General features: G+C 37.8%; 3 protein-coding genes across 12 annotated transcripts; 1 reads left to right on the top strand and 2 right to left on the bottom strand.

Annotated features, from left to right (window-relative positions):
* Positions 1–59,249: 59,249 nt before the first annotated feature.
* On the bottom strand, positions 59,250–99,421 carry UCHL5 (ubiquitin C-terminal hydrolase L5). Of its 4 annotated transcripts, none has more exons than XM_042926410.1 (11): positions 98,982–99,421; positions 89,753–89,816; positions 88,701–88,806; positions 75,450–75,575; positions 75,292–75,353; positions 75,086–75,216; positions 74,214–74,277; positions 69,020–69,122; positions 67,793–67,906; positions 64,940–65,038; positions 59,250–59,502 (listed from the first exon to the last, which is right to left on the bottom strand). In XM_042926410.1, the coding sequence occupies exons 1-11, from the start codon at positions 99,310–99,312 to the stop codon at positions 59,458–59,460; spliced, it is 1,245 nt and encodes a 414-aa protein (XP_042782344.1). In that variant the 5' UTR covers positions 99,313–99,421; the 3' UTR covers positions 59,250–59,457. The 4 variants fall into 4 exon arrangements, with proteins under 4 accessions (XP_042782344.1, XP_042782345.1, XP_042782346.1 ...); XM_042926411.1 differs by having other exon boundaries at positions 67,793–67,903; XM_042926412.1 differs by lacking the exon at positions 98,982–99,421 and adding an exon at positions 98,533–98,720.
* RO60 (Ro60, Y RNA binding protein) lies at positions 98,879–124,384 on the top strand. 4 transcript variants are annotated; one of them, XM_042926408.1, is made up of 11 exons: positions 99,012–99,115; positions 103,614–103,687; positions 108,766–109,365; positions 113,548–113,768; positions 114,267–114,413; positions 114,668–114,805; positions 115,587–115,703; positions 116,019–116,132; positions 116,412–116,558; positions 118,112–118,190; positions 118,907–124,384. In XM_042926408.1, the coding sequence occupies exons 2-11, from the start codon at positions 103,681–103,683 to the stop codon at positions 118,957–118,959; spliced, it is 1,623 nt and encodes a 540-aa protein (XP_042782342.1). In that variant the 5' UTR covers positions 99,012–99,115; positions 103,614–103,680; the 3' UTR covers positions 118,960–124,384. The 4 variants fall into 4 exon arrangements, with proteins under 4 accessions (XP_042782341.1, XP_042782342.1, XP_042782340.1 ...); XM_042926407.1 differs by lacking the exons at positions 99,012–99,115; positions 118,907–124,384 and adding an exon at positions 98,879–98,901 and having other exon boundaries at positions 118,112–118,549; XM_042926406.1 differs by lacking the exon at positions 118,907–124,384 and having other exon boundaries at positions 99,015–99,115; positions 118,112–118,549.
* Positions 116,454–136,816, bottom strand: GLRX2 (glutaredoxin 2). Of its 4 annotated transcripts, none has more exons than XM_042926418.1 (5): positions 136,451–136,816; positions 132,684–132,747; positions 129,902–130,078; positions 128,883–128,994; positions 116,454–116,540 (listed from the first exon to the last, which is right to left on the bottom strand). In XM_042926418.1, the coding sequence occupies exons 1-5, from the start codon at positions 136,570–136,572 to the stop codon at positions 116,494–116,496; spliced, it is 522 nt and encodes a 173-aa protein (XP_042782352.1). In that variant the 5' UTR covers positions 136,573–136,816; the 3' UTR covers positions 116,454–116,493. The 4 variants fall into 4 exon arrangements, with proteins under 4 accessions (XP_042782352.1, XP_042782349.1, XP_042782351.1 ...); XM_042926415.1 differs by lacking the exon at positions 136,451–136,816 and adding an exon at positions 136,007–136,318; XM_042926417.1 differs by lacking the exons at positions 116,454–116,540; positions 136,451–136,816 and adding exons at positions 121,437–121,471; positions 136,007–136,317.
* Between the last annotated feature and the right edge of the window lie 7,363 nt (positions 136,817–144,179).

Genomic DNA, 144,179 nt, shown 5'->3' with positions numbered 1-144,179 from the left:
TGCCTATGTGATGAAGTGAGGTGAACGACATAGGTATTGTGATGTGGCATTGGGCTGCTATTGACCTTCTGACCATACGTCAGAAGGAGGGTCACCTGCTTCAGGACTGCAGTTGACCCTGGGTAACAGAAACCATGGATCAGTGTAACAGTGGATAAGGGGAAACTACCACACAATGGAAAACAGAGAGCAAACAGAAACCTCACCATCACTGACATGGGACTGTCCCACCACACCCACCAGATACACCTTGCCCTTCTCCATCCCAACACTAGAAGAGCAAGCATGGGAGAGATTGGGGGGGGGGGGGTAGTGGAAGCACTCTGAGTTGAACATGACGTTGGAGTTAGTACAAGATTAAGATGATTAAAGCACAATAACCAGTACTGGTTACATAATTTTCAGGACCCAGTGCAAAATGCAAATGAGAAGCTCCATGTCCTAAAGCGAGAAAATTCACCCTTGGAGATACTCACATTTAAAACTTTTTTCCTTTCACTCATGCTGTCTCAACTGGTCATTCAGGTTTTTTATTCTTGTCTAATGTCACTCTCCCTCAGGCACAGGCATACGTGTGGCCAAGTGTGGACCCCTGCAGCCTTTGGCGGACCCCACAGGAGTGCATGCTGCACCTGGGCCTGATAGGTCCCAGATTCCCCTTCCCACGAGCTGCTAGATCTATAAGGATATTGTAACCTCAGCTCTGGAATGCACTTGGCACCTGAATTGGGGGTAGTGAGAGGCCCACTCCAGCCATGGTGCCACCCAAAAACAGCACGGTGCTTCTAATGCAGGCAGCTATGCTCTGCAGAGACTGTGGGGGTGCGACTCCTCAAGGCCCCCACTGGGGACAGGGTCAGCAGTGGTCACAGGGCAGAGACAGGGAAGGGAGTATCTGTGTGGAGCTAGGACTCTAAGGAGTGGGGTCCCTGTCCCAGGGAACTAACAGGGGATCCAGCACGAGATCCTCAGTGGGACTGAGCCTCCAAACCCCTACTGCCTGCTCCATTGTCTCTTCAGACTTCACTTACAAAGCAGGAACCCAAAGAGAACATTGTTAAGAATTTCAAGATGGCAACTGCAGAGTATTCAACTCTAAGCCCTGGGCCCTTCTGAGAATGAGGCCCTGGATAGCCATGCTGGGCCCTGCACACAGCCTGCAAAGCCAGCCCAGACAATAAGTGAAATGAGATTTTGCTGACTCTAAAACTGACAGAAAACTTACTGACTAGGCCAGATGTTGAAGGAACCTGTTAGCCAGCAGGAAATGCTGGTTTAATGTTGGTAGCTTTGGGAAAAAAATAAAAGTTTCTATTTATACAGCAAAGAGGTAAGACTCCTCAGGCAAATCAGTAACATTTACATTTCTTCACAGCAAATTTTAATGTGTAGTAATTTGATTCTTCCCTTCCTTCATCCCCTTTCCCACTTTGTTGCCAAGCTCTGGTATTTTTGCTTTTATTTTTTTTTTTGTAAGTTTATTTATTTATTTTTGAGAGGGGTGTGGCAAGGAGCAGAGAGAGGGAGAGAAAGAATCCCAAGCAGGCTCTGCGCTGTCAGCACAGAGCCCCATGAGGAGCTCAGACCCTCCAACCGTGAGATCATGACCTGAGCCGAAATCAAGAGTCAGACACTTAAGCAACTGAGCCACACAGGCGCCCCTAATATTTTCTCTTTTAAACTGTCTCTGTAGTTCTTTCTGCCTTCCACCTCCATCACATTGCCCCATGGCACCATGCTAGAGTAGACTAGCCCTGGAACAGGGCACCAGATAGCAGACCTTCCCCAACCTGCCCACATTCCACTGCTGGGCAGATCTGTGCTCTAGCAGCTAACTTCAGCTCCTGCCTCTGCCCCTTACTGGATTTTTCATTTCAGGGAAGTTACATAGCCCTTTTGTGCCTTATGTTACTCACCATATAAGCTTATTTGAGGATTAAATGCGGTAATATGTATAAACTGGACTTTACCCTCCTCTTTGCAAATCTAGGCAGGCCAGGCTCCTCTCTGCCAGGATATAAGGAATAGGGCATTTTATAATTGAGTATAATTTAGTAATTTTCCTAAAGTGCAGATTGCCTGGACCTAATAGATGGTTTCTCCAGCAGTGCTGCCTGCTAAGATTTAGTCTCATCCCTCTTATATGGGAATATAATGTTTATCCACCACGAAGGCTTTGGGCTGGGGCCCAGAAGTGCTGTAACGGGCCAGAGAAGGACCTTAAAAGGACAAGAATGGAGAAGCCCAGGAGATAGATAAAATCAGAATTGTACCCAGTGAGAGAATTTCATAATGTCCAAGGACACATAAGGCAAGCCACTATTATTTTAGATACATATATATATTAGATAATATATGATGTATTTTATAATATAAAAAAATATGAGTACAGTACAGAGTTGCTCTTATAAGACAGGTTTCTCTTTTTACTTAATAAAGTACCCAACAGAAAATCTTATTTAAAGGACATTCTTAATATATTCGAGCATTTACACCAAGGACACTCAATACATGTTAGAATGCAGAATATTTGAACACATATTTGGAGTCACAGATAGTTATAACAACAACAAAACAGAAGTCCTTAAATCAGTCCTTTTTTAAGAATTTGAAGGAAATTTGTAAAGTAGTTCAAGCCTATTATTCTATTAAAGTGGTTATTAAGGGTTAGTGAGATAAGTAACTTGCCTAAACTAGGTTATGATAGAAGCAACTATCACTGAGTCTGCTGCCTCTGGAGAGAGTCCACATTCACTACCCCCAAAGTGTGTCAATTGATGTAGACAACTATTTGACATGATTGCTAAATTTATACATAAATTCTATATATAGCTGACAACTATTGAACAACATGCATTGACCCCACATGCAGTCTAAAATCCATGTGTAACTTTTGACTCCCCAAAAAACTTACCTACTAATAGCCTACTATTGACCAGAGCCTTAATGATAACATAAACAGTCAATTCACACGTACATATTTGTATGTTATATATGTTATATACTGACTTACAATAAAGTAAGCTAGAGAAAAGAAAATGTTAAGAAAATTATAAGGAAGAAAAATATATTTACAGCACTGTGTGGGAATTATTGAAAAAGTCTGCATAAAAAAAAAAAGAAAGGAAAAGTCTGCATATAAGTGGACCCATGCAGTTCAAAATGATGTTGTTTAGTGATCAACTGTATATATCTCTCAGGGATGTGAATGTTTAATATATTGTATGTACATAGTCTTCACATGTATCCTTTTATATTTGTTTTATGTTGTATATAACAATTGCAAAGAAATAAAAATTTTCTGCCTCTGTATTGTAAGAATATATATACTACATATACAATATATAGAATAATATAGACATACCTGTTCATGAAAGACGTATGATGTAATTTACTTACAGCACTTAGCAGGACACCTTACACAAATGACATACTTGATAAATTTAAGAAGTCAGTAAATTAAAGTTAACCCTCTTTCACAGATTTACTGCTTAGAGGAACACCAAAGAAGTAGCAGAGGGCTCTCCAGTCTCCACAGAGGCCCTACTCCACTTCTGTATGCTCTGATAAAAAAATGGAAATCCAGGGACCCCGAATGGCATGGCCATTGTTACATGGCATGTTAGTGCTAGGACTACAGCTAGGGCACAGATTCCCTCACTTTAAACACAATTTATCATTTGGAACTTTTTACTTCAAAGACATTCTTGATTATCTTTTCTTAGGAAAGCATTACCTTTTCTAACTAGATTGTAATCTCCCTGAGGGCAGAGATAGTCTTTTCTCTTTTTGTACACCTGCTTCCCCCACCAACACGCATACAAAACTTTGCTCATGTTATTAATTAATAAAGAGGTTATGAGGCTTGGAGAGCATGACGGTTTTAAAACCTTCCATAAAAAGTTGGAGGCTAATTCCTTCCTTGAATACAGGCGACCATAGTGACTTGCCTCTAATGAACATAACACAGCAGAAACTATGCTGTATGCCTTCTGAGTCTGGGCTGGGAGAGGGGATATGGCTTCTGCCTGGCTCTCACTCTCAAGACACATGCCTTAGGCACCTCACTGAAATGCAAGAAGACCATAAATCTCACTTAAATCTTGACAACACCTCTAGAAGTTTAATGGTACTATTATCCCCACTTTGGAAAGAAAGAAACTGAGTTAAAGAAACAGTCAGTTCTCTAGGGTCACACATCAGACCAGGAACGGAATCCAGTTATATCTGACCCTTCATCACATACATATTTCCTCTAATGTTAACCTCAATTATCCAATTAAGTACTCTAAATCTCAGTTTGGTCATTTGTAAAGTAAAGTGATTATAAATAATCTGCTTGCATCACAGGATTCTCACAAGCACCAAAGAGGAAGATAGGCAAAGTTATACATTATAAACTAATCTACAGTTAGCACTTAAATTCAGCTAAATTTATAATCATGGTTGTCAAAAAGGCTTTCAAATTAATAAGTATGTAGTCTGTTATTATTTCTGACCTATTTCTTATAAAACTCATAAAAGCAAATTAATTTCAAAGATCTATGTGCTATGTTTAAATGAACTTGTCAGAAAATACTATTTCTTGAAGCGTGATGAAAAAGCATCTTTAGTTTCTGATGAAGACTTTAATTATTCAAACCCTCTGCAAGCAAGAAATAACTCAGAGCAGTAGTTTCCAAAATTCGATCTATGGAGACCTAGAAGTTCTGCCCCTGGAGCTGTTCTCTTTATATCTATATTGTACATTGATTGCAGAAGTGAATGGTATCAATGTATGTTTGTTTCCAGAATAGAGCTGATAACTTTTATTAGAGTCTCAAAAGAATTCAAGACCCACAGAAGGTCAAAAGCCACTATCCTATAACATAGAGAAATAGAAGATATGTGAAATGTCATCTTCTCCAATTATCCAACTGGGAATTAAACCTGTCCAGCCTATGCTGGCACACCTTCAGAAACTGTGTGTGCCCTTTCCTCAGAACTCCAATTCTGTCCCTGGGGGATTCAGACATTTGGAAAGAAATCATTCTTCTGCAACTTCATGCAACCTTAGGTCTGAATTTCTGCACTTTCCAGCAATGACACTTGGTCCAAATTTTACCACTTGACATTTATCACAAAGCCAAACTCTTGTCCTTCATCCTCACCCTTAAAATATTTGAAAGCAGGTATCATGTTCTCTCCTCTTCCTGATTTCTCTGACTTTCCCAAGAGAGGTCTCACAGGAGGAAAACTATACTCACAGGAGGAAAAAATATACTCTGCATATTACCAAGTCTACATGGAGAGGATGATTATAGTCCTCCCCATAGGCCCCATTCATGTATTAATACAACTTAAAATTTAATTTGGATGGAAGTTCTCTGCTTCTCTCATCCCTGAAATGCAGCTAGATCAGCATCAAACCATTTTGCACACCTAGAAAACTTATCTGAGGATTAACACAACAATCTGCATAACTTGAGCCACAGAACTCAGCAGGTATGCAACGAAGAGAGATGAACTGGGGGAGAGAGAAGTCACAGAGGGTAGGGAGCAGTATTTGAGGCGAAAGGACAGAGAAAGGGGAGAGAATACAGGAAAAGCACTCCCCCCAAAATTAGTTAGAGAGAAAGAGTGGGAACACCCACAAGTGACTGAACAAGAAAGAGAAAGGGAGAAAGGAGAGGGTTTCAAAACCATTAGGACTCTATAAAAAGGGGAGAGCAGCATCAGAAATTCCACAGCTCTATACCTGGCAGTGCTCTGGTGGTAAGGGTGAATCCCCAGCAGCAGGGAGCAAGGTTTGAGGGGTCCCTGGGACACAGAAGCAGTTCCCTTGATAGGAGGGCATTCAGTAGAGGCCTGACGACCTCCCCACAGGCAAAGGTCCCAGCAGATGCCAGAGAACATGATTGCTGGTATTAGAACAAAGACACCAGGGTGCAGTGGAACCTGGAGCTGGTTGTGTTGTGATTTACCATAGTCCATGAACCACTGCCGCTATTCAATCACATGAACTTATTCTGGGGCAAGCCAGCATCTGGCCATTGCTCAGAGAGACCCTCCCCTAGAAGGCCCCCTGAGGGACAGAGTGGGTCCAAGCCTCAGGACCCTCAGAAGTGAGGGGTTTGGAAACACAGCTCCATCTGAAATAAAATTCAGGAGGGAGGTGCTGCCTGGGAGGCTGATAGCTTGGACATGGACAGTGTAGAAGTGGGGAGTAGACAGAAGCCAGAGACAAAGAAGGGGAGCTTGATTGTGGTTGGTGAGAGCACAGAGTTCTCATGCTAGAGACTGGGAAGCTGGGTGATGCCACTTTCACCTCTCTTGCACCTGTGCATACACGCACCATAGGGATCCACCCCAGTAAGCTAAGCAGCGCCACCTAGTGGAGAACAGAGCTGTTATACCAAGCCCATCCAACTGTGCCAACAAAGCCCTAGAGGATGACCACAAGTCTCTCCACCTGCTTAGGGTACCAACTATAAAGTGCTTCAGTTTGACTTTTAGGGGAAACTGTATGTAATTTCATTAGGATTTCATTCTGTTTGCTGGTCCACCTGGTCCACCTATTCATTTTATATTTTTTCTTTTTCTTTTCTTTTCTTATTCTTGATACAAAAAGAGAAAGAGTTTATTTTTATTTTCCATTTTTATACAATTTTTTTGAATTTTTTAGTATATTTTTAATATTTTTGTATATTTATTTTTATTATATTTTACCTATTTCATTTCATTTTACTCTATTTTATTGTATACCTTTTTTAAATTTCTAAATGTTTTCTTACTTTTTTTTCTTTCCTTTATTTCCCTTTTTTTCTCTTTTCTAACAAGCTTCTTTCAACAACCAGACCAAAACATACCTAGGATCTAGCTTCCTTTATTTTGTGTGTGTGTGTGTGTGTGTGTGTGTGTGTGTGTTTCTTTAAATCTTTTTAATTTTCTTCTTTTATGTTATTAATTTTTTCTTCCTCCAAAATGACAAAATGAAGGAATTTACCCCAAAGAAAAAAACAGGAAGAAATGACAGCCAGGGACTTAACACAGATATAAGCAATATGTCTGAACTAGAATTTAGAATCACGATAATGAGAATACTATCTGGGGTTGAAAAAAGCATAGAATCCCTTTCTGTGGAGATAAAAGTAGTAAAATCTAGTCAGGACAAAATTTAAAACACTATAAATAAGATGCAATCTCAAATTGATGCCACAGTGGCAAGTATGGATGAAGCAGAACAATGAATCACAGATACAGAAAACAAAACTATGGAGAATAATGAAGCAGAAAAAAAGAGGGAAACTAAGGCAAAAAAGCATGATATAAGAATTAGAGAACTCAGTGACTCACTAAAAAGGAATAACATCCAAATCATAAGAGTCTCAGAAGATGAAGAGAGATAAAAAAGGGGTAAGAGGTTTATGTGAGCAAATCATAGCAGAAAACTTTCCTAACCTGGAGAAAGAAACAGACATTAAAATCCAAGAAGCACAGAGAACTCCCATTAGATTCAACAAAAACTGACCATCAACAAGGCATATCATAGTCAAATTCACAAAATACACAGACAAGGAAAGAATCATGAAAGCAGCAAGGGAAAAAAAGTCCTTAACCTATAAGGGAAGACAGATCAGGTTCACAGCAGGCCTATCCACAGAAACTTGGCAGGCCAGAAATGAATGGTAGAATATATATTCAATGTGCTGAATTGGAAAAATATGCAGCCAAGAATTCTTTATCCAACAAGGCTGTCATTAAAAATAGGAGAGATAAAGAATTTCCCAAACAAAAACTAAAGGAGTTCATGACCACTGAACCAGCCCTGCAAGAAATTTTAAGTGGGACTCTCTAAGGGGAGAAAAGATGAAACAAAACAAAAAAAAAGACCAAAAGCAACAAAGGACCAGAGAACACCACCAGAAACTCCAACTCTACAGGCAACACAATGGCAATAAATTCATATCTTTTAGGATTCACTTTAATGTCAATGGACTAAATGCTCCAATCAAAAGACATAGGGTAAGAGAATGGATAAGAAAACAACATCCATCTATATGCTGTTTACAAGAGACCCATTTTAGACCTAAAGATACCTTCAGATTGGAAGTAAGGGAATGGGAAACCATCCATCATGGTAATGGTCACCAAAAGAAAGCTAGAGTAGCCATACTTCTATCAGACAGTTTAGATTTTAAAATAAAGACTGTAACAAGAGACCAAAAAAAAAAAAAGCACATTATATCATAATTAAAGGGTCTATCCACGAAGAATATCTAATAATTATGCCTCCAACACGAGAGCACCCAAATATATAAATCAATTAATCACAAACATACAGAAACTCATTGATAATAACACCATAATAGTAGGGAACTTCCACACCCCACTTACAGCAATGGACAGATTATCTAAACCGAAAATCAACAAGGAAACAATGGCTTCAAATGACACACTGGCCTGGATGGGTTTAACAGATATATTTAGACCATTTCATGGTAAAGCAGCAGAATACACATTCTTTTCGAGTGCACATGGAATATTCTCCAGAGTAGACCACATACTGGGACACAAATCAGCCCTCAATGAGTACAAAAAGATCAAGATTGTACCATGCTTGTTTTCAGACCACAATGCTATGAAACTTGAAATCAACCACAAGAAAAAATTTGGAAAGACAAAAAATACTTGGATTTAAAGAACATTCTACCAAAAAATGAATGGGTTAACAAAGAAATTAAAAAAGAAATTAAAAAGTGCATAGAAGCCAATGAAAATGATAACACCACCGCTCAAAACCTCTTGGACGTAGCAAAGGCAGTCATAAAAGGGAAGTATATAGCAATCCAGGCCTTCCTAAAGTAGGAAGAAAGGTCTCAGATTCACAACCTAACCTTATACCTTAAAGAGCTAGAAAAAAAACAGCAAATAAAACCCAAAACGAGCAGATGGGAAATAATAAATATTAGAGCAGAAATTAATGCTATGGAAAAAAAAAAAGAACAGATCAAATGAAACAAGAAGCTGGTTCTTTGAAAGAATTAACAAAACTGATAAACCCCTAGCCAGTCTGATCAAAAAGAAAAAGGAAAGGACACATATAAATAAAATTTAATTTGCTTTCACAAATCTATAGATATGAACCAGGTACTCTCACATTCTTGGTATTAAAATATGACATTTCCTCAAACTCCTCACCACCTAGATACTAAATAAATAAATGAAAGAGTGAACAAAAATTAAAAGATCCTGAGGATTTACAGTTAGCAAAAAGGGCTCTAGATAAATGAGGAAATGGCCATTTTATTCTCTTATCCCTGAAGTCAAAAATGGAATCAATAGAAGGATAATTTGGAGGGCTGGAAGAGGGGAAGTAAATATTTGTGTAGAACCAAATAAGAAAAGAACTTCCCATGACTCATATAGACATTTAGTAATTTTTTTAAAAAGAATTTCCACCTGTACCACACACACACACACACACACACACACACACACACACACACACTGCATACCACACACACACACACACACACACACACACTGCATACCACACACACACACACACACTCCACACATATACATTCACCTTAATACCACCACCGTCATCATTTCCATAATAGAAAACACTACTGAAGCATTTAAATGTATCTGTTTTTGTGAGTTAAAATAGAACATTTTAGGGGCACCTGGATGGCTCAGTCAGTTGAGTGTCAGACTTCGGCTCAGATCGTGATCTCACAGTCTGTGAGTTCGAGTCCAGCATCGGGCTCTGTGCTGACAACTCAGAGCCTGGAGCCTGCTTTGGATTCTGTGTCTCCCTCTCTCTCTTCCCCTCCCCCCCTTCTCTCCCCCAACCCCTCAAAACTACACAAACATTAAAAAAAAATTTTAGGGGTGCCTGGGTAGCTCAGTTAAATGTCCAGCTTCAGCTGGGGTCATGATCTCACAGTTTGTGAGCTTGAGCCCAGCATTAGGTTCTGTGCTGACAGCTCAGAGCCTGGTGCCTGCTTCAGATTCTGTGTCTCCCTCTCTCTCTGCCCCTCCCCCCACCTCTCTCTCTCTCTCAAAAATAAATAAACATTAAAAACATTTTTTTAATTTTTAATAATTTTTTTAAAAACTATGTTTTAGCTGGGAAATAAGGGACAAAAATTGACAGTTTATGGGCAACAAATAATAGAAATATTGTGTCTTTATAAAACTCTTAAATACAACTCTTGGCAATAATAACACTGACTCCTAGGGGAAATTTTTTTAATTAAAAATTAGTATGCCCCCCAAGGTTTCTTGCAATTGCATCTTAATCAAACTGTTCTATCTTCTTTTTCCTTCTTAGGTGGATTTTTCTCCTTCTTCTTTTCATTTCTCTGGTATTACAACACTTTGAGGACTATGTCAAGTTCGTGACCTCCTCTTGCTGCATTAATTCTGTCTTATGTGTTTTTTCCCATAAGCAGTAAGGGATTTGTGAGCATTGTTTCCCTTTGACATTGTTTTACTAATAAGTTAAATTGTTTCATTGGCCCTGTTCCCAAAAATATATTCCAGAAATCTCCGTGCCATTGTCCAGGGACAGGAGAGCACTGAGGATGTCAGAGGGCTCTGTGGCTCCAGCCACCTAGTGACTCCAGCCAAGAGGTTAGTGGCACCAGATACTTGGAGCAGCTACAAATTTGTCACTAGTTCTGGCAACCAATTCATATGATATGTTTTGTGCTTTTAATTTATTTTGAACATAGTCACGTGGCAAAAAATTCAAAATATTTGTTTACAGAAACAGTAGCACTATGGACACAGTCACTTGTACATCCCTTTTATGCATTTAATTTTTGGATATCTGTATCATGAAGTAGGAAAGTGGTAGAGAATGGTATCCTGAAAACCATTTAGAAGCAGTATTTGAAAGAGGAGGGTGTTCTCAGCTGTGTGAAATGCTTAACTAAGATGAGGATTGAGAATTGACCACTGGGTTTGGCAAAAAAGGAGGCCATTTACGACTTTGGCAAGAACTGTTACTAGGGAATGGTGGGGACAATACCTAATGAAGTGGATTCAAGGGAGAATGGAGGAAAGGAAGTGTAGACAACTCTGTGAGACAAATTCACCATTGAAAATTCCTAAGGAATTTTGGTAAAATGGAATAGAAAATCGTGGAGGTGTAGCTGGGGACACAAAAGGAATGTTTTTAAGATGGGAGAAATTATAGCTTGTTTGCACGAAATGAGGAATGATCCTCTAGAGCAGGAAGATTGAATGATGGAGGATACAAAAGAGACGGTAATAGGAGCACTGTCCTTCAGCATGTGAAGGAAAGGGATTCAGGGTGACCTAAGGGAGCACTGGCCTGTGATGGGCGTGCAGAAGACTCATCCACAGGGACAGGCAGGCAAGCAGAATGTGTGGGCAGGGAAAATGGCAGATGTGGTCATGGGAGCATGTGAAGGCCATCCAGCACTTACTTCTGCAGTCTCACTTAAAAAGTGGAGAGAAAGGGATACAGGAGTGCTGATGCATAGGGGCACTTGTACCCCAATGTTTATAGCAGCACTTTCAATAGCCAAGCTATGGAAAGAGCCTAAATGTCCATCAACTGATGAATGGGTAAAGAAATTGTGGTTTATATACACAATGGAATACTACATGGCAATGAGAAAGAATGAAATATGGCCTTTTGTAGCAACGTGGATGGAACTGGAGAGTGTGATGCTAAGTGAAATAAGTCATACAGAGAAAGACAGATACCATATGGTTTCACTCTTCTGTGGATCCTGAGAAACTTAACAGAAGACCATGGGGGAGAGGAAGGGGGAAAAAAAAGTTAGAGAGGGAGGGAGCCAAACCATAAGAGACTCTTAAAAACTGAGAATAAACTGAGGTTTGATGGGGGGTCGGAGGGAGGGGAAAGTGAGTGATGGGCATTGAGGAGGGCACCTGTTGGGATGAGCACTGGGTGTTGTATGGAAACCAACTTGACAATAAATTTCCTATTAAAAAAATAATGATAATAAAAAAGCAGGGAGAAGGTAATAGAAAGTTAGTGGGGTGGGGGGAGGGTTCATCTAGAGGAGGAAGAGAACAACTAGACCAGATAACTGGAAACCCTGAAGGCCCAATTGAAGTTAGTGGTTGTTTGTGGTTAAGAATTTAAAGTGAGATCGGTCAGTGTGTTTGTGTTTTCCTCAACCATGTAAATATATATATTCAGGTGAAATGTTAAATATAACTAGGGGCTGGTGTTCCAGTGGAAGTGGACAACAGTGTGATGGACAGAATAACATGGCTCCCAAGATTCCCTGCCTCCAGGTGTACATGCCTTTTCCTGGAGGGTGGCAGTGCTTGTGGGTATGATGGGTTACCACTCTCATGATTACATATGTTATGTTCAGAAGGAAGAGATTTTTCAGGTCCCTCATCAGTAGATTTAGAGTTCTTCAAAAGGGATTATCCAGGGTGGGCCTGACTAATTAAGCCTTTGGAGAAGGGTTAGGTCTTCCCTGAGCTCAGAGGCTTTTAAGAAGCAAATCCTCTTAGGAGTGCCCAGGTGGCTTAGTCAGTTAAACATCTAAGTTTGGCTCAAGTCATGATCTCATGGGTCATGATTTCAAGTCCTGTGTTGAGCTCTGTGCTGACACCTTGGAGTCTACTTTGGATTCTGTGTCTCCCTCTCTCTCTGCCCCTCCCCTGCTCGCACTCTGTCTCTCTCTCAAAAATAAATAAATTTTTAAAAAAGAATCAAATCATTTTAGGGGTGCTCAGTCAGTTAAGCATCCGACTCTTCACGGTTTGTGAGATCAAGCCCTATGTCGGGCTCAATGCTGACAGTGCAGAGATTGCTTGGGATTCTCTCTCTCTCTCTCTCTCCCTCTCTCTCTGCCCCTCCCCTTTTTGCATTCTAAATAAATAAATATATAAATAAATAAGGAAATGTTAACACTTTTTTTAATAAAAGCAAATCATTTTAAGAAGTAAACCATTGTGAGTGCTACAGATGCAAGAAATGAATTCTGTGACTTTGGAAGAGGACTCCATGCCTCAGATGAGAAAGCAGCCCGTTGATATCTTGGCTGATTGCAGTGTTGTAGGACCTGAGGAAAGGATTTGGCTAAAATGTGATTGGACTCCTGACCTTCAGAGATAGTGTGATACCAGAGATAGTGTGATAGTGCCTTGAGCCACTAAGTCTGTGACCATTTGTTACTGCCACTTACAAATCTGAAACAGATGACAACTGATTAGAATGAAGGATCACAGAAACTAAGCTGAGTGGGGAGGGAAATGGGAACATCAGGAGGGTACAGTCAAAGAGTGTGAGCATCAGTACATTTACTGTTTGAATATCAGTTGAGGGTCTAAAACATGCTATGTGGCACGCTAAGGGAAAGCCTGCTATACACGATGTTGCGGCAATTCTTACTGGCCTGAACAGCAGGCTCCATGTGGCTGTAGAGACATCCTGCAGTCTTGTGTGGTTTCGAGCCACCAAACATGGAGGTGAGGGGGTGGTTCCCCAGAGACGCAGGTCCCGTGCCATGACACTGGCCAGAATGTTAGCAGGTTTGCTGGGCCTCCCTGCAGGGACCTCAACTCAGGTCCTAGAGCCACAGGAAAGCCTAACTATTTGACTTGATGCTCCTTACTCTGACCAATTTATCTCAGCTGCCAGTGAGGAAGCATCCTTTGCAAAGGCCCTGAGGAAGGAGATTGGACGGCACTTCAAAAAGACTGCTGGAATGCAGAGACCCAGGAAAAGAGAGGTGTCAGACAGAGCTAGAATGAGAATCTATGTATTTGGGGCAAGACAGACTTCCCTATATCATAGTCTAGGATGGGGCAAGAATACTGTTCTGAAACCCTTAATTAAGAGATGAGGCTTCAAAGTGATTCAAATGGCACCAAATCCTAAGAAGTGCTCTCAAGTTGGAATGGATCACAGGCCCCACTGTGCACTTCTTTTTCCTCTGAGCCCAGCTATTCCCTTTTGCAGTTTCACAACACCGCGACTATCTTCAATAATCTTAGGTGGCGTCAGAATGTTCAAAACAAAATTATGTTTAATTCAAACAGTAAAACTATCCCATTACAGCTTTTATGAGAAAGAGTAGAGAGTGACAGATGAGAAAAAAAAAATCAAAGGCTGTCACAACACCAAAAGGTTAGAAATCATTTGCTCAAACCTTTAGTTAATAAATGCATAATGAAGTTTCCGATCTCACCACTGTGCAATTGTTTGTGCCCTATAATGTGGGATTTTATTGTCATTTCATGATGTCATTTTATAATGGAAATGATGCAGACCAGGCAGGGTACTTTAGTAAACAGTATTTTCCTTAGCTGTACTGAGGTATCATCTTTTGTTAAACCCTTGCTGTTGTCTTTCAAGAGCTATCCCTTACACAAGGATAAAAAAGAGTCCATTTAGTGTTGACTGGTCTTCACTGTCTATACAACCTGTGATTACAAGGGAACCAGCAAGAACAAAGAGGAAAGACATTCCAAGTAAGAAAAAAAGAAACTGCGCAGCTGCAATATTGCAGCTAAGGTATTGTTTCTAAGTAATCAAGGGAACTAAATTAATACAACTATCATTTTGGAGAGTTTTCTATAAGAGCTAACCCTTGTGGCTGAATGTTACCTCTAAACTTTGTTCACACAAGACTTAGAGGAAGGCTTTCTGACAAGTGCCATCCTGGCCTCCTCGAAGCATGCTCTTCTCTTGGCATGCGGGACATGCACCTCTAATGTTCTCTCCTGCCTCTGGCTGCTCTTTCTCAGTATCCTTTGTCAGTTTGTCCTTCTCTCCCAGAACGGATGGGCCCAGACTTTCTGCCTGCACACTGTGCCAGGATGAGCTTATCCGATCCTGCAGCTACAGTACTAACTGTATCCTGACTAACGACTCGAGCTTTGACCTCTCCTCTGAGCTCCAAACTAAAACTAAACAGCCACAATGAGTTTTTCTATTTAAGTTAATTTAAGTTATGCCTCTGTTTACATCTTTCCAAGACTTCCTCCTGCATTTAGGATGAAATGCAAACATCTTGAGTGACCTCGAAAACACTTGAATCATTCCGGTGCATTGTCATCTCCACCCCCCCCCCCCGCCCCCCCACCTCGTCTCCACCCAGCTGCACTGGCCTTCCTGGAAGTTCCTGTCCCAGCCAAAGGAAGCGCCACAGGATGTGTCATTTCCTCCCTGGGAAGTGCTTCCAGCCGATCTTCACTGGGCTGGCACCTCCTCCAGGTCTCTGCTCAAGTGTCCTTCTGCAAAGAGTCCCTGAACACCCCTCTAGCATAGACCTGCCTGCCCACACCCACTCACACTCTCTCATCTCTTGATCTGTTTTATTTCTCCACAGAACTTTGCACTACTTCAAAATCTTTTCTTACTTGTTTTCTGTCTATCCGCTATAATGTAAGCTCCCTCGTGGCACAGACTTTGTATTATTCAGTGCTATATCTTCCAAGCCTAAAGTAATACCAGACATAATAAGTATTTGTTATATAGCATTACTGTAGAGATAAGAAACTAGAGCTTGAGGTATGTATTAGTTTCCTACTACTGCTGTAACTAATTATCACAAACTTAGTAGCTTCAGACAACATTTGTTGGCAGGGCTGTGCTCCTGGAGGGAGGCTTCAAGGGAGAACCCATTGCCTCTGCCTTTTCCAGCTTCTAGAGCTGCTTGTATTCTTTGGCACGTGGCTCATTTCTCCATCTTCAAAGCTCATCATTCCAAAGTCCAGTTCTCTTGACACATGTCCTTTTTCTGACCCTGACTCCTCCTATGTCCTGTGTATTCAGATGCACATGATAACATTGAGCCCTCCTGGATAATCCAGAATATTCTCTCCACCTCAACGTCTTTAATCACATCTGTAACCAAAAATCCCTTTTGCTGTGTAAGGTAACATATCCATACATTCCAGGGATTAGAATATGGATATCCTTGGGGGAGAGGGGCATTTTTCTGTCTACCACATGACATTTAAGTAACTTTCTCAAGGTCGATTAGCTAGCAAGTGGCAAAGATGAGCTTTTAACTGGAGGTTTCTTGACTCCACCGTGAAAATTCTATGGCGTGTGCTGTGAAGCCAAGACATAGCATCACCTGTCCAGCAAAACCTGGTAGGAGAACTCAGCCTGGAGTGGTTCCAAGACTCTGAGGGAGAAATCCTGACATTACAGTAAAAGGGACAACACTGGTGTTCTCTCGGATGCTCTTCCCCACCGAAGTATCTTTACAAAATGTGACAAACGATTCCTGTCACTCTGGAAGAGTTTAACATAACAAGTCAGCTCTAAATGTACAAGTTATACACACTGATAAATACGTCCCAAGATTTGCTGAAGAGAATTACTTTTATGATTCTGAACTGTATGGAAAAATAATAATACTGATCATAACTACTATTTTCTGAGCACTGTTATTTCCCAGATACCTTCACATGTTCATTATCTCATTTAATTCTTACTACAACCACTAATGATAGGTATTATCATTTTTGTTGATAAAGAAATTGATGTTTATAGGTATGGAGGAAATTACCATATGGTTTCAAGTGTTAAGAAGAAATTCAAAGACTGATCTTCCTGCCTCCAAAGTTCATACTCTTCCAAAAACCCAAATATCTTCCAAGAAGAATGAGAGGTTTCCTGCTGAATTCTTCATTCACTATCAATAACCAGAGGGGGGAAACTTGAAATGCAGGGCACTAGTGGATTTCTTTCTGGAAATTTTTTCTTGGGAACTTCAAAGGCAAGATAGTGGCTGTGTGAATTTTGCAAGTTACAGCATCCTTTACCCCTCATGTGGGTTAGCATAGTGCCCAGAACATTATAAATACCTCGTAAATATGGGTGAACGTTACTGAATAAACTTAGACGCAAATTTGCAACTGTTTTCAAAGGATGAGCTATTGCTCGTTTCTTCCATGAGATCACACAGGATTTGGGTGGGAGAAGAGAAGATAACCCCAGGTAGTGTACTAATAGCAGGATCCCTAGACACAGAAGGGAAGGGATGCTGTCAGTGCAGCGCTCCACACCCTGATGGGAATGATAGTTTTCAAAGAGTTGGTTGCAGGGTGGTAACTACCAATGCACGCGCTACCAGGTTAAGCTTTAAAATCCTTTAACTCTTGCCAATTTATTCTCGGAACCTCTCCCCCGCACTCCTCTTGATTCATTTATTTACTCATTGAACCAGCATACATTGAATCCCTACAATGAGACAGCCTCTCTGCTGAATTACAGGGATATAAAGATAATTAGGAATCAGCCCCTGGCCTAAAGAGGGCAAAAACAGTAACAGGATAAAGATATATAAAATAAGTGCACGAAAGGGGCCCCTGGGTGGCTCAGTCTATTAAGCGCCCAATTTCAGCTCAGGTCATGATCTTGCCTTTCATGAGGTCGAGCGCACCCATCAGGCTTTCTGCTGCCATCGGGGAATCCAGTTCAGATCCTCTTGTCTCCCTCTCTCTGCTCTCCCCCCTCTCAAAAATAAATAAACATTTTTTTTAAAGTGCACTAAAGTGTTACAGGGGCTATACATATTTACCATGCACAGTGAGAAGCTCAAAAAGCATATTGGTAAATTCTCCCTAGTGACAGGTTGATGTGGGATCACGAAAGACTTCAGACAAAGGAAGCCTTTAAGGACTGCTTAGGCGCTCCTAAATTTAGAGGAAAAAGTAGCATTCTCATGGGGAAAAAGAACGTTTCCAAGTAAAAGGAATAACATGAGCAAAGGTGCAGCGATATTGAGCCACTGTGTTTTAAAGAAACTCAAAACTAAAGGCTGGTTTAGTGGCTACTTTTCATTGTGAAACAATGGCCATCAGTCAAAACCAGAAGTCGGTGTAAGCCAACAAGCATTCATGGGTGCTTTCCACTTCTGCAGCGTGTACTTGTTTGTCCCGAGCTGCAGGCGGCCTGCCGAATTCCCCTGCCACGCCTGCTTCTACCCAAGCACACGGGCATTCTGCTTCAGCAGTGTCAGCGCTGAGGCCTCCGCTTCCTGTGCCTGGTCAAGGACTACACAAGATTCTCGCTCCTACTTTTTTACCTCTTGCAGCAACTTTCATGTTCTTCCTCCTGTTGCTTCCTCCACATCTCGCCTCCATTTCTTCCCTTCAGTGGAACCTTCCAAGTGGCTAATGTGCACCTAGCTACCACGTCTCATGTGAGCCAGTAGACCTAATTGAAGCAGTGGTGGAAAAACAAGCAGAGGTTTTACCCATCATTAAGCTAAAACAAAACACGGAATCTGGAACAAACTCTGGAAGTTTTGCGTGTGTGTCTTTCCTATGTTCATAAACCTTACAGATGAGATGAAGTAGGTAATTAAGGGATAAGTTTTAGTCCTTGAACCTTCCATACTTTTCCCCATCTTGTATTAATTTGTACCCATTACTTAATCTACTCAGAGAGAAGTCCACAGTAGGCAAATCTCCTATGAAAGATAATGTTAGCGGATGATTAATACTTTGACTTGATGTACTTTTACATCTGCACTGCAAGCTTATCCAAGGATAAGTATCTTGGAAAAACAAAATTTCCAAATCTAAATGTCAAAGTAAGTTCAAAAATAGCCCATTGGAGTGCTTCCCTTCAGCAAAGCAAATCCCCCTCCAAGCCCAACATGTCAGGGGTGTGCAAAGTTTAAAACAAGGGTGCATAACTCTACCACAAAGCCCAAAATATTGGCAGGCTGTAACAGATCTATGATTGGCCACGTATTATGAGAGACTATTTTTATCACTTTCTTCCCAAACAACGGGACTTTCTGCATTTGCAATTCCGGATAGTCATCCAAAAGTAAATATCATAAGTAAAGATCTCCAAAAATAAAAGGACAGTTTCAAAAACACTAATCTAAAAAGAAAGTGTTTCATCACCACCCACCCTACAGTTTTCTTTCTTTTTCAACTCTCAAATTTCTACATATCTCTAAGAATCATGGTTTCTCTTCCCTTTAGACATCATCAGCACTGTCCCTTAGAGTCAGAAAGGATCCTAAGTATCATTTAATCCAATCCTTTCATTTCACACATGACCAGCTTGACATGGCTACCTAAGCACCTGCTACCTACGAAGCCATGTAGCAGGAGAGATACTAACATGAAAAATGCGTGACTCCTTGAATCATGTAACAAAAATAATTTCATTTATGACTTAAAGAAGTCTTATATTTATTTGAAGAAACTGATACTGTATATACGCAGAAAAGGCTAATTGCAAAAAGACGGATTCAAACAAAGTGCAATATATCAACAGAAGGAAGTTATTTTGGCTGGTAGAATGTGGGAAGTAAATAGGATTTGGACTAAATTTGAAGAATGGGTATAGTTTCACTAGATATAAGTGCAGTAAAAAGCTGTTTCCCATAGATGGAATTGTGTTGGTAAAGATTAATAGTAAAAACAAACAAACAAACAAAAACCATGTGTGGCCCAGGAGCTCTCCAATCTGAGTTGATAGAAGCAATGGAAAAAGTATCCTGGGGCACCTGGGTAGCTCTGTCAGTTAGGTATCTGACCTCAGCTCAGGTGATAGTCTCACAATTCATGGATTCAAGCCCTGCATCATGCTCTGTGCTGACAGCTCAGAGCCTGGAGCCTGCTTCACATTGTGTGTCTCCCTCTCTCTCGCCCCTCCCCTACTCGTGCTCTCTCTCTCTCTCTCTCTCAAAATAAATAAATAGATAAACAAACTTAAAACAAGAAAAAGAGGGGCGCCTGGGTGGCTCAGTCGGTTGAGCGGCCGACTTCAGCTCAGGTCATGATCTCGCAGTCCGTGAGTTCGAGCCCCGCGTCGGGCTCTGTGCTGACAGCTCAGAGCCTGGAGCCTGTTTCAGATTCTGTATCTCCCTCTCTCTGACCCTCCCCCATTCATACTCTGTCTCTCTCTGTCTCAAAAATAAATAAACATTAAAAAAAAAAAAAAAAGAAAGAAAGAAAAAGAAAAAAACATCCAAAGTTGGGAAGGTACACAATTAGGCCAGGTGGGGAAGTCTAACTACTTTTTCACTATTTTTTGTAGTATTTTGTATTAAGTGGAATTTTTGATTGGAAAAAGGAGAGGGAATAGGGATTATATATGTAATAGCATTGGAGTCAAAAATTGACTGAGTTGCCAAGGGTCCTAAATCAGGATTAGGGCCTCCTAGTGTTGAAAGCTTAGCAGTAAGGACGTTTCTGTCTGCAAGAAGCAGACAACCTCAATTTCAACAAATCAGTCAACTTATTATCTCATGTGCAAAAGAAGTCCAGAGGTAGGTACTTCCAGGATATGTTTATTCAGTGGTTTGTCAAGTTTGTCAAGAAATCTTGTTTTTTTCCATTTTTCTGTGTTCTGCCATCTTGCCATGTTTGGTTGGACCTGTCTTCATGTCACAAGGTGGCCTCTGCAGTTCTTGCCATCACTGCATACACCACAGCATCAATATAAGAAGAGAGACTGCTTCATCCTAGGCCTCCTTTTAAGAACAAGGAGATCTTTCCCATGAGCTGTCCAGCTGTCTTCTCATTTGGCTTGAACTACATCATATAATCATTCCTAAACCAATCTCTGAAGGGGATTAGGATTACCAAAAGCAAACAGGATTTGATCATTGAGTCAAGTGGGGAGAAGTAAACAGCTAAACAAGGCCAGGGCTTTGCCAGCAAGGAAACAAAGAGACTGGCTTTCAGCAGACAACTCATACTTTTAAGCGACCACAGCTATTTTCTAAAACCTCTTTCGGGGAAACGTTAAAGTAAAGGCCCTCCCTCCCTCTTCCCAAAAACGGCTCATCCACAAAGCCTGGAGAAGATGAAGGCTGGGGGTTCCTTGAGGCAGCAGCAGGCTTGGTATGATAAATAATGGTTTGGAACTGGGGCCACAGCGGCTTCACATCCTATTCAAATCACTAGGCAGTCAGGTGCTGAGGAGAGGACCAGAGGGAGGAGGTAGTTCAACGTGTCAAGCAAAGGTTCAAAGAATTTAAGGAAGACATTTGGAGATAAAGTAGGATCTTCTCTGCCCGCCTGATGTTGGGCAAGATTGCCCCATCGCCTCATTAACCAGTCTTAACACTTGGAGGCAGGTCCTTCCCAACTGCACGCCTCTAGCCAGTAATATAATGTTCAGTACATATATTTAAAGATGTCTCAAATTAATTTATTATTCTCTCCATTACTTTATTTCATAACATGATGTCAGAATTCTTAACACCTCAGTAAAGGTAATGTTTTGGTTAAGGTAACTGTTGCATCCTGCGTCAAAGGCATACAATCTGAGGACCCAAATCAATTTTCATAATCATACGTTGCTACATTGTCATTTCAGTAAGGAAATGATGATGATGTTTTGTGAAACCACGTCTTTTTTTTTTTTCCACTGTTTTTTACTTATGATAAGAGAGAACACAAAAACAGAATGAGTCACTCCATGGCTGCCACTTCCCTTTCATTTTCCTTCCGGTTTTCCCATTGGAGGCTGTTTGTAAGGTCACTGATGGGCTCATTAGATTCTCAAATCAGTGTTAAATAAAAGTATTGAACAGACATTTCGTCCTTCATTCAACAAATATTTTTTCCAGACACTGTGCCAGAGAATAAAAAAATCCAAATAAGATACAGACATCTACTTTATGCAGCTACTAAAAACAATAAAATAAAAGCCCATTTATTGGCATGGAAAGATGTTTACAATAAATGAAAATACATATCTATAAGTATAGTTTACTTTGGTGTGTAAGTGTATAATATCAAGATATTTTTAGTTCATTATTTATATATATGTGCATATATATATACATATATATGCATATATATATATATGCATATATATGTATAGATACATGTGGAGGTGGAGAATGTTATTTTAAGAAAACAAAAACACTTGACTGTAGTCATTCTGACTTCTAAGGGTTGGTGGGGGTGGTAAGGAGTGGCAGAATTTGGGGGGGGGGAGGGGGGAATAAATCTCTGTTCTAATTCCTTTTGCTTACACAAACCAGTGCAAACCAGTTTTGCCTGAGAAAGATAACAATCAAAAGAAAGATTATAATTTCAAAACACACAGGTAGATTAATTTTGCCTGATACATTTTAACTTTCCAGCAATGTGCACTATTTGTATTACAAGAATCTAAAATAATATAATTTCTATCTTCAAGGAACTCTTCTAGAAAAGAACTTATAAATAAAACATTGCCATACAATATGATAGGGGGCACTGGAGGGGAGATACATATACAGTGTATATTCATGAAAGCCCAGAGGGAGAAGCCACCAGCTCTGCCTGGAGGCTCATAGAAAAGCTTCCCCTAGGATTTGGCTTCTGAATTGGGTTTTAAACCAAAATCTCTCAGAGAAAATACCACATGTTAAAGCACAAAGAAGCCTGACAGCCCAGTAGGACTGGATCACAGATGGGTGTGTATGGAGACTCACATAGGGAGGGAGGAGAAGTGAGAAAAAGGAGAGGCTATAATTGTAGATGGTGACCAGATAATGAAAATACAACCTTTACTTCATGAAGAAGCCATTGAAAATTATATTTTTAACCTTTTTTAAGTTATTTCTTTTTGAGAAGAAGAGTGAGTGAGCACACAGGAGAGGGAGAGAGAGAATCCCAAACAAGTTCCACACTGTCAACACAGAGCCCGTCACAGGGCTCGAACTCACGAATCATGAGATCATAACCTGAGCTGAAACCAAGAGTCAGAAGCTTAACTGACTGAGCCATCCAGGTGCCCCGAAAATTATATACAAAAAAGTAAGCACAGGTTTTAAAGTTTTTTAATGTATATTTTTTTGTAATCATAGAATAAAAAGAGAATTAACTCTTTTCATAACATAAAGCTTTTGATCCTTTAGACTAATTCTTTCAGATTAGAGTAGTATATCCAAAGTGGGTCCCCCGATTAGGATCAGCCAGTGATAAATTTTCATCTGTCTAAGAAGCAATAAGAGAAATAAGTACAATGTAGTGAATTTTGTATACAACTTAATCTCTTCAATTTTTATATCATTCATTAACAACAAAAAAATTTGACAATCCTATGTTAGTGCCCCGAGTTTGTTTTTAGTTTCTCATCCATGAAAGAAAGCTTAAGTTCAGTAAACCACTAGAGTATAGTTGTCTAGTTTCACTAGACACTGAAAATAACCAGAAAAAGGAACATAAGCTGAGCAAAAACACAGGAAAAACAAGAGAGGAATCAAAGAGTTAGAGGAAATTCCAATGGTCTAGGAGAAAGTGTGGAGGGGGAAAAAGAACTAAATTTAATAGCAAATAAAGCAGTTGTTCCCAGCATGGTTGGAATAAATCTTTAATTTTATTTTAAGAGAGACACAGTACATCTTTCTTTTAGATTTTTCATGCCAAAAATCTAGTTTACACATTTGTATTTCTAGGAGAATCATTCGGGGCCTGAAATACAAGGCAGCGGTATAAATTTCCTCTTTAGGAGATATGTGTCTTCTGCACAACTGGCTATCAGGAAAATTTTTTACCACATGAATCTTTATTTGCCCATTTTTTTAATGCTGAAAAACCTGCCTCAGTAGATTGTGTTGACAGGTCTCACAGGAAGGAATTGTTCTGGCTTGTGGAGTGCAGCAGAATGGCAGGGTATTTGCTGGGAGTTTCACCCTATAATTCACTTTTCCTCTGCATGGTCTTTTTTCAACGTTGTTCGTGTTCTTCATTCTGTAGTCCATCTACTTGTAAGGGCTGGTTTGTTCTTGACTGGTTGTATTCTGCCTGCTACTGGCAGGTAAACCCCTTGAGGCCACTTACCTCCTCTTCTGTTTGTATCCCTGCAGGGCACCCAGGTCCACAGACTCCTGTAAGTCTGTTTGCCTTTTTCTTCCCACAGAGAGCAATAAAGACAATGACCTTAGCTCCATAATCCTCATCCCTGATTTACAGACTGAGGTTAAACCATGAGTGGTTTTAATTTCAATCCTATCAATCAATGTGTTTTGGCAGGATATCTCAAAGTCAAACATCATAAAGATAGATTTAATGTTAATTTATTGTTATATAAATGGAAATATCCTTTTCATATTTCACTTTCCATTTATGTTAGATCATAATAAAAATTAAATCCATCTGTCCCTAGCATATGCATGGTATGTTTAGTTAGAGACAAGAAGAATAGAAATTAGAAGGGTAGATTTGAAGACAGGTTTGAAAAAGACAAACAGATTTTCAAATTAGATTTAGCCTTTTTTAATATCTTTTCTTTTTAATGTTTACTTATTTTTTAGAATAATAGAGACAGAGCGTGAGTGGGGGAGGGGCAGAGAGAGGGGGAGACACAGAATCTGAAGCAGGCTCCAGGCTCTGAGCTATCAGCACAGAGCCCGACGCAGGGCTCGATCTCACAAACTGTGAGATCATGACCTGAGCCAAAGTTGGGTGCTTAACCAACTAAGCCACTCAGCCACCCCACCAATATCACTACTTCTTAAGATTAGTAATAACTACCATTTAATGAGTACTTACCATACAGAGGGCACTATGCTAAAAACTTCACAGACACATATTCATACATACATAACAGACATATGTAATTGTGTTTATTCTTTATAATGACACTATAAGACAGGTGCTTTTAATGCCCCCATATTACAGATAAGGAAACTGAGGCTTATTGAATGGAGGCACTGGTTAGTAAGAGACAAAGCCAGAAATGAAATCCAGGTCTGTGTGTGTAACTCTGAAATCCGTAGGAATAGCCTGGATAATTATAAAACATGTAGGCCTACCTATTGGTAGCCCTAGAACTCGTGGTCACTCAACTCGTATAATACCAACACTGTCTGACAACCTTATTATAAATTCTTTAGTAAGAAAACACCCTTACCCCTTGCAAAGACCATTTCATACTTCCTCAATGTTTGGCACACTGGAGCCTCTCTCAATAAATAGTTGTTTAATAATAATAGTAGTAGTAGGGACGCCTGGGTGGCTCAGTCGGTTGAGCGTCCGACTTCGGCTCAGGTCCATGATCTCATGGTTCGTGAGTTCAAGGCCCACGTTGGGCTCTGTGCTGACAGCCCAGAGCCTGGAGCCTGCTTCGGATTCTGTGTCTCCCTCTCTCTCTGCCCTTCCCCCACTCGCACTCTGTCTCTCTCGCTCAAAAATAAACATTAAAAAAATTAAATAATAATAATAGAAGTAGTAGTGATAATAATAGCAAGCACTTCGATAGCACCATACTCCAAGGACTTTTCTAATTTCATGTATTTTAACTATTTAATCCTCACAACAAACTTACAAGGTAGGAACTGTTGCTATCCCCATTTTACAGATGAGGAAACTGAGGCACAAACAAGTTAGAAAACATGTTTTGGGTCATATAAGTAGAACGTGGCAGAATTAGACTTCAAGCCCGGCAGTCTAGCAGTCTCTGTTCCATAGATCCATAATCTATAGCCTAACTAAATAGATGAATGAACCAGAATGATTTCTGTCAACATAAATGAAATTATATCATTGCTTGCTTTAAACCGTTCAGAGACTCCCCATTGTATGTGTAATACAAATGTTAATTTCTTAGCCCAGCCTGTAAGGTGTTGCATGATCTCCTAACTTCATCTTTTGCCTCACTTGTTAGGCCCCTCATTCTCTTCAGTCAGAGACAACAGATTTCATTCAGTACTTTCTTCCCAATTCAGGCACTTCACACATGCTGTTTTTCTTCTCTCTTGGAAGCTCATCCCCATACTCTTAACTGGTTCATTTCTGCTCATTATTCAAGGCTCCATCTAACTTCTTATGAGAGGCTTCTCTAATACACCAATATAACACAGATGTGCACTTTTGTTATATAATCTGAGAGCATTTAAAACAATTTCAAGTTGTATGTGTGTGAGGGTGTGTGTGTATAGATCTGATTGTCTTTCTCTTTTGACAGCCTATAAATTTGATGAGGGCAAATACCATGATTCTTTTTTTCTATATATGGCCTATACTAGGTATTTGATAAAGGGTGATGGAAGTAAGAGTGAATTCATGAGTGAGTGAATGAATGAATGAACAGCTCAATGAAGAGCATTATTCACAATGAATTCTCATAATAGCGTATGTGTATGTGTGTGACAGCCAACCAAATGTATCTTGCCAAGCACTAACTTAAAAACCAATACATGCTGAAAGAATGTCTACCGTGTGTTTGAGGAGCTAGGATTGAACATGGTGATCAAGTCAAGGATAGAATGAAAACAAAGGCAGATTTACCCCCTCTTCTCTTTCTCACGATGCAAAATATGGTAACTGTCATTTTATCTGCTAAACCTGCAGTAACAGCACACTCCCTCTTCTTGGAGAAAGATCTCTTCCATATCACAGGACTCTGCCCCAGGTGGGAGCAAGGGATCAAGTCGAACCAGTCAGGGTCTCCTATACGTCTAGCAGCAGTGATTCATTCAGAGATGAGCATAAAGTCCCCCCCATGGGCCAATCAGAGCCTTCCATGTGCCTGTTAGGTTAGTTCAAATAAGGCACATTCCTCTTTGTCTTTGGAGTCACAGATATGGGAAGATTTAAATTTCAGCCTGCTTAACTGTCATCTTCCCAAGTCACAGGGTGGAAATCTTTCTATATTACAAGAAAAAGAGGCCAACGTGCTAACATAAATAGAAATGAACAGAGATAAGAAACAGAGAGAAGCTGCCAGTGTCATTTAAACCCTTGTACCCAGCTATACCCGAAGTCAGCTGTATCCCAGACTTCCAGGTATGTGAGCAAACAAATATCTCTTTTTTAAGAAATTGATTTGGGAAGTCCTTTCTATTACTTGAAAAGCATAAGACCTTGAAAAGAACTGTTTTCAAGATTTGCAAATAACTTAAAGGTTATTGTTTGGATTCAGGTTTACAGTGAGCTTACACACAGTGTATAAAAACAGAAAATACTGTCCCAATCATAATATCATACCAGGCCATACAAAGGCAGAGAAAGTAGAATATCCTCCCTGGGGAAGGAAGCAAGAAGGAAGAAAGTACCCCTTCCAGAGAAGAGCTTCTGTCTCCCTCTCCACTGAGGGCAGTTGCTATTGCAAGGAAGGATCCTGGAAATCTGCTAACCATGGAAAGAGTTCAAATGTCCATTGACAGATGAATGGATAAAGAAGATGTGTTATGTATATACAATGAAGTATTACTCAGCAGTCAAAAAGAATGAAATCTTGCCATCTGCAACAACACAGATAGAACTAGAGGGTATTATGCTAAGTGAAATTAGTCAGCCAGAGAAAGACAAATATCATATGATTTCACTCGTATGTGGAATTTAACATACAAAACAGATGAACATAGGGAAGGGAAGCAAAAAGAATATAAAAACAGAGGGGGACAAAACGTAAGAGACTCTTAAATACAGAGAACAAACTGAGGGTTGTTGGGGGTATAGTGGGTGGAGGGATGGTCTAAATGGGCAAAGAGCATTAAGGAGGACACTTGTTGGGATGAGTACTGTGTGTTATATGTAGGGGATAAATCACTGGATTCTACTCCTGAAATCATTATCGCACTATATGCTAACAAACTTGGATATAAATTTAAAAAATAAAAGATGGAAAAAAAAAAAAAAAAAGAGTTATCGTAGGGGTGGCTGGGTGGCTCAGTCAGTTAAATGTCCAACCCCTGGTTTCAGCTCAGGTCATGATCTCCTGGTTCATGAGTTTGAGCCTCACATTGGGCTCTGCACTGACAGCTTGGAGCCTGATTGGGATTCTCTCTCTCCCTCTCTGCTGCTCCCTCACTCTCTCTTTCTCAAAATAAATAAATAAAAACACTTTAAAAAGTAAACAAATAAATAAAATGAGTATTATATAAAATTCGTACCACATATCTGTGAAGGTAGATCTCCATGTCCCTTCTTCCCCACTTTTGACCTCCAATTAACGCAAGACAGACCCTTAAAGAATAATTTAATCAAACCCTTGCAAAAAGGTAGTTTCCCAACTTCTATTTTGTCATTATGTAGCTAGAGGTATGCTGAAAAAGAAATACTCAGTAAATGGTCATCTACCTATATTTCTAACAGACTCAAATCTGCACAATTCAAAACTTGGGACCAGAGTGGGATTAAATGAAATACTCTATGTATAATATGAATTATACATTTGGAGAATAATTTGAATTCACAAATTTGATAATAAGAAAATATTTTTCTTCTTTCTTAAAGGCTTAGTCTGTCTTGGAGGGGTTCATGTGGGTCACTTTGTTTTTTGGGAGGAAGGAGCGGATTCAACAGTTATTTGTGAGACAAGGGAAAGAATAAAGAGAAGACTACAACTCACACTAGTGGAAACCTTAAAGAGGACCAGTCTTGAGTGTCTGATCAGTTCTTCAGGGTTCTGGGGTACTAAGGTATCTGATGCAGCCATTCTCACTCCCAAAGTGCCCTAGGGACTTAGAGAGCACCAACATCCACCAAAGACTGTCCTGCATGAGTCCTACCAGATTTTATTCTGAACGGATCCATTCAGATTTGGCCAATGATACTGCTGAGAAGGAAAGTGTAAATCTTGAGGGGAATGTCACTCTCATGATTAAAGACAGAATTACCTAAAACTATATGCAGAGTGATTATGGGTTCATGAATGTATGCTATCCCCAAACTCATAGAGTTGCATACACTAAATATGCACTTTAAATATATATATATATATATATATATATATATATATATATATATATATATATATATATAATGGAAATAATTCCAAATACATCACAAATCACACACCCAAAAAAGTACATGGAACACCATGGGCAGACTTAGAAGGTAATGCTCCTGCAAAGAGGGGAAAAGGATTGATGACAAACTCTAAGGTAACTAGTCCATGACAGATTCAATTTTGTACATGCTTTTCCTTTGGACATGAAGAAAAGTCACATTCAGAAAGGTTTTTTTCTCATCCTACCCTATAATTTCCATTCATCACCCAAACTCATCAGTAAAATCTAACATGCCTCCAAAGTCTTCTGTGTGGTATACAGAGAACAAAGGGGCAGGGCAGTAAAGGAAAGTATGATTTGCCACACATCTCATGAGTACCTTTTGGTACTCATAGGAACAGAGCTGCTACTGCTCTAGAAAATTGGGTTAAGAGGCAAAATTTGGCTTGTAATAGAAGTGGAGATGGCAAGAAGGAGAACATGATTTGGAGAATATTTGCTGGACAGAAACCTGAGAATACATATAAAACACTCTCCTTTTTGACCCTCGTATACCAGCATAAGAGGACATTTAAGGAGAAGCAAAAACTGGCACCTGAATTACAGCAGTTATATTGAATGATCTAGAATATGGCATTCTCCCAGTTCTTACTCACCAAGTTACTGGTGATCACAATTAAGTGGTTTGGGTTAAAGGAACTGACTCTGGGCTCAGAGGATCTTTGGTTTCCCTCAAGCTGTTCTGTTAAGATTTTTCTGAGATATTTTAATCCTTCTTTGAGACCCTTTGCAGATTGGTCTTTGCTTATTAGCCCTGGAAGTGACTGTGTAATATTCTGTTTTCCTCCCACTGGAGTGACCTGATTCTTTATCACACGTGCTCTCTTGAGTAATTACCTTCTCTAAGCAGAATTAGCACTCTGATCTGACCCCTTTGTTCTCTTGTTTGTTGTGACAAAGGGAGACATTTCAAAGGTTCTCTGGCTAAAAGAGACTATTCCTGCCTGCAAATGAGTCCAAATGAAATAAAATGAGTCCAAAATGAAAACACATCTAACACTTGCATAGTGCCATTAAATGTCCTTCAGTAGTGGGAACTGTGGTGACCACTTAGGCACTCACTCCAAGACTCAGGCACTCACTCCCTTAACTCCTTGCAGTGCTGTCTGCTCACAGCTGAGAACCTCCCAGGGAACTGGCCTCAGCTGAGGAGGCTGCCTTGACTATGTTTGTCTCCCCACCCCAGATCAACCTGCTTCAAAATAGATACAAAGGCTTGGCCCCCTTGCCTTAATTGGGACAATTTTGAAGGCCACCCCAGTTCCAGAACTCCTGTAGGATGGGCTAAAATCATGGCAGATCAATTTCTTGCTCTCCCTGCCTTTTTTATAAAACTTCTACATGCAACCATTCATCTCTGAGTTGTTCCAGGGAACCCAACCTAAAGACTAATACTACTAAGGTTTAATGATCACTCCATTTTCAGTATCTTATGGGTTAGATAGATCTCTTGAAATTCATTAGACCTATTGAAATGTGGAAACAGAAATTAATAACTGAGGGCAGATTCTGCCATTAGGAAAGAAATACATAATTCATAATTAAATATTCATTCAAATTATTGGTCATTTTGCATTTAGTAATTTGTATTTACCGACATTTAGCTCTTTTAATAATGAGTTTATAGGAAATATGAATTAGATGAGAAGATCTCACTGACTCGTTTTTTTCAGTTCTGAATATTTCATTTGTCCTAATTTTAGTGCAAAGCATTTCTATATAATTCAAAAAAGCTTGTGCATAACTTACCTTTGTTTTTAGTTTCAAAGCTTTAGCTTCACTGTTAAATATGAAGATTTTTTTTTTTTAATCTCAAGAGACACTTCAAGTGTACTTCTGATTTTGTCTGTCCAGCATCCCTTCCTATGGAGAAATTCCCCATCCCTACAACTTATGGTCCCGATGGGGTGTCAGTCATGATGCTGCTCTAGCCCAAGGCATAAGCAGTGATCTGGGCTGTGCAATAAGAGTACTCTATCTCCTTAGCAGAGTGAGTTTATGAACTAAATAAGGCAAAAGAGAATCTTCCCTGGGATTGATATACACATGATAGAAAAGAAAAAGGATGTAGCCATGGACCTTCCTGAGCCACTTTTTCCTCCACATGCCAAGATCTTGCCAACAAAATGAAGCCAAAGCCCAGGGAGAAGCAAAGCTGAAACATGATATCATTCAAGCCCCTGGTTACAGAGGGGAGGGTGGAGGGATCCAGCCTGTCTTTTGCACTTCCCAATTATATAAGCCAATAAATTCTATTTTACTTGACAAGTGAGTTGGGTTTTTGTCACTTCAAAAGCCACCTAACACAAAGGTTTTTTTTAATGTTTATTTATTTACTTTTGAGAAAGAGAGAGAGAGAGAGAGAGAGAGAGAGAACAAGCAGGGAAGGCACAGAGAGAGAGAGAGACAGACCGACTGACAGACAGAATCCAAAGCAGGCTCACAGTGCTCAAAGCCACAAACCATGAGATCATGACCTGAGCTGAAGTCACTCAATGGATTGAGCCACCCAGGTGCCCCATACATCACCAACTTTACACTCACAATCATCCCTCTGAGGACTCAATTTCCAGAACCTTTTTTCTAAGAACAAAGGCAAGGGCCACTGCATTCCATACTCAACTAGACTTTCCCAGTCTTTTTTCCACCCTCCTCTAGCTATTTTCCTTATGCAGCCGTAACACTTGATACTTTTAGTCAGCCGGTGCTTACATTTATTCATAAAGCATTACTTTACCATTTTGCAGCAAAAATCATTTCCCATATTTGAGCACAGACCAGTTTCTGTTCAAGAGACTTAAGTCCTGGTGTGCTACATTTTCTTTGACTTAGTAATTTGTCTGTGTGCAAATGAGCTTTTGGAGTGTGAAACTGCAACCAAAGTGCCGTGGTTTCCCTGATGGCAATTTTTCCCAACTGCTGACATATTGCTTAGCAAAAAAATAGCCTCTGTAGTGCTAAATTTGCAAACCTCAATCTGTTGAGGCAGCAAATATAACATGCTTCATTAGAATAGTGAAGGGAAGTCAGTCATAGGACAATTAATTATGGAAACCTGCCACTCAAGTGCCTAATACATAAGCATCCCAACGACTGTAGTGCTGGCTTTTTAAACCATTTTAAATCTGTTCAAGAATCATAGTGACAAGATTAGCTCATCAAACAAGTGATTTTTGCAGCTCTAGAGTAAAATTATTCTACAAATGAAAAGCCCATGACTTGGGTTATAAAGTGAGTTTAAGTTGATGTTCAACACATCTGTTAACTGCTGACATTTTCATAGGTGCTCAAGAAGCGTGAATATGGAGGCTCAAATAGAAGCGCAAGCAGAACACACAGAGTAGACGTCTCTTTGGTAGTCACAGGGGAGGCTATGGAGCTTATATAAAGCGTGATTTGTACCCTATTTGTATAAGCAATTCTCCATGACAGAATCACAGGATGTTAGAATCAGGAAGCACATAACAGATCATCTAGTATAATTCCTTGAAACTGAGACTCAGGGAGGTATAATGCTTCACCTAAGATTTCACAGCTAGTGAATGACACAGCCAGGAGCGAGCAGATCCATTTCCTTACAATTTGTCTGGAGCCACCTTACTACCTCCCTTCCGTAAGCTGTTTCTGCAGCATAAATCACTGGTTTGCTCCAGCCTCTAGCTGTGATTTGGTGGCAAAAGCGTTGGACATCGGGTGAGAGAGCCTGGATGTAAGTCCTGGCCTTGACACTCTAGATTTACGCCCTTGCTCAAATCACGTAACCTTCCTGAGCTTCATTCTCTGCATCTTCGTCTTTTCCTCTATCTTACAGGGCTGTTATTAGAATTAAATAAAATAACACATAAAGGTATACATAGTTCTGGTGAACTATAAGTCACTTAGCAAATATGAGGTATAATCTATAACCAAATTGCAACTGTGGTTAAAAGAAAAAAGTCGTCATAGTAATCATCAATAGCTCTTCAGTCACTGTTCCTGGCATAGCATTGAGCTAATTTTTCCACAAGGAAATTTCCAAGACAGTGAATCCCTATGTACAAGCAGCTGATTCCAAAGAACAACAAAGGAGCAAATGAGTTTATGTTCTTCGGGTTATGCAAGTCAGAGTATTTTGCCCATTAAACAAAGATATAATGAATCTGGGAGACTGTCACTTAGGAGGCCTTTGGCTGTGAGGACCAGGAAGCCCTGACTCAGAGTATCCAAAAAAATAAAGGTAGGACAACTTCAGCTATAGTTTCTCAGGGCCCCAGTTCAGCTTCTTAGCAATTCTCTTGCTCTGCCCTTCTTCATATGTTGCTTCTTCCTCAGCTGGTAGCAAGATGACTATAACTTTTCTGAGTATCACATCCCAACAGGATGAAGTTGTTGAAAGGGTCTACGTCTTTAGTGTCTCCTACTTAAAAGCAGAGAAGCTTTTCCAGAAGCCTCCAGTACCTATATCTCTTTAGCTTGAAATGGATAACACGGAACTACTATGAATGGCTTCGGATAATTAGGATGCGTTTGCCTGAGTGGCAGATGGAGCCACCTTTTCTTTGGGCTTAAGTTGTACGGTGAAGAGTTGGATACTTTAGCAAAATCAGGAAGAAGAGCTGGGAGATTCTGGTGCCATACCTTCCTCATTGTTCTGTGTCTCTGTCATTAGTCATGCCTCCTAGGCAGCAATTATCAATAAAGGTGGTGGCCCTGGCAGAAGCACAGCTTGTCAATTATTAAACAGTGGGGAGTCCCTAGAAACTAAATCAGCTGGAGTTTGGTCAGTATTTTGTTTCTCTGTTTTATGTTACCTTGCTGGGTGGCATTAGGAGAACCATGCTGAAAACATAAAAGCAAGGTGTAAATACATATAAGTTTAATGGAGAAAACAGATTTTCAGAAATCTAGAAAGAAGAGCAGCATCAGTTTGGACATTGTGGAAACTTATTATCTGAGGTAGAGAAAATGGCATCAGATGGATCCAAGAATGACATAGGAAATGTGTTTGAACACAGGAGGAAGGTCAAGCAAAAAGTGAAAAATCAAAGAGCAAGGTTGTCATGACAGTCCAAATGGAGAAAGACATTCACATTCAAAACAAGCTTGAGAAAACTGCAAAAGCAGGGGCACCTGGGTGGCTCAGTCAGTTAAGCATTGGACTCTTGATTTCGGCTCAGGTAATGATCTTGGGGTTTGTGAGTTAGAGCCCGGAGTCAGGCTCTGTGCTGGCAGCATGGAGCCTGCTTGGGATTCCCTCTCTTCCTCGCTCTCTGCCCCTCTCCCTCTTGTGCTCTCTCTCAAAATAAATACACTGAAAGAAAGAAAGAAAGCTAGCTGTAAAAGCAAAAAGAAAACCACTGGACAGCCAGATCTGGCTCTTGGGCTGCCAATCTTTGACTATTGGTCGAGAGGACTCATTTGAAGATATCTAATTTCTAATATTCAAATGTAGAAACATTTGCAGAAGCCTAAAGTTTGGTAATTTTTTTTTCTAAAACATTTCCATCCTTTATTGTTTTTATTTAAATTTTTCATATATCCAATTCTTTTCTAAAAAAAAAATTCTATTTGGTTCTATTTCATTTGTATGGATTTCACATATCATATCAACTGTATGATATGTAACTGTACATACATACATGTATGATATGTAAACTGTAAAGAGTTTATCTAAATTATTATCCCAAACAACTTTATGTTTTGAAGACTGATTCTCAATATAAGTAAAATAGCCCATATTCCTCAGCAGTAAGATTCTTAAATAACCAGTCAATTCAATCATCCTGTCCATTTCTACTCAAGTGGCACTGAATTGAGCAGGAATTTAATGTACTTTTGTTCTATCCAGTGAATCAAAGATGGCTACTTTCCACCTCTCTTTTAAGCATTCTTAGCTCTATGTGCCAAAAGTATTCAAAGAGAGTGGATGTTTCCTACACGATTTTGTACAGGGTTTTGTTTTACAACCATAGTGCTAATAGTCACCCTGCAGCTCAGCTTTGCAATCTTATTTCTTCTCATACTATTCTTCACCCCAAATTGAATTACCATAAAAGACAACTGCAGTCACTTTCTCAACCATGTCAGGAGACCAGGGAGATGACTGCATAATTGTCAAAATAAGTCAGCGTTCATAAATGCATTGAGACAGGGCAAACGTACCTGAATCTATTTTTGGCTGGCGAAAACTCTTACCATTTTTGGCGGTGTGAACAGTCACGCGCCTGCAATCTCAGCTCAATGCAAACGCCGGCAGTAGCTTTGATTTGTTTCTATGGTTTCAAATCACTGCAGATGACACTCGTGATGCAGCTTACAGTAATGTCTCCTGCTAAAACTCAGGTTGTGACACCCTCCTTCTCCAGCTCCCTTTAAGAAATACTGCCACAAAACCAGCAATTCTGATTTCTGAGTTGTTTTTGTGTTTTTTTTTAAATCACTACTTTAAGTGCTTGATATTTTGTTAATTATGGTCTACAGAGAAAAAGAGTTTGGGTTGGGTTAATGAAATATCTAAGTGCTAAACAGGAAAAATGTGAGTTTTGAATTTCAAGAATAAAGCACTAAGACTCCTTTTATGTTACCTGGCTGATTCTCCTGACTCAATAATCATCATTGATATTTAATGAGACCTCAATGCACCTGCTCCAATCTTTCATTTGGTTAGTATTTTGTTATGTAACTATTCACTTTGGTCAGTTGAAAACATTTAAATGGAACATTATCAGATAAGTCAAATACATAAGGGTATCTCTAAGAAATTTAACAAGCCAGGGGCACCTGGGTAGCTCAGCTGGCGAAGCAACCAACTTCAGCTCAGGTCATGATCTCACAGTTCATGAGTTCAAGCCCTGCCTGGGGCTCTGTGCTGACAGCTCAGAGCCTGGAGCCTGCTTTGGATTCTGTGTCTTCTTCTCTCTGCCCTCCCCCTGCTCGCGCTCTCTCTCTCTCTCTCTCTCTCTCTCTCAAAAATAAATTAACATTAAAAATTTTTTTAACAATTTAAGGAGTTGCAATCAAAGTTAGATGTATTCATTATGATGAGGGTAGCAAGAAGAAAAAAGAATTTATTATGATGAGGATAAGAAGAAAAAATTTGGGGGATTCTAGACCCACAACCTCCTGCCATAATCAATTTGTGAGAGACATTTGCAGAATGGATACTCTACAAATATATATACTTTATTCTATAGGGCTTAGACTAAAAATTTCTATGAGACTCTCACTCTTAATGCAATGGGTTGAATAGTGTCCCAAAAAACTTCATGTCTGCTCAGAACCTTGGAAGTTCATTCTATTTGGAAATAAAGTCTTTGCAGAGATAATTAGTTAGGATGAGGTCATACTGAAGCATGGTGTTGGGGACCTATATCCAATCACTGTGGTCTTATAAGAAAAGAACAGACACATGAGCAGAAGAAAAGAACAGAGCAACACATGAGGAAGAAGTCTATGTGACAACAGAGGCAGATATTGGAGTTATGTAGCTATATGCCAAAGAACACTGAGGATTACCAGCAACCACCAGTAGCTGGGACAGAGGCATGGAACAGATTCTCCCTCAGAGCCTCCCGAAGACATCAACCTTGATAACCCCGTGATTTCAGACCTCTGGCATCCAAAACTATGAGAAAAGAAATTCCTATTGTTTTAAGTCACCCAGTTTGTTGTACTTTGGTTACAATAGCCCTAGGAAATTAATACACCTTGTAGGGGGCTGAGCTGTATATGCCATAAGAAGTCCCTTTGCCCATTTTCCTAAGTCCTAGACTAAAAGTTGTCCCTGTAGCTCCTTTCTTTAAGCCTACATCCCACTGTTAGCCATCAAAGTCTTCTACCTTCCACAGAAGAATGACCAACTCAAAGAAAAGAGAGTTTTTTCTTAAAGTCTTGAGCATACACAACCTAATAGTCCATCCCATACCTCCATTCCCACTTGATTCCACCTTGACCCTGATAGACAGCTAGAGGATCCCTTCCAAGTCAGAGGCTCCACCCATACTAAGGCCTTCTTATGATATCAGCTAAAGGGGAATTTATTTTTTTTAATTTTTTTTTAACGTTTATTCATCTTTGAGAGACAGAGAGAGACAGAGCATGAGCGGGGAAGGGGCAGAGAGAGAGGGAGACACAGAATCTGAAGCAGGCTCCAGGCTCCGAGCTGTCAGCACAGAGCCCAACACGGGGCTTGAACTCATGAACTGCAAGATCATGACCTGGGCCAAAGTCAGACACTCAACCGAGCCACCCAGGCACCCCAGCTAAAGGGGAATTTAAAGAGCAGTCCAAGTTAAAGAAAGGATTCTTATCTCTTTGGGTTTTTTAAATTTTATTTTTTAAAGGTATAATTGACATATAACATTATATTGACTTCAGGTGTACAAAAATTGATTTGATATTTGTATATGTTGCAAAGTGATCACCACAATAAATCTAGTTCCTATCTGTCCCCATACAGAGCTAACCTTTAAGATTTACTCTCTTGGGGTGCCCGGGTGGTTCAGTTGGTGAAGTGTCCAACTCTTGATTTTGGCTCAGGTCACGATTGCATGGTTCGTGAGATCCAGCCCTGTGCTGGACTCTGAATGACAGTGCAGAACCTGCTTGGGATTCTCTCCCTCTCTCTGTCTCTGCCTCTTATCAGCTCTCTCTTTCTCAAAAATAAATAAACTTAAAAAATATTTACTCTCCTGACAACTCTCAAGTATGTACTACAATATTACAGACTATAGTCACCATACTGTATATTATATCCCATGACTTATTTACTCTATAACCAGAAGCTTATACCTTTTGATCCCCTTTACCATTTCACCCATGCCCCAGCCTCCCTCCCCTCTAGCATTTGCCATGCTCTTCTCTACGAGTTTTGTTTTGTTTTGCTTTTTTTCATTTTTGTTTCTAGATTCCACATATAAGTGAAGTCATACAGTATTTGTCTTTCTCTATCTGACTTATTTTGCTTACCATAATACCTTCAAAGTCCATCCATGTTGTCACAGATAGCAAGATTTCATTATTTTCTATGGCTGAATAGTATTACCACATCTTCTTTATCCATTTATCCATCAATGGATATTTAGGCTGTTTCCATGCCTTGGCTATTATAAGTAATGCTGCAATTAACATAAGGGTACATATACCTTGCCAAATTAGTGTTTTCATTTTCTTTGTATAAATACCCAGAAAGTGGAATTTCTGGATCATATGGTAGCTCTATTTTTAATGTTTTGAGGAACCTTCATACACTGTTCCCCAGTGGCTGTACCACTTTACATTCCCACCAACAATAGGCCATTGTACTCTTTTCTCCACATCCTCACCAATACGTATTTCTCGTCTTTTTGATAATAGCCATTCTAACACGTGTGAGGGAACATCACATTGTGGTTTTAATCTGCATTTCCCTAATGATAAGTGATGCTGAGCATCTTGCCATGTGACTATTGGCCATCTGTATTCTTTGGGAAAATGTCTATTCAGCTCCTCTGCCTATTTGTTAATTGAATTATTTGGTTTGTTTGTTGCTTGCTTTGTCTGCTGCTATTGAGTTATGTGAGTTCTTTATACATTTTGGATATTAACCACTGAGGTTAGGTCATCAGTTAACTTGAAGAGAACAGTTTCCATGCAGTAAAGGCAAGTATCTGTTGCCATGGTTTTAAGAGAAAAGGAAAAGAGAGAAATTGATGACAGCCAGTACAGGCAGTGCTTTTAAGGAAGTTTGCTGCAGAAGGGAGAAAAGAAGCTGAGTGTTAGTTATTGAGGAAACAGAGTCAAGATACTTTTTTTTATAAGCTAATTGGAATGATCTGGTAAAAAAAAAAAATGGAAAAAAAATGATGATGTAGGAGAAAGAGGAGAGAATTTCTGGAATGCTGTCCTTGAGTAGAAAAGAGGGGATAGTATCTAAAGACAAGTAAAGAAGCCAGCTTTAGATTGGAATATGGGGAGTTCATCTGCAGGAACAGGTAAGAAGGCAGACAGAAGTGTCAATGCTTTTAAGTAAGTAGATGTGGTGGTGGAAGTCTATGAAAATTTTCTTCTGATTGGTTCCATTTCTCAGTAAAGGATGAAGTATGACCATCAGCTGAGCACAGGAGGGATGATGAGGTTTAAGTAAAATGAAGAAAGCTCCCACATAATCACCTAGAAAAGAGAGATGAAGTAGCCTAGGAATGTACAGAATGTTTACCTGATAGAATTAAGGGCCCACTTGAGGTTCATGATCAGAATTTCAAGAGAGCCGAGGTAACTTGGTTTAGTGTTTTTTTCTTCAGTGGATCAGATGCAGGTTCAGAAAAATAGTGATTTAGACTTAACCAGAATGTAGTTTTGCCAAAAAAAAAAAAAAAAAAAAAAAAAGCACAAAGAGAAGGGAAAAAGAATGAAGGATGTATGCAAGAGAGGGCATGTAATAACTGACCATTAAACTTAGGCTGGGAAAGGAGAGAATAAAGATATCAAAAAAAAAAAAAAAAAGGAAAATTGGAAATGTTATGGAATTGATGGAAATGAAGACTCCAGTGGAGTCAAAAGATTGCTGGAATTAAAATGCTGGAAGGAGTGAGATAAGGAAGATAAGAGGTGGTGTTGAGAAAGAGGGACATGAAATTCAGGTTAAAGACATGCAATTATTGGTGATAAAAAAAAAAAATCAAGGGTATGATTACAGCATTGAGTGGCTTGAAGGCAAGAATAGAGAACACCACTGAAGGGAAAGACTTCAAAGCACTGAGAGACCAGGCTGCTGTACACTGAAACCATCAAGAATTGAGACAAGAGTTGTGTAGGAGTAAATAACATGATTCAGTAGTTAAAATTACAAAAAAGTGAGGGGTGTTGACAGCAACAATGAGTCATATAATTTGATGACATGAAATTCAAAAAGATCAAGTTTCAAGGAGGAAAGAGGGAGAATGAAAAGAGTCAATGGTGAACAAGGAAGATAAGACCTACTCAATCTCCAGACCAAGTGGAAGGAAGAAATAACCACCACTGTTCAGCACTGGAGAAAGTCACATTTTCATTAGAGAAAGAACGTGCAAGAAATGTTGAAAATCCAGATTGAGGACACAAATGACATAAATCACACTGTGGGCACTATGGGTTTCTGAAGTTGGGGAGGGTGGCAAAAGGACACATAGAATCTAAAGATGATTACAGAGAGGAGGATAGGGAAGCAGGAGTATGTGGAGTTTTATGGTACATAAATAGGTATAAAGAACATCGTGAGCACATGCTTTATTTGCCCATTCTTTTCCAGATCCACATTTGCACGGTCTTTATCAGTTCTCTATATCACAACAAGTGTGATCTTATACAAATGTTAATTTGACCATATCATTCCCTTTCTTAAATCTCTTTAATGGTATCTACTAATTTTAGTATAAAGACTAAACTCCTTATTGTAATTCACAAAAATATGCACAAGCACTGTTAGCTCTCCAAACTCAACACAGGCATTTGCTTTGTGCACCCCAGTCACGACATTGCCTTTTTAATATTCTAAAACACTCTAAACTCTTTCCTATCTCACAGACTTTGTACTTCCTTCTGCCTAGAATACTTCCCTTCCCACATAACCCCCAGGTTTGGTCTACTTAATTCCCACTTGTCCTTCAGATTTCAGGTCGAACTCTCACCCAGTAGGTCAAGCTCCCCTGTTTGATGATCTCACAGAACTCTTTGCTTTCATAGCACTTATAATGGTTTACAATTATGTATTTGTGATTATCTGGTTCATGTCTGTCAACCTCACTAGATAAATCCCATAAGGACAAAGATAATATCTGTTGTTTTTACCATTACATGCCCAGAACCTCATTAACCTGATGCTTAGTGCATGTTCAATCAATATTTATTAAATGACTTGATCCAGAAGACATTGTCTCTAGGGACACCTGGGTGGCTCAGTTGGTTAAGCGCCAACTTCGGCTCAGGTCATGATCTCACAGTTCATGGGTTTGAGCCCTGCATCGGGCTCTGTGCTGACAGCATGGAGCCGGGAGCCTGCTTCAGATTCTGTGCCTCCCTCTCTCCCTGCCCCTCCCCCACTCACGTTCTGTTTGTGTGTGTCTCTCTTCCAAAAATAAATAAACATTAAATTTTTTTTTGAAAAAAGATATTGTCTCCAGCAGTACAATGACACGAATATCATTAGCCTTAAGCCATCCATGTCAATGTTCCTCCTTCCTATTGATCGAGAAATCAATAGATTTCTATTTCTATTAGCTCCACTAATAATTAAGGAACATGGAATCACAAAGTATGCCATTACTACAGATATAAAACTACATGTTATTTTTATATTTTTATTTGAAACTAATAAAGCTTGATAGTTTTTTATTTGAAATTAATAAAGCTTGATAGTTTTTACATACAGAAATGAAAAGAGAGGGAACTTCTTTGTCTACTAATGCTGTCCTGGGAGTGGCCTAGATCTCCTGCTCACAGTAACTTTAAAGCTAAAAAATGGATGAAATGAACAAAGTACCAACAAAATAGTAAGGAATTACCAGACCAAAAGAAAAAAGAAAAGAACAGTTTAAAAGAGAAAAAAAACAGAGGAGCCAAGATGGTGGAACAGCATGAAAGTTCTTTTGTGTGTCTCGCATCCATGAAATACAGCCAGATCAACTCTAAACCATCCTGCACACCTAGAAAGCTGATCTGAGGATTAACACAACAATCTGCACACATCTGAACCACAGAACTCAGCAGGTACGCGGCACTGAGGGGTGAACTGGGGGAGAGAAGCCACGAAGGGCGGAGAGCTGTTTTTGCATCCAGAGAGAGGATGGAGATGGGGGTGGGGGGAGAATATGGGAAAAGCACCCTTCCCTTGGCCAAAAGCAGCTGGAGAGAAAGTGGAAAAGTGGAAACAGCTGCAGGGACTGAACTAAAAAGGGAAAAAGGAGAAAGGAGATGGCTTAAATTCCATTAAGACTCTATAAACAGAGGGGAAAGCAGAGTCTGAAACTCTACAGCTCCATACCTGGTGGTGCTCTGGTGGGAAGGGCAAATCCCCAGGAGCAGAGTGAAGTCCGGGGCTTCGAGCCACATGAGGAAAAGCGGTTCCCCTGCTGGGAGGACGTCTTGTAGAGGCTGTGTGGCTCCCCCAAACGCAAAGGCGCCAGTGGACCCAGGAGAACAACCACATTCGCTGGTGCTGGAACAAGGTCATTGAGGGTGAAGCCTGGTGCCAGATGCGTGTTGTGATTTGCCATAATCCCTGAAACGCTGCTGCCACATGATTGTGTGAACTTTTTCTGGGGTGGACTGGCACCTGGCCGCAGTCTCTGGGCCTCAGCAGCAGCACTGTCCCGTGAATGTTCCTGCGTGCGTCCGGCAGCTGGCCATTGCTCGGTGAGACCCTCCCACAGAGAGGCAGAAAGGGTCAAAGCCGCAGTCCCACAGAAGTAAGGGGTCTGGGGAAAAACAGCCGCATCTGAGACGAAACTCAGGAGAGAGGTGCTGCCTGGGGCTTGGTCACGACAGTGTGAAAGCAGGGAGTGGACGGAAGCCGAAGGCAAAGGACAGGTGCGCGATTGCTGGTCGGGAAGAACAGAGGTTCGATACTAGAGGCTGGTAGGTGGGCGACGCCATTTTCACCATTCCCGCGCATGCGCATACACACCCACAAGCACCACAACAATCCACCCTAGTAAGCTAAGCAGCTCCATCTAGTGGAGAACGGAGCCATTACACCAAGCCCCGCCAAACTGGGCCCAACTCACTCTTCAGGAACCCAAGTCTCTCTGCCTGCTTAGTTTACAGACTATAAAGCGCTTCATAGTTTGGCTTCTAGGGGAAAACAAAGCAATTTCAATCATATTTCAGTCTGTTCGCTGGTCCATCTAATCAATTTTTTTCCTTTCATTTTTCTCTTTTTCATTTCTTTTCTTTTTCTTGAATACAGAAAGAGAAAAAAAAATTTATTTTCAATTTTTATTAAAAATATTTTTCTTTCATTTTTTTCTATATTTTTTACTTCTGTGTAAATTTTTTCAAATTCTATTTTACTTTCATCTTTTCATTTTACTCTATTTCAGTGTATTCATTTCTTCAAATATTCAATGATTTCTTTTTTTTTCTTTCCCCTTTTTTCTCTAATCTATCAAACCCCTTTCAACACCCAGACCCAAACACACCTAGGATCTAGCATCATTGATTTGATTTTGTGTGTGTGTGTGTGTGTGTGTGTGTGTTGTTTTAACTTCTGAATTTTAATTTTTTTAATTTTAATTGTCTTTAATTTTTTTTACCTCAATAATTCCTTTCTCCCTTTAAGATGACAAAACGAAAGAATTCACCCCAAAAGAAAGAGCAGGAAGAAATGACAGCCAGGGACTTAACTAACACAGATACAAGCAAGATATCTGAACCAGAATTTAGAATCACTTAAATAAGAATACTAGCTGGAGTCGAAAATAGATTAGAATCCTTTTCTGCGGTGATAAAAGAAGTAAAACCTAGCCAGAATGAAATAAAAAATGCTATAACAGCTGCAATCTCTAATGGATGCCACGGTGGCAAGGATGGATGAGGCAGAGCAGAGAATCAGCAATATAGAGGACAAACTTCTGGAGAATAATGAAGCAGAAAAAAAGGGGCAGACTAAGGCAAAAGAGCATGATTTAAAAATTAGAGAAATAAGTGATTCATTAAAAAGGAATAACATCAGAATCATAGGGGTCCCAGAAAATGAAAAGAAGAAAAAGGGGTAGAAGGGTTATGTGAGCAAATCATAGCAGAAAACCTTCCTAACCTGGGGGAAGACAAAGACATCAAAATCCAGGAAGCACAGAGGACTCCCATTAGATTCAACAAAAACCGATCATCAACAAGCCATATCATAGTCAAATTCACAAAATACTCAGGCAAGGAAAGTATCATGAAAGCAGCAAGGGAAAAAAAGTCCTTAACCTACAAGGGAAGACAAATCAGGTTCACAGCAGACCTATCCACAGAAACTTGGCAGGCCAGAAAGGAGTGGCAGGATTCAATGTGCTGAATCAGAAAAATAGGCAACCAAGAATTCTTATCCAGCAAGGCTTTCATTCAAAATAGAAGGAGAGATTAAAAGTTTCCCAAACAAAAATTAAAGGAGTTCATGACCACTAAACCAATTCTGCAAGAAATTTTAAGGGGGACTCTCTGAAGGCAGAAAAGATGAAAGGAAAGAAAGAAAGAAAGAAAGAAAGAAAGAAAGAAAGAAAGAAAGAAAGAAAGAAAGAAAGACTAGAAAGGACCAGAGAACACCACCAGAAACTCCAACTCTACAAGCATAATAATGGCAATAAATTCATATCTTTCAGTACTCACTCTAAATATCAATGGACTCAATGCTCCAATCAAAAGACATAGGGTAACAGAATGGATAAGAAAACAAGATCCATCTATATGCTGTTTAAAAGTGACCCACTTTAGACCTAAAGACATCTTCAAATTGAAAGTGAGGGGATGGAAAACCATCTATCATGATAATGGTCAACAAAAGAAAGCTGGAGTAGCCATACTTATATCACACAATCTAGACTTTAAAATAAAGGCTGTAACTAGAGATGAAGAAGGGCATTATATCATAATTAAGGGGTCTATCCACCAAGAAGACCTAACAATTGTAAATATTTATGCTCCAAATGTGAGAGCACTCAAATATATAAATCAATTAATCACAAACATAAAGAAACTCGTTAATAATAGTACAATAATAGTAGGGGACTTCAACACCCCACTTACAACAATGGACTTATCATCTAATCAGAAAATCAACAAGGAAACAATGGCTTTGAATGACACACTGGACCAGATGGACTTAACAGATATATTCAGAACATTTCATCCTAAAGCAGCGGAATATACATTCTTCTCCAGTGCACATGGAACGTTCTCCAGAATAGACCACATACTGGGACACAAATCAGCCCTCAACAAGTACAAAAAGATCGAGATCATACCATGCATATTTTCAGACCACAACACTATGACACTCGAAAGCAACCACAAGAAAAAATTTGGAAAGGTAACAAATACTTGGAGACTAAAGAACATCCTACTAAAGAATGAATGGGCTAACCAAGAAGTTAAAGAGGAAATTAAAAAGTACATAGAAGCCAATGAAAATGGTACAACACAACCCAAAACTTCTGGGACGCAGCAAAGGCGGTCATAAGAGGGAAGTATATACCAATCCAGGCCTTTCTAAAGGAAGAAAGATCTCAGATACACAACCTAACCTTACGCCTTAAAGAGTTGGAAAAAGAACAGCAAATAAAACCCAAAACCAGAAGAAGACAGGAAATCATAAAGATTAGAGCAGAAATCAATGCTATCAAAAACAAAACAAAACAAAAAGTCCAGTAGAACAGATCAATGAAACCAGAAGCTGGTTCTTTGAAAGAATTTAAAAAATTGATAAACCACTAGCCAGTTTGATCAAAAAGAAAAAGGAAAGGCCCCAAATAAATAGAATTAAGAATGAAAGAGGAGAGATCACAACCAACACAACAGAAATAAAAACAATAATAAGAGAATATTATGAGCAATTACATGCCAATAAAATGGGCAATCTGGAAGAAATGGACAAATTCCTAGAAACATATACACTACGAAAACTGAAACAGGAAGAAATAGAAAATTTGAACAGATCCATAACCAGTAAAGAAATCAAATTTATAATCAAAAATCTCCCAAAAAACAAGAGTCCAGGGCCAGATGGCTTTTGTGGGGAATTCTACCAAACATTTAAGGAAGAGTTAACACCTATTCTCTTGAAGCTGTTCCAAAAAATAGACATGGAAGGAAAACTTCCAAACTCTTTTTATGAAGCCAGCATTACCTTGATTCCAAAACCAGACAGAGACCCCCCACTAAAAAGGAGAACTGTAGACCAATTTCCCTGATGAACAAGGACACAAAAATCCTCAACAAGATATTAGCCAACTGGATCCAACAATACATTAAAAAAATTATTCACCATGACCAAGTGGGATTAATACCTGGGATGCAGGGCTGCTTCAATATCCACAAAACAATTAATGTGATTCATCACTTCAATAAAAGAAAGGACAAGAACCATATGATCCTCTCAATAGATGCAGAGAAAGCATTTGACAAAATACAACATCCTTTCTGGATAAAAACCCTCAAGAAGGATCATACTTCGAGATCATAAAAGCTATATACAGGGGCGCCTGGGTGGCTCAGTTGGTTAAGCGTCTGACTTCAGCTCAGGTCACGATCTCGCGGTCCGTGAGTTCGAGCCCCATGTCGGGCTCTGGGCTGATGGCTCAGAGCCTGGAGCCTGCTTCTGATTCTGTGTCTCCCTCTCTCTCTGCCCCTCCCCCGTTCATGCTCTGTCTCTCTCTGTCTCAAAAATAAATAAACATTAAAAAAAATTTTTTTAATTAAAAAAAAAAAAAGCCATATACAAAAAGACCCAATGCTAATATCATCCTCAATGGGGAAAAACTGAGAGCTTTCCCCCTAAGGTCAGGAACAAGACAGGGATGTCCACTCTCACCACTGTTATTCAACATAGTATTGAAGTCTTAGCTTCAGCAATCAGACAATACAAATAAATAAAAGGCATCCAGATCAGCCAGGAAGAAGTCAAACTTTCACTCTTTGCAGATGACATGATACTCTATATGGAAAACCCAAAAGATTCCACCAAAAAACTGCTAGAACTGATTCATGAATTCAGCAAAGTTGCAAGATATAAAATCAATGCACAGAAGTCAGTTGCATTCCTATACACCAATAATGAAGCAACAGAAAGGGAAATCAAGGAATCTATCCCATTTACAATTGCACCAAAAACCATAAAATACCTAGCAATAAATCTAACCAAAGAGCTGAAAAATCTATACACTGAAAACTATAGAAAGCTTATGAAAGAAATGGAAGACACAAAAAAATGGAAAAATATTCCATGATCCTGAATAGGAAGAACAAATATTGTTAAAATGTCAATACTACCCAAAGCAATCTATATATTCAATGCTGTCCCTATCAAAATAACACCAGCATTCTTCACAGAGCTAGAATAATCCTAAAATTTGGATGGAACCAGAAAAGACCCCAAATAGCCAAAGCGATCTTGAAAAAGAAAACCAAAGCAGGAGGCATCACAATCCCAGACTTCAAGCTATCCTACAAAGCTGTAATCATCAAAAGAGTATGGTACTGGCACAAGAACAGACACTCAGATCAATGGAACAGAACAGAGAACCCAGAAATGGGCCCAGAAACGTATGGCCAACTAATCTTTGACAAAGCAAGAAAGAATATTCAGTGGAACAAAGACAGTCTCTTCAGCAAGTGGTGCTGGGAAAACTGGACAGCAACATGCAGAAGAATGAACCTGGACCACTTTCTTACACCATACACAAAAATAAACTCAAAATGGATGAAAGACCTAAATGTAATATAGGAAGCCATCAAAATCCTTGAGGAGAAAGCAGGCAAAAACCTCTTGATCTTGGCCGCAGCAACTTCTTACTCAGCATGTCTCTGGAGGCAAGAGAAACAAAAGCAAAAATGAACTATTGGGACCTCATCAAAATAAAAAGCTTCTGCACAGTGAAGGAAACAATCAGCAAAACTAAAAGGCAACCGACGGAATGGGAGAAGATATTTGCAAACAACATATCAGATAAAGGGTTAGTATCCAAAATCTATAAAGAATTTATCAAACTCAACACCCAGAAGACAATCCAGTGAAGAAATGGGCAAAAGACATGAATTGACACTTCTCCCAAGAAGACATCCAGATGGTGAAAAGAAATTCCAATAAATCTAGATTTTTGGCTCTCTCAAAAAAAAACCAGAAATATTTGGCAATACTAGCCCTATTTTTACCTGGAAATAATCAGCTACAGCTGAGGAATAGCTGTTCCATTTAGATAGAGTGGAACACTCTAGAGTGGAGTACTCTCCTGTTTCCTAGAGTCTCTGCCACCCTGGCCAAGTGTCCCTTGCTATTAATCTGTATATGTTCTTTCTTTCTCCCTCTTAGAGTAAACTTGAAGAAAAATAAAATACTTGTTCTATCTCTCAGATGGAGGAAAACAGTAAATTGGACAAAGAGTGGTCTATATGTTACGAAAAATGGAGGAAAGCACATAACTGGTGGTAATGGCGAGTATCACTTTGTGGTTAGTATGCCAATATCTGGTCAGTTTCACTCCTTTATATTACTCACCTAGCTAGGTAGGTGTTGTTAATGACCTCTCAGTTACAGTCACATCCAAGTGGTTTGGGAGCAGTCTGTCACCTTCTAGGAACTTTCCCAATTCATACTCTGTTACGTGATGACTTTACAATTTAACTTTCAGAATACAATCTTCTCTACTTCCCAAGTTTCTGGGAAGGACCTCAGTAACCCCCGAATGCTAACAGAACTTAAAAGTTGTAATTGCTACTTATTCTATACCTTAAACTTTAACTGAAATTCAGCTAAGACCCCTATTCTATTTTCTCATTTCCTCCTCCCAAAATAAGCTGTTACTGAATCTTAAAAAAGAAAAAAGTTGACAGGAATATTCATACTGTGACCACAAAATATACTCGTAAGTTGATATCTCAAGTGTAAGTCAATCCTCATAAATATCTGTCCAAACATTATTACTGTATATGGGGCAAAATAGACTTAAGATTCTTTTGTCTAATGCCCTGGCAACAGTTACTTACCATAATGTTGTCCCGGCTCTTTGAGGAAGTTATCACCAGTGAGATTTATAATCCTACAAGGCTAAATCCCAGCCTAAACCCACAAGAGCAAGACTATGTCATTTCACCCATGTATCCCCAACCCAGCATTAAAGCTGACTCATTAATGAATGAACAAGCAGACACTGAAGCCTATCTTCAATCTTGCCTCTTCTACTATAACACTCTCATGTGGTATTTATAGTCGGGCTTCTGTCTGTCCTGACATTTACTGATGCTAAAATATATCATTCCAAAGTTCTTAAATGGTAATTCTAGCATAAGACCCCAGAATTGTCTACATTTGTTTAAATATGTTTCCAGAAAGGAGTTGATTTTCCTTTTGTGAATAAAGATTGTGTATACAAATGATTAGATTTAAAATTGGAGATGCTGTGTCAGAGTACATAGTTTATACAGATGTTCCCCAACCAATTAATTCAACTTACAGGTTTTCGACTCTTCCATGGTGCAAAACCAATAAACATTCAGTAAATTTTGAATTTTCAGCTTTTCTTGGGCCAGTTAATACACAATATGATGATCTCTTATGATGCTGGGCTGCTCCCAGTCAGCCACGTGATCACGAGGGCTAGCCCAACCGTAGGCTAATAGAAGTGTTGTGAGCACATTCAGGGTAGGCTAAGCTATAATATTTAGTAGGTTAGGTGTATTAAATGCATTGTAGACTTACAATAATAGGTTTATCAGGACTTAACCCCATCATAAGCTGAGAAGATGTATACTAGCTTACAATCTTCACACCATCTTAGAGATTAAAATTAGCAAAAGAATTGCTTCAAGATAATAATACAAATTAGGTGTGTGAGTTTATAAGGTTGTCAGTGTGGAGAGGCAGAGAGGTCCCCAAAACATAGGGATAAAAGCTTAGGAAACTTTTTCTGAACACCATCTGTGTTTTAAAAGAAAGGCACATAAGCATGATTTCTTTTGTTTAGACTCAACCATGAGAGAGAGCAAGAAGGGCCAGAAGTGTTTGTGTCTAATCCAACAAAGCTTTAATAGAGCAGTATTTGTTTTAGGGGTAGTCGTATAAACATATGTGAATTATGTTTGCTCTTTAAGTGCTACTTAAATATATAAGAAAGGATAAAGTACATTTCTGCAGATAATAGAACATAGGCCAAGATCATACACTGGTTAATAGCATAGCAGGACTAGACCCAGGTCTCCAAAGTCCAAGTCTGGTAGTCTGCCCTCCAACATACTGCACCATTAGGTTACAACTGGAGAACAAATTGGTATGCAGAAAATTCAGTGTTTCACCTGTGACACTGTTGCCAACTTCAAGAAAGTTCTTACACGGGTAGTAGAGGCTAGAGTGACCAAGTCACTCATGGGACATATAATGAGGCTACTTAAGTTGACACACCATTGTTTTGTGTTTTTATTTATTTATTTTGAGTGTGAGAGAGACCGTGTGTGTGTGTGTGTGAGGGGAAGGGCAGAGAGAGGGAGAGAGAGAGAGAATCACACGCAGGCTCAGCACTGTCAGTGCAGAGCCCAATGTGGGGCTGGATGCCACAAACTGTGCGATCAGGACCGGAGTCAAAATCAAGAGTTGGACACTCAAATGACTGAGTCACCCAGGTGCCCCAACACACCTTTGTTTTTTATTGCCAAGTGTTAATTCAAGTAGATTTTGGCCTAATATCTGAAAGAGTAACTGCATCACCCAAGGCATTCAGTATATTAGCAACACAACTACCCCAATAACGATCCTGTGTGCTCTAAATGAAACACTTCCCATCATTGTAAGGGTGCAAGTCATTCCAAATATGTAAGTGAATTATAAACTAGTTCAGGTGTGCAATATTAAGAAAGGTCGTATTGGCGATATTACAATAGAAACTGATTCCTCACACACAGGTGTTAAACAAGTTTTGGAAAATTATCCCTTTATTTAGAGGCAGTTTAAAAAATTAAATTATGGAGGCTATCCAAATATCACGAAATAAAACTGAAATGAGTATAAACTGAAATTACAGCATTTTAAAAAACCATTTGTTGATATGAGAAGGGGAATAGGAAAATATCAACCAGAAAAGTGGTTGTTAAAATTTTGTCATTATGCCTGTAGCAACATATAGAAGGATATGCAGTAACATTGTGACCAAGGGTGCGTGTAGTGTATGAGGCACATTTGGCTGGTGTGTTGTCTGGCAAAACATCTCATAGGTGGTCACAGCCAGTGTCTCTAAAAAATAAATAATTTCCTTTGGACCAATTCTACAGTTAACCAACCTTCTGGTCTTAATTTGGTTTCCTTGGTAAATTTATCTACCAGGGAGAGAATGTATTGATAGGAGTGTCTGGTCCGCTTGGCAGTTATAATTGTAAAGTAAATTGGTGAAGTCTCTTTCAAGTGTACATTAGTCTACAAGTTTTATTAAGTTGTCTCAACTACCCAGTGTCCTTATCACCTTCAGTGAGTGTACACTCAATGCCTCCAATCATAAGCTGAAAGGGCAGATCCTGGACTTTGGTAACTTCACTAGGAGACACACCCTGGGAGGCCCAACCTGGAGCCTGTTAGTCTCTAATCAAAATCGTAATTACCAGCCCACACAGAACCCCTGGATCCCAGAGCTCATGATTACCACTTACCCTATGTATTCCTTAATAATTCAGCGAAGGTAATTACTGTCTCTTATAAAGCTTTTAATAAATTTTCACTGTATGATTCTGTCCATAATGCAACTTTCACCCCTAAGAATGCGGGGCGTGGGGGGGGGGGGAGGTGGAGGAAGAAGAGAGGGAAGGAGGGAGGAGGAGGGGAAGGGAGAGAGAGGGAGGGAGGGAGGGAGGGAGGGAGGCAGGGTAGGTGAAAGGGGGATGATAGGGAGAGAGAGGAAGGGAGAGAAGAAGGAAAGGAGGAGGGAAGGTAGGAAGGAAGAAAGGGAGGGAGGGAGAAAGGGCTCAGGAGCCAGTTGGTTGAGTTTGAATCCTACGTTTACTGCTTACAAGTTGTGTGAACTTGAATAAAATTACTTCCTGTTTTAGTGCTTTAGTGTCCTCATATGAAAAATGAGGCTAACAGGATCTACTTCACAGCTTATGAGAATTACACAATATGTAAAAATACTTAGAACAGTACCTGGCACATTGTGAATGGTTTTGCATTTTCTTTTTTTTTTTTTAATTTAATTTATTTTTTTTTTACTTAAGTAGGCTCCACACCCAATGTGGGGCTTGAATTCATGACCCTGAGATTAAGAGTCATAAACTCAGGGCAAGTGGGTGGCTTTGTCAGTTGAGCATCTGACTTTGGCTCAGGTCAAGATCTCACAGTTTGTGGGTTTGAGCCCCATGGCAGGCTCTGTGCTCACAGCTCAGAACCTGGAGCCTGCTTTGGATTCTGTGTCTCCCCCTGACCCCGCTTGTGCTCTCTCTGGTTCTCAAAAATAAACATTAAGGGAAATTTAAAGAATCATGTTGTCTACCAAATGAGCCAGGCAGGTCCCCCCCGCCCCGCCATTTTTTAAAGATTTGTGTCTTAAGTAATCTCTGCACTCAATGTGGGGCTCAAACTTACAACCCTGAGATCAAGAGTCACATGCTCCACTGACTGAGACAGCCAGGCACCTCTTGCATTTTATTTCTAATCAATTTTCTAATCCATTGCGCTTTTGAATTTTGCTACTGAAACTGCAAATATCCTAAAATCAATAAAATCAAGTTCTTAACTGCAGAAAATATAGCACACTGCCCACTGATTATGAAAACATTTCCACAAATATAAAAATAACCAATGAGGCTGTGCTTAAGTTTGAGCACAGAAATTAACTGGGCATCTTGTTAAAATGCAGATTCTAATTCCATTCGCTTGGAATTCTGCATTTCCAACAAGTTCCCAGGTGATGCTGACATTGCTGGTCTAAGAACTACACTTTAAGTAGCCCAGTTATAGACGGTTTGACTCTAAATAAATAAATAATAAATAAAATGAACAAAGTAAAATATTTAAAATGCTAGGCACTGGGTGTTATATGTAAGTGATCAATCACTAAATTCTACTCCTAAAACCATTACTACATTATTTGTTTACTAACTTGGATTTAAATTAAAAAATAAATAAAACAAAATGCTAGGGATGGAGCTAGAGAGTATTATACTAAGTGAAATGAATCAGCTAGGGAAAGACAAACACTATATGATTTCATTCATATGTGGAATTTAAGGGAAAGAAACAAATAAAAATAGAGGAAGGGAAAAAAAGAGGGAGGTAAACCATAAGAGGCTTGACTACAGAACTGAGGGTTGATAGCGGGGAGGTGGGCAGGGGATGGGTTAAACGGAGGATGGGGATTAAGGAGGGTACTTGTGATGAGCACTGGGTGTTACATGTAAGTGATGAACCACTAAATTCTGCTCCTGAACTAATATTACACTATATGTTAATAACTGGAATTTAAATAAAAACTTGAAACTAAAAAAAATAATAATTAATTAAAAAAATAAAATGCTAGGAGAATGGCTACCAGTGAGGAGTACCCTGTAATCATCAGTATTATTATTGTTAGGAAGACATTATAGGTATGCCTCAGATTGTACAATAAATGTATTACTCAAATGTGTATGTACATATACATATATATATACTGCATTTATTTATGTTTTGTTCATATTTAACTGCATTTTAGGGACATCTTATTAAAAGAAATTATAACAATACTTTTGTCACAAGAATAATTGGCTAGCTTACTGATATGGTTTATTTACTTATTGTTTAGAATACAAAAGTAATATATTCTGGTAGGAAACATTTCAATCATCTCAGGACCCTATAAATTTAAAATGAAAAATTCCCCACTTCAACCTTCCACTTCCCTGGGCCAGTAACTGTTAAGAATCTGGTGTGATACTCTCAAAAAATTTTCTGTTCTTACATATACACATTTAAGTTTTTTCTTCAGAAAATGAAAATGGATTTATACTATACCACTATAGTGTAACTTCCATTTTCCTCAAAAATATATCAGACGTCCTTCCATGTTAACACATAGAAATTTATCTCATTATCTTCAGTGATTTGCATAGTATTCCAACAACATACTATAACTTATCCTCCCATTCCTTTTTTCTAATGCTTTTAGGTTGTCTCTAATTATTTGCATCAAGAATAATCCTATGATGAATTTTCTTACACGTCTGTATATAGTTTATAAATATGTCTTTATATATAGTTTATATAGTTCTGCGAATACAAAGGTAATATGGTTCTTGGAAGTGAAATTACTGTAAGGATATGTACCATCTAACGTTTGAGAATTGCTGAACTGTTTTTTTTAATTTTTTTAAAGTTTTATTTATTTATTTTGAGAGGGACAGAGACAGCACTACACTTGGGGAAGTGGCAGAAAGAGAGGGAGACAGAGAATCCCAAGCAGGCTCCATGCTGCCTACATAGAGCCCGATGCGGGGCTTAAACTCATGAAACTATGAGATATGACCTGAGCCAAAATCAAGAGTTGGATGCTTAACTGACTGAACCAGCCAGGTAACCAGTTAAACTGCTTTTCAAAAAGACTTCCACCAACTGGTTCATGAGCCTGCCTCTTTATACCCACCCTGTAAAGTGGGAGTTTACAATCACTCTAACTTCTTGATAATCCGACAGGAAAAAGGCATCCCTTTAATATTTTGATTTGCATTTTCTTGATCACTTGATCACAAAAGATTTACCATCTTTTATATTGCCTCTAGCCATTTTAATGTTTTCTATGAATTGCCTGTTCATATCACTTGCCAATTTTTCTCCTGAATTACCTTTCCTTCCCTTTTTTTTTTTGGGGGGGGGGTGGTGGTGAAAGCTCTCTGTATATTAGGTATTAATTATATTTCTAATATATATCTTACATCTTGTTATGATGAAATTTTATTGTCTGGCTTTTAAGTTTTTGTGTATAGAAACTTCTATACAGTCAAGTATTTCTCTTCTGGATTTTATGTTTTATTTCTTGCTTAGGAAGCTTTTCTCTATCCCCAAATAATAAAATATTATCCCATATTTTTTCTAAAAACTTCAGTGTTTTAGTTTTCATGTTTACTTCTTTAACCATGGTATATATCAAATTGTTTTTAAAATACACTTGCATGAGACTTTTCCCACTGGTTTTATGGCTTATGTAATATTATACTACAATGCTACAAGAAAGTGTCACATAAGTTTATTATGGGGAATATCTGGATAGCCTAAAAAAGCACATAGGCCAGTGGTCCTAGCCTTTTCTATATGCAATTTTTATTCAACCTATTTTCATATTGAAAATCAAATCAACCATCACAAATCAACTTTCATAAACCAGTTAACTATCATGCATTATTAAAAATTAATATTCAAAATTATTGCATGTTGGTTGTATGAAATCCTCTTTCATACTGCTGAGTCAGTACTACAGAGAAAATGCTCTTCATTTAGATCTCTGTTTAAATGTCATCTCTTCAAAGGCATTTTCCATGGCCATCCCATTAAACCTCAGCTCCCTCCATTCTTTTAAGCTGCTTTATTTACAGTTTTGGGGGTTTTTTTTGGTCTTTTTTTTATAGTTTTTTAGTTTTTACAGGGTTTTTTTTTGTTTTTTTTTTGTTTTTTTATAGTTCTTACTACTACCTGTAGTAGTAGGCTTGCCTATTACCTGTCTCACCACAAGGGCAGGGGCTTGATCTTGTTCGCCAATACATTTTCAGCATCTAGAACAACTCAGATATATGTTGAATACATTATCAAAGAAAGTTCTCAAGACATTAATATAATCAAGTCAAAAATAAAAAGAAGTACTACTATGCTAGAAGTGGTGAATCCGTCACCTATCAGCCACTGGATTTAGGCCAATTACCCACGAGCTAAGGAAAAGAACAAACTGAAGAACCTGCATGTTTGACTGATCTAGGAATTCATATCAGTTTAAAAAACAAATTCCTCCCCCCAAAATCAAACTATCCAGTTTGCCCATTTTATTTCTATGCTTTATCCCACACTACTGCAAGCCTGTTAAATATAGCATACCTACATAATGGAATACTAAGCAGCTATTTTAAAAAGATGTAATACAAGCATTACTTTTCAACATGAAAGGTTTGTGGGGAGAAAAGTACGCAACGAAATATTTAATTGTAATTCCGCTTTCATAAAAATAAAGTATCTATTATTACACATGTGAGTGTAATAGTGCTGATTATCTCTGGGTAACAGGATTAGACTTGATTTTCACCATTTTTTTCTTCTTAACATTTTCTCATTTCTCTAAAATAAACATCTCACTTCAGTAAAAAGAAAAACCGTTACTGTGTAAGAATGTAATAATGTGTGTTTTAGTGGATTTACCAGCCTCCTCCTCGAATGCCTTCCTACTCTGCAGAGCCTGGAGAGCTAAAAACTAATTTCCTAGATTCCCTTGCAGAAAGTTAAAAGTAAGGCAGAGGCCATCCGACCTGGTGCTTTACCTATTCTGAGTGGCATCCTTAGCCGTGGAGAGGTTGACTTTTTCTCCAGTTCCAGTGTCTAGTCACTCGGTGACAACACACAGCTGCACCACATTCCTCATTGCCGGACCACAGCTCCCACAGCACGTCCTATCATCAGCGACTCCAATCGTGAACCCCCTGGACTGCTGCGGATGCAGCAGTTCCCCCGATAGGGGCGAGGAATAGATGTTTTGCTAGGAGTCCTTTCTGGAGACCCAAACTCGAGCCTGTTCCTCCATACCTTCCAATGACTTTATAAGAAACTAAGTAGTTTCAAAATTCCCAGTATACTCCCCATTCCTCTTCAAATAGCTGGAGTGGCCTGTTTCCTGCAAGTAAGTTGTGATACAAAAATGATAAACTGCATATCATGTGCTCTAAAAATAATTTATACTGAACTCTACTCCTGAAACACATATTGTACTGGCATGTTGGCTAAAATTTAAGTTAAAAAAATAAAAATAATTTATATGACATCAATCTATTTTGGAATACGGGGAGGACATGCAAGACTAACACACAAAAACATGCACACATATGGGGAAAAAGGATCACACTAAAATCTCAATGTAGGCATCCCTGATGGTAGAACTATGGGTGATTTAAATTGTATTTTTGCTTATCTTTCTTTAATTTTTTTTAAAGGAAAAACCTTAAAAGCCATTGTTTTTCCTCAAAAGGCACAAAATCTTCTAGAGAAGGAAAAAAACAGAGTAATTTCTGAACGCATCTTGAAATGTTTTAGGCAACTAGGTTAACTAAAGTTATTAATCTGCACGTAACACCATATACACACTGAAGTATGGATCATGGTCTAAAGAGGGGAGCAAGTCCCAATGGTTCATGATCTCAGAACAAATATTTGTCTATTCTAGTGGCACAGTCAAGCTGACTGCTCTCTGCTAGAAAAAGGGCAGCTATCTTGGGAACTAAACATATGAGGTGAGACTACCCAGTACCGCAGCTGTTGGCAAGCTTTCTTTGTTTATAATAGCAAAAGTATATTGCTTACAGTTGGCTAGCTATTTTAAAAGGCACACAACAGAATGGAAGTGCTTTCACCTACTGAAGCATTAAATGAGATTTTAGAAAAGAAAGGGCAAAAGTGAAATGAACAAAGAAGACTTTAAATACTTTTTAAAAAAAATTTTTCCACATTAAGTAACATTTATATATTTCTGGATTGCTCTTTATTTGTCCATTTTCTCTAATCACCAGCTTCATGACTTAAGACCCAGACAAAGGCAAGTCATATTTCTTTATTCACTGGCAGACATTACCATGAAGGATCAGATCACAAAGCATTTACAGTCATCAAAGAAGCAGATAAAATAAATTGTTCTTAAGCTATGGAAATTCCTATCAAAGAATTTTATTAGAATTAGATTAATAAGAAAATATCCTTATACCTATTAACACAGTTTTATAAAGCTATTTTTAAATATCATTTGATACTAGTCACTCTTGTTAAAAGCATCTTTCAATGACAAGTTTTTAATTCCTATAAACACTGATTTTGGACTTTTATGGTTATTGTTTTCTGTGACCTAAGAAACCTATGGCTATCCTCAAGTCACAAAGATATATTCACCCATGTTTCCCCCTAAAAACCTTTGTATTTTAACTAGTACATGAAGGCCTATGATCCATCTCAAATTCATTTTTGTGAAGAATGGGGGAGGGGCGTCTTGGTTCATTTTTTTCCACATATGGATGTTTAGCTGTTTTGGCCTCATCTATTGAAAAGACTTTCCTTGTCTGTCAGATTGCTTTGCTACCTTTGTCAAAAATCAAGTAACCATATAAATGTGGATTTGTTTATAGGCTCTCTCTTGTATTCCACTGATTTAACTGTTAATCCTTATGCTAGAATCACACTGTCTTGATTAATGGATACTACTGACTACAATATTCCTTGTATTGCTTTACAAAATTTGGGCCTCTATAAAACAGGATATATATGGGCACCTGGCTGGCTCAGTCAGGAGAGCATGCGACTTTTGATCTTGGGGTTATGAGTTCAAGCCCCACATTGGGTGTAGAGATTACTTAAAATATCTTAAATACAAAAAAACCAGGATATATAAATTAAGTTGAAATAATTGAATGATCTCAAGATGAGCCTAAAATAATCCTTATGAAATCATTTTCTAAAATTGTATCATGGTTTTGAAAACACTCCATAATTACTATTGTATCCAGAGCAAAATACATTTACCCACAAACAAATGAGAAACTACAAATTCTTTATTACCTTCAACTGAAATTATGTATGAAAAATATTCATTAACTTTTCTACTCAATTTCCCACCAGATTTTCTCACATTAGTTTTTTAATAATACCACAATGTAGTTAAGTTTTAAAACAATCCTTAAAAAACTCATGTGTTTGAAGCTAGAAGATGAATACACAGTCCCCCTACATATGCTTAAACTTTTCCATAATAAAATGTTAAAAAGTCATGTATCAATTTCAGAAACGTATCTAGAAAAAAAAAAAAGTAGATAATTGCCTTTATAAAAAGAAGTTTTATAAAATCTCCTTTAAAGTTTAACTTGGAAAAGATTAGGAGCAAGAATACAATTATTTCATAGAATCAAAAACAAAGCAAATTCCAAAAGCAATTTTAAAAAATCCATTGTCAGCTAACTATACATGGTTCTTGGAAACTATTGGCTACACCAATTTCATTCAAATTGCCATAGAAGGATCCTCCACCATGACATCATATTTTTTTAAAAAGCAGATAGCCTGAATTGTCAAACCTCTGATTTTCTTATAGATACATACAGCTTAGCAGTTTGAAAAATGTTGCCAAACTGAGAGCAACACCGAAAGTCTTGAAAATTTATCATTTGTTCTTAATCTGAAATTCTGTTTTGAAGAATACTCACACCTTCCTAAAATAATTCTATAATACATAAATAAATAACCCCAAACACTTAAAGAAAGTCTGCTAAAATAATTTGGACGTTTATTACTTTTTCTACTGGCAGCAATGAAAATCACTAAAAACTATACTTTTGTCTTTTTCAAATGGTCTGCATTAAAACCATACTTTCTCAAGATAAAATTCAGCTTTAAAATCCTCAAAATGTTTAGATATCAAAGACATATACCAATTTTCTTTTCATGATGAAGGGAAAACAAGAGATCCAGTTTAATCAAGATCTGACATTCATAAATTTTAAGCTTGTAACTGAACTAAGATTAATTTTAACAATTACAGGTAGAGAATATCATTTGTGCAATTTCTAGGTTCATTGTGATAGTATACATCCAGAGAACCAACAGAAGTTCTCAGATCCAATGTCAAATAATGGGATTTGGGCAAGCACTCTCAACATCACTTTTATTTAATATGCACCACATGCACATGATGCAGGTAGGGAAGGAATCCATGCATTAAAGACAAGACAGACTGGTACTATGCCAAACGTGCACTGAGTCAATTAGGATGTTGCTCAAAGTTCTTTATACTTAATGGTTTCCATGAAAATAAGTGCAGAAGCAGAAATGTGGACACATCCCAAAGCATCTTCTTCATTTGGTTTCCTGCGCTTTCTTTGCATTCTGTTTTTCTTTTGCCTAGAAGTTAAAGATTGTATTCTATAAAATCTTACAAGTCCATTTTAGGTCACATTAAAATTTGTGTAAGAGGGTATCCTTAAGTTAAAAAGATTGAAACGCATCGTTTTTAAGATTTCTAGAGCATTATCTTTCATAACTCGAGACTTACAACAAACTACTGCGGACAAATTATAGTTATGCTTTACCCTCAGTAAAAAAGGATCATGTTTGGTTTGTAGTTCTTTCCTATCTGAAGTTAAAATGTATTATTATAATGATCTAAAAATACATAATTACTAATTCCATAAAATCATACTCATTCATAAATATTTCAAAACAATATATTTACATATGTGTCCATTTCTCATTCAAATTGAGTAAAAGAAAAATCTTACATTAGTTTCTGCATATTCGAACAAATGAGTTTAACATCTCACTAAAGGATTATGTATCTGTAGTATTGATAAACTTTATTTATACAACCCAAAAAATGCTCTCACACTTTACTTCATTTATCCTCATAACAATTAGATAGCTTGAACCCAGTAATTCTATTTTATTTTCAGCAGATGAAGAAGACAGAGCTTACAGATAACAAACTTGACCTAAGTCACACAGCTAGAAGAAAATAAAACCTCGAGAGGTCAAAGACACCTGTTCTACAGCAGTGCTTTTCAATGTACATACCAATAACCTGGGGTCCCTATTATAATACAAACTGATTCAAAAAAATAACTGAGGTTCTAAGTTTCTAACAAATTCTCATATGATACCAATTCTGCTGGTCCTCAAATGATACTTTGAGAATAATTCAGAGTACTAGAATATAATATTCTTTCCACTATGCCACTTGAATCAGAAAGGAACAAATAGAGTTTTGCTATTATACAACTAAGAAAAAAAGTCCTTAGATTAAAAAATAGGGTAATTAGGACAATTACAATCTTTTTTATAATTCATTAGGTAGGGGTGCCCTTGTGGCTCAATAGGTTAAGTGTCCGACTTGGGTTCAGGTCATGATCTCACACAGTTTATGAGTTTGAGCCCCACAACGGGGCTCTGTGCTGACAGCTCAGAGTCTGGAGCCTGCTTCAAATTCTGTGTCTCCCTCTCTCTCTACCCCTCCCCCACTCACACTGTTTCTCTCTCTCTCTCTCTCTCAAAAATAAATAAGCATTTAAAAAAATTATAATGCATTAGGTAGTATAATTATTATACAAATAGTGTATTTTATTATGATAAAATAGAGTGCTATGACTTAGAATATTAAGAGGAAATATGTTATGTGTATCATATAAAATAAAACTGCTGGGGTGCCTGGGTGGCTCTGTCAGTTAAGTGTCCGACTTCAGGTCAGGTCATGATCTCACGGTTTCTGAGTTCAAGCTCCACATCAGGCTCTGTGCTGACAGCTCAGAGCCTGGACCCTGCTTCAGATTCTATGTCTCCCTCTCTCTCTGCCTCTCCCCGACTTGTGCTCTCTCAAAAATAAATAAAATGTAAAATAAAACTGCTTGCATGAACATTTTTAGTTAACAAGCATAACTTGTAATTTGATATGTATACAATTTTTACAATAGAAATTCTGTTTCCAAATAATGAAAATACAATTCAACTTCAGATATAATTTGAAATTAAAATACATATTTTTTCCTTATTGACCCCTGAATATATAGAATGTTTAGTTGGATTAACAAAAATAAATTTATACTTTATGACATAAACTTTATAACATAATTAAATGAGCAAAGACATAATGCAGAGCGTGTCCATATAATTATTAAAATATATAATTCAGATAAAATTAAGAAGAAGTTAAGTAAGTTTTATAACTATGTATTTTTAGGTTACATCCTGAGCAGTGTTTATGTAATGTATATTCAACGCCTCAGATAAGAGTAGAAGCCTTATGTAACAAAAGTGCTTATAAGCCAAGACCTTAACCTAATTCATTATAGCCATATGCCCTTGGAACAAAGTCTTGATCTTTTCTTTATTATTCTGTAAAACAAAAAGATTTCCAAACCCAAACACTTTCATGCCATCACAGGCTATAAGCAACTGTCTCAGTTACTCTGAGATCTGATCCTGGACAGGTTTGGCATTCAGCATCACTGCCGAGAGTAGTCTCATCTTTCCTGTTTGGTTCCTTCTACCCCTTTTATGCTTTGTTCCTTTATTCTACTTTCCCTTGGCATGGGGGTTTGGGGGGGGGGGGGAGGGGAGGAGCATTTCAACTTACTAATTTCTTAGTTAACTTCAACTTATCCATTTCTGAATTCTACATGTAATTTTTCTTAGAAGTATTACCATTAAGCATTTATCACTATTAAAGCCCTCGTATATAATTATAAAATCTCATCTTTATTCTTTCATTTGTAACATTAGCAGAAAGTGATATTCAATATGATACAATAACTCCTTTTTTCAAAATAAGATGAACAAAATATATTTGTGCTTAAGGAAGCGGACTTATTGGTAGACAATAAGCATTTGATTCTAACTACAGATTTAAAATTTTGTGGATGTGAAACTTCAAGGGGCATAGCTATTTAGGAGCCCCGCTGTGCTCCCCCCTGATCTTCAGCATGAATTTATTCTGGCACCTATCAGAACAATTCTATTCAACACGATACTATAGTTGTTTATTCCTTGCCCCAACTATATCATGAATTGCTTAAGAGGGAAGACATCTCTAGACTTTAAGAGAGGTCCAGGAATAAAGCTGCAACTAGATAAATGATGAATGATTTTAAAATTTCAAAAATTTTTATCAAGTAATGCATCTGAATTCCTTTAGGAGATACTCCTTAAAGGATATATTCCTTTAGGGGAATCCCTTAGGGGATAACAGATATTGCATATACACGAAGAATAAATGTAACCTCAATATTGCTTATGCAATATTATTAATCAAAAAACAGTTGGAAGAAAGAGGCAAGAGGTAGAAGATCAATAACTACCCCCTCAAAAAAACAGATGCAAACACAAGAACACACTGAGCTGGTGTTCCACCAACACCAGACGCTCATGCTGCCACCCTGTGTCCAAACTAACGTCAACTCAGAAATTACAGTTCCAATGGAAAAGCTGAAAAGCTGTTCCAACTACGCTTTCAAAAAACTCTGGGGATATACGGTCATTAAAATCAAACAAGAATGGTCGTTTTCCTAATTTGCACCAAAAAGTTTATTCACAGATCAGTTTTGAAGCAAAATACATACATATTAAATTTCCCTAATAAACATTTGTCTGGCCTTTAATAACATTTATGTATATTTAGAATCTGATGTAACATGTTTAACATAACAGCCTACATATTAATATTTTAATATTTTTAATAGTGAAATATTTCATAGTGTTGCATGCAAAGAACACACTATGGAGGTACTTCAGAGACTCACAGAATCCTAATTGTTAATCTGAAAATCTAAAAATCAGTTTCCCATCTTACACTTTTATAGCTTTAATACCCTGGGATACATGAATAGAAAACCTATATGGAAAAGAGAAGATTGAGGGTGCCCTGGGTGGTGGCTCAGTCGATTAAGTATCCGACTCTTGATTTTGGCTCAGATCATGAACTCACGGTTCCTGAGATTGAGCCCCGAAATGGGCTCTGTGCTGACAGTGCAGAGCCTGCTTGGGATTCCCTCTCCCTCTCTCTCTCTCAAAATAAATAAATAAACATTTTTTTTTAATTTTTATTTTTTAACGTTTATTTATTTTTGAGACAGAGAGAGACATAGCATGAACAGAGGAGGGGCAGAGAGAGAGGGAGACACAGAATCCGAAACAGGCTCCAGGCTCTGAGCGGTCAGCACAGAGCCCGACGCGGGGCTCGAACCCACGGACCGTGAGATCATGATCTGAGCCGAAGTCGGACGCTTCACCGACCGAGCCACCCAGGCACCCCAATAAACATTTTTTTAAAAAGGGGAAGACTTAGCAGTTTTCTGCAATAATTTGTGTACTTAGTGCTAAAAGCAGAAGCACACGTTTCAGGATCTGGGTAATAAGGTATACACAAAAACCATAACTTTCACTTCGTATCATTTAAAATTTAAAATTTATGATGATATAAAAAAGCTGGGTTGAAATGTATCTTTGCTTCATACTTCAATTTTTTTTTTTTTTAACGTTTATTCATTTTTGAGAGACAGAGAGAGATACAGCATGAGCGGGGAAGGGGCAGAGAGAAGGAGACACAGAATCTGAAACAGGCTCCAGGCTCTGAGCTGTCAGCACAGAGCCTGATGCGCGGCTCGAACTCACAAACCGTGAGATCATGACCTGAGCCGAAGTTGGACGTTCAACCCACTTGAGCCACTCAGGCGCCCCTCTTTGCTTCATACTTTAAAATTAATAAGAAACACATACCTACCATGTGCTCTGCTCTTAAGTTAATGATCCAAAATGTTATTTGCCTAGTACTGTCTTCTCAAAGTGTTTCTCAAAACGTGGTACACAAACAAGCTGCATTAGAGTCACTTGGGGTAACTCTAATTAAAGATTTCTTCCCCTATATCAGAATATCTGGGGAGGGGCCAGGTAACATGTATTTTAAAGAGTATCCAGTGATGGTCACTTTTAGAAACACTGATTTACAGTATAAACTTAAAAACAATTTAATTGCATTGCATTTATTCAATAAATATTTAAGTGCCTTGTTCTGAAGATAAAAATCTTAGAAATCAGAATTTTTCACAAACCTTTGTTAGTTTTTCTTCAGCGGAAAGAATACTAGCTTAGGAATGAATACAAAAAACCCATTTCTTAGTCTAGGCTATGGTTATTTTTTCCCCCTTCAATGTCCATTCCAGTTTTAAATTCATCGATAATTCAAATTTTTCTTAAACTAAAGAACAAAGAATCTATTATCTCAATTATTAACATTAAAAATTTGCTTTCAGAGGCACCTGGGTGGCTCAGTCAGTTAAGCGTCCAACTTCAGCTCAGGTCATGACCTTGCAGTTCATGAGTTCAAGCCCTGAGTCAGGCTCTGCTGACAAGCTCAGAGCCTGGAGCCTGCTTCAGATTCTGTGTCTCCCTCTCTCTCTGTCCCTCGCCTGCTCACATGCTGTCTTTCTCTCTCAAAAATAAATAAACATTAAAAAATATATATATTTTTTAAAATGTTGCTTTCAGCTTAAAGAAAGGAAATGTTTTAAATTTTATTCTAATATATTAGGTACATTCTGAGTTCGTAACACTAAGGATTCTGGAAGGCTAAAGCAGTAGGGCAATTCCTTATTTTTATTTTACAATATCAGGTTGAATTAATGCTTAGCTAGAATATAAAACAATAGGAGAAAGCCAAAAAAATAAAATAAAAATGCTTCAACAAATTTCACCTCTACTCAAGCCAAAAAAAAAAAAAAACAAACAAACAAACAAACAACACAACACTGTTTTGGGGGAATCTAAATCTAATAAGTATTCACCAGTAACTTACCTTTTCTACTAGTGGTATTAACTGCTGGTGTTCTGCTAAAGTCTTTAATAATTCCATAATGAAAGGCAGATAATTATGCTTCCTTCTGATATTTTCAATCTGAAAGTAAAACAAATATCAAAACACACTAACTTTACATTTCTACTAAGTTCCTAATATTGTAATTTTTGCATCCTACTCAATAGAAATGGGAAAAAAATCTTCCATTCTCATGACAAAAAATATTAGAAATAATGAGATTATATCCCCACTGAGAATAAAGACTAATACAATAAAAAATACGAGGAGTTTCTTGGGTTATGGTTTCCCACCCTTGGCTTAGCAAATAGCTGAGGCTTTTAAAAGTCTAAAATTATTTATGAAAACTTAACTTATGAAAGCAAACTTAAGGCCCACGTGGTAAATTAACTTGCGATTTGCTACTATAACTATGCAAATAATCAGGAAAGCCTAATGAAAGCAGCTTTATTCTGTGATCAAGAATAATTTTTCTCTGAATTACTTTTAATCAAAATAGGGTGGACTATAGGGAAAGACCTGTACTTCAAAGGAAAACTATGCATTGTCTAGGACACCTCTCCCAAGTTACCCAATTCGAGTTTTTCACTGCCATTAAGCTATTAAATATTCTGTCTAGCAATTTATTTCCCTTCTCCCGTAGAGAAAAGTTTCCATCTTTAGTAAATTCATTTCAATATTCCTTCAGATAAACTTGAGCTTCTTGACTTCTCACTTGAACTAGCTGTGACATCTTACGGGTTCCTCAAATTAAATAATGAATTTAATAAAATCTTAACATATGCTCATTTTATATCAGTAGGAGAATCATTTTACCTTTTGGAACAAAACATTCTCCAACAGTGTAGCAGGTAGAGATTCTGAAAACCAAGTGTGTGTTTTACTTTAGGCTAATATTAAAACTTGGTTAATTATGGAATAACCCTGCATAAGAATGCATAAGTGGTGGGTAGTTATTTTGTGTACCACATAAAATGGAAGATAAACATTCAAGCTTTTATTCCTTACCTCCCTGTCTCTATGAACTTGGCCCACCTTTTTCCTGCCTGGAATACTCGAGCCAGGCCCTACTTCCAACTAAAGAAATCTTACTAGTTCCAGGTTCATTTATTTTATTTAACAGTTATTTGTAGACTGTTAAATATGATGCAAAGCACTATGCTAACACTGTGATGATCAATTAAAAATTTTAAAAAAGACAATCCTTGCCTTCAAAGTGAGATTCAAATGAAAACCAATGCTTTTCCTACTATGATACACATGAGAAATAATATAACTATCATTTCCAAACTCATGCAAAATTCAGAGCTCCCTTCACACTTTTTACTGTCTCTGAAAAAAGCTTATCAGATTGCAAATGAAGGAGAATGACATTATTAAAGATCACATTGCTTTATATTTGCCTTTCAATTACATAAATGTTTGCCATAATTAAAATTAAATCAAAAAAATTTTAACAGCCTAAAAAACTAAAAAGGAAAATAAAACAAATGAACCCAACTGTGTACCAAATTGGTGATAGAATCACACCAAGAAAAAATTTTCTGAAATAACTTTAAAAACACAGTAATTTAATTATATATCCAAAATGGGATATATCCTAAGAAAAAACTTTTCAGTTGTTATTAATGCTACTTACTACTATTGCTGTTTCTGTACCTTTATATATATACACTTATATATACTTATAAATATATGTACATGTTATATATATATAGCATAAGGCAAATAATTATTTGCTTATACATGAATATACTATATATATATACAGCATAAAGCAAATAAGTAATTACGTTAATATTGTTAGGAATCAAGATTTTCAGCTTAAGAGAAGAAATGTGAGGTGCCTGGGTGGCTCAGTCAGTTGAGCACCCGAGTCTTGATTTCGGCTCAGGTCATGATCTCAGGATTCACGGGATGGAGCCCCACATAGGGCTCTGCGCTGATAGCACGGAGCCTGCTTGGGATTCTCTCTCTGCCCCTCCCTTACTCATGTATGTAGTCACATGCTTTCTCTCTCTCTCTCTCTCTCTCTCTCTCTCTCTTTCTCTCTCTCAAAATAAGCATTTAAAAAAGAGAGAGAGAGAAGATGCAAATAGTTAATTTCAAGTATAAAGCCACTTAATTCTTTCTTTTTTTTTAAGTAGGCTCCACATGCAACATGGGTCTTGAACTCATGACCCTGAGATCAAGAGTCCCATGCTCTACCAGCTGGGCAAACCAGGCACCCCAAGTCCTTTAATTCTAAATTTGAATACTGAATTCACATTATATTTTCTCTTCAAACTAAAACAAGCAGCAAACAAAAATGTATTTCTTAGCTCTGAAAAGGCCTAGACATAATGACCAATTGGTATCACTGTGTACCCAAAGAGTGGTTTCTAAATACCATTTCCCAACAATAGGACACAGAGCTTCTTGAAAAAATGGCTAATCCAAGTCTGAAGCAGGAGATCTACAAGGTGATTCTGAAACATCTAGTCATGCTAGAAAGCAAGGAAACTATCAGAGATGACGAGAATCCCATCAAAAGAACTTAGGAGACGGCCTGAAGTTGATTCTAATGGCCAAAGATGAAATAATCTGATCATCCATAACTGCAGTGAACTGAAGCATCAATTCAGTTAAAAAATCTGTTCATAACAACACTTCAAAAAAAAAATTAAAAAGAAAGAAATCTCACTAGTTACCTTTGTGGGGTGCCACGGAATCAACTAATTATTCTGAAAACTAGTAATTGATGGGGGAAAACAATCAAGTATTCAATATACTTTCATGTTAAAATATACTACTCTATATTAAAACAATAAAGGAACAAATAAAAGGAAAACATACCTTATATCTTTTTAGTTTCTGTACTTCTTCTTCAATAAGCATCTGATTTTTGGCAACCTCTGACTGAATAGCACTTAACATATTATTACCCTGATCTGTATCCATGGGTTCCTCCTTAGGGTAAAGAAAAAGAAACACCATACCCTAATGATTGAGGCTTGAGTCCAAAATATTTTAAAATTATATACATAGTACAATTATTTCCAAATTTTACTCTTAATATTGGTGACAGAATTCCAGCCTACTAACTGCAATATTAAAGGACAAAAGCCCTAAGTAGTACCATCCATATTTCTATGTTCTACAATAACACATATGCATTTTTAACTAAAAACAATCTATACTGCAATATGCTGTGTTGCTATAATCTTTTGTTCAGCTATAAAATAAATATGCTTAAATATGTTCTTAAGAATATGGGATCAAAGAATGTAAAAAAGGTACTATTACTAATTATCTTCTCCAATCATATTTACTACAGAAAGATAATCAATCATATAGGCTAGTAAAGATTACATGTATCTAAATGTACCCAAGTAATTCTTTGAGAAATATATTCTAACTTGCTTAATTATATAATGAAATTAGTTAATTGCTAATACTTATATCCATTTAATATTTGTTTTAAGTGGCTTACATATATCATCTCATTTAATCCTCACAACAGCCTTATAAGGTAAATACTATTTTCATTTGACCTTAAGAAACTGAAGCACAAAGAAATATTCCAATTCATGCATCCATTAAGTGACAAAGCCAGGAGCTGAATCTAGGCAACCTGACTCCATAGTGTATTCTCTTAATCACCACTCGGGACACTTGATTAAATCAGGAAGGAAGGAATGAGGAAAGAGAAGGAGGTAGGGAGGGAGGGAAAGAGAGAGAGACAGAGAGAGAGAGAGAACAAAGGAAGTAGAGCAAGAAAGAAAGATAAAGAATACTTTCCCTAAAATAACTAAACTAGAACTTTGCACTTAAAAACATGGCCAAAAGGGGTGCCTGGGTGGCTCAGTTGGTTAAGCCTCCAACTTCGGCTTAGGTCATGATCTCATGGTTCGTGGGTTCAAGCCCCGCATCAGCCTCTGTGCTGACAGCTCAGAGCCTGGAGTCTGCTTCAGATTCTGTCTCCCCCTCTCTCTGCCCCTCCCCCACTCATGCTCTGTCTCTCCCTCAAAAATAAATAAATGCTTAACAAAAAAAAAAAAAATTTTAAACATGGCCACAAACCTCAGCAAGTTGTCTTTGTAACTCTGCTATCTTCTGTTCATATATCATTTTTCTGTCAGACACAATGGCCATTAAGTTAAATCGAATTTCACCTTCACTGTACCTACAAAAAAGTTAAAGTTTATAATGTAATAAAGAATTGTAACACTATTACAATTAAAATAATCTATTGTGATTACCCTATGGCTCTCTAGGATAAACACAAATCTATCAACGGCTAACAATGAAAATAGACATTTAAAAAAGGCTTTCATATATGAAAGGGTACAACTGCAGTAAAAAAAAAACAAAAAAAAACAACAACAAAAAAAAAAAAACAAAAAACCAACAACAAAAAACACCTAGCTAAATTTAATCACAAACTTTTAAATGTTCTGACCTCAGAAAAAAATAACTAAACTAAGGGGCGCCTGGGTGGCGCAGTCGGTTAAGCGTCCGACTTCAGCCAGGTCACGATCTCGCGGTCCGTGAGTTCGAGCCCCGCGTCAGGCTCTGGGCTGATGGCTCGGAGCCTGGAGCCTGTTTCCGATTCTGTGTCTCCCTCTCTCTCTGCCCCTCCCCCGTTCATGCTCTGTCTCTCTCTGTCCCAAAAATAAATAAAAAACGTTGAAAAAAAAAAAAAAAATTAAAAAAAAAAAAAATAACTAAACTAAGACCTCACATTTGTTAGATTAATTATACTGGCATTTTTATGGTAATTAACCACATTCCTAACTTACACTTTTTTCTAAATCATTATATAGTTGCTATTTTTAATTAATATATTTTTAAATTTCACTTTATACTTTATATTTCATTATAAATAAGTTGTGAAATATTTATGTATTTTATTAATGTGATTATATCCTGTTGTAAAACTTCCGAATGCTATTTTCGCTACTCTGATACCAGAGTATCACAATGATATAAGCTTGTTGATGATAGGGATTGACAGTAGAAAAATTACTGCCAATATTACATGAATGGTGCTTATTCAAGATGTATATAGAAAATGTAAGCCTGTCTTTACATTATTCACCTCTAACATTTTCTCATACAAAATTCTATCCACTGGAAAGCACATAGCCCAATATAACCTATAGTGCTTTGAACTACGTACAAATGTTGTTTATAAAACTGCTATGGAACTTCCATTTCCCTATTCCTCCCACTAAGAAAATAACAAACTAAAATACTAGATGTAATATATACATGTATATATGTATACATATATATACATATATATACGTATATATACATATATATATATATATTTTTTTTTTTTTTTTTTTTTTTAAAGGCAAGGAAAAATGAAAATTCTGAAAGGTGGAGAGAAGGCAGGCAAGCTAGGGAACCAGGACCCAAAAATGACACAGTGGTACACTCCTTGAGTTATCTCATTTGCCTTCGTATATCCTAGACTTGGAGAAGAAGCCAGCAACCAAGAAATGCCAACAGGCACAGACCAAAAAGAAGTACCAAAAAAAGTCTGCTCTTTCTTATCCAAATCGGAAAGGGGCAATTCATGAGACAGAAAACCTTTAGACAATAACCACTCTACCAGAGCTAAGCACAGTGGAAAAACTGTGGCCCCAACCCTATCTACAGCAAAGGCTGAGCAGGGAGATGGGACTTTCATCCCTGTGGGTGTAATGACACCTATGTGCAGTGTCCAGAGGAGACCAAATGGGAAGCCAAGTGGGAAGTCACTACCATACCGTGGTGAAGAAGCCTCCCCCACTTTAGCGACAGTGAAGCCACATAGCAAGCAGTAACAAGGCAAACCCAGCCAGGGTGGTATCAGCAGATACTCTTTTAGGGGCCAGAACTCCCATCCCTGCCTAGAATAACAAGGAAACCCTCCCACCTTAGGTATCAATGGAGGGACAGTGAGGAACCTGAATTTCTACTCCCACCTGCAGTAATGAGGTAGCATCCCTGATATACCCTGCCAGAGCAGTGCCCATATAAACCAGCTTAACAACAAGTTTTATTATACAGAGTCCAGACACTTATATAAAACCCCAAATGTCCAGGTTTCAATCTATAATCATTTGTCATATTAAAAATGATGAAAATCTCAACTTGACTGAAAACACTAATCAAAAATAAAAAAGCAAGACTGGCTATATTACTATGAGATAAAGTAAATTTCAAAACAAAGAAAATTACTAAAAAGGGACATTATGTAATGATAAAAAGATCAATCCACCAAGAAGAAATGGCAACAAATGTTTGTAACTCCAAACAACAGACCTGCAAAATATGTAAAGGAAAGCTGATAAAACTGATAAAGCTGATAAAATCCTTGGGGCACCTGGATGGCTCAGTCAGTTAAGATCTGACTCTTGATTTTGGCTCAGGTCATGATCTCACAGCTATGAGATCGAGCCCCATGTCAGTCTCTGCACTGAGCTTCGAATTTCCTCTCTCTCTCTCTGTCCCTCCCCAGCTTGTGTATATGCGCACGCTCTCTCTCTCTCTTTCTCTCAAATAAACATTTTTAAAATTTTTTTTAAAAGTAGACAAATCCATAACTGCCCTTATTTGCATATGGCATGATTATCTGTGTAGAAAATGCCAAGGAACTCATAAAAAAACCTTCTAAAGCTGGTGGGTAAGATCAGCAAGGTCAAAGGATACAAGAAAAAGAAAGAAAATAATCAACTGTGTTTCTACATATTAACAATGATCAAAGAAATCCTATTATTTGTAATCACTCAAAAGACTAAGAAATGCTTGGCTGTAAATCTGACAAAACATGTACAGGATTTGTATGCTGAAAACTACAAAATGCTGATGAAATGAATTAGAGAAGATCAAAGTTAATAGAGAGACATACCATGTTCATAAACTGGAAGACTCATCATAGAAAAGACGCCAATTCTCCCCAAATGGATATAAATGTTTGACACAATTCCTAACCAAATCCCAGCAAGAATTTTTATAGATATGAACAAGATTATACTAAAATTTATATGAGAAGACAGAGGAACTATAAAAGCTGAAACAATTTTGAAGAAAAAGAATAAAGTTGTAGGTGTCAGTTTATCTGATTTTGAGACTTATAATATAGCTAGAGTAATCAACACTGTGTAGTACAGGGGCATGTAGGTGGCTCAGTCAGTTAAGCATCCAACTCTTAATTCTGGCTCGGGTCATGATCTCACAGTTCGTGGGATCAAGCCCCATGCTGGGCTCTGTGCTGTCAGACAGGCTCTGCACAGAGCCTGCCTGGATTCTCTCTCTACCCCCCCACTCTGCCCCTCCCCCACTCATGCTTGCACTCCCTCCACCTCTCTCAAAATAAACATTCAAAAAATTAAAAATAAAGGTGAAAAAAGACTGTGTAGTACTGGCAAAGAGCAAATAGGTCAACAGAACAGAGTAGTGAACCCAGAAATACCCAACACAAATATACTCAAACTGGTTTTTTACAATTCTACCCAAATTTCTACAGGAAGGACAGCCTTTTCAACAAATGGTGCTAGAGCAACTGGACATGCATAGGCAACAAAATGAACTTAGACTTACTTTACAACATATACAAAAATTAACTCAAAGTAGATCACAGGCTTAAATGTAAACTGTTAAAATATAAACTTTTTAGAAAAAAAGACCAAGAGAAAATCTTTAGGATCTATGGCTAGACAAAGAATTCTTAGACTTGACAACAAAAATACAATTCATAGTAGAAAAGATTCATAAATTAGACTTCACTGAGATTAAGAGCTTTTGCTCTGTGACAGACTGTGTGGGAGAATTAGGGGACAGGTTACATACCAGGAGAGAATATTTGCAGGCAATGTGTCTGATGAAGGACTAGTACTATCCAGAGTATGTAAAGAACCTCAAGGCTCAACAGTCAAAAACACACACACACACACACACACACAATCCAATTACAAAATAGGCAAAAGTCATGGAAAGATTTTCAACATCATTAGTCATTAGAGAAATGCAGATCAAAGCCACAATGAGACATCACTATCCACCTACTAGAATGGCTAAAATAAAAAGTTTTGACAAAACCAAATGCTAGTAAGGATGCGGAGAAACTGGATCACTCATACATTGCTGGTGGGAATGTAAAATGGTACAGCCACTCTGGGAAAGAGTTTGGCAGTTTCTTAAAAAATTAAACATGCGGGGCGCCTGGGTGGCTTGGTCGGTTGGGCGTCCGACTTCGGCTCAGGTCATGATCTCACGGTCGGTGAGTTCGAGCCCCGCGTCGGGCTCTGTGCTGACAGGTCAGAGCCTGGAGCCTGTTTCAGATTCTGTGTCTCCCTCTCTCTCTGCCCCTCCCCTGTTCATGCTCTGTCTCTCTGTCTCAAAAATAAATAAACGTTAAAAAAAAAAAAAAAAAAAATTAAACATGCATTTACAACTCAGCAATGGCACTCTTGGGCATTTATCCCACAGAAATGAACTTCTGTTCACACAAAAATCTGTACAAAGGTTTATTGCAGCTTTATTCATAATAGCCAAAAACTGAAAGCAATCCACATGTCCTTCAATGGGTAACTGGACAAAAAAAAAAAAAAAAAAGGTATATCCATACCATAGCTATTACCCATCAAGAGAAAAGACTGAACTACTTTTAACAACCTGGATAAATCTCCAGAAAATTGTGCTGAGTGAAAGAAGCCAGTCCAAAAAGTTTATATATCGTATGATTCCAATTATACAACATTCTTTAACGGACAAAAAATTATAAAACTAGGGATTAAGGAGGCAGGAGGAGTGGCAGCAGAGGGAAGCATCGGTGGCTCTAAAAGAGGAAATCCTTGTGGTAATTAAATCATTCTATACCTCGACTATATCAATGTCAATCAATATTCTGGCTGTTGACACTGGACTAGTTTTGCCAGATGTTACCACTGCGGGTTAAGGGTGCATGGGATCTCTCTGTATTATAGTTATAACTGAATATGAATATATAATTATCTCAAAATAAAAGTTTTAATTTGATAAAAAAAATAGATGCCTAAAAACAAAACTCTACAAAACTATACAAAATATCTAAATGGAGATCTGCATGTCTAACTTTTATAAAGATGACATATTACTATGTAGAATTTAGAGATTTCTTCTTGAACACATTAATCCAATCCAAAGTAGATGTTCAACAAGCATTGTTAAAATAATAATAAAAGTTGAAAAAATAAGTTTAAATTCCAGAATACTATGCTAGTAAGATTAACTGAGCATTTACTTTTGTATCCTTTTTTCTATGACTGGCCTCACTGCGCTGATCCAGTCATCTTGATTGCATGCACCTAGAAAGAAATTTGAAAGCAATTAAATCAAATAAAATCAATATTAAAATTATTTCAAAAGTTAGTCTAAAAGATCTTTTTATAAAAATTTTGGCAAATTCAGGATGGTAAAAATCCTTTTAGGATTAACTATCCTTATAAGCTTAACTATGTTAAGCTTCAATTCTTATTTTCTTAGTAATGGTAAGGGTAAAAAGCATTAATATAATTTGCATTACCACATTATTGTGTCACTTAGTAAGTGCTGAACAACTGTTCAAAAAGGTCACGAATCAGGAAGTTATCCTATTAAAATTCACAACTTCGTGAAATAAGAATAACTACCTCCATTTTAGTGATAAAACTGACAGCAAAGAAAAATCATCATCATACTAGTAGCAAAATAATCCTGACTCCCAACCATAATAACTATAAATTAAAAACTGAAATTCACACATAATGCAAAACCAATTTTATCCAGTTGTTTTAATCCTCTTTTTCATCTTAAGTTTTAGCATAGCTACCAGTTTTATAGCAAAACTGACTGTTCTGTTTGATCTTTTACTTCCTTTATATTTGATAGGGTCTAAGGAACACAGAATGAGTGACCAGATAGAAGCCAACAGAGAAAATGTAGAGATGAGCAACATGTCCTTCCTGTGTTATTTAACTTCATAAAGTAATGAAAAACTTAAGACTGATGACATTATACTACCTCACAGTTACCTTCCCCTTCAAAATCTAAGCAGTACTGTGGCTAAAATGAAGGAGAATACCCAATCTTTTTTCCTTGTCAAAAGTGAAATACCAGGAACAGGAACCAGAGTACCTAAATCAATCGGTCCTTCTCTTAATCCATCTAATTCATACAATCTTCCGTTTACAGGAACATAACTGACAAAATGAAAAGCATCTTCTTCTTTTGCGGACGTCTTTGCATCAAATTCAAACATTTGCTGTCTACAGTGAAGAAAAAAATAGTGAGACACAGACAAGCATGAAAGAAAGTGTTTATTTAACAAAAAGTCTCTTTACCTGGCAAAACTGTTGTGTACTTGTCGAATCACATCTGAATTGCTCAGTGCCAAACCTTTCATCTAAAATAATTTTTAAAGTAGCCTATTAAAAAAAGAATTATCACAAACTATCAAAAATGGAGCATTTTAGGAATAATATGATTATACTATACTCACAGCTGCATCAAAACTTTGTGAAAATTCTTTAAACTCTGACAATGTCTCTCCTAAATGGACATCTTGATGGGTACAGTTCAGTAACACACTGACTATAGCTTGGGTAGCACAAGCATTGTTAATAACCTATAAAATATAAAAGCAAAATATTATAAATTTATGGTTTAAAAAGCAGCTTTTAAATGATGACAATGCCCTCCAAAATATGAATAAAGCTAATAGTTTTCAAAATTTATTTCATATAGTCTTAACATAAGCATAATAAATATGTCTAATTCGGGCACCTGGGTGGCTCAGTCAGTTGAGCATCCAACTTTGGCTCAGATCATGATCTCACAGTTTTTGAGTTAGAGCCCCACGTCAGACTCTGTGCTGACAGCTCAAGAGCCTGGAGCCTGCTTCGGATTCTGTGTCTCCCTCTCTCTCTGCTCCTCCCCTGCCTGTGCTTGCTCTCTCTCTCTCTTTCTCTCTTTCAAAAATAAATAAACATTTTTTAAAAAAAAATTTAAATAAACATGTTTAATTCCATTCTAATATATTTTTTAGGAATTTACTGCAATTCTGCAGTTGAGAATTCTAGGAAACCAAATAAACTCAGAACATCAAGAAACCAATCCAGTTAGGGTAGCAAGGCCAATCTTTCCTGATCTAAACTCAGCTGATGAAACCAACAGAACTTGTCTTCCCTCCTATTTACGTCTTCCTACATTCATTTCTACCTATCCAAATTTAACCCATATTTCAGTACCCAGCACAAGCTCCAACTTACCTATGTGGCTTTTAGAGAAATTATCCAACAACTGCTATTTCTACCCTTCTTTGATTTCCTAAAAAGGATATACATTGTCCACGCATTTTTTCATCTCAGTCATATATAGTCTTTACAGTGCTGTCATTTAGCTGTTAACTATTTAAAAAAATGAGTGGACCTTACATTCTAATCAGAGTGAAAAAACATTCAGATAGCTCCTTACTATGTGCCAGGTACTTTTTAGGCACTTCATATGTATTAATTCTTTTAATTCTCTCAACAACCTATGCAGAAGGAGTAATATTCTCATTTTACATTTGTGGAAGCTAAGGTACAAAGAAATTAAGTAACTTGCCCAAAGGGTACAGAGCTAAGCAAGAGGCAGAGTCTGGTTCTAGAATTTGTACACTTAGCCACCATGTTAGGCTGGCTCTGTACATATATGTGGTCTCTCTAACCAGATTATAACCCACTATGGACAAGGGCTTCTTCCATATTCCCTATAGCTCCTACAGTGTTGAGATTATAGAGCTGGAAAGAACCTTAGACGATTACTGTGAATACCACAGCAACATTAACTATAAAGTTGAACTAAATTTGGTAAATTATTTTTAAAAATACAACTTAGTCCTATTTCTATACCTTATTACTATGTTATCATTAAATACTATTTCTTTTTTTTAATGTTTATTTTGAGACAGAGTGCGTGCATGCTCAAGCAAGCACAAATGGGATGGGGAGGCAGAGAGGGAGAGAGAGAGAATCCAAGTAAGCCCCACACTCTTTGCGGAGCCTGATTTGGGGCTCAATCTCATGACAGTGAGATCATGACCTAAGCCAAAATCAATAGTTGGACGCTTAACTGACTGAGCCACCCAGGTGCCCCTATGATTAAATGCTATTTTGGAATTAGTGTCTTTCCAAAAGGCTAATTCACTTATGATTTTACAATTTAATAAACTATTTACATCCTGCTTGATTTCAGAAGAAAAACTTTCAATTATCTTCTCTTTTAAATTCTTATACTCTTCTACTTTTCATGTTGCCAGAGGCTTTTGAGGTCTTGTGAAATCCACCAATTCTTCAATTTTTTCCTCCTGTATGTTTGAAAAACTCCTTAGTAAGACTGCTTTCTCCACTAGGGAACATTCTCTTACATCCAATTCTCAAACAAATATAATGATACAACCATGCTTCTGTTATTCCTCTCTAATAATATCTTGTACTCAACTATCCCATAATTGACAAATAAGAAAAAAAGTAACAGGAAATCTAAAATCCAATTAATATTGCTGATTTATTTCAATATGTATTTTGTTCTGAATCACAGTTCTTTCATAAATTTGGATAAAAAATTTTAATGATTAAAAGAAATTTCATAAAGGTGGTTAACTAAAAACTTTGTTAAGACTCAGTGCCCCCTTATCTTGGACCAAAATTATGTGGGGTGAAATTATCTGGGAGTGGGTTGGTAGAAGTGAAGTCAGAAGAAGTTAAAATTTATACTCATTCACACATTCTTTCAAATTCACACATTAAAGGTATACTACGTACCCAGTGCTAGATGCTGAGGCTCTAACAGACAGGCTCAACTACTACTATGACCGAAGGACTTGAAATCTGTAATCCATCACTTTAGAAACATTTTCTAAAGAATCAGAAACAAAACTCCTTCCAAACTCACCAAATTATATACATTAAATGTGTGGTTTTTTGTATAATCAATCAAATCTCAAGGTTTTTTTTTTAAAGGTAAAAAAACCCAGTGGTTAATGATATTTCTGCTTCGATGTTAATAATGATTCACACTGTCCACGATTTATTACAACTCATTCCGTGCGTATATGAAGAATAGTAATCGTGGTGTGGAGAAGTATAAAAATACCTTTCAGGGTTTAAAAATGAGGTTAGCGCCACCAAGTGGTTATATTACATATAGTACAGAATTGCCAAAATTTTGGAAAGAAAAAAAAAAAACTTAAAAAAGATGCCAGTCACTCAAATATTTACTAAATATCTATAGTATCCCAGACATTGTGGTAAGTGTGGCATGCACAGTGAACAAGACAGTTTAGAGAGGTTTTTTGCCTCATGAAACTCCCATAAAAATTACCTTATATACATCTATTTGGGAGAACTTTAACTTTAGTTCATGTCACAAAAAATTCATTGCAGCATAAATTATTTAGTCCCCAACTTCTTAAATCTTTAATTTTTAAATCTTTATCCTGGGTATTCTAATATATGCTCTGGCTTGTAACACGTTTTCAAACAGAGTAGTAGAGTTTGACAGTAAAAGGAGGCTAGAGTTAGAGGTCACAAGCAGGGCTCCCCTGGAACCTGAAGAATTTGGTTTGAATTCCTTTGAGAGAACATATATTCTTTAGTTTGTCCAGGCTCTTCCACGCCCTTTTGTTACACATGACCCGAGTCACACATGCACGCTGCCACCCTGACATTGCAGCCATGTGACCTGCAGCCCCTGGACCAGAGAATAACTTCTTTTCAGAGTTGCTACAAAAACATATAGTGGATGCTCAGAGAAATGCTCTTGAAATAGCGCATTATAAATTACCATCAAGCTTCACTGACGTATAGCTATAAAATAAATTAATACATTTTCAATATTTATTTATAGTCAAGGAAAAATAAGGTTGAGAATAAAACCGTGACTTCCTAAAGAGAAGACGACTCTAGAAAAAAGACAAAACAAAGAAAGGATACAATAAATGTCCTGCCTGTGGAGAATTTAGGGAAAAAAAAAAACAAAACCCATACATGAAAAAGAGATGAGTAGAAAACCAAAATGATGAAGGAAGAAATAATCTTTAACTGAAGTATCAGAGGTTTCTCTATGAATGTAAAATTTTAATAGAGCTTTGAAAGCTTGACAGGACCTAGGGAACAGAGAAGGAAATTCATTCAGGGAAACAAGAAGGGTGTGAGCAAAGAAACAAAGTGACATGGTGCCTTCAAGAGAGGAGCACGCTGGTTCGTATTAGTATGGCTGTAGTCGCCACAGGAGGATATTTGCTACCTAGAAAATCACTGACCTTGTGCAATTAGTAGTTTGCCCTAGGAATAAGAGATTTTTCATGCTGAAATAACATAAATCAAAATAGATTTTTTATTATGAAAGATTCAGCTTGACGATTTACAGCAAGGACTCAAGACGGCTGAAAACAGAAACAAGATCAGCTGGACTTCCACCCTACTACAGATAGGAAATAAAAGGTGATAGATTAATAGAGTACATAAAACCTCTATTACACAAATATGCTAGTCAGAATTCTGGGAGTCAGGAAAATAACTAAAAATAAGATTAAAAAGAACAGGGGAATACTAAGAACAACCATATGAAACACTTTCATAAAATTAAGTTAAAATGGAGAAATTTCAAAAGAAAAAAAAATCTTACCAGAACTAAATCAAGAAGAAATAAGTAGCCTGAATAGCCTTTTAACTATTAAATTGAACCAGTAGTTAAAACATATACTCACAAAGAAAATATCAGGCCCAGATGGCTGTACAGGCCAATTCTATCAAAATATAAAGAAACAGCCCATCTAAATTTTATACAAATTCTTTGAAAAATAAAAAAAGAGGTAATTCCAACTCGTGTCATGAAGCCAGCAAATCCCTAATACTAAAATTAATCAAAGCCTTTATGAAAAAAGAAAATAACAAATGCAAAAATGCTAAACAAATACTACTGAATTAAATCTGACAGTGCATAACAAGAGAATACATCATGACCAACTGGGTTTACCCCAGATATGGAAGGATGATTTAATATTTTAAAAAGTCATTAACATAACTGACTGCATTTAACCTACAGAAAGAAAATAAACATGATTATTTCAATAAGTACAGAAAAAGCATTTGAAAAAATTTAATAAAGACAACTTACTAAATTAATAACAGAACATCCTTACCTGAAAAAGAACATTTAAAAAATAAAAATAAAAACTAGAGTAAACATCATCCAGCACAAGAAAATGGTGAATGTATTCCCTTTAAAATCATGATGATTTTACTGAAGGTCTTAGCCATGCAGTAAGAAAAGAAAAATAAATTAGAGGCATAAGGATTTGAAAGGGAAAAACAAAACTGTTATTATTTGATATAATAATTTAAGATAGAACCCACTCAAAAAAAAAAAAAAACCAACAAATTATTAGAGATAATAGGAGAGTTTAGCAAGATAGCTAAATATAGTATTAAAACATAAAAGTGAATTGCCTTTTCATTTCACCAACACTGAACACCTAGAAAATGTAACTGAAGAGAAGACAATTTATAATTGTAACAGAAATATCAATGAATTAGGATAAATCTAACAAATGAATTAGATGTAAAAGGCCTCTACAGAGAAAATAATGTAACATGTTAAAGATAATAAAGATCTAAATAGATAACATACTATGTTCATGACTTAATATGAAGATATACATTCTCCCCAAATTGTTATATTCAATGCTATTCCAGTCAAAATTTCAACAGAATGTTTCATACAACTTGATAAGATGCCTCTGAAATTTATATGAAGAGCACAGAGCCAAAAATAGAAGGATATTTCTGAAAAAGAGCAAGGAGAGGAGACATGACCTATTAGATACCAGACCTTATGAAGAAGTGAAAAAAATTTAGACCGTGATATTGGCAGAGACAGACAAAGTGATCAATGGAACAGAGTACAGTCCAGAAAACACACACATACGTATGGAACTGATACACAACAGATGTGGAATGTCAGACAAATAGGGGAGACAACAGATGTTTCATAAACTGAGGATAGAAAAAAAATGATGATCCATATGGAAAAATATAAAATTGAATTCCTACTTCACATGATACACCAAAACCCAACTCCTGATGAATTATGGACATAGATGTCAAAAATTAAAATTTAAATACACAGGTCAATATCTTCTACAACCTCAGATAGATAACAATTTCTTAAACAAGGTACAAAAAGCACTGGCTCTAAAATATAAAATTCTATTCACCAAAAGACGCCCAGAAAAAATAAAACAATAAGACGCTAACTTAAAGAAGTAATATCAAGAATACATAAACAACTCACACAAATCAAAAAGAAAAGCACAACTAACCCCATAAAAAATAAAAATAACTTCAACATAAATTTCACAAAAGAAACAGTTAAGGCCACTAAGGATATGAAAACGCTTTCAACATGATTAAGTGACCAGGGAGATGTAAACCAAGACCACAATGAAGTACCATTTTAGAACAACATGGCTGGCAAAAATTAAAAAGGCCTGACAACACCACACATTGGAGTATGTGGCTACATAGTAATTCAGAGATTGCTGGTGGAAGTATAATTGCAGCTTTGATGTATTTATGTAGTCAACTCTACTTGTATATACAAGAGAAATTTGCACATTTACAACAGGAGACATGTACAAAAATGTTTATAGCCACGCAATTGACAATAACTCAAATGTAAAACTCAAATGCCCATCTAGGAAGAGAAAGCAAATAAACCCAGCATTTTCATGTAATTGATATCAAACATTATGCAAAATTAAGGAACTACTACTATGATTAACAACTTAAAGGAGAAACTTAATGATAGAATATTAAGTCAAAAGAGTAAGTCCCCCAAAATTACACAGAAGATGTGAGAAATGAAATGAAATCAATCACTTATGTCAAAGGGTTATAAAATGGAGCCAGGAGGCCATTAAGGAAATGGGCCTTAGGTATCCTCACGGGATAAAACCAGGAATTTTGAACTGGGCCAAAAGGCATAAATTCCAAGGACTCTGCCCAAACACCTGCAACTTGCTACAGTTAAAATTTGCTTAGTGATAGTCTTAGCAACCAATTATATTCAGCCAAGATTAGTTTTCTGTGAGCCAACACCAATCAAAATTCTTTGCAAACAACACAACAAGCATTAGTTTTGTTTTTTAAAACCCTTGGCTTTCATTCCTTAGGGGAACACGATTTGGGTTGCTACCCAAATCTACACTCCCTGAATTGCAATTGAGACCCCAAATAAATGTTTTTATTTCAGCACTGCTTTTCTCAGTTGAGAAGTATGATACTTTTTATCTATTAAAAATGTTATATACACAGACCCTTTTTAGTATTACAATACATAAAAGGGAAAGCAAAGAAATAATATACCAAACTCAACATGAGGATTACGATGGATGAAGGGAGGGAGGATGAGAGTTTTGCTGAACAATCAGTGAGAGAGAAGGAAATAACTAGATGAAGTTTGTTTGGGTAGTGAGTTCTTCAGTGCTTACTATATTACTTACAATAACCAAACAAAAGACAGGAGTCATGAGTGTGTGTCATCAACCAAGGAATGTCATAATCCCCTTCCATGTACCTACTACGTCTGCTGCCTTCATCTCCACATCCAACCCATTACCCATTAAGGGTGCTACTTTATCCACTAAGTATTATTCAGATCTGTTCACATCCATCTCTACCACCAGTCTTTTATCTACTCTTGCATATACTTCTGCAAAAGCCTCCTGATTACTAGTCTTATATTCTATACTACCACCTTCTCCTCAAATGCATTCTCCACACTATGGCTACAGGGATCTCTTCTAAATAATAATCCGACTGTGTCACCCTTCTTTAAACACTTTAATAACCTTCTTTTACTCTTAGGATACAGACAGAAGTCTCAATCATGGCTTAAAATACCCTACATGATCTGAATTTTGTCAACATATGTGGCAGAAGGCTGATAGTTATTCTCTAATAACCACCTTCTCCTTCTTCCATATTCACAAAGTAACCCAATTTTTATCGGGGTTCATGGCCACCTAGAATGAAGACAACTTTCCCACTCTCTTTTGCTGCTAAGAACAGCAATGTGGCTAAGTTCTGGCCAGAGAAGTAAGCATGTGACATAGACAAATTCTAGAAAATGTTCATTAAAGGAGAAATGTGCTGTCCCCTTCTTGCTGTCTGGAATGTAGAATTGAGGTAGAATGGCGAAGTCTCCAATAATCATCTTGAGCCACAAAGTAATCTTTGGAATAGAATCCACACACAAAGGAACAACAACAAAAGAGCCTGTAATCTTGACAGTTATTGGAAGTGAAAAACGTCTATTTCTTATAAGTCATTGTATCTCTACACCTAACTATACCCAATTCTGATTAACATATGCCCTGCTCAGCTCCATATCATATGCCATCCCCCTTCTTGCTATCTATACTCCAGTTATACTGACCTTCTTCTAGTACATTTTACTAGTATTACTTCCTTTTGCTATAAAGCTGTTATTAATCTGGGATGATCCTCAACCTCTTTCCCCCAGTTAATACCTACTTGAACTTTAGACTTCAGCTGAATTGTCACTTACACAGAGCTTTCTCAGATCTCCTTGAAAAGGTCAAGTCCCATTGTTATATATAATAAAAAATTTAATCTTGCCCAAAGAGAGGCCTTGCCTTTGCCCGTGGCTCCTGGGAGGTATACTTAGCTCTTGAGAAGCCAGGCCCCATAAGAACATCTTTGTTTACCTGAGGGATTTGGTCCACAAAGGCAGTCTAACACTGTGACTTAGGGTGGAATCTGGGGTCAACAATATCAGCTCAGCCTCCAGGGTGCCGGGAGACTGAGGTCAGCCACGTGGGTGGTCAACCGGGTCTGCGTGACTAAGGCCAAATAAAAACTCTGGATACCAAGAATTGGTTGAGATTCCCTGGATGACAATACTCTGCACATATTGTCACATATCGTTGCCAGGAAAGTTAGTGCCATCTGTAACTACTGGGAGAAGACAACTGGAAGCTCTTAGCAAGGGACTTTCCCAGACTCTGCGCCATGTATCTCTTCCCGTGGCTAAATTTAATCTGTATTTTTCACTGTCATAAACCATAACAGTTTTCAATAAGGTCTATGAGTTTTTCTAGCAAATTACAGAAACTGAGGGTGGTCTTGGGGACCCCCTAACTAAACATGCAATTGCCAGAAGTGAGGATGGTTTGGGGACCCTGAACTCCATAGCCAGTGTTGGGAGTGAGCATAGTCTCACAGATTGTTCTCAAATTTTGCAATATAATATGGCCCTCATTTCACTCCAGGAAGCACTTATCACCACCATAATTGTGCATTTCATTGATTAAGACCGATCTCTTCCACAAAACTCTAAGCACGTTGCAGGCAGGGATTATGACTGCATATCATTCTCCAAGCACCTAGCACAGTAAGCAATCATCCTTTCCTGAAAGACTGAACAGACTGGAGTCAGACAAACCCAGTACCACTAAGGGACAATCTTAGCAAGTAAATCAGTGAATTGGTAACAAGACAATGATGCTTTGCAGAGAAGTATTACCAAAATGTCATTCCTGGCATTCCTTAAACACAATTATAATTACTAGTAATTACAATTACTACTTTATTTCTTCAGTGAACCACGTACGTGCACACCTGTAATTACAGCATATGAATGATCAGTTTAAGACGGCCAGGATTAGTATTACCTTTCTAAATTGATGCAATTCCATTCATAAATACCAAAAATATGTATATAGTTAATATGTATGACCGTATCATAAATAAATATAATTTTAATTATACTTTTAAAATTTCTGAAAATAGGAGACTCCTGGATAAAATCATTATTAGCTCTTGAAGCCTAGAATTAAGGATTATATTATTTATGTGATATAAAGTTTCTGGCATAGACTCATAGGAGGCATACACTAAAAAGACCAGAAGATATTATTGGGGAATTACAATTAAAAGATATTACTGGGGAATTACTGATAGGTCAGTTCAATAAGAACTGTTGACATAATATAGAACAAAAACCACCCAGGATTATTAGAAAATCACTAATCCTACACATTAATAAACATGGCAAGTATAATACAAATAAACCATTAAATTATAGTTAAAACAGAAATACAGAACTAGAAAAATATCAAGGAACTTCAGAAATTATAAATTGAAACTTTAGTAACATTTATTTTCTTTATAGAGCACTTTCTTTCACCTTAAAAATACCTAGACCTCTATAAATCAGACATCATTAATGTCTTACTGTTAGTGAATACCACTGTTAATTGTAATATTCTTAGAGATGAAGAACTCAGTCTACATTTATTGGATATCTACTATGTACCAGGAACGGTACATAAAAATAAAATCCCAGACTCTTAGGTTCACAATTTAGTGTGGAAGAAATATAGCATGGAAGAAATTAAACACACACACACACACACACACACACACACACACACACACACACAAATTTGGAAGAATATAAATGATTTTCAGTGGCTATCTCTGAAGCAGGGATTATAAAAGGGACTTTTATTTTCTACATTATATATTTATAATGCTTCAATTTTATAAAATGAGTGCATATTTTTATATACCTTAAAAAATAAAAACTGTCTTTAAAAGGAGAAAAAAACACCTGAAGGACTTTTAAAATTGTCTGTCCCCTACTTTTTCTCTACTATCTAGATCTTGAAAATCAAACTGTGGTTTTAAAATTATAATAATTGCCACACACAAATATTAGTACATTAGTAGTACAGAAGTACACAAATATTACGATATACAAATTATTTGTGTTAGGGGAAGAGTTAAAAACTCAAAATATTGATCACTAAGAGATTAAATAAATTATAGGACATTTATACCAAGAATACTTTTAAAGAGTCAGTGTTGTGATGTGGTTGAGAGCAGACACTTCAGATATATAGTGCCCAGGTTTGCACATCAGCTCTGCCAATGACTAGCTGCTTAACTTGGGCAAGTTTCATAATCTCTCTGGGACTCGGTTTCCACATTCGTGAAATAATAAGGAATCTGTAAAAACCACAGTGTTATTGAGGATCAACTACTACAAACAAATTAATAATAAAAAAAAAATAATACATATTGGGGCACCTGGATGGCTCAGTTGGTTAAAGCATCAACCCTTGATTTCAGCTCAGATCATGATCCCATGATTCCTGGGCTCAAGCCCATGTCAGCGCAGAGCCCTTTTGAGATTCTCTTATTCCTGTCTCTGCACCTCCCTCAGCTTGCACACATGCTCTTTCTCTCTCTTTCTCTCTCTCTTTCTCTCTACCTCTGTGTCAAAACAAACAAATAAACACTTAAGGGAAAAAAAAAAAAAAAAAACCTCATGTGACCTCAGGAAAATAAGTTAATTTCTCCAGGCTTCAATTTCTTCATCTGAATTTCTTCATCTGTGACATGAGGATAACAACCTCACAGAGTTGTTGCAAGGATTAAATAAACAATATATCTAAAGCACAATATCTGCTACCCAGTAAGAATGATAAATGTTGGCTACTGTTGGCATAGTTATCATTATAGTTCTTATTAAGAAGAGACACGCCTTGTCTTGTTGACCATTATATATACCTAGTACCTAATACCTAGCACAAAGTGCTCAATAACGACTTGTTGATTAAATGAATGAGTCAAACCATTAAAAGTAGTTGGTAGAAATGGGTGTAGGATTACAAAGATATTCAATTTTATCACTATGTATTTCTGTAGTTTAAGTTCTATCATTAAAAAAAACAACACAATAATGTTTTCTTAACCTGTAAAGTAAAAGCATGACAGTGTTAATTTCTCTAAAAACACTCAATTTTAAAAAGTTGGGGAGAAATGGAAAGAAGTAGTAAAATAAAAAGGGAAAACAAGTTACTAAGTGGAACAGCAAAGCCTTGAGCTAAAGTGCAGTAATGAGAATTAGCACTTTTATTTTTCGACCTTTCTAAAGGTTAAACAGATTATCCTAAGCAATTTTTTGAGTCTCAGAAATAAGTGCAATTTTCAAACAAGTGCAATTATATTTAGCTTAGTTTTAAATATCAAACCTCTCTTACTTACTCTCTCAGTTTTCCAAACAATGGACCAGATAGATATACGGCGGCACCTAATACTAAACACTTCACTGTATGTCCTGGAACAGCCCTTGTCAAGTGTGGTCCATGGAACCCTGGGAATTCCTAAGACCCTTCTCAAGATGTTCATGAGCTCAAAATCATTTCTATAATAATTCAAAGACAGTCCTTGCCTATTTCCCTGCTTTCATATTTGCACTGATAGTCAAATAGCAACCAATGGTAGATAACACTGCTGGTATTTTAGCACCAATCTAGGCAGTGGCATTAAACTGTTTCACTGACACAGATACACAGTTTAAAAAAAAAAAAAAAAAAGCCAATTTTACTGAAGACTGTCTTTAATGAAGCAGTAAAAGTTATTTTTATTAAATTCTGACCTTGGAGTACAAGTCTTTAACAGTCTATCAAATTAAATACGTAGCACAAATTAAAGCACCTTCTGCTGCAAACCAAAACATGCTAATCATTTCAAGGAAGGGCAGTGGTACGATTGTTTTGAGTTGTGAGTTAAGTTGGCTGCTTTTTTCTTGGAACATCATTTTCACTTGAGAGCACAAATGGCAGACAAATACGGTTTTTCAGACAGGGCATGTGGCAGATATTTTTCTCAGAATTGTGTAAAATGAGTCTGTTACTTCAAGAAAAAAACCTGACAGTATTTATTGTCTTGATAAAATTTAAACTTTCAAGTGAAAACTAGAATTTGGTATGACTTAGATCCTCCATTGTGAGTTTAAAAGTTTCCTGATACTTAACAACTTTTCTAATTCTACAGATGGTAATATTAATACATGTGACTTGTTGATAAGGTATGTAAACAAATGTGGCAACATTCAGAAGATCTGTAGAAGTCGGTGAATATTTGAAATGACCAATGCACAACGTTGCTGAATGCTGAATGAGTATAAGATCCATTTGCAGAGAAAGATAAACCAAAAAAAATTTAATATAACAAAGAACAAAGTTCACTGATACTGTTTCAGATTTCACATTTAAAAAAGAAACATTTTTAGAGTTTTGATATAATATCAAAGAATAGAATTCCCTGAAAAAGATTATTAAAATACTCCTCCCTTTCCAACTACATATGTGTGAGACTGAATTTTCTTCATATACTTCAACCAAAAACAGAACAAAACAAAAACACTGCAAGTAGGAGTATAAAGAAGTAGATAGGAGAATCTAGCTATGTACTATTAAGACAGACATTAGATTTGCAAAAACCATATTTACAATTTGCAAAATATTTACAATTTGCAAAAACAACATAAAATGCAAATGTAAAACTTCTTGCTAATTTTGTTTTGGTAAATGTGATTATATTTCATTAAAAAATGTGTTATTTATGTTATCATGTAATGCATTTGTCATTTTTAAATCAATTAATAAGTAACTCTCAAATGCCTTAGTCTTAATGTCTAATATAATAAATATTGATAAATATAATCCATATAAACAGAGAAGCTCTTGGAGACCTCAATAATTTTTAAGAATGTAAAGAGATCCTAAGGCAAAAAAGTTTGAGGACTACTATACCAAAGACACAAAAGTGAAATACAGTTCTTTTTATCAAAAGGATTGCTCTCAAGACTTCAGAGTATCCGAGGACCATACCTGCTTGGCAAAAAATATTGTGTCAAGTCTGGAGTCCTGAACTACAGAGCCTGCTGGTTCTTCTCCTGGCTGCCACTTGAAAAGAAAAATTAACCCATGAACTGGCCTACAAAAGAAAGTACAAATTAGTGACACCAAACCTTTCTTGTTTTTTAACACACAGTCAATACATCACATTTCAGTCAGTTACTTACCAAATATATTGCAAATGAAGTAAGTTTGAGAAATTTTTTAAAGGTTTCTATTGTTATTCATTGTCATTAAAATGTTGCCTAAGACAAGGCTAATAAACCTTAAAATTACATCAGGTAAAACAGAATTATAATGAAAGGTTTATTCTCAAATCTGGATTTTCACTTCTACCTTGTATCACCTCTCTTAAAAACTGAAAATAAGAACATAGCAAAACTAAAAGAAGCAGTTAACCCTATACTAAATTCCAATATAGATGAATAAAGCTTACTCCTCGTCATATTCCAAGAATCCAACAACTCTCCCTCCAAAGAAAATTTCCCTAGTCCTCCATTTGCAATACAGAGTCCATTCTTACGGGCACAAGGTTGGGGATAAGAAGAGGCTCACAAGTCAGAAGCATGGGAGAAAGGAAGAAACTTCCTAGCATCTACATTTGGAATCTGAACTTTAACCTCACCAAGAAGCAAGGCGATAACACACAGACAAATTCTGAATTACTATTAATATATGTTATGTACTAAATATGCTTTGTAGACTAATCTAATATTCAGGTATTCACATTTTTAATGTGAAAATGTGTTCTGTCTTCTAGTCCTATTGATCTATAAGTGAATACTATAATAAATTAATCAACCATCTTGATATGGAATTACAGAGACTTAGTTTTTAATCCCTTGCAAGTTACTTATATGAGTCTCAGGTCTTGACTATGATATGAGAGTAATAATACCTCTCTCACAAGATGGAAAAAAGACTTAAGGAGATGACATATTCAGCCTACTGTAATCCAAGTAAAATAGACAACAATCTGCTTAAAGTACAGACATTATTTTTAACACAACTAAGATAATACTTACTTTAATTTTTCAAAATTCTCAGGCTCTAAACTCCATATTTCTTCTACTTGGGCTCCTCGGCAACCTGAAATAAGAAATTATTTCTTCAGAAAACAAAATAACTCATTTTTTCCTTCACCATTAAATAAAATATTAACTGAAAGGAATGTACATTTAGGGGCCATGAGACATGACAAATTAAAATGGTAAAACTGGGGGCGCCTGGGTGGCGCAGTCGGTTAAGCGTCCGACTTCAGCCAGGTCACGATCTCGCGGTCCGTGAGTTCGAGCCCCGCGTCAGGCTCTGGGCTGATGGCTCGGAGCCTGGAGCCTGTTTCCGATTCTGTGTCTCCCTCTCTCTCTGCCCCTCCCCCGTTCATGCTCTGTCTCTCTCTGTCCCAAAAATAAATAAAAAACGTTGAAAAAAAAAAATTTAAAATAAAATGGTAAAACTGATAAAGCTCACAGACAAATCCTTTTAATTCCTTTACTATTTCCTAATTATTTATAATGGGAGTATATTACTTTTACAATTGAAAGAGGTTTCAAGTTTATTTTCACTGAAACACCACCCCGACTTCTCAGTCCCTCTCAATCTGTCTCTTTTACAATCCACTCTTTCTACTCAATTGCTGTTTCCCTTTTACTTACACTTTTTTTTTTAAGTGGTAATAAATAACTACCACTTACCAGTGACTTTCATATCACATATTTAGCTCTGACCCTTTCCCTAAATTCAAATTCTATACTTTTTAATTTATTTATTTAATTTTATTTTATTTTCAACTACCTCAGAGTCCGCCAAACATACCCTTCCTTAGGACAGTGGTTCCCAATCAGGGAAACTTTTCTTGTACCTTGCCTCCCTAAGAAAGGTTTTACAATGTCTGGAGACATTCGTCACAACTGTCACCAGTGGGAAGGCCTTGCATCAGTGGACAGAGGCCAGAGATGCTAAACATCCTACACTGCACAAGACAGCCAAACAGCAAAGAATTATCTGGCCCAAAATGTCAACACTGCCAAGACTAAGACACCCTGCTCTAGTAGTACATATCAGAGGAACTGTGTACTGGTTAAGAGGTTGGCCTCAAAAATGCCAGGGTTTGCATCCCAGCTCCTCCATTTGCTAGCTATATAACCAACCTCTCTGTTCCCATATTCATGGAGTTGTTGTGAGGAATAAATGAGATAATTTTGTATGCATGAGATACATTTAGTACAGTGCCTGGCACACTCTAAGGGTTTACTGAATGTTAGCTAGTATCATCAAAATACAAAAAAACAGCCATATTTACCAGTGCCTTCTATATGTAAAGTGCTTTAAATGCATTTTCTCTAATCACTGCAAGGCAAGTATTATACAGAAGAGGGTTAGGGATGTTAAGTGGCTTGCCTAAATTCACTACAGCTAGTATACACAAAAAACAAAACAAAACAAAACAAAACAAAAACTAATTAAAATACACATCTGGTTCCAAAGTCTGGACAGTTTTTAATATTCCAGATTATTGTCAAGTAAAAGCTAGAGAAGCCTTTGGCCTATCTGGAAAAAAAAAAAAAAAGAAGTTACAAAAAAAATTCAGTCAACCAACTACATGACTTTGGGCATTCATACCATTCCAGGACTCAATTTGTTATATTCAGCAACTATCTATTAAGAATTCACTCTTGTATTAAAGATATATATACAAGGAGAGTTACTAGGCTGTTTATAGTAGAAAACATGTTGATAGACATTTACATATAGGAAGCTGGGGGGAAAGAACTTACAAATGTAAACCTGTATTTATGAGCATTGAAAAGGGCACAAAAGGACACTAATGCAATTGTTAATACTGGTTACTGCTATTGGAAATCAATTGTAAAAAGGCCAAACATTAAAACACAGTATACTAAAAGAACAAAAGTCCACTGCATAAAAGTGTCCCCAAATCTTTTGCACGGGTAGAATTTCAAGTGATGACGCCTGTTTAAACAACTTTAAGCTAAACAAACACACAACGTTTGGGGTACAAAAAACATACTACTCAACTCTTAATATCTATCTCCTTATATACATTCAGTATCTAATAATTCCCTTATGTACATTCAATTTCAAATAATACATGGTATAGGAAAGAGAAGCAATGATTCAAGAGGCATGGTTCCAATCCGAGCACTGCCTTAAAGTTCTTAAACTTGAGCAAGAACATAATGTTCTGGAGCCTCACTTTCCTCATGTATAAAACAAGAATACTTCCTGCTTCATCCAATCCACACAATTCTTGTGAGGTATACATTATCAAACACTAAATACAAAGAATCACTTAATGCAGACTCCCTAACATATATAAGTAAAAAGGTGGGTGTGGGGAGAAGGCTTTAAAAAGTTAACAAAATGCTGGTATTTTACAAATACCTTTTATGTGCCAAGCATGGTACTAGGTCCTGGCATGGACAGAAAATAATAAACAATAGTCGCAATACTTAAGAACTTCACAACTAAGGGGAGTCTGGCTGGCTCGGTCAGTAGAGAATGTGACTCTTGATCTCAGGCTCCTGAATTCTAGCCCCTCGTAGTGGGTAGACTTTATTTAAAAATAAAACATTGGGGCGCCTGGGTGGCTCAGTCGATTGAGCATCCGACTTCAGCTCAGGGCATGATCTCGCGGTCCGTGAGTTCGAGCCCTGCGTTGGGCCCTGTGCTGACAGCTCAGAGCCTGGAGCCTGTTTCAGATTCTGTGTCTCCCTCTGTCTCTGACCCTCCCCCGTTCATGCTCTGTCTCTCTCTGTCTCAAAAATAAATAAATGTTAAAAAAAAAATTTTTTTTTTAAATAAAGAATAAACAAAACAAAACTTCACAACCAGTAGGAAACAGGTATATACAACTCAAAGTGCAGCATGCATAACATGCCTATGAGAGGTACACCAGAGAGCTTTCTGGAAGTTAAGAAGCAGGAGAGATGATTACTACCCTTGCTGATCAGAGCAACTTTCATGGATAGTTGAACTAGGTCTTAAACAGGATTAACATAGGATTTGTCATCCAAACCAGGACTCTGCTCCAAAATGAAAGGAAGTACTGAAATGAAAACATTTGAGATATTTGTGTATTGACTAACACATTTGTATTATGATACTGGTGGCTCTGTAAAATAGTTCTATTCAAAAACTAAGTTCAAAAATAATTTTCTTTAAAATATACCTGGAGCTTTTCTCCTGAAGAAAGATAACTCTGGGAGGGCCCTCTGTTGCCAATGCTTTAAATTTAAATGTAATGCTATCTTCCAAAAGTTTTGACAATTTGTTATTCCCCTAACCTCACCAAATCTACGAGAAGTAAAGACATGGCCCTGGCTTCTACACCTCCTACAAAAAATAGTCCCAGATATCATCCCTAACCATGTCATTCAATGGTACGGACAAATGTCATTTAGTTAGCGATGTCACCAAGTAGGAAAATCTGCATTGTGGACAATCACCCCAAAAACAAGGACTAGACTCAAATATTTGTGAACCCCAAACTGGAGAGCTGTTAATTTGTATCCCTAATGAGAAGGCTCCATTTTGGGGTCCTCAACAATTATAAGCAATACTTGCTTCTAAGCATACTAGATGCACTCTCATAAGTATACTTTGACTTTCTGTATGAAAGCCAAGCATTAACTTGCCTCTCTCCTCCAAACAAGGGAACATGTACCTCAGGAGAACTCCTAACAGAGCTTCATGTCAAGGAAACACTATATTGGCACCAAAAGTCATTCAGATTTGTCTCAACTCCTGGGCCAGAGTTGATGTGAATGATGGAATTCTGCAAGACTCCCTCCTGGCAAGCCCAGGAGGAGTCTGTGCAATTACTACCTATACCTGAGTTATGGCCTTCAGCCAAGATGAAAGGTCAAAACAAAAACTTAAGGAGAAAGCCACTGCTTTCTAATGTAAACACAATAAGAGATAAACAGATTCGGTACCAGCTCTGTGGGTCAGGTCAGATTAATCAGAGAAGCTGAAGGGATGGCATGTTTGGGGTAGAAAGGAGAAATGGATTTTATTGGGAGACAACTCTCAATGAGTTTCTCCTGTTTCTGCTTATCTTCTGGGAGGAGTTCTGGACTATCTTTTCAAGGATGTTATTTCAATAAACAGACTTGAAAGATAGATAATGTCTCCCCCTGGTGCAAAGACAAGACTTACTTGCTGTCCATAGTATCTTCCTAAAGCCAAAGGCCGAGCAGGTTTGCTAGTAGCCTCTTTAATAAAATTGGAAGTTCCCTAAACTCAGGGTTCCTTAGCTATGACACAGACCCATGTGTGCAACATCCACCTCTATCTACTGCCACTCCCATGGATTTATAGGACAAGGGATCCAATGCAAATGTGAATCTCCTGTTGCCTACTGTGCCAAGGCTAATACATAATACAGTCTTTTATCCCTTTATCAATATATCAATAATACAATCCTTTATAATATAAACAGGCTAACTTGTTAGCTGGCAAACAGGTTAAAATATAATAGTACATATTTCTTAACAGATGTTGGATTTTATCAAATGCTTTTTGTGTCTATTAAGATAATCATATAGGGGCGCCTGGGTGGCTCAGTCGGTTGAGCGTCCAACTTTGGCTCAGGTCATGATCTTGTGGTCCGTGAGTTCGAGCCCCGCGTCAGGCTCTGTGCTGACAGTTCAGAGCCTGGAGCCTGCTTCCAATTCTGTGTCTCCCTCTCTCTCTGCCCCTAATCCACTGGCATTCTGTCTCTGTCTCTCTCAAAAATAAATAAACATTAAAAAATTTTTAAAAAAAGATAATCATATAGTTTTTTGGGTTTTTTTGTGTGTGTTACTTTGGTGAATCACATTGAATCCCAAATATTAAACCAACACTGAATTCCTAGGATAAACCCCACTCAGTCATGACATATTGTCCACTTAATAGATTATTAGATTTGATTTACTAAAATTCTGTTTAGAATTTTTGCATTTATGGAGTGCCTGAGTTGTTCAGTCAGTTAAGCATCCAACTTTGGCTCAGGTCATGATCTCATGCCTCAAGGGTTTGAGCCCACATCCGGCTCTGTGCTGACAGCTCAAAGCCTGGAGCCTGCTCTGATTCGGTCTACCTTTCCCCACTCATGCTCTATCTGTCTGTCTCTCTCTCAAAAATAAATAAACATCAAAAAAATATATTTTTTTAAGAATTTTTGCATTTATGTTGATGATGGAGTTAGGTCTGTAGTTTCCTTTTCTTGTAATGTCTTTTCTGTATTGGGTGTTAGGATAATGATGGCCCTCAGAGAATATTGGGAAATATTCCTTCCTCTCCATTTTTTCTGGGAAAAGTTTGTATAAAATTGGTATTACTTAATCCTTAAATATTTGAAATAATATACCAGTGAAGCAATTTTGGCTACAGTTCTCTTTGTGGGAAGATTTTAAGTTACAATTTCAATTTATTTAATAAAGTAAGGCTATACTGGTTATCCATTTCTTCTTATATAAGCTTTGGTAATTTATGTCTTTAAAGATATTTATACATTTCACCCAAGTTGTCAAATTGATTGGCATAATAATGTTTAGAATATTCCCTTATGATCTTTTTTAATCTACAGACTCCATAGTGGTATCATCTTACTCCTAATATTGGTCATTGTGTCTCCTCTACTTTTTCTTTTCCTTTTTTTTTTTATTTTTTTTATTTTTAAGATTTTATTTTTAAGAAATCTCCATACCCAACATGGGGCTTGAACTTACAACCCTGAGACCATGAGTTGCATGCTCTACTGGAGCACCTGGGTCACTCAGTGGGTTGAGTGTCTGACTTCAGCTAAAGGTCATGATCTCATGGTTGGTGAGTTCAAGCCCCACACTGGGCTAGCTGCTGTCAGCCTGTCAGCACAGAGCCAGCTTCAGATCCTCTGTCCTCCTCTCTCTGCCCCTTCCTGGCTTGCATTCTGCCAAAAATAAATAAATATTTAAAAGAGTTTTATGCTCTACCAACTGAGCCAGCCAGGTGCCCTTTTCCTCTCTTTTTTCTGACCAGGCTGACTTGGGGTTTGTCCATTTTATTGATCTTTGACAAACCAGCTTTTAGTTTCATTGATTTTCTCCACTACTTTTCTTTTCTGTTTCACTAATTTCAACTCTGATCTTTATTATTTCTTTTCATCTGCTTACTTCAGATTTCATTTGCTCTTTTTTCTAGTTTCTTGAAATGAAAGCTGGGGTCACTGATTTGTTATGGAAAAGTAAATGCAGTCCCTGCTATTCCATCCTGGCTAGAAACAGAAGTTTATAGCTTCTGTTTTTAATTGGTAGACCATCATAGTTTGTTTTGGTGCATTCATGAATTATGTATGTGCCACACCAATTAAAAGTATGTGTCTGCTCCATCAGTTTCTTTTTTTTTTTTTTTTTTTTTTTTTTTTTTTCAACGTTTTTTATTTATTCTTGGGACAGAGAGAGACAGAGCATGAACGGGGGAGGGGCAGAGAGAGAGGGAGACACAGAATCGGAAACAGGCTCCAGGCTCTGAGCCATCAGCCCAGAGCCTGACGCGGGGCTCGAACTCACAGACCGCGAGATCGTGACCTGGCTGAAGTCGGACGCTTAACCGACTGCGCCACCCAGGCGCCCCTCCATCAGTTTCTTAATAAGGATTTTGTTTTATCATGATGCTATAGTCCACTAAAATTTGTATTTATATATTCACTGACTCCACAAATAATTTCCCTTCCAATGAACTACCTTTTAAAATAAATTTACATTTGCATTCAGAACACAGTAAGATTGTCCACTTTTGAAAGAATGAACTTCAAAAAACTTTTTTAAAGCCAAGAACTAGCTAAGAAAAAAATGGAAATGATTGAAATACACTTGTTTTCTCTTTGAAACTATCTGATGATGATATACAACTACCATCATTTAACTTTTTGCAACATTTTTCTGCTAATGTGGCCAATCCATTAATAGCAATTACTTTTAATTTGTGGTAGTGTAAGAAGACGCAGTTACATATTCTTTTATGCATGACTTTTATAATCATTTTCAATTCTAAGTTTTCTATACGTATGGGACTGAAGCAATAACTGTTAATGGAGTGGATTAATTTAAAAACAAACTTGCCTAGTATAGTATTTCTTAAAGTTAACTTTACTATGTCATAATAGCTAAGGTTTTAAAGGTAAGTTTTATGGCTAAACCTACAGACATCTCAAACTCAATGTCCAAAACTGAATTTTCTCATCCATCAAGCTTGTTCTCTTATACTTCACCTGCCATTCAAGCTAGAAACTATGGAGTCATTTTCCCCTTTTCCCCTACATCCAGTCAGTCAACATTCCTATCGATTTAAATATAGCAAAATTATTGCAATTACCTCCTCCTCTTTAACCTATTAGTTTATGTCAAGCTAATCACCTGACTCCAACCATTTTAAGAGACTTCTAGCTTCTCTGGCTTCATTCCACTCCACCCTGCACACTACACTTGGTAAACCTTTTTTAATTATAAAAATGTCATTTCAGCATTCCAATATCTTTGACAGTTAAGTCCCCAGTAACCACAGGGCAATCCAAACTATACAACTCAGCAAACAATCTAGCCTCAGTTTACTTTTCAACTTCAGATTGAAATATTCCTCTGGTCTGTCACATACATTTTTAGTCACTTTGCTAGGTGTTTCCTATGCCATATACTTTAACATTACTACTGTTTATGTTTTTCCTTCTGCCTGTGCTCTTCCATGACCTGTGTTCCCGTTACATTTTGTACACACTCTAACACAACAATTAATACACCATATTAGTTGGAGTGTCAGATCTTTAGAGGAGCACTTGTGGTTCATTCACAATGAAAATTCCCAAACCCTCCCAGTGTGCCTAAGAACATAGGCTTGATAGGTAAACATACGTAGGTAAACAAACGTAGGTAAACATATGCTTGATAAATTATATTCCAAACATTCAGCTATGTACGATAGTATCTATATCAACGTTTAATTTTCATCTCCAGTACAAGTTTTAACATAATAGCTAGAATTAATAATACTTGGAAAAAAAAAAAAAAACGTAGCCATAAAAATAAACTTACTGCCCAAAGAAAAGGATGGGAACAAGAAGGGCAGGAAAGGATAAAAAGTCAAATATGCTGACTATTTAGGATGTAAGACAAGGAACACAGCCAGAAAAAAAAGCTGAGGAAAGCATGTGGCCTCTGGTCTAGAGCACTAGCTCAAGAAACCACTTTACCGGAAGCCAAAAAACGATCAGGGAGAATAACCAGCGAAGTGGCTCGTCAGTCCCACGCAGTGAGCCTGTGGGAACATCCGCAGAACTAATCACACACTCAAGGTGTTCGGCTTTGAGTAACTAGAATCTCGGGTTCCTGCGCGGCTTGGGCCATATACCCTACCGTGGAGGAGGCACACCCTAGGTTTTCTTGCAGAACTGATGGCCCGAGACGTGCACCTGGGCACACCTGCCGGGTATAGGGAGCGCTCCGCAGAAGAGCGATGGTAGAAAGGGAAAGATACACACGGAAGGGCGGGGGCGGGGGGAAGCGCTCCAGTCAATTAAGCAAGTAACTGACTGCCGAGTCCTGATACGACAGTGCACAAGGCAGATACGATCCCTGCCCTCGTGATGTGGAATCACTGCGGAAACGCGACTGCCCAGGACTGAGACGGGGACGAGAGCCCTCCGCGATCCAGGTTTCCAAAGTCGCTTCCCTTCAGACGCGAGGTGACCGCAGAGAACCACTCTATGCCCAGCCTGGGCCTCCTCCCGTGACCCCCGGCCCAGGACGGTCCCCTTGGCTCTCACCGAATCCTTTAATGAGCTCGGTGAAGACCCCGGGGTCGCTTTCCATGAGGCACCACTCCCCGGCATTGCCCGTCATGGCCCCGGCCACACACCGCCCCGCTCCACCTAAGGCTCTGGCCGCCCCCCGCACCAGCTGCCGCCGGGCACTGATCTCAGCAAACCCGCCGCTGAGCTCGTCAACCCCACGTCACCCCGCCTACTTCCCGACAGCCTCCGGGCGCCGTCACCTGCAGCGCGACTAAGCGCGGGAGGACGCTCTAGCCACCCAAGAGACAGTGAAACTCTTCCTAGGCCGTGCAGGACCCGTAGCGGATTCGGAAGGGGCCGGGGCCTAAAAAGAAAGGGCGGGGACTCAGTACGCCGGAGGAGGTAACATCCGGGATCCTCGCCAGTCTGGAGCGAGGGCGGGGCAAAAGTAGAGGGGCGGGGCTCGTTCCCGGGAGCCGAACCTGCAGGCCCCGGCGGTGGTGGAGTTGGAGCAGTTACCGCCAAAGGGGTGCAGCTGCTTCTGGTCGTTTTCCCGCGCCTCGCAGGGCTTCTCCCAGTGGCGCTGCGGGTTCGGAGGGTCGGCCGGCAAGCACAGGTGAGGAAACTGCGGGAGGCCGACTGGGGCCCTTTGTGCGGTCTGAGCGGCCCCGGGGACTCGCGAGGTTTAGCTGATCCTCCATGTCCCTCATCCCGCATCCCTGCGACCGAGGCCGGAGCAAACACTTCGCCAAACCATCGTTCTCCACCGCCCTGCCTCCGCGTCCCGCCCTTGCTGGGTAACGAAACCAGCATCGCTGTGGGCACAACCTTGCTTGCCCAGGCTGAGACGCTCCCGAGGGTGGGCCCTTCCCGAATCCCGGACCGCTCCGGCTTGTGCTTCCATAGCTTCCCACAGGCCAGCGTCCGGAGGTCCCGCTTTACTCCTCCTCTTCCTCCTCCTCCTCCCGCGGCTTCTGCGCCGGGAGGCGTTGCCCCGGCTCTGGGGTTTGGAAGAGGGATTTTGGTGCAAAGACAGAAGGCGAATTTATCCTCGAGGGAATGACGAGAAGAGTGAGATCTGTTCTGTAATCCGTGGGGACGATAGACAAGTGTAAGGGGATGCGATGCCTAAAAGAAAATTAGGTTAAAAAAAACGTAATGTATTAATCGAACATTTGTAATGTTTCTAAGATTAAAGGAGTTAAACCAAAAATGCCTATTTTCGCTAAACCGTGAAAATGCCCTCGTTCAGCAGACCTCTGTTAAGATTATAAATCTTTAAGAGTATGTGTATTTATGCATCACTCCTTAAAGCTCTGAGTTCCAAGAAGGGCCTTTGGCTTCCAGAAAAAAATATTTTAGTAGAGAAAACTGATTCCTTGCTTCACAAACAGGTGTCCTATACATCGGAGTTAACGAGCACTGTGTTATGGACTAGGTGAAGCCACAAAATTAACATGACAAATATTACTGAGGGAAACAAAAGAACAGTTTTTATTGAAGCAAGCATGGTTATGGGGCGCCTGGGTGCCTCAGTCGGTAGAGCATCAGACTCTTGATCTCCTGGTTGCAAATTAGAGCCCCAAGTTGGGCATAGAGATTACTTTAAAAAAAAAAAAAAAAAAAGGCCTGGCTATATTGTGGAGTAGAAATCAAAATTTGTATAAATTGTTTGTTTGTTTTCATTTGAAACTTTTGAAGTTTGTCCCTAGGAGACAGGAAAAAGTTTGTGAGGCACAGGAGTCTAGCTGCAGTTCCTTAATGAACCATACCTAGAATGAGTGTCACTGGAGTCCATAGCTGTTTGTGATAATGTGTGTTATTTTTTAATCTATGATATTGCCATGAACTTGAAAGTGTTTTCTGTGCTGAATAAATACATCATAACTAACATTTTTATGAACTTGGTGGCTGTGGTAGAAAGATCCCCCTAACTGAAAAATTAGCCCTTTACACAGCCTGGAAGTAACCAGAAAGGGAGTTTAAATTTTTTTTCACTTATTTTCACATTTAATCCTAAATTTGCATAAAAAATCCAGATTTCTGGGTCTTTGAGGAAAATGAGAAGATTTGGTAATACAAAGTGCATACTACATGGCGACCACTTGGCTGAAGATGCACGCCTTCAGGATGGCATGCTGTCATGTTTGCAACAGGTCGTCACCACTTTTTATTGCATCCCACATGACATGATCAACTCAGGTACACCAGCAGTCTGAATGATAGTTGTTTGACTTTGTGGCCCCAGTTTTTGCAGTATTGTTTCTTTTAAGTTGTCTTGCACTCTCTCATAGGTGTACATCAGCTTTGACTTCATTTAAAAACGGTTAATGGGGCGCCTGGGTGGCGCAGTCGGTTAAGCGTCCGACTTCAGCCAGGTCACGATCTCGCGGTCCGTGAGTTCGAGCCCCGCGTCAGGCTCTGGGCTGATGGCTCGGAGCCTGGAGCCTGTTTCCGATTCTGTGTCTCCCTCTCTCTCTGCCCCTCCCCCGTTCATGCTCTGTCTCTCTCTGTCCCAAAAATAAATAAAAAACGTTGAAAAAAAAATTTAAAAAAAACGGTTAAGCTGCAAAACTTGTTCGACCTCATGGGATGAAACATTTTCAAGTAATAAACGATCAAGAGAGTTTGCAAAGATATTCAGATGTGTACATTCAAGAAAAACAGGAATCCTCAAAAACACTGTATTATTAGTACTGTTAAAAGAGAACAGTAAACGTTGTTCTAATGAATACAAAGCAGAAAGAACTGCTGTTACAGACATACGACAGTACCCAAGGCAATATGTATATTGTAATATACAATATACATTTTGTATATTAATTACTGGCATTCGCTGATTTTGCAGTCAATATTAAGAAAGAAAGAAGTGGGCAATGTATAAAATGTCCACAACCAACTTCAAATTGTGGCTATGCCTCTAAAAATACTGTGACCTGTTTAATTCTTCCCCAAATTTTAATTTGCGGAAGTTTAAAATAACTTCAGCTATGTTAGAGTCTTTAGAATGGTGTGCTTTAAGAGCTCTGGATAGGACAGGCCAACCCAAAGAATTAACTGTCTTTTTTTTTTTTTTTTAATTGTTAATCTGGATTTACAACACTTCATTATTCAGGAGTGGATTAATTGATGACCAGGCTCTGACCTCACTCACTGCCCAACTGCCTTCTAAATCACTGACAGTGGAGCTTAAGCTCCGAGGGGGGAGATGATTGGAGTTGGGGAGAGGAAAAATTAAGATACTGTATATATCTGTGTGTATCTCAAATTGCTTTCTAAAGACAAATATAGGAAATACCTATAAATAAATAGTTAAATAGATAAATAGTTAAATAGTTAAGTAGATAGTTAAATATCATTTGAATTTCTATTTAAATAACTTCCCAAATATAGCCACTTTTTAGTTTTCGTTTAATGACAGATTTTTGAGAGAATTGACGTGTCATGAAATTCACTATTTTAAGTATGCAATACAGTGAATTTTAGTATATTCACAGACTTGTGTTGACATAGGCAGACTGGGTCCATGGACCCAGAAGGAGTCCTGCAGGACCAGCCAAGAGGATCCTTGGCCTTAGGAAGGATAGACATCAAGTGAGAGCAGAGTTTATTGAAGATACAGAGAGGGGACAGATACAGAGTATCTGAGAGACTCAGAAAGGAGAGTAGAGTAGTCTCAGTTTTGTTTGGGCTCTGGTGCTTTTATTAAGGATTGTGGTCTGGTCCATATGTCTTCTCAGGCATCCAGAAACTGGTCAGAACGAGGAGTGCTCAGGTGTCCTCCATAAGTGACTTGTGCCCTGGAGCCAGGGATCTGGCGGCAGTGTGCCTGGAGTCAGTGTCTGCAACCTTGCTCTTTCACTCCGATCTGTGCTGGAAGACTCCAAAGAAATCATTAGCTCCTTGACCCTTACAGAAAGGGAATACATTTTTTGTACTAGAAGTGTAAAGCGTGTGTAAGGTGGGGTGCAGGTCCTAGCAAGTGTAGAAGCAGGAAAAGGAGCAAAAACACAGCTCATGGAGTCGCTTTAGTTTCTGTATCTCAGTGTGAGCGTTCACCATTGTCTAATTTCAGAACATCTTCATCACCCCGTAAAGAAACCCCTCACCACTTTGGCAATTCTTCAAAAGGTTGAATATAGAGGTACCATATGATCCTTCGTTTTACAATGTATGTGGGTCTTAATTTCTCCAGCTCCTCACCAACACTTATTATTGTCATTTTGATTGTAGCCATCCTGGTGAACGTGAAGTGGGATCTCATTTCAGTTTTGTTGTGCATTTTCCTGATGAGTAATGATATTCAGCATCTTTTTATGTATTTATTGGCCATTTGTACATCTTTGAAGAAGTGCCTGCTCAGATGCTTTGCCTGTTTTTTAATTGGGTTATTATCTTATTATTGAGTTACGAGTTTTTTATATATTCTAGATACAAGTTCCTTATGGTATGATTTGCGTGTATTTTCTCCCATTCTCTGGGATCTCTTTTCACTTTCTTGAGGAAACACAGATTTTAAATATTGTTGAAGTGCAGTTTATCTTTTTTTTTCTACTGTCCCTGTGCCTTTGGTGTCTGTTTTGACCCAGTTCTCTGACACAAACTCAGTGTTCTGCAGTTCAGTTCAGTTCAGTTCCAGAGTTAGCTTAAGATCCCACTGATGCGGTTTGAAGTGTTGGGGTTCGGAGCCAACAACCAAGAAAGAATTATTGAGATGTTTTCGGTGCAAAAAGGTGGTTTTATTAAAACGCGGGGACTGGACCCATGGGCAGAAAGAGCTGCACTGGGGTTGCGATGGGTGACTGATTATATATCTTCATGGGAGGAGGGGTCTAGTCTCGAAGGTATTTTGGAAACAAGGTTTCCAGGACCTTGAGAGGCTAGCTGCTGTTAGGAAAAGGTCATTTATTACTGTTTAGTAAAAACTCAGTAATGAGACCCTTCAGATATCTATCAGGGGACCATAAGCTTGGAGTATGATTGCCAAGATACATCTTGGGGGGGGGGGGGTGGCGGGTAGTAGAGGTAAAGGAAGTTTCCAAAGGAGTTTTTATATGTTAAGTAGACATACGATTCCGGGGGGTCAGGCTAATAAGATTGCCTTTTGCCCTTAGCAAAGTCAACATCGAGGCAGCTGAGCTCCCAGAGGAATGTCAATCTGCCTGTCTTGAGGACTTGTCAATGGCCTGTAAGTTATAAGGAAATTTAATCTTTTATTCTTCTGCCTTTGTTTCCTACATCACCACAAGTTAAAGGGCAAGATCCCCAACAAGACTACCCTTTCTTGAGACACCTGTTATAAGTAGGGTCTCTAGTCTACGCAACCAACTACAAATTCAGGGCTTCGCACAACCCCCTCAGGGTCAATAATTCACTAGAATGACTCACATAACTCTCTAAAAACGCTATCCTAATGATTACAGTTAAATGATATGCCTGAGGACCAGCCAAATGGAAGACACCTATAAGCCAAAGTCTGGAGGCAGGAGAGGGATACCCTCTGTGTGGAATCCTGGCTTGTCACACTCCCAGCACATCAGTTTGTTCACCAGTTAGGAAGCACCAGTGAACTTTGATATTTAGAGTTTGTATATGGGATTTTATTACTAGGCATGATTGGTTATGATTGGTTGACTGTGTGGTTGAACCCAATTTTGGGCCCTACAGCCCTCCTGGGAGTTTGATCTGGCCCAAAATTCCAACCCTCTAATCAAATGATTAGTCTTTTTGGTGACCAGCCCCCATCCTGAAGCCCAGAATGAATCACCACATTAGCATAACAAAAAGACTTATCAATCTGGAAATTCCTAGGATTTTTGAAGCTCTGCCAAGAAAAAAACTAGATATTCTTTATTATACCGCTGTCTTACCACCTAGACAATTTTAAAGTTAATTTATATATCAGCACTCAGGTACCAGGAGAGTAGCTTAGAAGTACTGCCATTCTGCTTTTCATATTTAACTTTAAATTTTTGAGTCTGATAAATTTACACAAGCAAGTAGAGAGGGGCCATTCATGCAATCTGTCCCACTGTTTTATGTTGCATCCTGGAAAGAATAGTCATAGAACCGTGTGAAAAGCTGGGCATTTTTTCCTGTAAAAATGTTAAAAGGGTATGTCTTCATGGTTGTCATTAGTATGTGCAAAGGATAAGATTCCATTGACACAGCTGTGAATAAGTAACTACATTTCTTATGGTAGAGATTACAAGGGTTACATTTAGGGATTTTTCTTAGGCATCTTCCCTAGATTAAAAGTTCATTTTGCTGCTTGCTCAACAAGATACTTATACCTGATACTAAATGCATTAGAAAAACTTCCAAAGAAATACTATTCTCAAAAGACAGTTTTACTTAGTATTCATTACTTCCTCTTCATAACTTCTCATGTATTACTTTTTATTGTATATCCATTTACTGCATATAGTACTTTTTTTCTAATTACCAAATTTATCTTAAAGGCTTGAATTATATTTTTAATTGCACATGTTGAGACTTATTTTTAAAAATGTTAGAGGAAAGAAAAGGCAATCATACATAATTCTTAGATGGTTCAGAAAATTACTTTAATATTGCTCTGTTATTCTTAAATATATATTACTAATTACTTAAAAGTGATATCCTAGGTTCAGAGAAGGGATACACAACTAAGACCCAGTCCCTGCTCTTAGTGGAACTAAAGATACCAGCCAGACATGCTGACAAAAAAATAATAAGGGAAAGAACTTTGAGATTTGAATTGGGACCTTTAAATCACACTTATTGGGCTTTGGTTCAGGAAAGCTGTTGTATTAGCATAATTTGATATTGAATATCATTTCTATATTATTCAACTAATAAGCAGGAATAGCCAGGTGAAAGTACTACCCAAGGGTATTTTTGTAAAAGCTAAAGATGGGGCTAGCAATATCAAATGCAGTGCAAAGGTCAAAATAATAGAAAATTTTCTACTGGAATTAGCAGTTAAGGTGTCAGTCTTTGAGAAGCCTCTTATCCTTCTCAAAAGTTTTTTGGATTAAAAGGCAGCTAAACAGGCATGTTAAAGAGGGGGTAAGAATAAATAGCAGAAGCATCATTACTGCAGCAGCAGTTTCAGCCTATGCTGCACTCAGTAAATCAGTCCCTAATGACTAATATAATATGATCATTACACAGTGACACCATCTGAGGCCTAGGCCTCATAATGACACTGATTATTTCCAACACAATTCAAATTACTGTCCCCTGCCCCCGGTCACCTTCAAAATGTGAGGCTCTCCATTCTCCCATGCATTTATCCCCATATCATGATGTGTTCCCCTCTCTGAGACCCAACCTCATGGCTCCCTTACCTGCCAGACTTCCCTCAATCTCCTTATTCCTCTCGTTTCTCAAATCTGTCTACACTCTTAATGAAAGAGATGTCTCTCTTGCTGTCAGTAGGCCAGTCTCAACCTGGATGCTCTAAAGCTTATTATGTTTGACTTCTTTTAGTGATCTCATCCCCTTGGTTACATCCTTTACTGTCTTCCACTCCAAATTGAATCATTCCACCTCAACCTCAATGTCTTCTCATCTCTCTTACCTTCCCTTTATGCTTCTGTAAAGAGTAGTCCACTTGTGAAGCCTTCCTCATTGCATACTCCTAATCTCTCTTACTTATTTATTTTCAGAGAGGGCGTGTGAGTGGGGGGAGGGATAGAGAGAGAGAATCTTGAGCAGGCTCCCTCCCCAGCGCAGAGCCCAACATTGGGCTCATTGCTGGGCTTGATCTCACAGCTGTGAGATCATGACCTGAGCCAAAAGCAAGACTCCGATGCTTAACCTACTGAGCGACCCTTGCGCCCCTCCTAATCTCACTTTGTTCAGGCTCCTTCTTGCAGGATTCTACAACAGTTGCCCTTCTTCATTCACTCCTGTTTGCTAAATCCAGTAGTCATTTTCCAGACTTTACTTCATCTCTGAGCATTTGGCATTACAGCTATGGACTCCTTGAAATTCTCTTCCCTGTGGTCCGTGATACCACTGGCCCTGGTTCACTTTAAGTCTGTGTACCTGTGTAAGAGAAACCTTCTCTTTCTCTTTTAAAGGGCCCTTTTCTCACTAGCTCTTAATTGTTAATATTCATGAGGATTCCATCTTAAGCCTTCCCTACAATATATAAACGTGCCTAAGCTTGTATCATCTTTGTGATGATGTACAAGAAATACAAAATTTCTTTTACCTTGTGTTGCCCTTTAAGCTACTACTACCTCATCAGTTAACATTTCGTTACAGCTGTGCCAATATACTTAGTTCTTTTTCTAAAATCTAAAGACAGCAAGATTTCAGAAATCCCTTTCTGGAATACATTCCCCCAAACTTTATATACCAGTTTTTCAGTTTGCCTATTCTGCACAAGTCTTCCTGTATTATTGAGACAACATTATTTTATTCTCTGCTGACTCTCAGTACACTTCTATTAGAGCACTTAATTACAGTTTGCTTTGTATTATATGTATATTTCTACCTCACTGACTAGAATGTGGGTTTTTTTTGAGGGCAGGGAAAAACATTTAAAAAAAATCTTTTTAGGGACACCTGGATGGCTTAGTCAGTTAGGTGTTTGACTCTTTTTTTTTTTCTTATGTTTATTATTTTGAGAGAGATAGTGGGGGGGGGGGGTGGGTGCGAGGGGGCAGGCAGAAAGAAAGGGATACAGAGAATCCCAAGCAGGCTCGGTGGTATCCACCTCTTGATATTGGCTCAGGTCCTGATCTCAGGGTCGTGAGATTGAGCCCTTCTTCAGGCTCTGCACTGAGCATGGAACCTGCTTGGGATTCTTTCTCTCCCCCCTCCACCCCCTTTCTCTGTCCCTCCCCCACATGCACACGTGCACACACACACACACACTCTTTTTCTTAAACACTTAAAAAAATCCTTTTAGTGGAACAGGGCTCTCTTTCATGTCTTACATCTAATATGCAATAAATGCTGGTTGAGCTTTATTTTCTGGTCGTGTTGTTTTGTTTGTCATGGGGAGAAACCTAGTGCACTATAGTGGTATAGACAGGAGACTTGGGGCATCTAGACAGGCAGCTGTACTATAGTTAGAGTAGCAGTGGACTGATAAAGTAGTGGACAGTTGTGGTTCCATTAGGAGGATAAAAAATGATATTGTTGCCATGCAGCTAGTAGCTTTAGAGATAATGGAAGGAAGAAAGTACAGGTAGTTGATCACATAAATTACAAATGAGCACAGTTGATAGGATGTTAATCAGTATGTTCTCAACTACAGGTAACAGAAAACTTACAAACGGCTTAACTATACAAAATGTCTAAGTAAAGATACAAGGATACAGAATTTCTAAGTAAGGCATTTCCAGGTTGCTCGATGATACCATGGACCCAGATTCCTTCTAATTTTTTTTCTGTTCTACCATCCTTATAAATGAGTGTGTCTTCCTAAACTGGCTCCCCTGTAGCTCAAGATAGTTGCCACACTCCAGCCATCACTTTAAATGAATGTCTCAGGGTAGAAAGGGAGCGTTCTTAGTAAGAGCCCAAGCCCGCTTTTAAGAGTGAAGAAAACCTCAGAAGTATTCTCTGCAGACTTACTGCACACGGGCCAGTTAGATGCCCATCCCCTATACTTGTCACATGGCAAAAGAAATGCGAGCATTACCTGAGAATTTGTGATCAGTACAAATGTGTAGGCCTCACCCCGGACATAAACTAAATTAAGAAAGAAACTTTGGGGGTGGTGGGTGGAACACACAATTCTGCATGTTAACCAGCAATTCAATTACTTTGGATGCACACAGAGTTTGAGAACCACTGGCTTAGAGTAAATCAAGATTCATCCGATAGGTCTGGAAAAAGGTCTAGCCTCCCCTAAAGGACATTACTGCCAGGAAGAAAGGGGAGGGAAGGAACGGATGTTGGATATGCAACCAAAACTGTGTACGCAGTTATTCAGGGAGTAAGACCTTTCTTAGCCTCAGCGACCACAGCTGCTCTCCCTACCCCTTTTTATTCTCTCTCTGGGCCTTCAGACTGCCTGCTAAACTGCCTGCTTAGTCTCTGACGCAACAAACTTATACCTCCAAAATATAACCTCTTTGTTGTTATTTCTGGTTATCATACTACCACTTAATGAGCCTAAAAAATGCTTTTAAGTTAAAAGACTTTGTAACAGATTTCAAAAAATATACATTAATGAATGTTTTCAAAAATAAATAAAAATAAATGTATTCCTTCTTACAATTTTATTGTTTCTAACTATAATAACATTTTGCTTTTTGCTAGGTTTCTTAAAAGACAGAAGAATGGAGGAATCAGTGAACCAAATGCAACCACTGAATGAGAAGCAGATAACCAATTCCGAAGATGGATATGTATGGCAAGTCACTGATATGAATCGACTACACCGGTTCTTATGTTTTGGTTCTGAAGGTGGGACTTATTATATCAAAGAACAAAAGTTGGGCCTTGAAAATGCTGAAGCTTTAATTAGATTGATTGAAGACGGCAGAGGATGTGAAGTGATACAGGAAATAAAGTCATTTAGTCAAGAAGGCAGAACGGCAAAGCAGGAGCCTATGCTCTTCGCACTTGCCATTTGTTCCCAGTGTTCCGACATAAGCACAAAACAAGCGGCATTCAAAGCTGTTTCTGAAGTTTGTCGCATTCCTACACATCTGTTTACTTTTATCCAGTTTAAGAAAGATCTAAAGGAAAGCATGAAATGTGGCATGTGGGGCCGTGCCCTCCGGAAGGCTATAGCAGACTGGTACAATGAAAAGGGGGGCATGGCCCTTGCTCTGGCAGTTACAAAGTATAAACAAAGAAATGGCTGGTCTCACAAAGATCTATTAAGATTGTCACATCTTAAACCTTCCAATGAAGGTAAGCATAACAACCTTTGGGTTGGGGGAAGTTGCAAATACCGATAAATAGAAATATTTTATTTGAAACAGGCTTTCATTCTCAAAACACATTGGTTGACTAATTCAAATGTTTAATACTACCTTGGAATTAAACACCTACCACAGGCAATCCGGACATTACTAATCAAGAATCAAATGACAGATTTACAGATTAATTTAATATTCTAGATCTCACAGTGTCACTGTGCTGGCTAGAATGCTTACCCAAGTGATTACGGACTATGACAGCAGCATGGACGTGATGAAAGCTGTAGGAAGCAAAGCTATCCTAGCCAGTAGACGGCAGATAGCCAGGCTGTACTGTTCCAGCCCTTAAGACTTTTTCTTTCCCTCCCTGTCTTCCTAGGACATATGTTCCATGGAACCTAAAGGCTGCCTGAAATAGTGCTGAACTTAACAATTCAGGATGTTAATTGTCTCCAAGCAGTCAGCCAGGGGACATGGTAACTTGCGGCAGTTTTCTGTGTCTATGGGAAGAGACTTTTGAGAAGTTAGTTGGATGTACACTAATTACTTAGTCCTTCTTCGAAGGGAAAAAAAAACTTTTGGGCAAGAAGAATGTAAAGTATAAGCATCCACAAAAATCAACATGTCCAAAATTTGCTTTTTTTAATACCAGAAATGAAACTTGAAAAGACAGCTCCTCATGAATTCCTAATTTATCATTTTTTTATTATGAATGGACTTTTTAAAATGAAATTTAAGCAGTAAATTGTTGCGAATATTTACATATACAAACACCTGGATGTTTTGTTTTTTTATTAGAAATTACGTGCTTGTTTTAAATAGCTGGATAATACATAAAAATATAATACAGAAAGTAGAATCCTGCCTCTCAAAAGAAATTACTATATACATTGTATATTACTCCAGATTTTTCCTAAAATACATTGTTTTATTTAAAATTTTTTTATAGACCTCCTTTGGGTTTTTTTGTTTTGTTTTTAATGTTTATTTATTTTGAGGTGGAGGGGAGGGCCATAGAGAGAGGGAGACAGAATCCCAAGCAGGCTCTGCACTGTTTGCACAGAGCCCAATGTGGGCCTCGAACCCGCGAACTGTGAGATCATGACCTAAGCCGAAATCAAGAGTCAGACGCTTAACCGACTGAGCCACCCAGGTGCCCCTAGACCTTGTTTCAGTTAAAAGCAAATTGGTATTTCTTCAAGTCAGTAGAAATAGTTGCAAATATACCATTGAATGAATATACTATAATTTATTTAGTCTCATTGAAGACAGTTAAGTAGCTTCTGGGTTTTCATACTATTACAAAAATACAGAGAAAAAATGTGTATAACGTAAATATTTTTATAAAGACTAAACCCACAAAGAGTATATAGAAGTGGCCAGTTTCCCGACATTTGAACAGTGACTATTACCAGTGGTTTTTAATCTTTGCCAATAGGATAGGTGAAAAATTATACCTTACTTGAATTTGTGTTTGTGGGCAAAAGTTTATCTTTCCATGTGCTGCTGCTGATTTGTAATTTGTTGCAGAGCATATTGTATCTTTGCCCTTTTATCCATTGAGTTGCTGTTCTTAATATTGATAGTCACTATTCATTCAACAAATGTTTATTGAGCACCTACTATGTATGGGCACTGTTCTAAGAACTTGGGACACTTAGGAATTAATAACATGTTATCATGCACTTTTCCCCCTTTTTTTTCTTTGTCAATTTTTTTGATTGGGGTTTCTGGCACACTAAAGTTTGGAATTTTAATGTAATGAAACTTACGTGTTTTTATTCATAGATTTTTGTTTTGTGTTAGATTTAGAGCAGCCTTTTCCAACATAAAGTCATAAAAATATTTACCTGTGTTTTTTTCCTTAAAATATTCATGCTTTAATTTTTTACTTTTAAATTTTTGATTCAGTATGAGAAGAATGTAGGGATCCAGCTTTATTTGTCTGTTGAGACACCAGATGGTGGTGTGGACCTAAGTGCTAGTTCTAATTGGAAAAACTGGTTTCTGAATTTGTGCAAATGGTTATACTGGGTTTCGAATTCTTGGTCGATAAAAAGAAGAATTAGTAAATGTTTCCTAAACTTGTTCCCACAGACAGTATTCTTTAATTCTAAATTTTTTGAGGGCAGAACTCATACTTAAAATCTGGCGGTCATAACAGTATGTTCAGGCATAAGAGATCCCTAGGCTTCTCAGAGTGAAAAGAATTTAGAATCAAACTCTAAGCCACCAAGTAAGTAATATTTTATTAAAAAAAAAAAAAGTTGTAGTTTATTCATTTTGAGAGAGAGTGAGCAGGGGAGGGGCAGAGAGAGAGGGTAAGAGAGAATCCCAAGCCAGCTCCACACTATCAGCACAGAGCCTGACATGGGCTTGAACTCTGGAAATACAAGATCGTGACCCAACGCAAAACCAAGAGTCGGACACTTAACTGACTGAGCCACCCAGGCGCCCCCCAAATAAGTAATGTTTTAATATTTTGACCAAAATGTGTATTTAAAGTAGATAAAACAAGTCAAAATATGATTTAATTAATCACGTATTTATTGTGTACTTAACTGTGTGGCCACCATAGAATTTGGGTATGATAAAAATAAGAAGACTGCCTTTAAGAAAGTTTTATTTTAGTTGGAAAGACAAAATAGAAGACATGCTTACATATGAAACATTTAGTAATTTAAGGCAATATAAGATTTTGGACTAAAATCTGGAAGGTAACAAGTCACAGTACTTTACAAGTTTCTACATACTAATGTTGACTTTTGATCAAATTATTTAAACTAGAGACTAGGGACAACACATAAGCTCAATCTGCCTTACAGATGGATTTTACTTGGCCTGCACAATATTTTAGAAAAAAAATGAATTCTTTGCTAATATCACTTTTAAAAAATCAGAAGATATATAAAAATACCTATCCTGGATACTTTTGAAAATACCCTTTTTGGCAGCACTAAGCCAAAACTTCACTAAAACATTTGTAGGGCATACTCACTAGTCCCACAGTCTTTTTTTTTTTTAAGTTTATGTATTAATTTTGAGAAAGAGAGCGAGAGCATGCGTGAGCAGGGGAGGGGTAGAGAGAGAGGGAGAGAGAGACTCCCAAGCAGGCTCCGTGCTATCAGTCCATGTGGGACTCGAACTCACAAACCATGAGATCATGACCTGAGTGGAAACCAGCAGTTGGACGCTTAACTGACCGAGCCACCCAGACACCCCTCTAGTCCCATAGTCTTCACCACTCTTTATTATATAACCTGTTCCATTTGTTTATTTTACCAACATTTACCCCATAGACCTTTTTGAGGGTGATAACTCAAATCTCCCCTTCCACATTTTACAGAAGTAAAACCTAAGGCCTGGAATGATCACACAGCCATCTTTTGGCAGAATGTAGGCTAGAACCCAAATTTCCTCAGCCCCGCAATCAAGAACTCTTTCAACTATTAAAAGAAATTATAGAAGATGGGGTGCCTGGGTGGCTCAGTCAGTTAAGCATCGGCTCAGGTCACGATCTCACAGCTCGTGGGTTCGAGCCCTGCGTCGGGCTCTGTGCTGACAGCTCAGAGCCTGGAGCCTGCTTCCAATTCTGTGTCTCCCTCCGTCTCTGCCTTTCCACAACTCACGCTGTCTCTCTCTCTCAAAAATAAACAAACATTAAAAAAAAATTTTTTTTTAAGAATTTATAGAAGAAATGAACACATTGTTTTCCTTTTTTTAATTTGGACTGTAATACTTTATCTTTAAAAAATTACAAATTACCTACCTAACTGTCCACTTCCACTTACCTCTGCTATTTATAAATGCTTATTTATTTAGCAGCAGAAAGGGACAAGTGAAAGGAGATTAACTGAGACAGATCTGTAGTTTTGTGAATTTTCTGAGATTGTGAACCTGAGATAGGTATTGTCTACCCAAGTTTCTAATGCTGGTGTCTCAAAAAGAAAAAAAAAGGTTTATCGTAAAATGACTAATGGTATAAGAGACTTTTCTCCAGAGCTTCTTTTAAAACAATTATGATGGAATAAGCAAAATCATTTGACTCCATTGGCTTGAATGTGTTTGTTATATCACAGAAAGCAGCCTCACAGCTTAAAAGGTTAAGCTCCTCTGTGTCTACTTATGTATATCCCATATTCTCATGCTGTTTGACTTCTTTATTTTCTTAAAGGACTTGCTATTGTAACCAAATATATTACAAAGGGCTGGAAAGAAGTCCATGAATTGTATAAAGAAAAAGCACTTTCTGTGGAGACTGAAAAATTATTAAAGTATCTGGAGGCTGTAGAGAAAGTGAAACGCACAAAAGATGAACTGGAAGTCATTCATCTAATAGAAGAGCATAGATTAGTTAGGGAACATCTTCTAACAAATCATTTAAAGTCTAAAGAGGTAAGTGGCTTATAGTATGCATGTGATTAAGCATGAGTAATTTGATACGTATCAGGTATTAAAATTTATGCTATGTATAAAAGTAAATTATGACATGTGATTTATATGGATAACTATACATTCAGTTCTTTTTAACAAAAATCTAAAATATATCTTGAGGTTAATATTTATTTAAAACACTTAATACAATGTCCAGATGGAGTTTGCATTCAGTTAAGTGTTATTTCTGCTTCAGAAAGGCTGGTTAATTTGCCTTGTTAATTAAAAATAAATAAAATTCTTCTATGTGATTCCTTCGTAAAATAGACTTCACTTTCTTACTCTAGTGAAGAGCAAGTTAATTTGATAAGTCTTTGACCAATGCACACAAATTTTTATTTAGAAATACTTTGAACCCCATAAGAAAACCTTAAAGAATATATTCTTAATATTATACAGTTAACATGTTGATTCATTTCCTCTCAATTCCTTACATTTCAATCTATGTTACTGCAATAGGTATGGAAGGCTTTGTTACAAGAAATGCCTCTTACTGCATTACTAAGGAATCTAGGAAAGATGACTGCTAATTCAGTGCTTGAACCAGGAAATTCAGAAGTATCTTTAGTATGTGAAAAACTGTGTAATGAAAAGCTGTTAAAAAAGGTAAGTATTGCCTTTGTTAGCTACTACTAATTGAAAAAGTCAGCACCTAAGTTTTGGAACTGTAGTCAGTAGAGTTTTAGGTGTTCTGAGACTTATCATACCAAATTTCATTTTGACTTTGAAATCTAAGATTAATATGTCCTCATTTTTTCTTTATGAAACTTATTTATTAGCTACAATAACAAAACCTAAAGACATAATGAGTATTTTTCATTTGATTTTTGATTTTCTTTTTGTCTCTGTCTTGTTTCTAGGCTCGCATACATCCATTTCATGTTTTAATTGCATCAGAAACTTATAAAACAGGTCATGGGCTCAGAGGAAAACTGAAGTGGCTCCCTGATGAAGAAATTTTGAAAGCTCTGGATACTGCTTTTTATAAAACATTTAAGGTAATGGTTTGACTTTTCATTTCATAACAAATGACCCAATTCGGACTTCATATATTTTATAAAAACACATTTTAAAGATGATACTTATAGTTTAACCATTTTTGATTAGATATTCATGTGTTTTTCCATAGTTCATGTAAATGTGGATATATAGCTAACATTGTAAGCTTAAGTAAAGAATTTCTCCTCACCTTTGGATGATACCCAATTATCTTATCATTTTGATAAGTTTTGAAATACCAAATTTAAATTTTTTTATTCCTGTAGAGTCCTTTGACTTGGTCCTCTGTCATTCTGTTAATCAGTAGGGCATCTCTTCTGTCTTTATGGGAAGTGATTTTTTTTTTTAGGACTGAAAATCCTACATTAAAGCCATAAGTTAAAATTTTTGGTTTTAAAATATTCTGGCCATTCAGCAAAATAGTAGCAACTAGGGGCATCTGGGTGGCTCAGTCGGTTAAGCATCTGACTCTTGATCTCAGCTCAGGTCATGATCTCACAGTTTGTGAGTTCGAGCCCCACAATAGGCTCTGGGCTGACAGCTCAGAACCTGCAGCCTGTTCCGGATTCTGTCTCCCTCTTGCTCTCTCTCAAAAATAAATAAAGTTAAAAAAAAAAAAAAAAAAAGGCCAGACATTTTCAAATACTTGTCAATTGGTAAATCAAAAACAAGACCTGTTATCTTAGAAGTCTAGTGAAAGATAAGTAAATGCAAGTTTTAGAAATTTAATTTTAATTTCTATGGTTGTTTTTCATGATTATTTGTTTTGGTTTTCTTTAGACAGTGGAGCCTACTGGAAAGCGTTTCTTGCTGGCTGTCGACGTCAGTGCATCGATGAACCAAAGAGTTTTGGGCAGTGTGCTCAACGCTAGCACAGTTGCAGCAGCAATGTGTATGGTGAGAACCCCTAAGGCCATTTCAGGATTTTGCCACCCTAAAAAATGTTTAATGTGGGACAAAACTATGAAGGTAGATAATGATCAAGGATTATATTTTCATTTGTTTCTATCATTTCATTTTATTTGGCACATTTTCATTTCAGTTAAATATTTCATATCTAAATATAATTAAAAATAAAGTTTTGAGTATACTGTATGCATATGGTAATGTAGGTATATTTATAAAGCTTTCAAAGATGAATTTTAAGAAATTCAAGATACTGTATTTGTTTTACCCTAATCTGCTAAAACTCACCACCTTTGAATTTTTCAGGTTGTCACACGAACAGAAAAAGATTCTTATGTAGTTGCTTTTTCAGATGAAATGGTACCTTGTCCAGTGACTACAGATATGACATTACAACAGGTTTTAATGGCTATGAATCAGGTAAAGAACAGTTTGATTAAGTTTACTTAACATGTGTTATATAATAATCTTATATTGATGTCGTGACTGATAGTAGTAAATTCATGAGAACAAATTGTTTCATCTCAATTTCTCATGAGCACAAAATAAAAATACACACACTTTGAGAAGGTCTGTGTATTGGCTCTAAGTAAAGTGATAATGTAAAAAATAGTATTTTTAAATATTTAATTATTTCCGACATCTCAGTATGGAAACTAGGGCACTTTTATTCTAATCCATGTTTTTGTTTTGCATTAGATCCCAGCAGGTGGAACTGATTGCTCTCTTCCAATGATCTGGGCTCAAATGACAAACACAGCTGCTGATGTCTTCATTGTCTTCACTGATAATGAGACCTTTGCTGGAAGTGTCCATCCTGCTGTTGCTCTGAGGGAGTATCGAAAGGTAACATTTTAAGTATTCTTTCATCCCAAAATAAGACACAGTTCTCAAATATTCACTGTTTTTCCAAAAACTGATACCGAAGATAAGTCTATAGCTTTGTATAGGAATACACGCCAGTTCTGGATGTAGCAGCACTTGAAATAAAAAGTATTGGCTATACATACATGATTTATTTCAACTAGTTCCAATTCTATACATTACTAAAAACATCCTCTTTAAACTGCTTTTGGTGACAATCAAAATAAAGTATCATTTGTGAGTTTTGTTAAAGGACGACATAAAATTAAAGCAAAGCTATAATCTGTGTTTTAAGTTTTATGGCTACTTCTTTGTTCTATCTCCGACTGAGCTCTCTGAAATCATGGAAATGTTATCTCCAGTATCCATTGTGGTAGCTACTAGTCACATGTGGCTGTTGAGCACTTGAATTATGGCTAGTGTGACTGGAAAAAGAAATAGCTGAGGAGCTCCGGTTCTCAAAATGTGTTTTTCCTACCAGCAGCTTGGCCCGGGATCTTGTTAGAAATGCAAATTCCTGGACCCTATAGGAGACCTGCTGAATCAGAAACTGGAGAGTCAGACTGTGTTTTAACAAAACTCTCCTAGGGATTCTGATGTATAAGTATGAGAACAAGTGAGAGAAGAGAATTTGGAGTCAAGGCAGCCTGGGTTTTGAGTCTCTTTTACCCATTGTGGATCTAAGCAAATTATTTAACCGATGTACGTCATAGTAGTATATTACTACTATAGTATAGGTCTTAGTAGTTAATAGTACTACTCACCAGAGTGCCTGGGTGGCTCAGTCGGTTAAGCATCTGACTCTTGACTACGGCTCAGGTCATGATCTCATAGTTGTGGGTTCGAGCTCTGCGTCAGGCTCAGTGCTGACAGCGTGAAGCCTTCTTGGGATTCTCTCTCTCCATCTGTCTCTACCCCTCCCCCCACAAAATAAATAAACTTTTAAAAAAAGTAGTACTACTTACCTTTTAGAGTTGTTATAACAATTAGATAAATTACTTAAAGAGCTAATTACAGTTTCTGACATAGTGCATACTCAGTGATTGTTGGTTTTTCTCCAAAAATCAATTATTTTAACCTTAAGTTATAGCTATAGAGAACAGGGTCTTACATGTGACATGTGTATGTTATATATATAATAAAATCATAGATCTAACATTGTTAATCATCAGGAAATACCTCTTTACATATACCCACACACACTGGCCCCACTGTTTGACATGTTGGTAAAAATATCTGATGCCCCCAAATAATCCTGACAGGTTTCATAAGTAGAAAGTCTCTAGGCTGCTCAGGAATGTACTCTGGCCCACAGAACAGAAGCAGGAATTTCAGGCAGATTGTTCACACAATTTTATTTTTTGTTTTTCTGAAATCACAGAATCTGACTGAAAGATGAACAGATTTTATGGAGAGAAAAAAAAACATCGACTTTGTAATGAAAAGCTAGATAGAATTTGAAGTGTTTTAACTTTGGAGGTTATTTGCTTTTGCTTGCATACAGTTTTTTAATATGTATTTTGATCTTCCTACAGAAAATGGACATTCCAGCTAAATTGATTGTTTGTGGAATGACATCAAATGGTTTTACCATTGCAGACCCAGATGATAGAGGCATGTTGGATATGTGTGGCTTTGATACCGGAGCTCTGGATGTAATTCGAAATTTCACATTAGATGTGATTTAACCATAAGCACCAGCATGATCTAAGAGGTCCATTGCCATCAGTGATCTCGCTAAAAATATGTAGCTACTTCCCAGCTGATCTTACTTAATCCAGTGATGATAAGATGATAGTATAGGATGTGGGTATGTTACCAAAAAACAAAAACAAAAAGGAAGGAAAAATAAGATGAGCCCAAAGTTCTGTCTACTAAACTAGTTCTTGGGAAATAGCTTCAGCATACACTGTAGCTCCTTCTGTCTAACAGAGAACTTCTTATTGATAGATACCATAAAATAGTCAAACAGTTTTGCTGTGGTTAATAATTACATTTATACTTAAAAGAAGTAAGAGCCAAAAGTGTAAGTAGTTCCACATCATGTCACTTGTTTGAGAAGTGCTGAAAATTTTCTTAAATGTTTGCATTGGAAAAGGACAGCTTTGGTAATGTCCAAATACTCTGAAATGCACTGGACCATGTAACTGTGATGGAATATGAAATTCATCTGTAAATTTTTATACCAAGGGGTTTTAAAAAAAAAAAGACATTTGATTAAATTATGAATGAGTTTTACAGATTCCTTGGAGTTTTCTAAGATCACATAAATAGCAGCTTTCATACTCAATGAAAAAGATACTTTGAATCTGATATTTTTACACTTGTAGGATTGTTAACATTAACAAGAAACATGGTGGAGACCCCTGAGAAGAGACTATAAAGGTTGTGTCAGGTGAGGGTCTATCTGGTTTACGTTTTGTTTGTTTTGGTGCATTTTATTGCTGTGAGTGGGGCATGACTTCACAATTTTTGCTAAAATATAACATATCCACATGTAATTACACTTTTTTCTCACACTCTTAAATGAAAAGGACATACAATGTTTTAATCATTTAACTCCCCCACTCATAAATCTGAAAGTATGACCATTAGACTCTCAACTATAACCAGATTAGCTTTTTCCTTTAAAATAAATATGATTGTAATTACCTTTATTTTTTTAGCCAATTGTAAATGGGTTTTAGATATTTCCTAATTGTAAACATGTCAGTGACACATCTTTTTGTCCATTCATTTGTGACAAAACATTCTTTTTTGATAGTGTAAAAAAAATAATACAAGCTAGGTCTTTCAGGTTTGAAAGTCAGCTTTTGAGTAACATATCACTAGTCTGTAAGAAAATTTTTTTCTATTTTATTTGTGTATAAACCTTTTCACTACACTAAAGTGCATTATTTTCTGAAGCAAATGTCCCTTCTTTCTGGGGTGGTTTAACCTGTTGAAATGCCAATATCTCTGCTCATAATTACATCATGGTTGTTTAAGAGAACATAAAACTTCAATATTTATGTACTTTTCATAATAATGATTCATTGAGGATTTATAATGCTCTTCTCACTGTCATGGGAAAGTCAGACTAGTAAATGTAAATTATGGCCTTTTGTGTACTTAGGAATTACAGGTTTTGTTTGGAGCACAAAGGGGAAACTTTAGTAGTGTTAGAATTTGTGAAGAGATCTTCTGTTTTATAGGAAATTTGGGCTCTGGAAGTGACAAGAAAATGGTCCCTTTCAAACTTACTTGACATACTAATGCTGGCTCTATTACATAGCCATTCCGTTGGTAGCAGTTTGCAAGTATGATTTATCTGAGATTTTTTTTGGTCAGCAAAGTAGTGCACACACCCCACCACCACCTCTATACTTTGCTTCTGGTGTCATTCTGTTTTTAACCCTCTGCCAAGCATTAGATGTAAGGTGTTAGCTGCATTTGATACATTAAAATATTATGTTCAGATTGAATTTAAAGTTTAAAGAGCCTAGTATATAATAGTATTTGGAGTTTCAAAGTAAACCCAAGATCTTAAATTAAAAATGACAACATGATCTAACTTTATTCCTAATAGAAATGTTAACTGGAATAAAGCATAAAAGTTTATTTCCTTCAGTTATGTACTGGTCATATAGTGCTTTTAGGTGTTCACAAGCTAATAGTAATATTCAGTCCATCAGAGAAGATTAGATGTCACCTTTTTGAAATATTTAGATACATACGATTAACTGGATTAGGGTAAGATTTAGGGAAGAAAAAAAATATAAAGGAGGCCATTATAGAAGGTAACTTTATTTTCAAATCATGAAATTTTAGAGCTGGAAGAAACCTTAGACATTTTTAAAAGTTAATTTTTATCTGTAGCCTAGGGATCCAAGGTCTAAGAGAGTATGGCTTTGGAGCACTAAATCTAGCAATCTGGGCCCTTCATTCCCATTCCAGAATTCATCTCCCTACAAAATGGGTGACATAAAATTATTCAAGACTTTTATCTTTTTAGGTATTAGGAAATAATGTATATACATGATTGATTTAGTAGTAGAAACACAAATTGTGAACATGTACACTTTTATAGTTCATAGTAACTCTCAAGCACAATTAATGTCTTAATAACTTGTGTTGCTATATATAACATAGTCCTATAGAAAAAAATTTAAAACTTTACCTCATTATGAGTAAAATGTACTCAAGTGATAAAGAAGTTTTATTTTCTGAATTACTTTTAGGATTATTGCTACATTAACATTTACGGAAATGTTGCTTTTAAAATAAATCAATCCTAAGAAAAACAACTAAACTTTATTTCCTAGAAAATATGTAAATATTTTCAGGATATAGTTGTAATTAGTGAAACTAAAACTAATCTTAAAATCCTACCGTTCCTTATTAGTTGAAACCTCCTGAAAATTCCATTAACACTATTATATATTATTTAGTTTAGTTTTATGGGAACATTAGTGAGGAAGATGCCAGTGAATGGAATTTAGGGTTACCTCTTTAGAACCTCTTGCTTTATCTAATTTACTATGTGAATGTAGACAACCAATTTAACTTACCAATTTTGTTATCTTTAAAATGTAACCTAGATGATGATTGGATCTTAGAAGAATCAACTATTTAATATCTATATAGAAGTTTAAATTAGGAGGAGGGCTTGCAATACAAATTAGAAATTTTTTTAATTAAAAGCATTCTTCACAGGAGTTAACATATTTTGAACAAATGTTTAGAAAAATCATTCAGTAGGCTCAATAATTTGTCATTTTAACAAATTTCCTGTTCTGAATGGGAAAATGTGAAAGAAAAATGTTTATAGTGAAGGTGAGTGTTGACTAAGAAGTCCGTATTCTCTGGTCAAGAGAAAGGAACACATTCCGAGTCTCAGATCCGCCTGGATAGACCTAGAAGAACAAACTTATAGTCTAAGTGAAGAAACTATTAATAAGCATTTGATTAATCTTTTAACAGGTAAATCCACAAATGATAGAATATAATTTTGTCAGGCTTTTCTCCTCATTTTATGAGATTTTGCAGAAATAATATAAGATCGTTCTGGAAATTTAAGGCACAATTCCTGGATGAGTCAGAGGATCTGACATTTGAGTGCAGAACATTTTTAAAAGTACATCTAAACCGTAATTGAAGGGAAATCATTGTGATCACTTACTGGAAGTGCCGTAATTTGACCTAAAGATCTCATACCCACAAATAAAAATGTCTTAAAAAGTGATGCCCTTAGAGTAAGTTACCAAAAATGAATTTCTGTTCTTGTATACCACAGGTTTGGGGTGACTGGTTAAGGCAGTATCCTCTCTAGAGAAATGTCATACGAGCTCATGGTAAACATACACAAGGAAGAATTAGAAAGAAAAAAAAAGATAACACTATGAATTTAGTTGTATTTACTGTACAGATTTTATTTAGTATTTTCCTATTATCTGCTCCCTAATCTTATTTGTTGGAAGATTACTTTTATACCTCATTTTTTCTTTTAAAATTACTTTATTCTCACATTTGTGTCCTCTGTTTCTCATCCTGCTCTTACCTGGGTAATAAAATGAATGACACAAAAATCACACAAAGTTAGGTTTGGGATGAATCTTTTTGCAGATCTCCATTTGCTCAATATAGATTTAAGATCATATTTTTTCAAATTAATAATGGGCAGGTCTCTTGGAACAATAATTGGATTAGTATGTTTCCTCCCCAAATCAAGTTACATTGTATATCCTTCGTGTTAGATGTTTGCAGAAATTCTGTGGCCTTTGGGTAAGATTATTCAGCCATTGTTTGCAATTATAGATCTAATTTGCTCTTAGAAAAATAATTAACTGAATACTCTGAGCACATCTCCATGCTCATATTTCCATATAATGATCACTTTCAAATCTTTCATCTAAGTACTTCACTGAGCTTATATATACATCTTTTGTAGCATAAAAGATCTTGTAAATAACTTGTATTCACATTTAACATTTCTTTAATTGGTAAGTTTATTTGCTTTTGAAAAATTAGGAAGTTAATTTAAAATTCTATGGTAATATTTTTTCATGTAGAAATTTAATGTAGTTAAGCATACTGTTTGAATAAAATTATAATGTGACACATTTTCCTAAACCCTGAAAGTGTCAAATTATATTGGAAATTGGTAGAAAAATAAACTGAAGGAGTTACATTGCAACATCCTATTACTACAATTAAGGCATTTATTTTCAATGATTATGAATTTTGTAAATACAATGGAAATACACAAAAGCTGTTTCTGAGCCTAAAGAGATTTTTCCCTTTGCTTCTATTTAATTTAGCACCACCATGTATCATATTAACTTTATGAACACAATTGATACTTAATTTTAAAATATATTTAGATTTCTGTACTTTTAGAAGTTCAGTTAGAAAACCGAACAAAACAAATGGTAAGTTAAAACTACATTTCTGCTGGTTTCACTTAATGAACACTTGGATTGTTGAGGTAGTAAATGAGGTAAAACCTTGCTATTTTATGTATTATTACCACATAAAATTGATAGAATATTGAAACTTGTTTAAAATACTTATTAGGCTTTATTTGCAATGTAAACTTTAGAATCTATATACAGCCAAATTAAGTTTAAAATATTATACAATGAATAATCAAAAATGTTTCTGTTGCTCTATTATTTTAAATATGGACTATACGTAATGTGTCTTGGTATGACTAAACAAAGCTTTTGTAATGCATTTGAGTTACATTTTCTAACTTTATTGCCAGCTTCTGATAATGAAGAAATTCTCCAAAGGGATTGAAATCCTCTTTTTAAAAAAAATTGGTTGGGGGAAGGGTGTTATAATCTAGTTTGAAACTGTCCATTTGCTTTATATAAAGACTTTGATTTCCATAAATGACCACTTACTATTTAAATTACACAGAATAATGCCTGCATAGAATAACATTTAAGTATGTAAGAGCCTTAAAGTGAAAAAAATGAATCTTCTGACTGCCTTAAAATATGACTAGCTCTCCAACAGGCATATTAGTTACTTTCCGTAGGGTCTGTTCATTAAGTAATGCCTTAATAGTGTTAGTGTTTCTGAAGTACAGGAACTCTGAGGGTCTTTAGAGCTTTCATTGCATAATGAATGGAAATTTAACTGTTGAGTTTCATAACCTGATTGTACATTAGTAGTTTAAGCACCTATTAATAGGATAATCTGGGTACACTGATAAGTTCTACATACATGACTGTTAACATCACTAATATTTTGTGGTAGCTTAAGGTTTTTTATTGTTTGGTATAACAAATTATCCAAGAAGCTGGACTTTATGTAACATAATCTCCAAGGACCAAGCTGCATAAACACCATGAATGAAAAATAAGGGTGTACAGTTTCAAAAATGATTAATTTTTTGAGGGAATTTTTGAAAACAAAAGGCAAATACTGTTTCAAGCCTATAAGCAAATTCATTCAAAGAAGTGAATACAGTTGTAAAACATTGCAATTGTTGCAATAAAGAGTATCCAGGCCAGTGATTTGTTTAATTACATTCACTCTGCCTTTCAAAGCAGGAATATTTTATAAAATTGAAAGAAAACTTTAAATTGTCAAGCTGGTGCTTAAGGATACAAAGTTTGATTTATACAAGTTTCATTTCAAAGGAAGGGACCCTGGAAAGCGGGGTGGGAGGGGTCTTAGCTCTGTTGATAAACTTACTGATGCTTTGTTGAGTCTTCCAAGTTTTCACTGTAAATAATATACCTAACAATGTAATTTTGCTGTTTTTCTGATAGAAAATGGATGAAATACTAAAGAATTAAATTTATTTCATGATAAAAGTTTTCACCAATACTGTGAAATTTTGACTTTCTCTCCTTTTCTAGCCTTGCAAAATACCATACTGAATACATCATTTTAGACATGGGGTACAGACACACTGCGGGAACGGTTTCTAGTCAACTGTATTGTAGAAATTGATAGACACACCAAATAAACTCTATGCACATCAAATAATTGTCTTTATTTCTTCAACGAACTAAGAATTTTAAGGTTATATAATATGTCTTATAAAAGCTAAGGCACTTAGTAATGTTATAATACTTGAATAAGATGAAATTAAAGTTTGATAATTAACACTGGCTTTATAATGCCTCTAATTGTATATAATTATATTTAAAATACATGTGGTTGAGGATTCTTTTGTAGATCTCTGGATTTAACCAAAGTGCACATTCTAAAGGAGTTTTAAAATAGTTTTCTTTCGTGAAAAAATTACTCAGAGTTACCTTTGGGAAAAGAGTAAGTTACATCAGAATGCACCTACGAAGAATTTGGACATTTTTGTTGACTTTATAGTTCTCTATTTCAAGATGACTGTCATTATATGAAGAAAGATCACAAGTTATACATGTCTTCACAGATGAGAAAACTAGACTTAAGAAGTAATTAACAATATTAAACCTTATCAAGAAGACGTGACTTAAAAAATATTGTTCAAATGCTAATTTTTATATTAGTAAACAATCCAGATACATTAAGACAAAATACCCCTTTTTTTTCTTAACAGCTTTCCAGCTTCCCTAGTAGCTATGTTGTTGATTCAAGTATAAATTGATCAGTGATAAAATAAGAAACAAAGGGCCCATGTTTTTAATATTGGTAGGCTACAGCAAACAGTGTATTTTTCATATCGTAACATGAAAAATTAAATAGACAGGGGTGCCTGGGTGGCTCAGTCGGTTAAACGTCTGATTTCAGCTCAGGTCATGATCTCATGGTTTACAGGTTCAAGCCCTGTGTCGGGTTCTGTGCTGACAGCCAAGAGCCTGGAGCCTGCTTCAGATTCTGTCTCCATCTCTCTCTGCCCCTCCCCCACTTGTGCTCTGTCTCTCTGTCTCTCAAACACTTAAAGAAATTCTTAAATAATAATGTTCTCTGAAAAGAGAAGGTATAATCACTGTTAACTGCTAGTTAACAGTTAATTAGCCCATTTCAGTTAAAACTAAAAGTCTTGGAGGGGGGTGGAGGGAGGGGGGGAGCGGAGCCTGGGTGGCTCAGTTGGTTAAACGTCCTGCTCTTGGTTTTGGCTCAGGTTGTGATCTTGCAGTTTCAAGGGTTTGAGCCCCTCGTCAGGCTCCACACTGACACTTAAGAGCCTGCTTGGGATTCTCTGTCCCCACGCTCTCTGCCCCTCACCCACTCATGCTGTCTCTGTCTCCCTTGAAAAAAATAAACTAGAAAAAAAACTAAAAGTCTTGGTCAAACAGGATTGGCATGTCAGGGCAGCTGCTCAGTCCCCAAGGCTGCCCCTCAAACCCCCACTTCAGATACCAATCTGCCTGACATTGGTTGTCATCTGTTATTCTGACTGACCAGCTATAGATGGGAGTTCCAAGAACCCAGTCCCTGGGACAACTGATTTGCTAGAAAGTTCACAACTCAGAGAAACATTTTACTTACTAGATTACTGGTGTGGCTTTTTTGTTTATTTGAGAGAGAGCGTGCTAGCAGGGAAGTGGTAGAGAGAGGGGGAGAGAGAATCCCAAGCAGGCTCTGCACTGGCAGCACAGAGCCCAACTCGGGGTTCAATCTCATGAACAGTGAGATCATGACCTGAGCTGAAACCAAGAGTTGGACATTTAACTAACTGAGCCAGCCAGGTGCCCCATTTACTGGTCTATTTTAAAAGGACATAGCAAGGGGGGCGCCTGGGTGGCTCAGTCAGTTGAGCGTCTGATTTTGGCTCAGGTCATGATCTCACAGTTCATGAGTCGAAGCCTCACAGGCTCTCTGCTGTCAACATGGAGCCCACTTCAGATCCTCTGTCCCCTTTTGTGCACCTCTCCCGCTCACTCTTCTCAAAAATAAACATGTAAGAAATAATAATAAAATAAGTAAAAGCACACAGCAAGAACAGCCAGGTGAAAGAGATACAGGGCAAGGTACGGGGAAAGGGTGGGAGCTTCTGTCCTCTTTCTGGGCACGTTACTCTCCCTGAATGTCCGCGTGCTCACCAACCCGGAAGTTCTGCAAACCCTGTCCTTTGGGTTTTTTATAGAGGCTTCATCGCATAGTCATGATTGGTTAAATCACTGGCCAATGAGGGCAATCAACGTCCAGTCCCTCTCCCTCTCCCACAGTGTAGGAAAGTTCCTACACTGTAATCACAGGGTTGGTTCTCCTGGCAACCAGACCCCATCCTTACGGGTGTTCCCAAAAGTCTTCTCATTAACATAACACCTTTATGGCTCTTTATGGCAGCAAATTCCAAGGGTTTTAGGGGCTGTATGCCAGGAATGGGATTAAGACCAAATACATATTTCCTATTATAAATTACAATAACACACAGGTAACAAGTATATTTACTCTCTAACAAAAATTTTACAACATAGCAAATGTAAAATTTCTCATGACGTAATGCAGAATAAAGGACTAAAGGACATTCCATTCTCTGTTCCATTCCAGCGTTGTAATTTACCATATGAGAATGAAATAGTCCAAATCCTTGTTTTATCAAGGTCTCCTAATGGCAATTTAATAAGTCCATGGAGGAAGCATCATTGATGGCTTATAGCCAAAAAAGCTATCAGCTGTCTTCTGCAGAACTATCCCAGATTCCTTGGTCCAGCTAGACCAGAAAGCAAAAGCACTCTTCTCTTACAGTGCATTGTCCTCCCACCTTTGAGAAGTTTTCTCTTCCCAGCATCTGGCAATCTGCCCTGGTGACTCTGTGGGATCAGCTAGGAAAATGCTTCCTAGGAAGTGCACTTAAAAAATTCTTGTTGAGGGGCGCCTGGGTGGCGCAGTCGGTTAAGCGTCCGACTTCAGCCAGGTCACGATCTCGCGGTCCGTGAGTTCGAGCCCCGCGTCAGGCTCTGGGCTGATGGCTCGGGGCCTGGAGCCTGTTTCCGATTCTGTGTCTCCCTCTCTCTCTGCCCCTCCCCCGTTCATGCTCTGTCTCTCTCTGTCCCAAAAATAAATAAACATTGAAAAAAAAAAAAAAAATTCTTGTTGAGGGGCGCCTGAGTGCCTCAGTCAGTTAAGCGTCTGACTTCAGCTCAGGTCATGATCTCATGGTTCGTGAGTTTGAGACCTGTGTCAGGCACTGTGCTGACAGCTCAGAGCCTGAAACCTGCTTCGGATTCTGTGTCTCCCACTCTCTTTGCGTCTCTCCTGCTCGTGCTCTCTTTCAAAAATAAATAAACATTTTAAAAAAAATTTTTTTAACTCTTGTTGATAAGCTTGAAACAGGGATGTGATTAATAAAGTATCCAAAATATTTTTAATTATTATAAAATAAGACTTCCAAAAGATATATCTTATTACTAAGATATAGTTTGAATTGGTCACAGAATCGAAGACTATCTACATCAGAAATTACTAGAGGGACAGTGTAACCTCCTACCCCATACTTTGATCTCTTATGGAACATTTCCAACACCCTTTCAACACAGTTTGGAAAGCAGAACTTTCCACCTTACAATAAATCTCAAGTACATTTCTGAACTATTTCAAAAGTTCATTTTCATAAAATGCTGAAATCTTCCTCCTTATAATTTCTTCCCCTTAGGTACAGTTCTGTTCCCTGGAACTACTGAGTCATTAAAGGAGTAATTTGGTTTCTCTGAAATAAACTTCATTCCATCTGACAAATTTAATATATTTCTCTTACCCTAGAAGTACAAAGTATGAAGGTTTATCTCAATATAGTACAAGGATATCCCTACTGAGCTGACAACCATAACTGGGAGAACCTTACATTTTAAAGAGAAAAATTACAAAGCAGTCCTCACCACTGAAAGCCATAAAAGGTAAGGAATTAACTCCTTCTGAATACTACACAGAATAAAGAATCCCAAATGCTTAGCTTCTAGCTCTTGGTTGTAAAATTCATACATAAATTCCTAAAGGCTTTTTTTTTTTTTTTTTTAAGTAGGCTCCACATCTGGAGTGGAGCCTAACACGGGGGTTGAACCCATGACCCTGACATAAAGACCTGAGCCAACATCAAGAGTCAGACACTTAACCAACTGAGCCACCCAGGTGCCCCATATTTAAATTCCTAATAAAATACATTCTCTCCTCATCTTTTGATACAACTCCACCCCTTTAGTTTTAAATATCATCCCCTTTGCTCAAGAATTGGCAAGTAGAAAGAAGAGATTTCCACAGCAATTTATTGCTCATTAGTTTTAGAACTTTCCCATAAAGATGATTTACATTTTTAAAACATCCTCAAACATTTAAAAGGCATTATCAGGCATGATCATTTTAAATCACTAACATTTTACTAGCAACATTATAAGCACCTACATCACTGAAATTCTTTCCTCTTACTTTTTTTTAAATAACACTGATGAACTAGTGGAAGCAGTTTCCCTTCTTTGTGAAGCCTATGAGTGTCAGTTGCACCTCCAATAAAAGTTCCATTGACAAATATTCTTGGTACCTGTTGGATAAACAAAAGATTAGGTCATCACTCTCTTGTTAGAAGTATAAGACCATTTCACATAATAATAGACCCTCACACTCTGGGTACTTTTATACCCCAGATGTCAGACTACCCTCTTTCACAAAGTATGTACTTAAATCTTCACAACCCTTGAGGTAGGTACTATTTTTAGCCTTATTTTGGAGGGAAATGAGGCACAGGAACTTGTCCAAAGTCACAATGATAGTAAATGACAGAGCTAAGATTTAAATCTAGGGCAATCTGACACTTAAGTCCCTCCTTCTAATTGCTATGGCATATAAAAGGTAAAATAATAGTCTATAGTTATTGTTTATACTTTTAGGTGGTTCTTTCGTAGGTGGTTCTTTGTTTACTAAAAGGGAAGATATGCTATTAAACATCTTCCATGCAAACAGAAACAAAAAGGGAAATGGCAACATTGTATATTTTCCTAACAATGCATTTCACTGAAAAAAATGCATATTACTGGACAAATTTCAGGAATCTAAAAACATGAAGAACTAAAGCACTCCTATTAGCACAGTACCTGAAGACTGACCCCTGGTCTGTACTGTTCAAGTAAAGGGAGGAAGGATTTCATCTTAGGAGCTCCAGAAGGACCTTAAGGGTTCACAAACACTCATGACACTACTATCACCCCACTCTTCCAGTCAAAACACACACACTCACACACACACCACGCCAAGAATAAAAATAAAATGAATGAACTCTGCTGTATCCAGTCTCTGAATCTTGTTCCCAGATCTGCCATTTCTTTATCAACACAAAATTCTTAGAGGATGAGTGAACACCTGGCCCACTTTTCCTCACACAACAGTCCAGGCTCTAGGTGACCCAAGTCACCACCTATCTGGGGGAAAAGCACCACCAAAGATATACTCACGGTTCTTTCACCGGTCATTTTGTAGAGAGCATCTTGAAATTGACTTCCATGTTCAAGCATGTCCAATTCCACTACTTTATAGTTAACATTCATGTCATGGAAAAGTTTTTTCGCCATCGTACAGTAAGAACAAGATGTTTTTGAGAAAATCACCACACAATTATCAGAAATTGTTTCCTGAAGTCAAACAAACAAACATTTTAATTCTAGGCATTAACTCCTGGAAAGAAATCATGATTATAGTGGAAAGGGTATGGATTCTGGAGTCTCATTACACAGTGCTCAAACTAAGCCCCATCATCTATTTTCTTATCTGTACATTGAGAATATTATTCATTTCCAAGGGATGTTTTTAGGTCAAAAGGATGTAACAGATGGAAAGCTGGCATGGAGTGATAACAATAATCACAGCCCATTCATATCCAGCAAACATGTCTGTGTGCCAGACACAATTCTTAACACCTAACCTTTACTAGCTCATTTAAGCCTCATTATAATCCTGAGATAAGGTCCAGTTATTATCTCTACTTTACGGATGGGGAAAGTGAGACACAGAGGAAACTAAGTGACTTACTCATAGTCCTCATCTAATAAGAGTTGGAAAGCTGGGATTTGAATCTAGGCAAATATAATTCTACAGTCCAGGCACTTAAACTCTGTTACCTTGCCTCTTAAATACTCAGTAGGTATTCAGAAGTTAACTCCTTACTGTCTTTAACTTTTAATGGTGAGGACTGACACATGATTTCTCTTTAAAATGTAAGGCTTTGGGGCACCTGGGTGGCTCAGTCAGTTAAGCAGCCGACTCTTGACCTTGGCTCAGGTCATGATCTCACAGTTTATGAGTTCAAGCCCAGCATCAGGCTCTGCACTGTTGGTGCAGAGCCTGCTTGGGATTCTGTCTCTCCTTCCTTCTCTGTCCCTCCTCTGCTTGTGTTCTTTCTCAAAATAAGTAAATAAGCTTAAAAAACAAACAAAAAAAACAGCCTACCCCTCAACTTCCACTCTTTCCCGTATATCTTTATAGTAAAAAACAAAAACAAAAAGACAAAACAAAAAAAAAAATCTTATTACAGTATCGATAAGGCCTTCTTACACTGTTGTTCCTGGAAAACCCACTACCAGAAATGCTGATTCAACGGGTTTCATGCAGAAGTCAGAAACTACTTTTAAAAGGGGCGCCTGGGTAGTTCTTGATTTCGGCTCAAGTCATGATCTCAAGGTTCGTGAGTTCACGCCCCACATCAGTCTCTGCACTGACCATGCGGAGTCTGCTTGGGATTCTCTCCCCTGCTTGTGCATGTGTGCTCTCTCTTGCTCACTCTCTCTCAAAATAAATAAACAAACTTTAGAAAATAAATTTAAAAAAAAAGAAGTATTAAAAAAAAAAAAGTCCCAGATGATTCTAAGATCAGCCTGGTCTGGAAACGACTCTCCAGGCCTTTATCACAAAGACCATGAGAATTTGCTATGCATTTGTGTCACCTGTGAAATTTGTTTTCTTTTTTGTCTCTAAATATTTGAATGTCCAGGTCCTTCAAGAGATTCTGAACAGACAGGTCTAGCACCGAAGCATCTGTCTAACTTGTTCTTATGTGGGTCATAAGCAACACCTTCAAGATGAAAGCCAAAAATCAAAGGGTAGAGTACCCAGGCAAAGTAATTCTAAAGGTACATCCATCCTTTGGTGTCAGAAGGATTTTAAGGCACAGTCTAGCTACCTGCAAATGGGTTTACTTTTATGCTTTGTCTTCTGCTTATTCATAATATTTAGTATAGAAGTCTGTCTCGGGGAAAGCCAGTCACACTGGAAATGTATTAATGAATCTATGTTATAGGTGAGAAAATTGAGGCTGACAAGTTAACAATCTAGGATTTTACCCAACCTGTCCCAACACCAAACCCAGTGTGCTCTTTCCTCCACCATGCTGCCTGAGGTTATAGGCACACTGAAACCGTCATTTAGAGGGAGCTGAGCACGCAGTAAAAACAGTGAAGAGATTCCAAAGTGAGTTGAAACTCAAGATGACGGTGACAGTTCCTCGAGTGATCCTTCTCACCTTCTCTCAAGCTCAACCTTGCTAAGTTTTCATGATTTTGTATTCTTTTCAAAGAGGCAATTCCCGCACAACAGGTTTCCAACATTGCTGTTACATTCATCAGCTGTTTTTTAGCCAAATAAATTAAAGGCAGAAATGTTTATATGTGGTGGTGGTTGGTGGTGAAGAACAGAAAAAGATAAACATGAGTATGTGTTGTAGACTCCAAGGGAAGAAAAACATACAACAAGAGAAGTTTTCTGAGGCAAAATTAACTGGGGCTTGCAGTGAAAGAGAGGAAAATAGTACACAGCAGCACACAGTGTTCCTGAGGGGATCATTTCTGGAGTAACTACAGCGTACAAAGTTCTGTGTTAGGGAAGAAAGCTGTTAAACAGCTTCCCAGGCCAAAATCAAACACGATCCCTAGCTAAAAACAGCTTGACTGCTATCAAGAGTAGACCTGAGTTAGGTCTGATGGAAAGGAGGAGCTAACTTCACAGATCCAACTTAGAGGGAGTAAAGGCTCTATTAATAATAAATCTCATAAATTGTGACTACCAAAATGATCTAGAACTTTCCTGCCACATGGATTATTTTGAGAGCAGATTTTAAAATATATACTTAGTAATTCATTTGCTGAACTATGTCAGTTCGGATACTGAAAAAGCACATTAAATGTGTAAGACATAATTCTTTTTCCACATAGGCAAGTTTTTTCCTACATCTCCCACATCACTCACTTGAATCTGATTCACAGGAGCAGTTGCTGACTTCCCCAAAGATGATGATGTGCTGTTCCCCATCCTAAAAAGAATTTTAAAAGGCAATGTAGCTTTAAACATTAAAGATAACATATCATTAAAGACAATATATCAGACAAGATCCATTTGAATAAAACCTGATATGCAGATATAGATCCAAATCTATGAAACAGAAAAAATAATTTTACTTATTATTAGTACAAAATATCAGTTTACAAAGTATTTGTTTACTAAAACCAAAAAAGACTGTGTGCTTCTCTAACTAGCCTCTTAATGTCCTTAATTATTTGGTTAAGTCGCATTTACTGTGTTTAAAGCCTGGTGCACTCTTATTTCTGAACACCAAATTTCAAACAGACTGTCCTAAAGACTGACCTTATGACCTGACCATTAGTTTAAAAATACAGTTCCCATTTTCTTATTAAAACATGCTAAATCTCCATGCACACTCTGTGAAACAGAGAATCTACAAAGATTCAAAGATTTTAAGGAAACTAAGGTATCTCAACCACAACATCCATAACTGCAACTTTCCCAATCCGTAAAATGGGAATAATAGTCACTCCTGCATCAAAGGGTTTTACGAAGATTAAATGAATTGATAAAAAGTAGAACAGTGCCTTGATCACAGTAAATGTTCAATAACGTTTAACATTACTAATATTATTCCCTAATTACAGGGATCCTCTAGATATTTATTATCCAAAACCTAGCTGCTGGGAGCTTGTAAAAGGGGGATTCATTGTAACAGGAATATAGTCACTAAAAATTGACTAGTTTTGTATCACCAAATCTCTATGCCTATGCCTAAAACCTTTACCCATCCACCTATCTTTCATCATCAGCCAGGCCTTACTGCATTGTCCAAACCATATCCAGCATCCGGATGCAAACTAATTAGAGTAAAATTACAAATCTTACAAAAGAATCATAAAATAATCCAGGTTTCAAAAGAGAATTACTCAAATTATATAAAGATTAAGAGAGTAAGATAAAGAATTGAAGCTTCAAATATTTCAAAAAATATTTTCCTTACCATTATGTTGCAAAACTCAAGTTTTGATAGAAAAAAAATGTCCCTCTAAACATTTCATTCATTCACTGTGAGTGTTAAAATTTAAATGTTGGGGGCATCTAGCTGGCTCAGTCGGCAGAGCATGTGATTCTTGATCTTGGGGTTGTGAGTTTCAGCCCCACATCAAGGCATAGAACTTACTTCAAAAAAAAAAAAATAGATTTTTATATGTTATCCTTGGAGGATGAGTAACTGATCTATATAGCCATGCCTATGCACTTAGAATAAGGATGCTATAGCAAACATCACCTTCAGTAATTACAAAAAGTTAGAGGCAGAGACCACTCCAAGGGAACATTATAACATTAGAACGCCCCAATGTTTACAATCTATTATTCCTTGCTTCCCAATGGTTGGCAAGGAAATATTTAAAACAAAAAGGGCCTGTGCACTTATCTCAGGAAAGGGTTAGGAGTAGCAAACTAGGGAGACTGCAGCCAACTTAGGAAGACAGCAGAGGGTGCAAATCAAGAAAAAAGCAGGCTGAGTTCCTGGAGCCTAAACCAGGGGGGAAAAGAGGGGCAGGGGCAGTAAGTAGCACTGACCTGGACCTAAGAAGGTGCTTTAATGTAATAAATCAGCAACCTGTCTGGTTTATCAACTAAGAAAACAAGTTCCATTCATCTCCAGTCCCACATCTAATTGTCATCCCCAAAACATCTATTACAATATTTACTATTGAAGCAGTTCCAACAGAACCTTCACAGGAATGTTTCCTTGGGGAGTGAGAGGAGTTAGGAGGTGCATCTGAAATATCACCCTCTACCCACCCAAATAAAAGAATAAGTTTCTGGAAAGCAACTTTCTCCTCCAATTCTGGTTAAGCTTGGCAAAAGTTATTACCCAATAAAGAAAAGGACATCAACTGAGAAGTGCACAAGCAACTTTTCACTTCAGTACTCATGTACCCACTCGCCAGAACACATTTATGGAGCACCTACTAGATACTAAGTAGGCAGAATGCTAAATGCTCCAGGAATACATATCATTGGAAACAAACACCCAAGGACCTGTCAGTCAAATAATTAATACCATGTGATTAGTGATTAGCACCTTCCCAAGTGGGTCACCAACTTAGCCAATAAAGTTAATCAAAAGTTCCTGGAGTCTTGGGGCGCCTGGGTGGCTCTGTCAGTTAAGCGTTAGGACTCTTGATTTTGGCTCAAGTCATGATCTCAGAGTTCATGGGATGGAGACCCACCTGGGACTCTGTATTGACCACATGGAGCCTGCTTGGGATTCTCTCTCTCTCTCTCTCTCTCTATCTCAAAATAAATAAACATTAAAAATAAGAAGTCTGGGGTGCCTGGGTGGCTCAGTCAGTTGAGCGTCCAACTTCAGCTCGGGTCATGATCTCACAGTCTGTGAGTTCAAGCCCTGCGTCGTGCTCTGTGCTGACAGCTCAGAGCCCAGAGCCTGTTTCAGATTCTGTGTCTCCCTCTCTCTCTGACCCTCCCCCATTCATGCTCTGTCTCTCTCTGTCTCAAAAATAAATAAACGTTAAAAAAAATTAAAAAAAAAATAAGAAGTTTGTGGAGTCTTGCAGAACTGGTCAGAGTTACCACACCAAGTAAGCAGAAAGAGACTCCAAGACAGAAGGATGGATGCACCGTGGCAGGCACAGATATGCCAGCTGGCAGAACCACCTTGGAGCAGCCTCGGGGGCCTGTGGGTGACACAGCATCAGCCCAGGCAGTGGATCCTCCACAGCACTAGGGAAGTACAAGGAAAGCAATCCTCGGTCTAGCCAGAGGCGACATCAGCCTAAGTCACAATCCCCATCCTCAAACACTTGGCCATTTAGCAAGGAAGCGGCTCCTTCACTTCCTGCAGCAGCCTTGCCAGGTTTAGTTAGCAAATAAAAATGCAGAACGCTCGATTACATTAGAACTTCATATAAAGAGCAAGTGACTGTTTAGTCCAAGTATGATTCGTGCAACGTTTGGGATACACTAAGACTAAACAAATATTCTCTGTTTATCTGAAATCCCAATTTATTATGCGGAGGGGGGGGAGGGGGCAAGTGACCACGACTCGGGTATTTCCATCCTAAGAGTCACAGGAGCCGTCAGTCTACACAACCGCTTAGGGCACCATTCTCCCCCCACCCTTCCTGAGCTCCCGCCACTTTCGAGGGCCCCCCACCCCGGCGCCAGGGGAAGAGGCCCCCGCGCCCACCGCTTGGTCCAGACCCCCGCGAGGCCTCCGCGCCACGCCGACCCCGTACCCGGAGGCCGCAGCTCCGGCCGCCTGGCCGAGCTGGCGCGCGGAGCCGCTCCCGCGCCGGATCAGCTGCGTCCCCGGCAGCGCCGCGCGCCACCAGGACATGATCGGAGCGCCGGCCCGCGGCGAGCGGAGAGCGCGGCGACCGCGGCCGCGGAGAGCCCGCCTCCGCCGGCGGGTCCTACCTCCGCACGCCCGGCCCCTGCTCCGCCGGGCCCGCCTCGCCCCGCCCCGCCGGGCTGCCCGCGCCGCCGCCGGTCTCATCGGCGCGGCCGCGCGCGTGCTCCCAAGCCCCGCGGCCCCAGAGCGCAGAGTCGGGGTCAGCGCGGCCCACGTGTAGTTAAACAGCCGTGCAGGCCCACGCGACGCCTCCCCTGTTGGCCTCGGGGGTTCGGCCCTGCCCCACACCTGTTTCTTTAGGGGGTTAGGGACGCTCATGGAGACTCACTGGCCGGTGGAAACAGCGCGTTGGGACTGTAGCCAACATCCTGGCGAAACGGAGAAGAAAAAAAGACTGTCTGAAAGAGAATCGAAGTGCTTGGGATGTTTACATAAAGACGGTAGCGTCATCGCAACTTCCGGTCAGACAGGTGTGCCTCTCTCGGTGAAGTGAGGGCCTATGTCCTCTTAAAATTAGGTACTGATCAGGAACCCATATGAATCGTGTGACTGTGAGGTTTACATCCAGAATTGAAAGAAAAAAGGAACCGAACGCAGAACGTTCATTCCAAAGAAAACAAAAATTGTGTTTATAAAAAAAGTGAAAGAACATAAAACTTGAAATAGTTCGGAGGTGTTTTGCCGTGGCTTTGAAAATAGGGAAGTGCTGTTAATGACAACATTGTGCCGCTCGTGGTAATAATAGCCCTTTATGCGTCGCTATGTAAGTTGAAGGGGTCAGGCCTTTATATGTATTTACTGAGGACATTGAGATCTATTTAAGGGCAAAGGGCAAATACGGTATTTTTAAAAATCGAAGCAATTATTGGAACAACGCAGACCTTTTTGGATCCTTCATATTCAACTAGCTAAGTGTCAAATTTGTGTTACCAAGTTACAAAATTAGAATGTCTGTTTCTGACGTTTTTTTCCTATTTTCAGATGAGTTGTTTCATTACCTCATAAAAGGATGAAAGTTAGTTGCAAAAACAAATACCCCAAAAGCTGTGAAGTCATTCTTCATAAATCCAAAATTAACTTTAAAATTTAAGATATGGTATCTATAGTGTTGTGGGTTTTGATTTATTTTGAATCAAAGAAAGCTATTTAGGAAATTTACTTTGTTATTTTCGTTTTGAAGTAGAATTTTACCTTATTGTTTCAAATTGTTTTACAAAATAAAGGCCATTATGAAGTGAAACAATCATGTCACCATTCAATTTTAATATAGTACAGCCTATGGTAAGCACAGAATTCACTGGACAGATTTTTTTAAAGGGAATCCTCAAATGAAAGTACTTCAAACAAAAGTATTATGTCTGAATTAAGCGTAATCATAATCTTCCAACTTCATTATGCTTCATTGCTTAGTTACAGAAGTGATGATTTTGGTCATAATTGTGATGTCTATGATAGTACCTTAACAAGTATGCCTGCTGGCTGTTCACTGAAATGTATGGCGTGAACATAATGGGGGATGGCCAGTATAGGTAGATCAAGAATACATGGGTAAAGGGGCACCTGAGTGGCTCAGTCAGTTAAGCATCCAAATTCGGCTCAGGTCATGATCTCCCCATTGGTGAGTTTTAGCCTGGAGTTGGGCTCTGTGCTGACAACTCAGAGCCTGGAGCCTGCTTGGGATTCTGTCTCCCTCTCTCTCCCTGCCCCTCCCCCACTGGTGCTCTGTCTCTCAAAAATAAATAAAAACATTTAAAAAAAATTTTTAAGAATATATGGGTAAATGCAGCCTTACAAGTTCTATACTTTTTTTCATGACTCAATGTGATATCAATTAAAATAATTGACATACCTCTAGATATTCTTTCAAACTTTTTTTTTTGAGAGAGACAGAGAGTGGGGGAGAAGGATAGAGAGGGGGAGAGAGAGGGAGAGAGAGAGAAAGAGAGAGGGAGAAAGACTCTTAAGCAGGCTCCATACTCAGCACGGAGCCTGACATAGGGCTCCATCCCACAACCCTGGGATCATGACCTGAGCTAAAATCAAAGAGTTGGGACGCTCAACTGACTGAGTCACCCAGGCACCCCAAACTTGTTTTTTGTTGCTTAAATTGTCAAGTAAATCTCATACCTTTTCTTTTTGACTTCAAAACAAGTCTATCCCTTGCCTAGGGTTGAAAGCTACCGTTGAAAAACAAAATTCAGCTACATAGATTTGAAGATTTAACTGGCTTTATTCAACAATTCATAAATTGGGCAACATCTCATCCGGCAAATAGAAAGGAACTCTAAGATACCGTACAAATGGAAGGCTTTAAAAGGCACAAAGGAGGTGGGACAAGGAAGTCATAAACCTATCTCTGGGGAAGGGGGTCTTTCAGGCAGATTACCTCACTAGTGCTAACCAGGAAATTCCTGATTGACCTACCACGATTATATTCCTGGGAAAGGCTGAAACTGCAATTAGGTTAGATAGTAAGTCTCCGTTTGGTGATGTGGACTTAGCATCAGTGACTCCATTGGGACATGTTATTTCTTTTTTAACACTAAGATCAGTAAATTATGAGATCTTCTACATGAGAGGGCCCCTACGGGAGGTCCTCTATACTGGGTCCAGCCTGTGAGCCTTAGCCATGTAGAAAACTTCAAAAATTCTTCCTGCAAAGAAACTTTTTAAAGAAAAAAAAAAAAAACATGATTATGAACCCACAAGATCAGCTATTGTATTTGTATCCTAAGGCTGCTGTAACAAATTACCACAAATATGAAAGAACAAAAGTATATTTTCTTACAGTTCTGGAAACCAGAAATCCAAAGTCGGGCAGCACCATGTTCATTCTAGAGGCTACTGTAAAGGAGAGTTCATTTCCTTTATCTTCTACCTTCTAGTACCTCCAGGTGTTCCTTGGCTTCTTTGACTTGCAGCCACATTACCTCAGTCTTTTTTTTTTAATATTTTTTTGGGGGAGGGGTGGACAGAGGGAGAAAGGGGGACAGAAGATCCACAGCAGGCTCTGTGCTGACAGCAGAGAGCCTGATGGCAGGGCTTGAACTCAAGATCTGTGAGATCATGACCCAAGCCAAAGTTGGACACTTAACCAACTGAGCCACTCAGGCACCCCATATATCACTTCAGTCTTTGCCCATATCTTCACATTGCCTTCTCATCTGTCTATGATAATGACACTTGTGATTAGATTTAGGCCATTCCTGAATAATCCAGGATAATCTCATCTCAAGGTCCTTAACTAAATTGTATCTGCAAAGAGTTAGTTTTCCAAATAAGGTAACATTCATAAATTCCAGGGATTTGACCTGGATATATAGGATCATTCTTTTAGCCTACCACAATGACAATACTCAAACAGCCTGGATAAAGCCTGATATTTCATTATTGTCTTATGTAATTTGCTAAACTTCTGTGAATTTTATGTTATACTCATTTTCTGTTTTGGTTTTACTGCATTCATTCATCCTTTACTATGTCAGTCACTGGTCTAGGTAACAGGATACAGACAAGGTCCCTGCCCATAAGAGATAAAATTCTATCTTTTCTCCAATTTTTTGAACATGGTATAAAACTCATGGTTTATAAAGGTGTGTCATGTTTTTACTTTGGTATCACTGTTAGATATCCCCATTTGCAAATGTCAAAACAAATTTCTGTATGCCCATGCATTGTTTTAGACTAAACAACGTCTCCCCCTTATGTTTTTCCCCAAATATGTTATAGCTGTATTTAAAATCACGTTAGTTTAAAACCATTACTGAAATTCATTATAACCTTTTTTAGCATTATAGAGTTTCTCATTCTACGAGTACAAAAATTACAGCATATTATTATTTCACAAGAAGGCTTAAGAAGGACCGTTTGTTTTTCCAAACCACAACTGATTTTCCAATGCTCTTATATCAACTGGGTATTCTACAATTCAGTTCAACCCTGACAAGAACTACCTGGAGTTAGTATAGACCCCACAGGTTAAGGGCTCAGTCCTACAAGACTGCCTCTACTTCAGACAAGAGCCCGCACTTCTGCCCTGCCAACTACAAAATTTGGTGTTACCATGACCTTCCCTCAGGTTCAAAAATTTGCTAGAAAAACTCATTAAACTCAGGAAAATACTGTACTTACAATTACAGCTTTATTATGAAGGATACAACTCAGGAACAGGCAAATGAAAGAGATGCACGGGGTAGGTTGGGACAAGGTTAGGCCAGACCTTCCATCCTTCCATACTCTCTTCAGGTGCACCACCATCCCAGCAAATCAATGTTCACCAACTCAGAAGCTCCCCCAAAAACTTGTCATTCAGGAATTTTCATCAAAGTGTCATTGCTAGGCATGATTGATCAACGGCATGATTTGCCATTGGTGGTTAAATCAATACCAGCCCCCTCCCTTCCCCTGAGGAGTGGAGGGTAGTGGATGGGGCGGGGGGGGGGGGGGGGGGGGGGGGGGGAAGAATTGGAAAGTTCCTTGAGTACAGCCAGCCCCCCCTCAAACGAAGGGCCCGCCAACAACCACTTAATTACCATAAACTCAGGTATAAGGGAAAGAGCCTTGTTATCAATAACAAAAGACACTTCAATCCCTCCAGAAATTCCAAGGGTTTATGGGAGCCAAGGACCAAACTCAGGGCAAAAACCAATCATAAGGGTGTCTGGCTGGCTCATTTGGTGGAGGATACAACTCAGGATCTCAAGGTTGTGAATTCAAGCCCCACATTGGGTGTAGAGATTACTTAAAAAATAAAAACCTTAAAAATATTTTGAAAACCCAAATATATATATTTTTATTTTACCACAAAGATCTATCTTGTTTTTTTATAGAAACCCAGGGATAAAAAGCCATAACAAATGGAGGTGTCAGATGTTATTTGAAGTTCTTATATTCAGAAAGCATGTAGTTCAGATTCCTAATTCAAGAATGAAATGAATAATAATAATAATAATAAATACCTTTGTTTGATAGAATATCCACCAGAAGAGTAAGAATGGAAACGATTATTTAAGGATTTACTCAGAATTTTTTTTTTTTTTTTTTTTTCAACGTTTTTTATTTATTTTTGGGACAGAGAGAGACAGAGCATGAACGGGGGAGGGGCAGAGAGAGAGGGAGACACAGAATCGGAAACAGGCTCCAGGCTCCGAGCCATCAGCCCAGAGCCTGATGCGGGGCTCGAACTCACGGACCGCGAGATCGTGACCTGGCTGAAGTCGGACGCTTAACCGACTGCGCCACCCAGGCGCCCCTACTCAGAATTTTTAAGTGTCAAATTGAAAGATATTTAAATTCTCTGAGCCAAAGGAACAGGGGAAGGAAAACTAGATAGTGAGTTATTATATGGAGTTATACGGAAGAATTAGGAACAGGATATTCCTGAACCAAGTATGCCTCGGATGCATTTATGAAGGCAATGAAAGATATATCACGGATTAGGGGGATTTCTGTTAAAGAATGTGGTAACTTCACTACTTCAATTCATTGAAGAATTAGCATCCAGTATGCTGTAGCAAAAATATTTATCTAAAAAGCTTTGTTTTTTGCCAAGCACTATTTCCTTCCCTCTGTATCATTTCTATGTCCATAAAATATGTGTTTTTAAGTCTCTGGGTCAATAGACTTGGAATGATAAGACCAGAAAATATGTTTTCTTTTGAAGTGTGAGCAAATTACTTTTTTAAAGATCTCTATAAGCCTTGCACTAGACAAATTTATAACTAACTCAGAGTGCCATCTGGTGTTGAACAAATAGCATTATGTGATAGATGTTTCCTAACCTTTGCATTCTGAAGTTTTGTCTTTCCTATCTCTATGGAGAGGTCAATGTCACTTTGCCCAGTCTTATTTTCTTTTTGTCAGAAGGAGGCTAACCGTGTGTTTTTATTCTTACTTTTCTTATAAATTCGAAGAGAGAGAATGAGTGGGGGAACTATGTTTTCAACTTTACTGGTGAATATAATCATATTTGAGACTAAAAATTTACTTAATAGTATGGAAAGGTGTTTTTTTTTAATTTTTTTACAGATTTATTTTTGAGAGACAGAGCATGAGTGGCGGAGGGGCAGAGACAGAGTGAGAGAGAGAGAGAGAGAGAGAGAGAGACCATCTAAAGCAGGCTCCAGGCTCTGAGTTGTCAGCACAGAGCCTGATGCAGGTCGAACTCACAGACAGGATCGTGGGATCATGACCTGAGCTGAAGTCTGCTGCCCAACGAGCTGAGCCACCTAGGTGCCCCAATAGTATAGAAAGTTTTATCTATTGGTGCAGAGGAATAAAAGATGTGTCTTGCAAAATTTATGAGAGGCACATGGTAAGGAAGTAAATTCATGTTCATAATATAGTAACATTATTTGGTTCAGACTAAAGACTAAGAAATTTCACTGATGTGTCAAAAAAAAAAAAAGCTATAGTAGTAGCTGTGTTCCACAGAATGTCTAACTCTTTACGATGTAATGATCGATACAAAAGTATGAGGGAACAAAGCAATAGGAGTGCATCTAATCCAAATCTCTTAAACTTAATTCAATTCCCCTTTAATCTTAGAGGCCTTTCCTCATCAATCTATCTAAAATAGTACCTTTACTCTGCTTTATTTTTCTCCAGGACAATTTATCACCAACTGACTTTGTACATAGGTATATATGTATGAATTGTCTTCTTCTCTGTGAGAACGAAGCTCCAAAGGGCAGAAAATTTTGTTTTGTTCACTAGCAGGTCCTACAAAAATTTCCTTAAGAAACTAGACTTTTGGGGGCCCCTGGCTGGCTTGGGCAGAAGAGCATGCAACTCTTGATCTTGGGATCATGAGTTTGAGCCCCACGACAGGTATAGAGATTACTAAAAAATAAATAAACTTAAAAAAAAGTGTAGAGTTTTCACTATAGTTGCAGAAATAAACAAATATTTGTGCGTTTTAAAATTAATAAATGTGGGGAACCTGGGTGGCTCAGTCGGTTAAGCTTCCGACTCTTGATTTCAGCTCAGATCATGACCTCATGGTTTGTGAGATTGAGCCCTGCTGTGGACTCTGCTCTGACAGTGCAGACAGAGTCCGCTTAGGACTCCCGCTCTCTGTCCTTCCCCTGCACATGATCTCTCTCTCTCAAAATAAATAGATAAATTTAAAAAAAAAAAAAAAAAGGTAGGCTGATAATTTACAGGGAAAAAAGAAACCTATGATGATCTTGTTACTCATACTGAATTTTAACTTAAAATTAAATGGTTTCTACAATATAAATATGTAGAAAAAATAAATATGGTAGAAAAAATAAATATGGGAGAGGAGAGGGCAATGCAATAGGAAGATATATTTTTTAATGTTTATTTATTATTGAGACACAGTGTGAGCAGGGGAGGGGCAGAGAGAGAGGGAGACACAGAATCTGAAGCAGGCTCCAGGCTCTGAGCTGTCAGCAGAGTCTGACGTGGGGCTTGAACTCACGAACTGTGAGGTCATGACCTGAGCTGAAGTCTGACGCTCAACCGACTGAGCAACTCAGGCGCCCCTACAATAAGGAGATATTTAATCAAACTCCTTTTAATCCATTCTAGCTCCTTTTTCTTTCTTTCTTTCCTTTTTTTTTTTTTTTTTTTTTTTTGAGAGAGAGAGAGAGAGCAGTGGAGGGGCACAGGAGGGAGAGAGAGAATCTTTTTTTTTTTTTAATTTTTTAATGTTTATTTATATTTGAAAGAGAGAGGGGGGGAGGGGCAATGAGAGAGGGAGACACAGAATCCGAAGCAGGCTCCAGGCTCTGAGCTGTCAGCACAGAGCCCGACAGGGCTCAAACTCACGAACTGAGAGGTCATGACCTGAGCCGAAGTTGGACACTCAACTGACTAAACCACCCAGGTGCCCCAGGAGAGAGAGAGAATCTTAAGCAGGCTCCTCGCCCAGCCCAATCTCGGGGGCTCAGTTTCATGACCAAGATCAAAACCTGAGCTGAAATCAAGAGTTGGATGCTTAACCGACTGGGCCACCCAGGCACCACTACGCTTTTTTTGTACTTGAAGCAGCTTGTCATAATATTATATGAAATTCCTAACAAATCCTTTTC

The sequence above is a fragment of the Panthera leo genome, chromosome F3, assembly GCF_018350215.1.
Source record: "Panthera leo isolate Ple1 chromosome F3, P.leo_Ple1_pat1.1, whole genome shotgun sequence".
Taxonomy (NCBI): Eukaryota; Metazoa; Chordata; class Mammalia; order Carnivora; family Felidae; genus Panthera; species Panthera leo.
The sequence above is the reverse complement of the archived record's forward strand: the minus strand, read 5'-3'. Positions and strand labels throughout refer to the sequence as shown.

Coding starts and splice junctions, on each gene's coding strand:
- UCHL5 (XM_042926410.1), bottom strand. CDS start 99,312: ATGCTGGTTTCGTTACCCAGCAAGGGCGGGACGCGGAGGCAGGGCGGT. Junction 88,807..89,752: donor GAGAATTTTGAAAAATTAAA/GTAAGTATTATC, acceptor TTTCTTTTGTAG/GCCAGTTCATGGGTTAATTT. Junction 59,503..64,939: donor TAATACCACTAGTAGAAAAG/GTAAGTTACTGG, acceptor TTTAACTTCTAG/GCAAAAGAAAAACAGAATGC.
- RO60 (XM_042926407.1), top strand. Junction 113,769..114,266: donor ATCATTTAAAGTCTAAAGAG/GTAAGTGGCTTA, acceptor TTACTGCAATAG/GTATGGAAGGCTTTGTTACA. Junction 116,133..116,411: donor TTTTAATGGCTATGAATCAG/GTAAAGAACAGT, acceptor GTTTTGCATTAG/ATCCCAGCAGGTGGAACTGA.
- GLRX2 (XM_042926415.1), bottom strand. CDS start 136,266: ATGAGACCGGCGGCGGCGCGGGCAGCCCGGCGGGGCGGGGCGAGGCGG. Junction 132,748..136,006: donor GCCGGAGCTGCGGCCTCCGG/GTACGGGGTCGG, acceptor AATTCTTTTTAG/GATGGGGAACAGCACATCAT. Junction 128,995..129,901: donor AAATGACCGGTGAAAGAACC/GTGAGTATATCT, acceptor TTTATCCAACAG/GTACCAAGAATATTTGTCAA.